Source organism: Carya illinoinensis, chromosome 16, assembly GCF_018687715.1.
Source record: "Carya illinoinensis cultivar Pawnee chromosome 16, C.illinoinensisPawnee_v1, whole genome shotgun sequence".
Taxonomy (NCBI): domain Eukaryota; kingdom Viridiplantae; phylum Streptophyta; class Magnoliopsida; order Fagales; family Juglandaceae; genus Carya; species Carya illinoinensis.
In genome coordinates, this window is record NC_056767.1 from 28146544 (window position 1) to 28290722 (window position 144179).

A 144179-nucleotide genomic window follows, 5' to 3' on the forward strand; every position below is an offset into this window, starting at 1 on the left:
GTAACTTTCTTCATGAATAAAATGAAATCTATTTCCCATGAAAAAAATAACCGAACAAAATTTAAATAAACTTTAATAAAGTAGATAGTATTAATACCATCCGCACACGCCTGCAAGATCTTAATTATAAGAATCCATGAAACACAAGGGCTGAGGCCCTCAGGGACTTTTCTTTTAATTTCAATAATATATATAATAATAATTTATAGTTTTAATAAGTAATTTTGAAATATAGTTTATATATATAATTAATTTATTCATATACATACTATTCTGAAACATTATTGATATCGAAATATTTCATTTCAGTTCTTCGACCAAAACGGTATTCAAAACTTTATTTTTTACACAAAAATCACCTCCATCTCATTCTACTATACTGACATTGTCTTAGAAACGGTATCTATTGATCCCTGACATTAAATAGTCTTTCCAATCGATGATTTTCTACTACATAAAAAAAAATCATGCAGCCAATCATATCATTAGAGTACTCAAGAAGTATATAAAAATAACTGCACATAGAATTTTTTTCTAATTTGATATTATTAAAACAAAGAATATGTTTTAGTTAGTAGGGCAAATTTGTAGTGAAAACGGCACTTAATTAGAACATTGAAAGTACTATCACACATTTAATTATTTATTGTGTGTGTGTGTCAGATTGAGGATGTGGAAGCTGAAGATAGCCGAAGGAGGTCCAGGGTTGTTCACAACAAACAACTTCATTGGGCGGGAGCATTGGGAATTTGACCTTGATGCTGGCACTCTCGAAGAACTTGCTGAAATTGAAAGGGTTCGTGAAGAGTACAAGAAAAATCAGTTTAAGAATAAACAAAATTATGATCTTTTGATGAGGATGCAGGTTTCTCTCTTTTTCTTTTTAAGTTGGGTTTGAGTGTTGAGATATGTTGTAAATAGTAGTGAAAAAATAATAATAAAATATTAAATAGTAATAAAAAAATAATAAATAATAGTAAAAAGTATGTAAAAATTAATAATAAAGTAATAAATAGTAGTTAAAAGTGTTGATAATTCTCACATTGTCTCTACTCTCTAGAATACCGGCCATTATATTGGACATTTCAATATATATATCTATGGATTTACATTGAGTCAACTATTAGATGTTACCTTTAGCCTTCCACACGTACAATATTTATAATATATAATATACAACTCGACTTCATTGTAGCAAAAGCCTGAACTTTCCACCTCTAGTTGCAAACCAGAATTGTCTTGTTAAAAATGGTTTCGTTGAGTTTTCTGGCTGAAAAACCTTGTAGAAACAGGCTTGATTTGATCGAAAGTGGAGAATTTGATATGAGTACACTTTATATTAATATTTATTTGTAAGTCCTACAATATTTATGTTACATTTAAAATGACCAAAATATTAATATGGGCAGCATTAAATACTGTCAGGTAGTACACTTTATGTTTATCTATCACTACTCGGAATCTTCAAATTCATATGATCTAGATTCTAGATCATGTGTCAAACCCAACTGTCATTACTTTTTTTCTTTTTACTTCAAAAAATGCTGGAATCATACGATATTTGTGCGCTAGATCTGGATGGAATTTTGGAAAGTCGACTTAAATATTTTCACATCAACTCACAGCTTAGAAAGGAGAATCGAAGTGGGCCAATTCCACCACCAGTGAAATTGCAAGAAAGTACTGAAGAAATAACAGATGAAACAGTGACATCTTCACTCAGAAGTGCACTAAGCTCCCTTTCATCCCTTCAGGCACATGATGGCCACTGGCCTGCTGAATTCACTGGCCCCTTGTTTTTCCTTCCACCCTTGGTACGTACGTACTTCTCAAACCATTGCATGTTTTAATACAAGGTTGGTTAATTTAATCTTTGTTTTCTTTTTAATTCCATTAATTCTGATCATGACTTTCACTAAGGATAATTAATATATAATTAATTTGCATACTAGTATATACATTTCTTTATTTAATTTGCAGTTATTACCATATGCATGCAGGTAATGGCGTTGTACATTATTGGAGATATCAGTCGTATGTTATCATTAAATCACCAGACCGAAATTATTCGATACTTGTATAATATTCAGGTTTCTGTACAACTAACAACTAGTTTAATTTACTTCTTTAATTTCCGCCAACCAAAAGGGCATAGGAAATTTATTCTTAGAAAGAAAATTAAATATTCATATTTGTTTGTGTGTTTGTTGGACAGAATGAAGATGGAGGATGGGGTTTCCATTTAGCAGGTCACAGCACAATGTTTGGCTCAGGTTTGAACTATATTGCCTTGAGGATACTTGGAGAGGGGCTTGAAGACGGTGAAAATAGGGCCATGGCTAGAGGCCGAAAATGGATACTTGACCATGGTGGTTTAGTGGGGCTGCCATCATGGGGAAACTTTTGGATCTCAGTATGAACATTTGTTTGGTTTCAATCATCTTATTTGGAAAGAACTTATGTATTGGTTTTATCACGTAATTGACAAATTAAATATAAGCTCGGATCTTGTATAATATTTCCAAATTAAAAGTAAGTAAGTATGCCATTTAGTTTCCATTTTATAATATGTCATTTATCTTGTATAACATACGTAAATATATAATATGGTAAGGAAAAAAAATGATTGAACTGAAAAGAAAAACATTAGTGAAAAGAGAACTACTTAATTCTTTAGCCGCAGAAAAATTATATAAAAGTAAACTCACAAAGTGATATGGGTTGAAGTAGTATGTCAGATTGGAAACTTATTCTTATCATAAAGTAGATGATCTAACGGATCACATGAAGCTATATCAATTTGTGAGTTTATTTTTATATAATTCTTTTATATCTATAATACTTCTCGAGTGAAAAATATCTCGGAGTCCAAATCAAAGTATCACAACTAGTTTGGGCTGTGGAAAAAAGTAATATTATTCTAATCCTTTAATTCATCATCCTCTCACCAAAGGTATCACCATCCTATATAAGATTAGACATTTAATGATTGAAAATTATTTTTAATGTTTCACTTATGTACCAATCATTTAATGTCACATCTAAGAATGTTGAGAGGATGCTAGTTAAAAGGATGACGAATAACAATTTGAATGCAATTGAAAAAAAGTAAAATTACATGTTGTACATGTACTCCAAATGATTATGCTAATATTTTAATTTCATTTGTATTTCCAACATTACATTTGTAATTACCACATGTGCATATTTCCACTTTGAATCTACCGGAAGCTAGCTTATTAATTTTATTTTATTTTTATTTTCTGTCAAGTGAAACCTCAAATGCCTCCTCTCATGTCTATATAGGTACTACCTAATTTCATCCCCTTTAGTCCAGGTTAATTTTTGTGACTTGATGTCTCTTTCCTCCTTTTAAAAAACTTGCACTAATTGTATGAAAAATGCAGGCAAAATATAATGTTATGCTATGCTCGCATTGTTTACATGCCCATGTCTTACTTATATGGAAGGAGATTCGTCGGCCCAATCACTGAGTTGGTTTGTTCACTAAGAAAAGAGTTATACAATGAGCCTTACAACTTAACTGGAATAAAGCCAGGAATACATTTGCAAAGGTTAGTATGGAGAATAATCTTCATCTTGTTTCTCTTTCCCTTTCTTTTTGTGTCAAAAGTCTCTGTTTCATTTGTAACAAGGTTAATTTCTTCCTTCATAACTATAAAAACTCATTTAAAGTGATATAGATCATAATATAGGAAGATCTGTACTATCCACATCCTTTGATACAAGATTTGGCCTGGGGTTTTCTTCATCATGTAACCGAACCTCTTTTAAAGCGTTGGCCCTTTTCAATGTTGAGAGAGAAGGCACTAAAGGCTGCCATTGGTCATGTTCGTTACGAGGACGAGGTCAGCAGATATCCATGCATTGGATGCATTGAAAAGGTAAATAATAATCTCATATACTCTTCAATTCAATCAATACGAAAAGACATTTTCTAGACCAAAATATTTGATGCATGTGTTAATATTAGAGAAGTACTACCATATAAGTTTTGTGAAGTTAAATACATTCTTTTGAAAGGTGATGTGTTTGATGGCCCGTTGGGTTGAAGATCCAAATTCGGAGGCATACAAGCTTCATTTAGCCAGACTTCCAGACTACTATTGGGTTGCAGAAGATGGCTTAAAAATTCAGGTTTATGATCACAATATACTTAAAGCATTGCTCAATCCACAAGCCTAAAGAACCCAAACTTTTGATTCATTGAAGATGAGAAATAATATTTGAAGTTCTATTGTGTGCAATGCAAGCCTCACGCACTCTCTTTGAAAAGTTAGTAAATCTGTAACTCACATGAGAAAATGACCACACTTTTTTCAAAGAGAGTATGCAGAATTTTCACACCCTAAAACTGTATTTAGCATTACCTTTTGAAGATTTTATCTTCTACTCGATATGTAAGTAATGATGCTTGATTTGGGTGATGCAGGGTTTGGGCAGTCAGACGTGGGTTGTTGTTTTTGCTGTTCAAGCTATTCTGGCTTGTAATCTAAATGAGGAGTATGGCCAAACTCTGTGTAAAGTGCGTGATTTTATAAAGGCTTCATAGGTCAGAATATTTTTCACAATATACCTTTGCATCCCTAGAATGGTTTTATGGAATATGATCTTTTTAACTTAACCACATTAGCACTATCATTCTCCGTCTTCTTGGAGTTTTTGCAGTTTTTCTTTATGTGGCCAGCTTTGCCACAATTCCAGCAAGTTGCCTGTTGACCAGGCCTCGACTTGCTCTTGCCCCTGTACTTTGATTTTGATCTTCCTCTATTTGAGTTCCTATCATGTGATCTCCCTCGAGAGTCAACATTTAGGGCTGAACTCAAACCCGAGGTCTCGCCTGAATCTTTCCTGCGCACCTCCTCAGCCAAAATCAAATCACGAATATCATCATATTTCAGTTTAGTTTTACCAGCAGAATTACTAACAGCCATTCTCATGGCTTCCCAACTATTTGGCAATGAAGCCAATAGTATCAGTGCACGTATCTCATCATCAAATTCAATTTCAACAGACGACAATTGATTTGTGATAGTATTAAAATCATTCAGATGTTGTGCAACAGACGTACCATCTGCCATTTTCAAATTGAATAACTTTTTCATCAGATGTACCTTGTTATTCGCTGACAGCTTTTCATACATACCTGACAAAGCCGCCATGAGATCCGTCGTCGTCTTCTCCTTGATGACGTTGTGTGCAACGGATCTTGATAGGGTTAATCGAATAACCCCCAGAACCTGTCGCTCCAACAGGTTCCAACTAGCAACATCCATCTTTTCCGGTTGCTGCCCCAATAGTGGAAGATGAAGTTTCTTCCCATAGAGGTAGTCCTCTATCTGCATCCTCCAGTATCCAAAATCCGTGCCATCAAACTTCTCGATCCCCGATACCTTCAATTCATCTCCAGCCATCGTTTCTCCTCAGACCCGAATCTTGGCTCTTGATATCAATTGTTGTGAAAAACGATGACAATGAATTGAGAGATAATAATGAACGAGAAAAACAATCACAAACGACACAAGATGTACGTGGTTCGGCAAATTGCCTACGTCCACTGGAGCTACAGAGGATTTTATTATCAAGGAATATCACACTACAAGATGGATCTCAACACTGTTCATCCACAGTGTTTTCGTGTCTACAGTAACCGGCCATATGAGTTTAAACATCATATATATAGTTCAAACGGCGGAATCCCTAAAATCGCATGTTCGCTCGAGCGGCGTGTCGAGCGCGCGTCGAGCGAACTTCCCTTCCGCGTCCCGCTCGAGCTCACTGTCGAGCTGACGTCGAGCATTCGACTCTGCCTGACTTCGCTCGAGCGGCCAATGCCTCTGCTCGAGCGAACGCCTCCCGCTCGAGCTCACTGTCGAGCTGACGTCAAGCGTTCGACTCTGCCTAACTTCGCTCGAGCGGCCAATGCCTCCGCAGAAGCGGTGTGGACCAGACTCCACAGTACTCAACAACTCTCAATGCCGGACTATGGATGGCAAGTCTTTGATGTCACATCAGAAGGGTTGAAGGTAATGCTTCATTGCTATCGAAATACATTCCTACAAAAATGACACATTCATTCTAATCTACTGCATGCAGGTTTCGCTCTTGTTATCATAAATGTCCACCGACCTTGTTGGGGAAAAAATGGAGAATCAGCAATTTTATGATGCCATGAATATCGTTCTCTCTCTACAAGTAAAAACTCACCTCACGTATTCTGTATTTATTTAACTCATTTTCATGATCTTTAAAAGGTTTCACTTGATGAGTAATCGACTCTCTCTCAATTGCCACTATAGAGTGAAAATGGTGGTTACCCAGCATGGGAGCTTGTGACAGCATCCTCATGGATGCAGGTAAGCCTTTGGATAAAACGTCAGAAGTCATGTGTTCATAAATAAAATAGGATAAGAAATCATTGTGCTAAATCTGTACTCACAAACATAACTTTTGATTATATTTTTCGCAGAAATTCAACCCCACAGAGGTCTTTGAGGATCCCCTCTTTGGGGGAGAGTAAGATGCATGAGATAACTTCATCCAACTGCAATTTCCATAGAATTTGTCATATTTTCTTCCTAGCTAGCTAACAGCAGAATTATTGTCACCTTTTTAGGTATGTAGAGTGTACTTCGTCAGCACTTCAAGCTCTTGCACTCTTTAGGAAACAACATCCCAAGCACCGAAGGACAGAGATAGACAGCAACATTTCCAAGTCGGCTCAATACATTCAAGACGTACAAGAACCTGATGGATCATGGTAATTAAACATACATTTTTTACAAATTATATTTCTCTTTATATATACTAAAAAAACGAACTACTCTATTATATATATATATATATTTATGTATGTCTGAAGTACTGACTCTTTAAGCAAGTAAACAGGTATGGAAATTGGGGGGTTTGCTACAGCTATGGTACATGGTTTGGTGTAGCAGGATTGGTTGCTTGCGGAAGAAACTACAAAAATTGTGCAGCATTACGAAAAGCTTGTGATTTTTTGATATCAAAGCAATTGCCAAATGGTGGATGGGGAGAGAGTTACCTATCATGCAACAACAAGGTACGTGTGTGTATATATATATATATATATATATGAACAACTTGTTTCAAATCAAGAGGATAAGAGTAAAATGAAGTATATTTAATGTGAAACAGGTGTGGACGAGTATAAAAGGCAATCGAGAACATGTTGTCCAAACTGCATGGACTGTGTTAACACTCATTGAAGCAGGACAGGTTATAACTTCTAATTAAGACATCTTCGATGATCAGATTTACGGAAAAAAGTAAAATTCTTTGTTGAAAGATGATCAGGGAACATCACACCATAAAGACATCTTCGAGTATATCAGATTCTCAGCACAAAAAGTTCAGATTTTTTTCTTTCCTTTAAATAAATTAATGTCAGCAGAGTCTGAAGTATAGGATCTATTAAAAACATAATACAAAAACTTAAATCCACCTCTTCTCATCAAGTTAGATAAGTAATGATATTTCACATGATATTGAATCTACCCCTAATTTGTGTAGATTGTGAATATATATTTTTTAATTATTCAAATTCAGGCTGAGATAGATCCAACACTAATTCATCGTGGAGTAAGGGTTTTGATCAATTCGCAAACTGAAAATGGTGATTTCCCTCAACAGGTATTAATAATTATTTCATGTTTAAATATTTAACATTAATTTAGCTTAATTTAATTAACTGTTTTTAACTCTATGTTCCTTTGTTTTTCCTTTTCTTTTATGAAAAAACAGTTTAATTTCCCGTACTATTGTACTTACCAATTAAGTTATGTTTTGTAACGTACGTACCGCGTGCAGGAAATTACAGGGACGTCTTTTAGGTATTGTGGACTACAGTACGCAGCATTTATAGACGTTTTTCCCTTATGGGCTCTTGGGGAATGCCGAAACCGAGTTCTACTACGTAAAGCTTGAAATTAAGTAGGACTACATGTAAAATGTGTGATAATTAATGCAAATTTCTTGTGTGGGCATCCCATGCAGCTTAAAACATGTAAAATTATATTAATAAATATAATGTTAATGTTCCTACATTATTAATTGCATTATTAATATTTGAAATGTGATTTTTTTTTTCTATCGTAAATAGACAAGTTTCGTGCAGACCCTTTGTAAAAGAGTAGATCCTACTAAAACTCCTACATGCAGCTGATAAACTCGCTATCAATGACCCCAAAACATATATATTTGATTAAATGATCATAAAGATGGTGATCTGTGTATATATCTAAATCTCTTAAGTTTGCATAGACGTGCATGGCTGACCTGTCAAATGCCATGTGTCAAACTGTTATTGATGATAATGATGTGGTATTTTAAGGATTTATATCTTTTGTAGAGTATTAATTATAAACTAAATTAATGGAATGCATATTTTTCATATAATTCTCAAAACAAGACTATCAAATAAAACATCATTATAATGAGATATCACTCAAATTAGATTATTAGGACATTAATATATCCCAATAGTTGTTTGATCTTTTTTCTTTTGAAAGGAAGATAAATTTCATTAATAAAACTTAGACCTTACATGAATTGTCTTTCATCTTGTCTGGACCATCTTCTAACCATATATGTTCACAAACTTTCATGATAGCTATCTTAGCTGCTGTGTGATCAGCATTGTTTGCAGACCTTCGAACAAAAGAAAGTCTCCAGGCTGGGTGCTGCTCCATCAAGTGCTGTAAATCCTCTATCTCCTGGCCAAGCCACGAGTTATCATCATTCTTGGAATTGACTGAATCTATTACTACTTTGACATCCCCTTCTAATATGACTTGATTCAGTCCTAACTCAATGTAAAGTTCCATGGCTTTATGTAAAGTAGACACTTTTGCTAGAAAAGCAGAAAGAACATATATCTTAGGAGTTATCAAACTTGCTTGTAAGCCCCCTTCAGAATCCCTCAATATGATCCCCATCCCCACGCTTTCCTTGTCTTTGTCAAATGCTGCATCAAAATTCACTTTGAAAAAAGGCCACTCAAGTGGTTTCCAGAGCTGACTTGGTCTTCTTTCTCGATTCTTTGCTGCACTATTACTGTTGCTTAAGTTGATCTCATTAAGTGTAGATAGGTTTGACTAAGCCATAGCAATAATTGTGGCAGGATTCTTGGGCTGATTTTGAAAATTATAAGTATTCATTCTAACCCAAATGTGGTAGAACAAAACTGCAGCCATCTCAATGTTTTCCTGGGGTAGTTTCCCAGTCATCTCTCCCCATGGCTGTTGAAAATCAGGTTAGAATCTTCTCTCTTTCCTAAACAAGCTTATCTCTCCACCCTAAATGTCTGTTGCTGCAAGACAAACCCATAAGGTTTGCACTATTGTTTCTTCTTCTCTTTCACAAACTGGGCAGAGATTAGTCTCAACAATCTTCTTCTTGAACAACCTGTCTTTTGTAGGAAGAATGTTGTTTAAACACTTCCAAATAAGTTTTTAACCTTGCCTGGAACTTATAATTGCCATAAATCTCTCCACACTGAATTTTTACTCCCACCTGTTGAAGGTTCCCCTAAACTCCTGTTTGATAGTTTGGTTTCTAAAAAATAAGCACTCTTGACTGTGTAGTTTCCTCTTTTTGACCCAACCCAAATCCTCCTGTCACTTGCCCCTCTCCTGCTGATAGGTATGGAACAGATTAGCTTGGCTTCTTCTTCACTGAAGATTGATTCCACTAGGTCTACCTTCCAAGAGCTACTATCTTTATCAATCAAAACATCCACTCCAGTCTCAATGAATATAGTGTTGATAAGAATCTGAACTTGGGAAGTCACAGGCCTTGGAAGCCACTTACCATTTCAGATTCTAATGCCACTTCCATCACCCACCCTCCAAACCAACCCCTCCTTTAGAAGCCCCAAGCTTGACTAGAGGCTCCCCCAAATGAAAAAGGGAGCTCCTTTCATCTTGGCATCCATTACATTACAGCTTGGGAAGTATTTTTGCTTGAAAATTTGAGAGATCGAAGAATGTGGATCTTTTATCATTCTCCATATTTTTTTGGCTAGTAAAGCTCTATTAAAGCAGCAGAAATCCCTTAACCCCAACCCCCATTGATTTTTAACTGAGCCCATGTACTTCCAAGTTTTCTGATGGATCCCTTTGCCATCTCCTTCATGACACCACCAAAACCTGGCCAAGAGCGTTTCAATTTCTTTTAAAAGCAGAACTGGCATCTTGAACACACTCATGGAATAGGCTGGGATTGCCTGTAGCACACTCTTGATTAGCACTTCCTTCCCTGTTGAAGATAGAAATTTGGTTTTCCAATCGTTGATTCTTTTCCAAATCTTCTCATTGAAGCTTCTGAATGTGTCATATTTTGATCTTCCTACCAAAGTAGGGAGGCCAAGGTATTTGTTGTAATTGTTGCACCTGGTTCCAGTCACTTGCTGCAAAATGAAGTCCTTGATCGTCACCTTGGTGTTGGAACTGAAAAAAAAAACTCTAGTTTTCTCTTTATTTAATGTTTGGCCTAATGCTGTCTCATATTGGTACAAGAGTTCATATATCAAGTACCATTCCACCATCCTTACTCTACAAAAAATTACATAGTCATCATCAAGTAGGAGATGGTTGATTCTTAGACCACCTCTAGTCACTGCCACCCCCTTGACATGGCCACTTGATTAAGCCTTGTACAATAGAGAACTAAGACCTTTTGCACAGATAAAAAATAGATAAGGCGACAAAGGGTCACCTTGTCTCAATCCTCTCGAGGGAATTATGGTCTTCCCTGGCTCCCCATTGATGACAGTAGAGTAAGAAATTGACTTAACACATGCCATCATTAGATTAGTCCATTTCAAGCCAAAACCCAACTTAAGCAATAAAGCCTCTAAAAAGTCTCATTCAATCCTATCATATGCCTTAGATATATCTAACTTTATGGCCATCAACCCCTCCCTTCCTTTCTGTTTTGTTTGCATAGTATGTAGTAGCTCATAAGCTACCATTATATTATCAGTTATGAGTCTATTGGGGATGAAAGCACTCTGGTTCCACGATATCACCTTATCCATAACACTTTTCATTCTGTTTGCCAAAGCTTTGGGAATCAACTTGTAGATAACATTACACAATGAGATTGGTCGAAATTCATGTACTAAATTAGGGGAGTTTGCCTTGGGAATTAAGGCAATAAGGGTATGATTTAACTCCTTTGGCATATTCCTTGATTTTAAGAACTCCAATATAGCTTGAGGTACATCTTGGCCCACTATCTTCCAATGTTCTTGGTAAAAACCTGCACTAAAACCATTAGAACCTGAGGACTTGAAATGGGACATTTGCTTAAGAGCCTCATCCACTTCTTTTACTGTAAATTCCTTCTTTAACTTATCTAACATTTCAGTTGTGACCCTCTGATCTACCCCTTGAATACACTGGTTTATATAGGTTGGACTAGGCTGTGTAGACTTGAAGACTGTGACAAAATATCTTTTAAAACCTGAAGCTATGTCTGCCTTCTCCCTCAGTTCTATTGCATCCATGTCTACAATTCTTTTGATGGTATTGTTTTTTCTTCTTTGATTAACATAGGCATATATATACTTTGTGTTTCTGTCTCCCCTAGTCAACCAGTTTCTCTTGGCTCTTTGTCTCCATCTTGTGTCTTCTTGGTTCAACAGGAAATCGAGCTCTTGCTGAACTTGTTTTTGTTCTTGTATGTTAATAGGTCCTTCTCTTCTCTGTAGTATGCTTAGAAGCTGTGTCTTCTCCCTTATAGCTTTGGTTCTCTCCCTTTCTAACTTCTTGCTCAACCTTTTCAATCCCTTCTGTGTTGATTCATGCTTGCTCATCACCCTTTCCAAACCTCTCCCTCTCCCATTGTTGCTTTGCCATGCCTCAAAAACTGCCACATGACTGCAACCCTCCTCCTTATTCCAACTTGTCTCATACTTAAAAGAAGACTTAAAGCTGCGAATTGAGCACCTCTCAATACTACTTTGTAGAAGTATTGGGATGTGATCGGAACATATAGCTGGTAAAGTCTCCACTAAATATTTAGAATACTTTCCTTTCCACCAAGCATTGGCTATAGCTTTGTCGAGTCTCTCCTTTGTGAAAGTCTCATTTTTATGATAGTTACACCAAGTGAATTTATTACCTGTCCATCCCAGATCATACAGGTTCCCCTCCTCCATTATGTGCCTGAACATGCCCATTTGTCTTTCACTTATGGTATTCCCTCCCTCCTTCTCTTCCTTATACAACACCTCATTAAAGTCTCCTATGACTCCCCATCCTCCTTCCATAGGCTTGAAGGATGACAATAGGTCCCATGAATGTTTCCTTAAATTTGTTACTGGCTGCCCATAAAAGCAAGACAATAACCACTTAAAATTGCATTGTTCATCATTCACAATCACGTTAATGTGGTTTTGTGAAGAATTAACTAGCTCATGCTCCTGCTTCCGTAAGAGCATAAGCCCTCCACTCCTTCCTATTGCTTCCACCATAATACAGCCATCGTACTTAAACCTCTTTGCAACCCTTTGAGCTTTTACATAAGACAATTTGGTTTCCATAATAAAAACCAAATCGGGCTTCTTGTCCTTTACCAGCAGGCAAAGGGTTTAAACTGTTGGGGGTTCCCAAGCCCCCAACAATTCTAGCTTAGGATTCTCATTGCACCTGGCGAGGCTGACTCTCAGCTGCCGCCATTTCCATAAGAGTAGCACTGGCATTTTGCTTCTCACCCAAGAGGAATTTTCTGAATTTTTTTCGCAAGAGTAGAGCTACCAAAGCTTACCTCTACAGTCCGTTTATCACCTTGAGATCAGGTTGTAACTGAATAGGAAGATGGAATCGTCAAGGCTCAAGCTTGGCATTTCCATCTGCATCCATCTCCCTGCCTTGGTGGAAAAGGATCTGAGATCAAATTCTTGTTTCCATCAAAGTCAATAGCACTAGTCGTTGGGCCCTAGATGTATTGTACAAAGCTCAGTTGCTACCTTCGGCCCATTCCCATCATTAAGCCCATTAGCCTCATCAAGTTCGAAAGTAAATTCCCGCTTAAAGTCTTCCTGCACATTTTTTGGTATTTCCTTCTTCCCCATGTTAGATAGGTGCATTGTTACAATCACGTCCATCCCTACCTTTGATTCCACTTGACTTTGTACTTTGTCGACTGCACCTGTCCTATCTCCTGTTTTGATGGCCGTTTGGTTCTGTGTGTGGGATACGGAGAGAACCGATTGTCCCCTGCCCAAATTTTTTTCCTACCATCCTTTTTCCACACTGCTTTCGGCCGTTTCCGTGTCCACCTGACCACCACCTTTCTCTGAAAACTTCCCTCCTTCTCCATTCCCATTTCTATGCGAATAGGTTCCTCGCCTGACATTACTTGTAGCCCGAAGCCATGTCCCAAATTGTGCTTCTACAGCTCCCTATTCTTTTTGGTCCCCTCGGAGAGCTAGATAACCCTACTCTCTATGAAGTAACTAGCCACAATGAATGCAGATTTTAGGTAGTTTTTCATACCGAAAAATACATCCAAAGTTTTGACTTCTTGACATAGATGAAGCAGCCCTTGGGAATGGGCTTGTGCAGATCGGTAGCTCCACCTTTACCTATAGACATCTACCCCAACCTATGCCATCGTCTTCTGTATCAACTTTGATGGCACTTCCTACCAAGTTTCCAATCTTGTTACCCCACTCCAAAGACATGCAACCCCATGGCAAATTGTAGATTTGCATCCAGAAAACTTCCCGGTTGAAAACCATTTTCACTAGCCTCATGGCTCCATCTTAAGGCACGATTAGAAATAGAGCATTATCAAAAGTCCAAGGTTTACCTTCAAGGATCTTGTACATATCTGCATGAGTCCTGAACGTAATAAAAAAAGTGTTTTTTCCTACTTCTTGAGAAGTGGCCCTTTTGCTAGTCCTCCAAAATTTTGCCATTGTGTTACTAATTAGTTCCTTGCCCACCACTCGATCAAAGCAGACCTTGCTTATCAGGTTTTTATCTCCCTTACGATTGATTTCCTCATTCCCACTATTTTTGACTCCCAGTACCTCTTCTTCCTCCTCTGTCAACCTGAGATTCCTCCACTGATTCTCTAGACCTTCCGTCATAAATTCCTCTTCATTAAACATTGTGTGATCTAGCAAAACGGAAAAAACAAATCATCCGTAAGAAACTATGAAAAAAGACTATTTCACCACCTCTGGTTTCACCAAACGCTATCAAGAGAGGAGACTCATATATCTCAATAGTTGTTTCTACAAAGCCTTATTTCACATCAACATTAATTTGACTTGCAAGTAAAAGCTCCATGGTACAAAAGGGTTGTAATATGGTTAAACGTACATGCATACATTAATGATCTTCCATATCTATACTTTCAAGTGTAGGAGATTATATTGAAGAAGCAAATCATCAAGGGAAGGCATTTGAGTGGATGAGCCAAGTGCATAAACGCTCCCTATCCAACTTCCATATTTAACTTCACCTCGTTTTCTTCTCCATCAACGTTCCACAATCAAAGCATTGAACCATTGCTGCCACTTGTACTGCAATATGCATCATGATCAACCCCAGCTTTCCACTTGAACAAGCGATCTCCTTTCCCCTCCAAAAGTCAAAAAATTTGAATTTTCTCCAACACTCCCATCTTCATGTTCTTTAGAGGAAACCAAGAACCTTTCTAGCCATATTCTTCTTCTTCTTCTTCTTCTTCTTCTTCTTCTTCTTCTTCTCTCTCTCTCTCTCTCTCTCTCTCTCTCTCTCTCTCTCTCTCTCTCTCTCTCTCTCTCTCTCTCTCTCTCTCTCTCTCTCTCTCTCTCTCTCTCTATATATATATATATATATACACACACACACATATTTATATAATGTTCTTCTATGTCACCATAGCCGGGAGCAATTATCACTACAAAAAAAAAAAAGCAAATTTGGCGGCGTTTACATCTGCGGCATTTGTTTATGCGCCGGTAGTTATATTAATTTGGCGGCGCTTAATGTTTCTGCCGGTAAATTTTTTAGATTCCCGGCGTTTAAATTATTACGCCATTAATAATATTTAGGTTTAGCAGCATTTATAATAACGCCGACAAAATAGCAATTATGCGCCGGGAAATTAGTAGTTTCCCGGCATTTAGATTGTTACGCCGGTAGAAATATATGTTTTTGGTGGCGTTTAAACAAGCGTCAATACATTATTAATTTTACGCCGTTATATTAACCGTGTTTGCTAGCGTTTTTAATCTACCGCCGATAATAATATATAGCATCAGCGGCGTTTCACAAAACGCCGACAATTGATAGAGTTTACGCAGATAAAGTACTGAGTTTTTTGGCGTTTATATCGTTTGAACAAATGCCGGCCATTGATTAACTTTACGCTGGTAAATAAGTAGTTTTCCAGCGTTTATATTGTTACGCAGGTAATACTTATATAGCATTGGCGGCGTTTACCAAATGCTGAAAATTGATCAATGAAACGCCATTAATTGATAAATGGGCCAAAGTATTTATTCTGACGTCGGTAATAATATATAGCGTCAGCGATGAAGGCTATTATAAATTTATTGATAGTAAAATAAATAATAAAAAAAACTTATTTAAATGATACGAAAATACCCACAAAATCTTAGTTGAATTTCTAGGATGCCCTACCTGTAAATGCCATATATTGCATTCCGGTTCTGGAGGGAGGGAGGTTAAATAGAACTAAAGAAGAGAGTTCGCATGTCGAGATCTTAATGTGACGGCGGTTAATTTCTTTCCTTTAATATTTAATAAGTAATGTACAATATAGTAATGTAAGTATTGTGCATTCCTTTTAAAAATTGTGCAAGTGTCGTACAATATTCCTTTTGAAAAAAATAGTCTATTATTAAAAATTTAATCTTTTAATATGGATCTCATATTTATTCTTTTTTTAAAAAGAATGTGGCGTTTGCGAACTTTATGACAAAATATGTTAAACATCATACTAAGATTCACAACTTCCAAAAAGAGTAGTAAAACATATGCATAATCTAGCACTTATCCTTTTATAATCCGTCCTAATTCCAACTTAGCAAAACAGAGCAAACGTCGATATATGACATAACCATAAATTTAGTCTTAATTAAGGAAAGCTGCAAATACCATTAAACATAGCAAACGTCGATATATGACAAATACCATAAATATAGTCTCAATTATAGTCTAACTTGTAATCCTGACCCTCAATCATTGTCCTCATCATTCTCTTCCTCTTCTTCATCTTCCTCTTGATCTTCCTCCTCTTCAGCATTTTCCTCTTCTTCATCTTTCTCTTCCTCTTCATTCTCATTTTGATTTTGTCCTGAATCTTGAATATAAATTCAAATTAGAGTCCAAAAATTCCAAAATAGGGTTGACTGATATCAACTAAACATATGTGGGGTGCTCACCTGTGCATGCACGAATGTGTTTATTAAGTTCTGCAATTCAGTTAATTCGTTCCACATTTTATCAAACTCTTCATTTGATATACCATTTTCTTGGTTTGAAGTTGGTAGTGAATGTTGACAAGTTTGCCTTGTAGGGGTTGGCCCAAACCCCAAACTGCGCACACGTCCGAGCCGTTCTAGGCCCATAACTTTCGAATAAACATCATCTGATTTCCAAGTCATGGTTCCTCCAGACCCCATTTCTATAGGATTTGCGTCTTGTGTTAAAAGTTCCTCCATCTCAACCTGTAATAGACAATAAAAAATATACATTATTCTCCATCTTATAAATCCATTAAAATTAAAAAGTAATAAATTTGAAAATAAACATACCACTTTCTTTCTCGTTTCATCATTGTAGTGTGTGCCATCCTTTTTCTTATGGGTCTTGACAAACAACTGGGCTCGACTTGGCAATGCTCCAGTTGATTTTTTCTGCTTCCAATATTTTAGATTAAACACATATATCGAAAACAAAGAACTAACAAATATTCAACAATAAATAAATATTAATTAAATAAATACCACATCATGGGCATATCTTGCTAAACTTTTCGATCCTCCGCTATGAACAATCACCTGCTTCTTATGACATTCCTTGTTTTTATTACATTTTGACTACAATATCACAAAGATTATGAGAATTATGAAAATAACTAGTTGGTTGACTTTATAAATCTATAACAAAAATGTGCGCAATGTTACCATATATTCTGGATCGAACCAAAGATTGGCCAACTCTGCCAGTTGCTCTAACTCCAACATATCGGGACTTGCCCTTGCCACAACTTGTGCTACAGATGTGTCTTTTTCATTAAGTAACTTTTTCTTCAACTCATGCTTGTAGTCTTTCCATTTCTTCCCCAAGTCCTTTAGTATCCATTTTTTGAATACATCCAATTTGTCATCAGGAACTTTAAACTTGCCTTATAGTCAAAATAAATTTACACAAGTGTGTGAGTAGCTTTCTAAAAAAAAAAACTTCAAAATATACCTATTAATTATTAATAACGTTTTAATATGATTTTATAAAAAATCATACTTTTATAAGACCCCACGCTTCCTCCTTCACGGTATTAGGCACCGACCTCCAATCTTTGTAAATTATTGGAACCAAATTATTACTTCTCGCTATCAGACCACCAAACCTTACCACCTTTGAGTCTTGCTTTTTTATAGGTTGACCAAGAAGATTAAGCTCCATTTCAATGCGCTCCCCTTCTGGAAGATGCCAAATGTCAGGAATCGAGTGCAATTGTCTCTTTACTCGATCGCCATTACTATCTGCAAAAATGGATGTAATTGGATTTAGTTACATTGTTAGTATTTTGTAAATCTTCATTCATAGTTAAGCAAATAATAAGTAAGAAAAACAGAAACATACCTATGATGACGACAAAGCGATCTCCAATGTTGGAACACGAGTCGACATTTTCTGCTTCTGAACTAGGTGCTACTGGTACAGATGTGCATGGCTCGGTCTCTCTTCTCATCTCCGTATGTGTGGATAGTTGTCCTCCCATTTGGCTAGGTGATGACTCCACCATCCTATTAACGGAAAGGGGTGGCCCATCGACAGAGGGTAATGAATGGGCCGCTCTATCAGATTGTGTCTCGCTATGGACAGCTTGTAGTCTTGTAGATTGTCTTCTCAAGTGTGGTATGGTAGTCTTTGCCTTCTTTTTTGGACCCATTGTACCTATAAAAAAAAATGGTTATATGCAAATCAATAGATTTTATAATATTTTGAGCATGATATGAGATAGATTTATGTGATAAGAGATATCATATTTTTTTAAACAAAATTAAAGAGAGGGTAGTCACATGTCCATTTGTGACCCCCGCCCGAAGTTATTAATAAACCCTCACTTGTGGCGGAGGAATACCGTAGTAACAATCAAAGTACCTGGATTTTACAAAAATATATAACAAAATTAAAAAACCCAAGTACCAACAAAACGATATAGCAAAAACAGTACCACTAAACTGGCCTATATAAAAGAAAATTGATGTAAACAAGCCTATAGAAATATAAACGAAACCTCAACACTATTAGCGAGTTTCGATTGTCATTCCATCTATGTCGTTTCGTGTCCACACAACATCGTCAATACCAAGTTCAATAGCTTCATCATTGGAAGTGTTAATACAATATTCATTGACTAAATATTCATCCTCATCATCGTCAGTCACTTCCTCTTCACCAGTGTCATACATGTCTCTTGGTTTTGTCTTAACGACGACAACCCAATTTGGGCATCTTTCATCTATCACATAAAATACTTGAGATACTTGGAAAGATAAAACAAATGGATCATCAGTTATCCGACTACCAGTGTGTACTAGATGAGAAAAATTTACAATAGTAAAGCCAAACTCGTCCTCCTTGAAACCTCTACCCCGAGCAACGTCTGCCCAATCACATTTGAATAACACATATCGGGACCCATCATAATACATAACCTCAATTATGCGTGTTAATTGGCCATACCAAGCAGGGCCATCTTGATCAGTACACACACTAACACCACAATTCTGAGTTTTCTTCCCATTTTCGTGATTCCTAGTGCGATATTTTGTGCCATTGATGATAATTCGTTTAAATTCTTTGGCAACTCGCATGGGTCCTTTAGAATGCATTACGACTTTATGGCCCAATTTGCTTCATCCATTTTCATTACCTGAAAGGTTGGATTATTAGCACTGATTAAAATGACAAAAACTAGCTATAGAGGCATAATAAATTAATATTGTGATACAATATTGAATGGGGTGTAATCCATACATAGTCTTGGAACCAATTACAAAATTGGTTTTCGTGCCTCTTCTGTAGTTCATCATTCGATAAATGATTTCCATCAATTGTATTCCTCATTATTTCCAAGTGCATCCTATTATATGTTCAATAATTGCACAACTTTTTTGGTTATCGATTAGAAGTTTCAGCTATTGATTTATGGTTACTCTCTATTAATTTAGTATAATTTTTTTTGATCTTTTCCAGCCTCAACGATTGCATAACATTTTCCAAAAAATTATTAGATAAATGTGAAGAAGAAGTACCCATGAAAGAAATGGTCTTAAAGCTAATGACAAACACAATGTGAAGACGAAGAATTATTCATGAAGAACTTTTATGTGCTTTGATTTGTAATTTTTTTTTATTATATGAATAATGACCCATTATATCATATTTATTATTAATTGATATATTATATTATTTTATTGTGGGATATCATATTATTGGTGCGTTAGTAAATACCATTAATTAATGCAATGCGCCAGTAATATATTTATTGCGGTGTTTATATTAATGTTGTTAATTAAAAAAAATATGCTAGTAACAAATTAGTAGTAGTGTTTACAATTAGCTGCAATGCAGAAAAAAACAAACTCATGGTGACGTTTAGATAAACGCCATTAATAAATTCAAGATGTTGCTAATGTACTATTAGTGACATTTAAATAAAAGCTGCTAATTTGTATGATGTGCTGGCAACATAATGTGGCGCCGTTTATGTTCAAGCCGCTATTTTAAAAAAAATACCGTCATTTAAATAAACGTCGTTAATAACTTCGCCAAAATACTATTAGTGGCATTTAAATAAATGCTGCCAAATTGTATGATGAGTCGGCATTGTACTAGTGGCGGCGTTTATCTAATCGCCATTAAATTAGGTCATTAACGACATTTAGATAAACGTCATTAAATTATTTAAGGTGCCATCGCCAATGTACTATTAGTGGCATTTAAATAAATGCCACCAATTTATATGATGCGTTGGCAAATTATTAGTAGCGGCATTTATCGTAACGCCGTTATTTTAAAAAGTGGCGACGGTTAGAAAAATGCCGTTAAAAAATTCAATGTGCCGCCACCAATGTACCATTAGTGGCATTTAAATAAATGCCGCCAATTTATATTATGCGTCGGCAATGTAGTAGCAGTGGCGTTTATGGTAACGCCACTATTATATGCAAGGTAATGGCAACGATAAAGTAGTGGTGTTTCGAGAAACGCTGTTAATGTAGATAAGGTGGCGGCGTTTTACAAAATGCCACTAAATTGTATACAAATGCCGCTAATGAGATTTACGAATACCGGCGGTTGCGCAAACACCAGAACATGGGAAATAGCGACCCTCCAGTAACGGCGGACGGTTACGCCGGAACATGGGAAAAACGCCGCAAATTAATTAGCGGCGTTTGTTGGGATAGTTACCAGCGCATATCCAACACCGGCAATTCTGTCTTTTTTTGTAGTGTATTGGAAAGTATGACCCAAATTGGGTGATTTTAATTTTTAAAGGTTAATAATATGTAAGTGTCTAAGTGAAGTAGCATGTACTTAATTAATACGTACTCAAGTCCATGTGATCACATGGCCTTTCGTTGTTGAGGGGAACCTATATCTAGCTTGTTCCAGCTGTTTCTCGTATATACATACGTACATATATATATAATATAAGTTTATTTTTGATTGCTCGTGTATCGCATGCATGTGGGATAAGTTCTCCACTTTCTATGGACTATGAGTTATTCTTTTTCCCCAACCAGTGTGGTTAGAGAGAGAGAGAGAGAGAGAGAGAGAGAGAGAGAGAGAGAGAGAGCCGGCGTGTTGGAGTATTGCATCACATATTGATAATATGGAGTTAAAATCCAAAGTAGAAAAGGCTAAAATAGTCAATACAATATAGTTAGTTAAATCTGTTATTTTGCTATAAATAGAGTACCATAGCAGACTTGTAAAGTACTTCTTTTCATTAATACAATTCATAATTCTCTTCTTTTTCTCTGTTTTTCAAGTTCCTCCCTCACTTGATCGAGTTCTTATCATGGTATCAGATTAGAAATTCCGCACCTTTCTCTTTTGGGATATGATCCATCTTCTTTCTTCTCTGCATTACAGATTTCTCAAGAATTTGTAGTGATCTTTTTGCATTACAGCTTCCTCAAGAATTTGTAGTGATTTTTCTGCATTACAAACTCCAAGATTGTGCTTCTTGATCTTTCTTGAAATGAGTTCTGAAACTTCTGTTGATTCTGTCCCAAACATAAATCCATCAGACCTTTTATCAAGTCCATACTATCTGCATCCTAGTGATAACCCTGGTGCCCTTCTTGTCTCAGAGATCTTTACTGGAGATAACTATGTTGCTTGGAGCAGATCCATTACCATTGCTTTATCTGTCAAGAACAAAGTGGCATTCATCAATGGTTTAATTCGACCTCCACATTTTAATGAATCTGTTCTTCACACAGCTTGGTTAAGGGCAAATAACTTGGTACTTTCTTAGCTTATAAACTCCATTTCCAAAGATATTCGAAATAGTTTGCTATATGTAAATTCATCTCTTGATCTTTGGAATGAATTGAAGACTAGATACTTAAGAAGTGATGGACCAAGGGTTTTTCACCTTGAAAAATCTTTGAGTTGCATCAACCAAGGTTCTTCATCTGTCACTGAGTATTTCAGTGCTTTTAAAACATTATGGGATGAACATGTACTTGTGGAAAAATGTCAAGTTGTACATGTGATCTTTTCTCTTTTTCACTACAAAGGCAACAATCAAACTATGTTCTGAAGTTTCTGGTTGGTTTAAATGATTCTTTTGCATCCATAAGAAGTCAGTTGCTTCTTTCAATACCATTACCACCTATGGCCAAGGTCTTTTGTTTATTACTCCAAGAAGAGAGCCAAAGACAGCTAACCAACTCAGTTTCTACTGAAACTCGTGCATTGATGGTTAAACAGTCGACTTCTGCAGCAAATCAGTACAGATTTTCCAAAGAAAAATCCAAGAAGTCTATTCTTCATTGTACACATTGTGGATACAATGGACACACAGTGGATAAGTGCTTCCAGCTTCATGGATACCTTACTGGGTGGACTGGACCAAAAGGAAAGAGAATTCATTTTGCTGCTCATGCTGCAATTACAACTAATGATGTTTGTAAACAAAACAGTAATGAGTCTCACATGGTTTCTTTGACTTCTGAAGATTTCAATAAGCTGCTAGCTATTGCCAATTCCTCTCAGTCATCTCAAATCCCATCAAACACCCAGAATCTATCATCTTGCAACCTTTTACTTCCTCTCAATTTTCTGGTAATTCTTCTTGCAATTCAGTTTCTACCATTGCAAAATCTAATTGTTCTTGGATATTAGACACTGGTGCAACAGATCACATGATCAGTTCACCCTCATTCTATTGCTTTCCTCCTAAACAAATAAATATATCTGTCAATTTACCCAATGGACAAGTTATACCAGCAACACACATAGGAACAATTTGCATTTCTACCAATCTTTTCTTGCAAAATGTCTTATGTGTACCATCCTTTACCTTTAACCTTTTGTCTATTTCTAAGCTAACCAAAGATTCTAATATTTCTTTGTCTTTCTTTCGTACTCATTGCCTTTTACAGGTCCAACCAATGAAGAAGATGATTGGGATTGCATTTGAGAAACAAGGCTTATATTACTTCAATTCTACCTCTGAAAATTCTAAAGCTAATCCACCTCATTTTTCTGCTACATCTCAAAAATCATTGGACTTATGGCATTACAAATTAGGCCATGTATCTCTTTCTAGACTTTCTTCTCTTAAACATCTTGATTCTTCTATCTCTATGGATTGTCAAAATGTATGTGATATCTGTCCCTTAGCAAAGCAAAGAAAACTATCATTTCCTGTATCACATAGCAAATCTAATAAAATGTTTGATTTGATTCACTGTGACATATGGGGTCCTTTTGGAACCATTTCTTATTTAGGTTATAAATACTTTTTAACAATTGTTGATGATTTTACACGTTGTAATTGGGTTTATATGCTTAAAACAAAATCTAAAGTTCCATTCCTACTTAAAGGTTTCTGCAAAATGATTAAAACACAGTTTGATGTTGCTGTCAAAATAATAAAATCAGACAATGGACCCGAGTTCCTACTAACAAATTTTTATCATGAAAATGGAATTTTACACCAAAGAAGTTGTGTAAAAACCCCACAGCAAAATGGCCTAGTAGAAAGAAAACATCAACACTTGCTTAGTACAGCTAGGGCTTTAATGTTTCAAGCAAATATTCCATTATCCTTTTGGATTGACTGTGTTCTCACAGCAGCTCATATTATTAATAGGATCCCCACTCCTCTTCTCAAAAACAAAACTCCCTATGAAATGCTCTTTAATAAAACACCAAAACTTACTCATCTAAAAATATTTGGTTGTCTTTGCTTTGCTTCAACACTTCAACATCACAGACAAAAATTTGATCCTAGAGCTGTCAAGTGCATATTTCTTGGGTATCCCTCTGATATAAAAGGCTACAAAATAATGGATCTCCATACTAAGAAAGTTTTCATCTCTAGAAATGTTATATTTCATGAAAAAATTCTTCCTTTTACAGCTATACCATCTGATCCTCAAAATCACACATTTCTATTTCCTCCATCAGAAAATTCATACAGTTATGATACTTTCCATAGTAATCCAGTTGCTAATCCACCTGTATTATCTACTTCACAGATAAATCATCCACATATTAATGATGACCATAATGATGATCATCAAAATTCTTCTATACCTCAGAACAATCATATTTCAAACAATCCTCCACAACTCAGAAAATCCACTCGACTTAGGCAAGCACCTCATTTTCTGTAGGATTATTATTGTAGTCAAGTTTCTTCAAATGCAACTCCTTCAATTTCTTCTACTGATGGTTCGAAACAAGGTAATTTCTACTCTATCTCTCCTTTTGTTTCTGCAAATAGACTTTCATCATCTCATAAAGCCTTCCTTGCTTCTATCACAACTTCATTAGAGTCCAAAACATATAAACAGGCTGCTCAATTTCCAGAATGGCAAAAAGCTATGCAAAATGAACTTAATGCTTTAGAATTAAAAAAAAACATGGGAGCTTGTTACTTTACCTAAACATAAACAGACCATTGGTTGTAAATGGATGTTTAGAATCAAATACAAAATTGATGGAACTATAGAGAGACATAAGGCAAGATTAGTGGCAAAAGGTTACACTCAACAAGAAGGTCTAGATTTCTTTGACACTTTCTCACCTGTTGCTAAGATTACTTCTATTAGACTTCTACTTGTTGTTGTTGCAATTAAGAATTGGCATATTCATCAGTTAGATGTGAACAATGCGTTTTTACATGGTGAACTACATGAAGAGGTCTACATGGATTTGCCTCCTGGTCTGCCAAATCAGAACAACAAAGTTTGTAAACTTTTAAAAAGTCTTTATGGTCTTAAACAAGCCTCTAGACAGTGGTTTGAAAAACTGTCTAACTCTCTCATCAGCTATGGCTTCTCTCAAGATAAATCTGATTGTTCATTATTCATCAAAAAGCCAGCAACATCATTTATGGCATTGATAGTGTATGTTGATGATGTATTGTTAGCTAGTGATAGCTTACAAGATATTGAACTATTGAAGAAGTTTCTGGATGAACAGTTTACAATCAAAGACTTGGGGCCATTAAAATATTTTTTTGGACTAGAGGTAGCAAGATCTCACACTGGGATCTCTCTTTGCCAACGAAAATATACACTGGACATTCTACAAGATACTAGCCTCATTGGTTCCAAAACTGCAGCATTTCCTATGGAATCCAATCTCAAACTGGCTATTGATGATTCAGAACCATATGAAGATCCATCATCTTATAGAAAACTGGTTGACAAATTGTTATACTTAATAATTACCAGACCATATATTGCATATTCTATCCAAGTTTTGAGCCAATTTCTAGCTAAACCGACAGTCAATCATCACAAAGCAACAATAAGGGTACTTAGATACTTAAAGGCCACACCTGGATAGGGTTTACTCTTCTCTTCATCTTCAGAACTTCAGTTGAAAGCCTTCTCAGACAGTGACCGGGCAGGCTGCATTGATACTAGGAAAAGCATAACAGGTTTTGCAGTGTTCTTGGGAAACTCTTTGGTCTCATGGAAGTCTAAAAAGCAAGCCACTATTAGTCGATCCTCTGCTGAAGCTGAGTACAGGGCTCTTGCAACTACAACTTGTGAAATATAGTGGTTACTCCATGCACTACAAGACTTACAGATTGACCACTCTCAACCAACCCTCTTATATACAAAAAACAAATCTGCTATGTCCATTGCCACAAACCCAGTACAACATGAAAGAACCAAACACATACAAATTGATTGCCATTTAGTTCGAGAGAAGCTGCAGGAAAGGCTCATCAAGTTGTTCTATATTCCCTCTCGGCTACAATTGGCAGACATTTTCACAAAGCCACTTGGATCATTGCCTTTTCACCATACTCTTCGCAAGATGAACATTATTAACATTCATGTTTATCTTGAGGGGGGGTGTTGGAGTATTGCATCACATATTGATAATATGGAGTTAAAATCCAAGGTAGAAAAGGCTAAAATAGTCAATACAATATAGTTAGTTAAATCTGTTATTTTGCTATAAATAGAGTACCATAGCAGACTTGTAAAATACTTCTTTTCATTAATACAATTCAGAATTCTCTTCTTTTTCTCTATTTTTCAAGTTCCTCCCTCACTTGATCGAGTTCTTATCACGGCGCCCGCAGGGGGGGGGAGTTGCGGGGGTGGAGAATTAGAGAAGAAAAAAGTTTTGCAAATTATTTAGGTCAACTCTCGGATCGATGAAATTAAAATACAAAACCAAAGCATATTAAGATAAATATTGTTTTCATCCTCGTACATATATATCTATATATGCATGGTGGGATCCAAGACCTGTTGTATTGCTTCCCAACAACTACTGTTCTTACTCTACACAATTCAGCCTAGCTCTTGCTACTGATCTCATCGAGGTATGAAACACAATATATTTTCCTCCCTGACTCCCATTACTTGTTCCTAGTCTTTTATTTGCTCCTTGTGATCACTCTCCATTTTTTATGCCAAAATTAAATCACCCTCATTTCATTCTACTGAACCGACATTGTGTTAGAAATGATATTTACTGATCTCTCACATTAAATATCCTTTCCAATCGATGATTAATTGATATCATAAAACAAAGAATATGTTCTAATTAGTAGGGCAAATTTCTAGTGAAAACTGCACTTTTTTTCTTTTTATTTTATTTTATTTTATTATTTTATGAAGAGCCGGTAGCCACCCACATAGCAGCCCCATCCCAAGTTTATTGAAAAAGTCTCACTTGTGGAGGAGGAATACCATAAATAATCTCAAACAAGAACAAAAAATTACTTCTCTCTAAGAAAAGCCATCCCCAACCGATCCATACGGATCAAACCTCTCAATCGTGTGTTCTCAACTCCCCAGCCAAAAAAATCAGAATTTACACCATGTGTTCCTTCCTTTGCCAAAAAATCAGCTACCATATTTGCTTCCCGAAAAATGTGCCTAAACCTTGCATTAATCTCCATAGCAATCTCCTTTATCTCCTCCCAAAAATCTCAAATAAACCAAAGTCGACAAATTCCGGAGGCGAGCCAATTCATAACCACCGAGGAATTTGATTCTACTAGAACATTCTGAAAGCGTAACTATTTACAAAGATGGAGCCCATCTAGTAAAGCACGACATTCGGCAACCGTATTAGTAGCATTCCCGTAACAATGTGCAAACCCAGCAATACATCTCCCATTTGAATCCCGGATCACACCACCACCCCCTGCCTCTCCTGAATTTGTACAAGCACCACCATCAACATTTAATTTTACCATTCCCGCATGTGGCACTTCCCATTTAACATAATTAACTTTTTTCTTATGCGTTGGAAGTATCGGTAAATTCAAGCTTTTCATTACCACGCTGTCTCCCTTTTTTATTTGCTGAAATTTTCACAGAGAACAAGAAGCATCTTTAAGAAGACATTTTACATGTTGAATCATATCTTCTATTTTGAAAATAACTCCTTCCATTCTCGTTGAACATCTAGCCTTCCATAAAGACCAAGAAATCAGAATTGGAAGTGCACCCCATATCCATCTTGCTTGTGTTCTGTTTGTTGCTCTATGCCACCAATATATCATCATTCCCTTCCAATTTCTAATCTATGGTAACTGAATTTGGCAGATATTTGCAAAATACCTCCAAACCATTTGAGCACTCGGCCCCTCACACAATAAGTGTTGCAGTGACTCAACACCCGGCAATACACAGCAATGACATTTAGATGCAAGTGGGATATCCAAACACTGAACGATATCATCTATCGCCACAGCCCCTCTTTTCACTCTCCAGTAGAAAAAAGACATTTTCTTAGGGATATTGGCTTGCCATAACCACTTTTTCTAGTCACAAGATTGTCCCATTTGCCTAGAAATCTCCCAGTCAGATTTTGTTGTGAAATTACCCTCCAACGAATGCTTCCAAATAAACACATCTGGTTTATTAGTCTTTAGCCTCACGCCAGCTTCATTAATCTGCTGCAGCACCTCAGGCGGAACCAAATCACAAATAATCTCATTTTTCAAACCCCTATCATCCATCACTTCAGCAATCGAAAGGCCACTATCACCTATCACTGGGCAAAAATTTTGCAAAGGACGACACCCAACCCAATTACCCATCCAAAAATTTGAATTCCCATTTCCAAACCATCCATTTAGAATTCTGTAGTACTCTCGACATTAACTTAGAAATACCCTTCCAAAACCGTGATCCCTTTTGCAACTGAATTGCCTTGTAAACATGTTCTCGCCCAAGATATTTTTTCTTGAAAAAATCCGCCCAAATAGAACATCCCTTAAGCAACTTCCAAGCAAACTTCATAAAGAGAGAATCCTGCACCTCCATCAAGTCTCAAACACCAAGACCCCCCTCCTCCACAGGCTTACAAATCAAGCTCCAAGAAACCCACTTGTGCTTTCTAGACTCCATCGAGGATCCCCAAAGGAAGTCCGAAAAAATTCTTTTAATCATTACAAACACCGCTTTAGGCATTTTCAACACCGAAAGCATATGAATCGGCATGCTATTCAACACATGTCTTAGAAGAAGGATCTTCCCCCCAAAAGATAATATCTTACTTTTCCACCTCGCCAGTTTTTTCTGTACCCTAGCCAAAAACCCATCAAATCATTTTATTTTTAACCGACCCACATACGAAGGAATTCTTAGGTACCCACACGGCCAAACTCCCTCTTCATACCCAGATATCAATTTGAGATCCCTCTTTCGTTTCACACCAATAGAGGAGGAAAATTAAATAGTAGATTTACTTGGATTGATCAACTGGCCAGACATCTCCTCATAAGGATGCAAAGTTGACATTAGCCTCCTGATAGAACCCTTGTCGCCATTGGCAAAGATCAAAATATCATCCGCATACAACAAATGCGATATGAGAGTACCGCCACTCGGGTGATAGCATTTGATACGACCCAATCTGAATTGTTGGTGCAACACGTGCGAGAGAATTTCCTAAGACAAGATAAATAAATAAGATGATAAATGATCACAATGCCGAATTCCACGCAATTCCTAAAAAAAAACTTTAGAACAACCATTCAACATTACCGAATAAAAAGGGGAAGAGATAGCATTATAAACTAGATTCCTCCAATCCTCGGAAAAACCCAACCAACATAACACTTCCATAAGGAATTTCCAATTCACACCATCGTATGCCTTTGCCATATCAATCTTCAACATCACATTACCACCTCGGACCTTTCAATTTATTCCTTGCACCAACTCCTGAGCCAAAGCCATATTATCAAAGATGCTACGACCTGGAATAAACGCTGCTTGTTCCTTAGAGATAATTCTTTCAAGCACCGGGGCCAATCGACCAACCATAATCTTTGTCATAATTTTATATACCACCGAACAAAGGCTAATTGGCCTAAACTGTCCAAACCCCACAGGTTCTTCCACCTTAGGAATCAAAGCCAAATTTGTCACCTCGAAGAAAGTAGAGAAAGGTTGCCCCGCAAAAAAAATCTTTTGCCATCTCTACAAGATCCTCTTTCACAATATCCCAAGCCAAATAAAAGAAAGAAGCTGAAAAGCCATCCAGGCCAGGATTGCCTACTATAGGAATAGACTGGAGGGCAGCCTGCACTTCTTCAACAGACAACGATCTACATAAATCTGCATTCTCCTTTGTAGTTACGACCAGAAGAAGCAGGTCCATATCTGGAAAATCTGTATATCACCTAGAGCACGTAAATGTCCTCTGAAAAAAAAAATTCACTGCCTCCATATGAATATGCTCAACCGAATCAAGCACTCTACCGTCCTCCAGCACCATTTTCTCTACTTTATTTTTCGAATTCTTCACTCTCAACACAACATGGAAAAAATTCGAATTAGAATCACCTTCCGTTGGCCATTTAATCATTGACTTTTGACAAGCCAAAATTTCCTCCCGATGAATCCACTGCAGGTGTGAATGTTTAACATCAAACAACTCGTTTTCAGCCTAGACAGAATACGTCCTTACCACCTCCTCTTCCAACAAAAGAACACGATCTCCTAGCTTCTGAATTTCCACCTCAACACAGCCAAAAACTTCTTTATTCCATCTCAGCAACTCACCTTTTAGACATTTAAGTTTTTTACTAATCCGCACCATAGCACTTCCCTCCACACTACCCTCCCAACACCTCCTCACCAATGGAAGAAAGCCATCATGAGAACCCCACATTCGAAGGAACCAAAAAGGCTTCGCAATATGCTCTCTTTTACTGCAAAAATGAATCAACATAGACTAGTGATTGGATGAAGTACAAGGAAGATAGCTAGAACTTGCCCCCTCAAATCCATTAAGAAAATGCAAATTCAACCAAATTCACCAAAATTTGATCTAGTCTAGCCCAAATTCGCCTCCCACCAAGAAGTTCGTTACACCACGACAAACGATTCCCGTTGAAAGGGAGATCAAGCAGCGCACAATCATGAATACATTGATTAAAGTCAGCCTTAGCCCAAGGAGCCTGAAACACCCCCTACTTTTTCGCTATCATTACGAATAATATTAAAATCCCCCCCAACCAACCACGGCAACCCCTGAGGATTTTACATCCAGAGATACTCCCATAGTTCAATCCTTTTTTCACAGAAGCAACTGGCATACACAAACGAAGCAAATACACGTCTCGAACCAAAAGAGAACCACCCTAAAATGGCTTGATCAAAAATAGAAGATAGCTCAAACTCCACTTCATCCTCCCAAAACAACCAAATTCCCCCCCCCCCCAAACATCTGAGTTATTAACAAAGGACGGTAACCGCATCCATCTTGCCCACCGGCTACATTTATTAGCAATAAGGAAAGGTTCTAAAATAGCCACCACCAACGGACAGCTTTTATTCAAGATATGCCGAAGCCTAAATTTTGATGAAATAATACCCATAACCATATCAAAATAGACATAAAAATCAAATTAATTTTTTGGAGCGAGTACGACGTTCCAGAACAACTATAGATTTCTCTTTCCTCACCCCCTTCACCTTCTTCAACGAAACATTCATATCTAGGTAAGAATCAAAAATTTTAGCAGCCAACTCATTTAACTCACCTTCTTGTTCCCCATCAGAAACTGCCCGAGAAGGAGCAACCACGTCCCTCATATCAGAATCTACAAAAAATCTTCTCTGGCCAATCCACCAAGCTCAAACTCCAAAGTCTCATCCAACATCCATAGCATACTCCTAGAACCAAAAGCAGCCATACTCTATTCCATTTATGAACTGGACGAATCATCTTCAACCATATCACTCCATTTGCCCGGACTAGTATCATGATTATACACCAGCAAAACAATCTCCAGTAGGCCATCTTGTGCCAAATCTTGTCTACACAGTTCCAACTTATTGTTTGAAGTGCACGGAACATAGGTATTTACCCCTGGAAATTCCTACACTGACCCACCTAGCTCTTTCTCACAAAGTTCATCCTCACAATGATCATGAACCACACCCGATTGTGAAATAAATAAAAGAGACTCAACATCCCCAACTCCCTCTTTTTGTCGTGCATGAATCTTCTCCAAAATCACCGAACGACGAGACCTTGATGCCTCTCCCCTTTTGGTCTGCGCTGTCAACATATCATCCTTCCTCATTGTATTTGTAACCTCCTTCTAGGCCAATTTTCCAGATTTTTTATTTCCCCCACCGGCCAAAACATCTTTTTTCTACTTCAACTCACGGCCACTCTTACACTTAGATTCTTGGTGCCCCTATCTCTGACATGAACCACAATAGCTAGGTACCGCCTCATAATAAACCTCTTGAAAATGACTAGACCTACCATGAGGAGGACCCAACCAGAACGAATGCCTCAAAGGACAAGAAATATCCAGTTCAACACAGATTCGAGCCATCTCAGGCCGTGTGACACAAGCCGTAGCATTGTCCCTCTTCAAGAATTTCCCAAAACCATCTCCAATACTTCGTAAAATCGATTCTTGAAAATAATTTGGAGGAAGGCCAGGCAACGTCATCCACACTGGGACCTGAGGTGAATCCTCCTCTTCAATAAAATCTGGAGTCCAATGAAAAACCCGGAACAACACACCAAGGATTTCAGAGTTCCCTCTCGCCATTATTGAAATAAAATCCTCTTCCTGAACCATCCTCACCAAAATATTACGTGGATTTCGCAATTGACCAATCACCGGTATTGTTTTCAACCCCCAACGACTTTGGATAAATCCCCTAATTTGATCAAGTGAAGGCCTTCTCTGTAGAAATTTTAAAACCACCGAGAACCAAAACGGTTCCGACGACAGTTGCACCTCCACTTTGGAATAAACAAAGAACATCTCACCATCTTAAAACTTCGGATCTCTATGTGGGATTGGAACGTGAGGAAGCATATGAGGGTTTGAACCCACCATTTTCGCAAATCGACGTCCTATATTCTTCATCACAGCCTTCTCATCTGTAGAAGCCAAACGTCCCTATGCCAGATTTGCGTAAATCTCCCATTCCTTCCCACAGCTAGCCGGTGACAACAGAGGGCCTGCGCCCAGCACCATGCATGAGAGCCCTAGATTTCCTCAAAGTTGAGAGAAAAAACCCCAAGCGCCACGTCACTTGCATTCCTAGGACGTCAAAATCTCTAGTGAAAACTGCACTTAGAACATTGAAACTATCACCTATTTAATTATTCTTGCGTGTGTATGTGTGGTTGTGGCAAATTGAGGATGTGGAAGCTGAAGATAGCTGACGAAGGTCCAGGCCGGGCTGGTCACAATAAACAATTTCATTGGGCGGGAACATTGGGAATTTGACCTTGATGTTGGCACTCTCGAAGAACGTGCTGAAATTGAAAGGGTTGGTGAGGAGTACAAGAAAAATCTGTTTAAGAAGAAACAAAGTTATGATCTTTTGATGAGGATGCAGATTTATCTCTCTTTCGTCTTAATCGTTCTCATGTAGTCTCTATATCAATACCATATTGTAGTCTCTGTCACAATATGATCCTATATTAATAAAAAACCCAAATGCATTACTAATTATTTTTTTTACTTCAAAAGAACGTTGGAATCATATGATATTTGTGCACTTTGGATGGAATTTTGAAAAGTTCAATTGCAATAGAGTTAATTTTTACATGAACTCACGTACAGCTTAGAAAGGAGAATCGAAGTGGGCCAATTCCACCACCATTGAAATTGCAAGAAACTGAAGAAATAACAGATGAAACAATGACATCGACACTCATAAGTGCACTAAGTTCCCTTTCGTCCCTTCAGGCACATGATGGCCACTGGCCTGCTAAATTCGCTAGCTCCTTGTTTTACATTCTACCCAACTTGGTACGTTCATTCTCTAACCCTTAATTTTAATACAAGGTTGGTTAATTTAATCTTTGTTTTATTTTTTTCCCTTTTTCCCTAGGTAATTAAATATATAATTTGCATAAACATAATTTCTTAACTAAGACATTTTCTTAATTTAATTTGATATTGTTATTACCACATCTGTGCAGGTAATGGCATTGTATATTATGGGGGATCTAAGTCGTATTTCATCATTAAATCACAGGATATAAATTATTCAATACTTGTGTAATCTTTAGGTTTCTGTTTAACTTTACTTCTATTCTGCCAACAAAAATTTAGCTGGTCATAGCACAATGTTTGGCTCAGGTTTGAACCATGCATATTGCCTAGAGAATACTTGGAGAGGGGCTTGAAGATGGTGAAGATAGGGCCATGGCTAGTGCTCGAAAATGGATCCTTATCAAGGTGGTTTAGTGGCGGAGTTGCCTTCATGGGGAAAGTTTTGGGTCTCGGTATGAACGTAGTTTGTTTGAAGTTGCCAATATATATATAACTCTATTTATTAAATCAGATATGTTAGTAACTAGGAAATCATTATTAGTTTTTCATGAATTATGGTCTTATCTCACGTAGACACATGAAATTAAAGCAATTATGGAAAGGAAAGAAATTATTAGAGTGAAAACAAAAATTAGCCAAAAATATATGGAGTACTCCACATGGAAGGGATAAGATGTTAAATGATTGAAAAACTGTTTTTTAATGTTTCACTTGTCTGCTAATAATTTAATGTTACATCCAAAAAATATTGAGACGATGGTTAAAAGTATAATAAATAGCATGCAATTGAAAAAAGTTAATCTGCATGTTGTTCTTTAATGATTATGCATATCTTAATTTCAGAGTTTGTGACGCCCCTAACTCCCACGTACGGACACGTGAAAATCGAGGTATCGGGATGATGACAACAGGGGTCATGTATCCCATCGCTAAGTGCCAAGTGTGTATACATGCAGCACGTGTACATAAAAATAACGCAGTGGTAATTAATAAAAAGTCTTTCAACAAGCATACTAATAATATTACAAACAACCAGTATTATATTATCAAAACTCCAGCGAAGCCGCCTCCTCGGGCTCAATCTCCTCGTCCTCTGCATCAAAATATATGGTACCAAAGACGGTACCACAGGTAAATAACAAACCAAACAAACCTCAAGATAAAAATATATTAATACAATAATCAAATGCATGAACATGATGCCATATGCATATGTCCTGAAAATCCTCATTTTTCCACGTATTCCAAAATCCCATTTTGTCTCAAAACATTTTCTTTAAAACATTTCCTCGCCATTATCCTAGATAATGGCCCAAAAATCCAATCTCGTTATTTTTTTAGAAAGTTGCCCATTAACCAAACCATCAGAGCACTCTAGGCGGGAATCGCAGGCAGGACTCTACCACCATCCCAACGTTGCGTGCACTGTAGGCTGGAATCGTAGGCGGGACCTACCACCATCACTACACGTACTTCTGACTCAAACTAGTCCATCCAATCGTTCAAATATATCCAAAAATATTTCTCGTTTGAAAACCTAGTTTTCAAGTTCCAACACATGTACATGCATGCAATTATACGAAAACTCAGTTTTCCTTTTCAAACATGAACATGCATGCACTATGCAATGCTTACGACAAGATACTAAAAATAACCAACAACAACAATTTCCAACATTAATTAACATCAAACAAATATAAATACAACTCCGTCCTCAAATCCAACCGACCCCCGACTCTTCGGACTTAGTTCGGCAAAACCAACCAAATCACAAAATATTTGTTAATTATAAAATATATTTAAATCTCAAAAGGTAGTTTGGAAAATACTTATAGTGCTATAAAATATTTTTTGAAGGATCAACAAGCTGCAAAAGGCAAAGGAAAAGCAACATAACAGTGCAAAATACACTGTGACCGTGGGTTGTAAAATATCCACTTTTGAATAGGAACGAACCAAGGCTTGTGATTGATAGGGAATGGTTTAGAGGTGTTTATGAAGCTAGTGGAAGTGAGGGTTGGCCGTAGGTGGCGGCAAAAACGGCAGTGGAAGTGAAAAATGGCCAAAACGGAGTTATGCTCGTGGGGGTTGCTCCGGTGACGGATCGGTGCTGGAAATGGGTGGTTTAGGTAGGCAAGAGGTCGGTGATGAAGTGGTGGATAGAGGTAGAACGACGGAGGTGAATAGCCCAAAAGCCGTGCGGCATGGAGGAGTTCGTGTGGCTTAACGGTCAAGCCGGAGGGGTTGAAATTTGGTGGGGAGGTGCGCTGGCTGGTGGGGAGTCGAATGGGAGGGGTGGTATAAGCCATGGCTGCGAGCGGCGACAGCATGGGTAGGAAGAAAAAAAATGACAGAAGAGGGAGAGAGAGAGAGAGAGAGAGAGAGAGAGAGAGAGAGAGAGAGAGAGAGAGAGAGAGAGAGAGAGAGAGAGTCTCGCACGGGGTTGGGGGGATTCGGGGGAAGAAAGAAGAAGAAAAGAAAAAGAAAGAAGAAAAAGGAGAAAAGGAAAAGAGAAGAAAAAGGAAAAGGGAAAAAGAAAACAGGAAGGAAAAGAAATGAGATCCAATCCTCACATCTTTGGCTAGAAAACTGATCAAACGAAAACAATTTAAAAGCTATAAATTGAATAGAATAATTTAAACACGAAACCTTGCTAAAATATTATAATTAACTAGTAAAAACTAACAACAAAATTTTAAATCCAAAAATAAACTAAATTAAATTAAATAGCAATTTAAACACAAACCAATAATTAATATTAAGAAAGCACCTCAAAAATAATTTCACAACTAAATAAATCCAATTAAAATTCGATAAATTTAAAATAAAAGAATCAATATTTTAATTAATTTAAAAACTCATTTCAATTAAAAAAAAAAGAAAGTAAAAGCAGGGTATCACAGAGTTCTGGCTTCTTCTTGATTTCATCCCCTTAATCCAAGTGAATCTTTGTGACTTAATGTCTCTTTCTTAGTTTTTTTTTTTTTTTTTTTAAATTGCACCTTAATTTTACAAAAAATATAGGCAAAATGTCATGCCACGCTCACTTAGTTTACATGCCAATGTCTTATTCATATGGAAGGAGGGTCGTGGGTCCAATCACTTAGTTGGTTCATTCACTAAGAAAAGAGTTATACAACGAGCCTTACAATCTAGTTAATTGGAATAAAGCCAGGAATACAATTGCAAGTGCTTGTACGACGGACAATAATTTTCATCTTCTTTGTCTTTCCTTTTCTTTTTGAGTCAAATCTGCCTAGCAAGACTATAGACTTTCAAAAGTCTCTGTTTCGTTTGTAATAGGGTAATCCTCTGCCATAATGTACCGAGGTTATCCATCGATAAACTTAAGTATCTTTTAATTCGATGAACAACCATAAAAACTCATTCAAAGTGCTATTGATAATTAATATAGGAGAATTTGTACTATCCACACCTCTGATACAAGATTTGGCATGGGGTTTTCTTCGCCATTTAACCAAACCTCTTTCCAAGCATTCATTACAAGAAATCTAGCCTATTGCAGCGATTTTTATATTGTTGCAAAAAAAATCGCTGCAAAAGATAATATATTGCAGTGATTTTTAAATTGTTGTTAAGTTTTTGCCTAAAAACTCATAATTTACCTTATATTTGTATTTACAGCAAAAAATAGAATTTTTGCAGTGATTTTGACTGCTATATATCTCAAACAATGTTGCAACGCTGAAATAATTGACGAAATTAGCTCTGGGCACCAAATTTCTCATTTTATTTTTCCCCTATTTTCTTTCCTGCTTCTCTAGTTCTCTTTGTTCTCTCTTCTCCCAAATCGCATGATTTCCTCCACCCCATTTTCATAAGACCATTTCCCTTGTAGTGTCTCTACCCCCATGTCATCTCACGTGGGTCTCTTTCCCAATCCCCACGCCGATCTCATTATGGCCTCACCTTTCTCTCTTGGATTTCTCTATATCACTGCTGCTAGGGGCGCCGTTCGCCACCTCCCACACCTTGATGCCGTTGCCAATCCTCCATCGGAGCCCCCTTCTCCTCCTTGCCTAGCCAAGCAGCCCGAGGACCTCTCTCTCTCCCTTGCTCTGTTTGCAAGCCACGACCCTCACACATTGGAAAACTTTGCCACTCCCTTGTGAGTTTCGCTTATTCTTTTCTTCTGTTTTTCTTCATGTTTTGCTAGAATATATACATATATATATATATATATATATTTATATATATCTGATATTTTGCCCCCTTGCTCTCATGATTTCCCATTTGTTACATTTCTGAGGCTCAAATCTATGTTCATTGATTTCGAATTACTATCTTGTTAACCCTAACTTATTAGACAGTACTCGATCTGTTTATGCACCACCATTGGTGTTCCTTGTGTATGAAGATCACTTTTTTAGAAATTTCCTATGTAGTCTATTAATAAGAACACTATAATTTGGATGTGCACTATGCCTTCAAAATCAATTCTCTTCACCAGCACTATACTTGATTTTATAAAATCTCCTTTGTTATTTCTAACTGTAAACATGTGTTTGATATTAGTTGATATTGAGTATATTGGGTAGGTTGTGTAAATGCATTGTGTCCATTATCTGTGTTTACATGATTAAATGCACATTCATTCCTAGATTCTTGTATATATAATGCTATTATTCCATAGCAATATCATTTTTTATGTGTGCTGTACAAATATTTTGTTTCTTGCATAATATCTTAGGTCCTTGAGTAATAACTTGCAGTCATCATACGTGGTTTATGAATCAAGATATGTACTTGTGCATCTCAATTAATTAATGCAGATCTACATATTCTATATGATGTTGCAATTATAATATTTGAATAAGGCCTATGCAGTAAAAGAAAATACAATATTCAATACTCACAATATAGCATAGAATATCTATGGAATATTACTATATTATCATATTGCCGCTTCCATCCCTTTAATTACTTTCTTTTAGCTTTTTGTTGAGGCTTTCATTTCACCATGCACTACTCTTGTAAGGGGGAAAAGTAAAACTTAGTTGGCAAGTATAAGTTAATATTATTAAATTACAGCAAATTCAAAGAGGAGAGATAGATAAAAGTTCAATAAACATGGAAGTGTGTTAAAACTTCACTGTATGAACATTGAAAGCAGCTAATAATTAGGGGCACTGTAGTGTTTAAGGAACATTCATATAATGCATGCATGCATGCAGTTTCATAATTAGGTGTCATATTTTGTTAAAGCTGGAAACATTACTTTTCATTATGTAACTTGTATTAGAAACATGATCTTTCTCCTAGCTAGGCCAGGAATTCTATTTTTTTTTTGGTAACATGCAGAAACCTTGTTAAAATTAACCATGCACATGATGATCTCATGACTTATAAAGTGTTAAACTCACCATCATGTATAGTTTATTTTTTTCTCAAGCATGAGCAAGTGTCATCTCATGACAATTTTTATTCTTATTACAAGATAATTAATAATATCATATTTTATATTCTTTAATTGACTCTACAAAATGAAGTGAATGCACTAGTGGAAGCAGTATTGATCAGGATCATGCATGATCATGATTAATTTTGAATTATGTATTAGTAGTCGTAGATCTGGCCCTCTAAGCAAGAATATTATATAGATAAGTTTATTAAACAAACAAAAAATATATTAGCACACTTAAATATTTCATTAAATTACAATAAATAAAATGTTTTAAAAAGTATTACCAGGAAGCCATCAGATCATTTGTCTGTTGCATCGCATATAACTTGTTATTCATCAATAATGATGAATGCAGTGGTAAATTCGAAGTCCTTCCACATAAGATTTTTATATGAATTAATCGACTTATAAAAAATGTTTTAAATTATTGTAGAGAATAATTATTCAATTAATATTGGTATCTTTTTTTTGTATATTTGAAAGTGAAAATATGTGAGATGTTGGAAAATATAGGAGAATTTCGAAAATAAGCTTAGTGAAGAAATTTCATTCATTCATTATTTCATGGTAATGAAAAATAAGTTTGCATCTACATTAATGAGCTCTTTCCTATAGTTTTATTGATTTCAAGTCTGAACTGTTTGTGATGATATTTACCGCAAGCGTTCATTTTGGTATGTATAAACCCACTATATTTAGTGTTCATATAAACTTAAAGGTACTAATTTTGTTCCATAAAACTTTGTCTACAGGACCTGGAGCACCTCATATTTTCAACTTTGTTTTTCGAACTTGGCTTTACAGTATGAAGTGGTTTGTTAGTGAAGGGAATAAACATATTCAACCCTTGAATTTGGCCTGCCTTATTTTTTTCTGTATTTTCTGTATTGATTGTAGCGCATCCAAAATGCCAACCAAAATCTCCCTCAATTTTTAGAAGGGGGACCTACTAGAAGATATTAACTTTGTTTTTTTATTTTTTGGGTGGTAACATGCTAAAAGAATGTTCAAGTGAGATTTCTAGCATAATGTTAAGATCACCATCTTAGCACTAATTTATGTTTCTTTATGAATCTCTAACTCTTTCCCAGCATGCAAATATCACTTGTCCAATAAAAATTATCAAAGAAATTACACATTCTTTATGGTCATTCCCATGCAACCCAATCCAACAGCGTTCCCTTTTATCCTAGTGGGTAAAACACTAGTGCTGCAGGCTAATGTTTCCAGTACTTTCTCTTATCTAGCAAGAATTTTCAACTTTTAAATGAAACTCGTTTTCTTCAGGCACATTTTCTAATGTATCTCTTTGTTGTATTACTAATTGGAATGATACAGGTTGTTGAGATAAAAAAGGGAAGTAAGGTGAAATTTGAGCTTGACAAGAAGACAAGACTAATTAAGGTATTGACCATTTAGTCCTCTTAAATGGAAGATTTGAGTGCTAGTCTGAAAAGTATATTCTTTCGACTTTGCTTTGAAGCAATACTTAACTAGAAAATTAAAGGTTGGTTCAAAATGACTATACATGCAAATCACACTCAAAATGAATGCACATAAGGAATTAATTAGGAATTTTTCTACCTCCTCTTTCCTTCCCATCTCAGTTTCTTATCTATTGATCCAATTTAATGAAAACTTTCTTCCCACCAGCATCATATACAAGTGGTAAGTGCTTCTTCCAGTTCTTTACTAAAACATGAACTATTAAATGCATGCTTAGTGTCTGATACTGCTATTCCCGTCTGTCATCACTCTTCTTTGATGAATACAATCATTTATACTCTTGTTCCTTTGATGAATTATTTGTTATTGGCTTGGTGTCTTCCATATCATTTTGTACAACTCAGATTGGTAACATGCTTGGTGACACTTGTTATTGGTTTTTAGATCATTTATAAGTTTGGTTTTGTGCTTCCTAATTGTGCAATTGCTTTTTTGACCAAGAACATATAATTTGAATGTGTATTATATTTTTTGTGGATTCTGTTTTTGTGCATTTTTTTTTAATTTTCTGAAAAACCTTTTCCGGCTATTATACATTTTTTTTCTCTATCATTTATTACCAATTCTTTTAATCATTGGCTTTTTTCCTCCTCCGTGTTTATAAATACTTAATCGTGGACTGAGATGATTTTCCCTTTCCCTTTATGGCCATCTTGATGGGTCCTTGAAATTTTTTTTGCTAAATTTTATATTCTATAGGTTGTATTGTGTACATGATAATGTGGGGTCATGTGTTATTTATGCATTAGTTAAGCTACATAATTTCTGGACTTTATGATTTTCCTATGCTTGCACTCATATTACATCTTCCCCTTTAGAACACATCTTCCCTTCATTTCTGAATGCTATTGGATGTGCTTCAAAGGATGTTTTGGTTTCAGCTTCAGTACTCTGTTGTCATGCTTATATTCTAGTTGAGATATCTATTGGTAAAGATTTGTGTTGGTTATTTGCTGCAATCCCATATTAAGTTATTTCAAATTTGCTCCATCTCTTTTGTAACTAATTTTTATGGAAGGAAAAAGTTTCAAGCAATGTGGTAATAAGGTATATAAACAATTTAATTTGGAATTTTTAAATTTACATCATCTCCTTTTTAGGTACTTTATTGCGTTCTCTAGCTTTTTTTTCTACCTAGAGTGAGATGTTGGAGAGTGGAGGTGGATGGTTTAGGTCATACCTGGCACTCATGTCCTACTATTTCCGCTCTGTTTTAGACACTTGGTACTCATGCTAGAGACACCTGCTGCTTCCACCTTGTTTGTGCATAGTTGCTTATATGACTTCTCTGATTGAGAGGGCTAAAAAATGCTTAAACTTTTCAGCCACTGTTTACATCACGCATCTCTTCATATGCATTGCCTATGGAGGTTGGCCTTCCTCAATAACCTGGTGGGTAATCCATTATAGAAGTTTTCTTCTATACATTACTTATCTAGAAAATTCTCATTCTCTAATGCATTTTCTTATTGTTCTGGCACTCAACTTCCTATGTTGGATGTTGTGCTGCTATGCTGTCTTATTTTCCATTACCTATTTAATTGTAACAACATTAATGATCACCATTTGCATTTGCTCTTCAAATGGTTTCTCTTACTATTGGAAAATGATGAAGGTGACTCTATCTTAATTTTTATCACCAAGGCATAATCCAGGCGTGACGTTTGCAAACATGTATGCTTGTTATATTGAATGAAACTTTCAGTTTCTGCCCCCCCTCTCCTCTCTCATGATGACTATCTAATTACTTCATCTTCTTGTCTCTCTTTAATTTTTTGAGTCCTACTGTTCACACTCAATTGTTCCTTCCTCTTTCTCTAGACCACTTATGTTTTTTGTTATTTCTATCACTTGGAATTGAATACAATTCTTAATCGAAATGAAAGAGAATGGTAGTTCATGAAAGGTGGTTTTTCTTATAAGCATGCTTGATGATTTTTAATAAGGTTGAAGATGTAAGATTCCATTTTCTATATACGAGTGTCATTTTGTTTATCTCTCTTCCATATAAAATGCAAGTACGAATTCACACCAAATTTCATACTTTGACATTATGCATGACTGGAAAAATATCTCACAATATATTATTAGCAAACACAAAGGATGTGACACGTGCAGAGGTCATACTTTCAGCTTTAGCTTTAAGGTGCCATGTCTAAGTATGGTTTACTTGGACACTATTACTATCTAGGCATGCATTAGCATCATGCACATACTGTAGATATTAATCTATCAAATAATGGCTAACACCTATTGAAGATAGTCATGACTGGAAAAAGTTTTGTTAACTTGATGGTTTTGTTCTTTTGTATTTGTAAGCAGGAAGTTATAATAAGGGGTTGTTTTTTGAATTTTTTTTGGTTGGTCTTAAAGGATATGCTACTGTATTCAGATTTTCATGTAGAGAGCTCATATTAATGAAAAGGAAAAGTGACATAGACCAGTGTAAAAGGCCAACTTAACTGGCAAAAAGTGATATTACCAGGTTTGAGAGTTGGAACTTTTCCAGGTTGACGCATAGTGATGATGTAGGCACTAATGACATTCAGAATGTGGGGAATCTGGGTGTTGGATTTTGTGGTGTTGGGGAATTTCATGACTTGAACTACTGGTTGTCATGAGTAACCATCACAGTATCTGGATTTTCGAGGGATAATGAGAATCAGAAGAGGTGGTTTCAACTATCTGGATTTTCCTTTATAAATCATCACAGTATCCTTCTTCTATTAGTCACCTGCAGTTTGTACCCATGATAAACAAAGTCTATGTTTAGTGAATCCAATCCTTGATGTTTTATCCAAATAACTTGAGGTTGCAAATTATAGCCTTTGTAGGTAAGAATTTTTATGTCAGTATCTTCTTGGTACACCTGTTCTTCACTGTTGGACTGGAAAGTATACTCCAATATTTGCTTTTCAGTTGCTTCAGTTGGCTTTCTAGAGAATCTTTCTGGTTGTTGTTTCCTAAAGTTTATTGATCTACTTGTGGTGATACACATGTATTATTGAGTGAAGTAGCTGGCCAGGACTGAGTGTCTATTAAAGTCATTTTTATTCTTCATTAGCTCAGTTCTAATACTTTTATATTTGCCTAGATAAATTATGGTACTAAATTATGTTGCTTTTATTTCTTATTTCTTACTTCCTACAATCATTGTTTTATTTTATTTTGTGGTAGCAATATGGTGATATCAGAACTCTGTATACTGCCAAAGAGCTTGAGGTATGTAACTTAATTAAATTTTTTCTGGGAGTAGCATATGCCTGTCATAGAATTTGATTATTGTGTACAGGCCAAATGTATCGTAGTCATGTACAAAAAATTAGAAATTGTTTGGTTGGACAGAAGAAAATTCCAAGTTTTCATCACTAAACCGTAGATGTCAGAGGGTTGGGTGTTCCATTGACTATTTTGTGGTACCAGGTGTTTGCCACAAACTCTTCCTTAAACAATCATAAGTCATTACTATGTGACATTCTAGTCGATTAGAATAATCCAGCTTTTCAATATGGTTTTGCCAACATGTCAACCAAATCTATTGCTCTTTTACATACTTATCTTAAGGAAAGCATGTATCATTTCAATGCCCCATGATTGGGCTTTTTATTAAATAATCTACGTTTGTTTTTTTGCATTAAATGATCAACAATTTTATTCATGTGGTGCATTTTTCTTGGATATCTGAATATCATAATAATATGTGTGCTACTTTAGCAAACAAATTTTTCATATTGAATATTATGTGTGCTAAAGTAAGTACAACAAACATATACATATGAGTGACAATGAGTGACACTGGCTACATACATGGCCCTTTAAGGCTTTGAAGAAAGGTATCATGAACCCAGGTCAATCAAATATATGGCCCTTGAGAGCAGAAAGTGGATAAATTTATCCCTGCTTTCGTCAAGTTGAGTAAGAGAGTAGGATTATTCCACACATCTAAATTATTGTTGTCCCGTCTCAAAAGTTTTTTACATGCTACACCAATTAAAGAAAAAAAAAACTAGTCACAAAAGAAAAGGGTACGTGAAGACAATTAAATATTTGTTCTCAATAAGTACATATTTAATTGATACATAAACTAGAGCCAAACTTCAATGCAATTCACACACATGCCATCACTAACACCCATGAGACACATATGTATTTTGATTTTGTAATATAAATTTAATAAGCCTTCCACTAGCTACATATATATTTAGTCGTTCTTCTCTATGGAATGTTACATGATTCCAAAGTTTTATAGTTTTACTCTCATCTCTTGTTTGTTTTAGTGAGGTATCTCTTGGTTTTTACTAACTCATGCCATATCAATACCTTTCCCATCTTTCTATTTTTTCCTTTACCTCAGATAATGGCCATTATAGCAGATTTTATGCTTGTCTGGCTTCCAGCACCTATTGTTTCTCTTCGGCCACCTCTTGCAATCAGTGCTGGACCTATTGCTAAGTTCTTCTATGGCTGTCCCGATAATAAGTTTCAGGTTATTGTTTGTATCAGTATTTATTTGGTTGTTGGTGTCTAGGTTGTCATTTTCACAAGCAACAGTAGCATCATATGAACCTAATGTTGTCAGTGGCATGCTTTTAAAATCCTGTCTGTAGGTGTCTTTGGCTGAAACATCTTTTTCATTTTTGCAAAGAATAGGTGCAATAACGGTGTGTTGGATGATTAGAGAAATTTTAGCAATACTTTGAAATGTATCAAACTACCTCTCCATCTATATAAATTATAATGTAAATGAATTTATAATTTGACTTGGGTAAGGATCCTTGAGTACTTTGTTGTTATTTTCTATGTACCTTTTGTATTATTAAGTAAAGGGAATTAAATCCTAGCTGATCTACTAACTATGCTTCTAATACAAGTAAAAAATTACTACTGAAACAGTTTCAGTCGTAAGTTTTTTTTTTTTTTTAATTTTGTAATTGAGTATTTCCAGCGACTGAAAATCACTAGAAATAGGTCAAAACTCTTCGCAATTGATCTACTCCCGCGATTTTAATCCTTGAAAAAAATGTTAAATGTAACAAAGAAAGCAAGCATTGTTTCTAATATGGGTTATTTGCAGTGTTTTTTGACTTTTTGCAGAGATTTTAGTCCTTTAAAAAAATATTAAATGCAACAAAGGAAGCAAACGCTAGTTCTAATATGGGGTATTTACAGCGCTTTTTGACGTTTTGCAATGATTTTAGTCCTTAGAAGGAATGTTAAATGCAACGAAGGAAGCAAGTGTTGCTTCTGATATGAGATGCGCTGTTGAGAGCTTTGCAAGGATTAAAATTGCTGGAATTGCTCAAAAGCAGCAATCCTAATGGGAATTTCATAACCCATTCCCAGCGTGCTATTTTATAATTTGCAACAAAAATATATCGCTGCAATTGACTATATTTGTAACATTTTTTTGATATCGTTGCAATTGGTCAGAAGTGAAAGGTTTATATTGTTGAACATGCTTTTGATCAATTGCAGTATTTTTTCATGGTATTTGCAATGATTTTGAGCGCTACAAAATGCCAGATTCCTTATAGTCGTTGGCCTTTTCAATGTTGAGAAAGAAGGCACTAAAAGCTGCCATTGGTCATGTTCATTACGAGAACAAGATGAACAGATATCTATGCATTTGATGCATTGAAAAGGTAAATAATAATTCGTACACGTATTTCAATTCAATCAAAATGAAGCACATTTTCTAGAGCAAAATATTTGTTGCATGTGTTATCAAAGAACAAGATAAATTTTGTAAAGTTAAATGCTTTCTTTTGAAAGGTGTTGTGTATGATGGTCCATTGGGTTGAAGATCCAAATTTGGAGGCATACAAACTTCATTTAGCTAGACTAACGGACTACTATTGGGTTTCAGAAGATGGCAAAGGAATGATGCTTGACTTGGGTGATGCAGAGCTTGGGCTATCAGACGTGGGTTGTTGTTTTTGTTATTCAAACTATTCTGCCTTGTGATCTAAACGAGGAGTACGGGTCACAAATAAAGGCTTCATAGGTCAGAATATTTTTCAAAGTTATCCTTGGTTTTTTTTTTTAAAAGCGAATGGTGCCTCAAAATATTTTGAGATGAGATAAAAAATTGTGAGAGTTTTGTGTATAGTAATTAAATGGCTCGAGTTAAGATGTTTTAATGAGTTTTGAGAAATGAAAGAGAACATTTTGAAGAAAAATATTATAAAGTTAAAAAACAGTTTGGATATAGTTTTTTAATATTATTTTTTGTATTTTATTTTGAAGTTTGGGAAAGTTGTATAGGGTTTTGTGTTTGGAAAATGATTAGGTAATTAATAGATGAAAAAGTTGAAAACTTAAAGATGTAAAATCAGTTTGGTTCCAAATTTTATCCAAAACCGAACCAAACCGAACCAGTTACACACCAACTCTATGTTCCTTTTTTATTTCATTATGTTTTGTAATGGATGTGCAATAAATTACATGGATGTTGTTTAGGTATTTTGGACTAAACTACCGCAGCATTTAGAGACATTTTTCCCTTACGGGCTTTGGGGGAATACCGAAACCGAGTTCTACTACTTGCATAATATGAATCAGGAAAACACTATACACGCAAATGAATCCCACAAAGGGATCAGATCCCACACACTGATGTGGACATGTCTTTTTTTTCTCTGTCTTTTTCTCCATTCTCCCTTCTCCCCAACGTCTCCTCCTTCCTGCTCTTTTTTTTTTTTTTCCCTCCCCTCCCCTGTGTCGCCATTCGTGCCCTCTCTCTATGCCAGCCATGGTGGTGGGAGACCACCTCATGGTGGGCAGACTTGGACCGCCAGCATGGAGCACCGATAAGGAGCGCGGATCCGAGAGTATGCCTAGGTGAGTGAATCGGGTCGGGCCATAGACCCACAGTGCCACTCCATCCAACAAGACTCCACCACACAAAGGAAGTCACTATGATTGGCGTTGTTGTTCGACCACCAAGGGTGGGTGTGGTGGCGTAATGTGGCTGGGAGGAGGAGAGGGGCTCGATTTCAGGAGGAGGAGAGGAAGAGGGGCTGCACTGTGGGAGCGTTGGGTCCGGTCGGAGGTCACTAGTGATGGGGAACGGCCACTGGTGGTGGTCAACTCTGAACTGCGGCGGTGCTACTGTGGCTAGGAGAGAGAGTCAAGTGAGGGGAGGGGGAACACGGCTACGAGGAGCTGAAGGGGGAAAGAGGAGAGAGAGGGAAAGTGGGGAGTGAGGTGCTAGGGAAAATGGACACATGGCACATTGATAGTGTGCTACATTAGTATGTAGAATTCTTTTGTGGGATCTCTTTGTATCTCTAGCCACTCCTTATGAATTAATATACTTGCTTGAAACATGTAGCTTAGTCCCTGAGGTCACGTAGCTTTCGTTGGAATGGTGACTAATCCAAGCTGATTCAAGGTGTGTATATCTAAATTGCTAACTTTCTTTACAGAACTATGGGTGTAATCGTTCTAGTACATGTCAGGGAGGGGGTGTCATGCACCAAAAAATTTGGTCTATCATTTTTGCCGTAACGAACTGATAACTATATGTCTGGTCAATCCGATTCAATCCTTGAATATATTTTTTTTCCTCTTTTTTCTTTTTTAAACAGAAAAAATAATACAAAAAATTAATTAAATTAGTAAAATTCAAATTAAGCGATCTCTTTAAAATTTTATATATGGTTAATGAATATTAAATAATTTCATTGTATATAATATATTAAATATTTAAATATATATACACATTCGGTCGGACTCAATTCAGTCCGGTTTAAAAAAAAATACATCTCTAGACTGACTAATAAGACTATTGGTCCTGTCAAAGTTTTCAATCCGAATCGATATAGTCTTATAGCCCTACATAAAACCAAGATTTATCATATGTTCAACAATCATACTTCTAATACGGAAACAAACATTATTTGTAGCCTCAACCTTATCTTCAAATCAAATATGAATGGGTAATGGTAATAAACTCTCGAGTTTTGTTTGGTACAAGCAAGTTCGTGCACCAATTTGTGCATCGATAATTTTTTATTTAAAAAAATATATAAAAAATTTATTGAGAGAAAAAAAATCTCACATCTCATGAAAATTATTTCAGTCTTAAATTTATATCATTTTATTAAACATATGTCTTACATATCAATATTAATATGCAAATTGATACATAAACTCTACTTACAAAAATATTTTTCCTAAACTCTCAGTCCAACACTTAGGCATTGCCCATATTTCCATACCGGAAGTTTTTTTTTTTTTTTTTATTCTTTATTTATTTTATTTTTAGTGAACGACCTGACCAGCTACGTGGAGATCCAAGCCTACTGCAGAGGCCGAGTAAAACGGGGTTGTACGTGTGCCCTCTTTCCTCCACCTCCAGATCTCTTCGTCTCTCTCTCTGCTCTCATTGGTAAACGCACCTTAATCTTCAACCATGTGATCATTACCTAAAGTATGTATCAAAGCAAAGAAAACAAACTTAGCCCTTGCTTGCAGAAGAAAACCTCATGCGTTCAGCAGCAAAACGTACGACATCAGAATGGTAAACTTTCTAAGTTCTAATATTTTATTTAATTTTAGTGATAAACATAGGAAAATAAAATGAATAAAATTTTAAGTTTCAATATTTTGTTGTGAACTTGATGCAATTGATCTTCTTAGACTGCGTATATTTTTCTTTTGTTTTTTGTACTTTTTAGTTAAAATTATTGTTTCGATCTTTGTACCTGAGTTATATACTATAAGAAAATTACTTATTTATGACTAGTTATTTATTACAAAAATGACTATATACTTCTTATCAAAATAAATTTATTTCATTGCAAGTAATCATTTTTATTGTACATAATCTGTCAGAAATGTTTATTTTTCTTATAATGATATAGAACTTAGATCATTATTCAAAATTGTCCTCGAGGTGAAAAATAAAAAATAAAAAAAATTAAAGTGGTATTTGAGGTAATACTCACGTATTAAATGGTATAACCTCGGTCTACATTTCATTTCTTCATCAGGTTTAATTAATTGTAAAATTAATATATGAATTTTCACATTTTTACTATTTGATACCTAGTTTTCAATTTTCGCAAAACTTATACATAAATTTCAAGAAACTCTCGATTATTGTATCTCTGCCAATTTTTTTTTAAGAAAACTAAAGAGATACATCACCCGTCAGTCTTTGCTTGGCTGATACATGGCATCCATATCCATGCCAGCCAAGCGTAGGCTGACACATGGCATATTGATGTCATGTGGCAATCCTCCTATTAATTTCAAATAGGAAATTGACAATGTACTTAATTGCTATTTTTTTAAAATTTATATATTAATTTTATGGAACCTAAAAAATTAAGACTCGAATTATAATCACGTGAAAATCAATGTACTAATTTTGCAATTGCCCTATTTGTCAATGCAAACCTCTAATGCGATACTCACCTAGGTCATGTTAAGGCCACTGTACATGAGAAGAAAGAAAGGAGTACTTATATTTTTAACAATCTAAAAGGGTAGCCGGGGCGCCACAGGCCTAGGTCAAATTGGATATTGGTTTGGTGGATAATGGGGAGAGCTATTAAGGAAAATAATATTTATAGTCGTAAAGTATATAAATGATATATAAATTTTTTTAAAAAAAATAAATAAATAAGAGATTTACATGAAAATAAAAATTAATTTTTTAATAATAAATTTTACTCGATCTTTTTAAAAAAATTATGCGATACTTACACATTAATTTACAATTATATATAATATTACTCATTAATAAAATTCATAGATATGCGTCGTCCTAACAAATTAGATGTTAGCTAGATTACTGTCGTGCCTACACTACTAGTCTACTTCGATCTAGCATGCTCAGTCAGCTGTTTTCATTTTTTTTTTTTTTTTTATGGAAGTATGCTTCATAGCATTCATTCATAAACGAAGTTACAACTGTGACTTATCAATACAGGAGAACCAGACTATAAGTCAACTAACGCAACTGCTCAGGAGCTTCCCCGCCAACAAATTTCTTTGTGACAGACATTGTCTAAACTTCTACACCTTTTCTCCTGACAACAGTCAAAAGAGAAAGCGCTCTTTCAAAACCAGAGCTGAAACAACCTTCCTTCCGAAGAAGAGAGGTACACACACGCTCCATCCTCCCAAGGAGGAAGAGAATAACCACACTCTCTCCTCCCAAGGAGGAAGAGTACTAACACCTACCTTCCTCCAAAAGAGGAGTAGGACAAACACCCACATTCCTCCAAAAGAGGAGTGGAACAGCAGCCTATTTTTATTATTTATAAAAAAACTAAAACAGATTAACTACAAAAAAATAAAGGGCTGGAAACACAAATTGGCCCAGCCTGAACTAAAGGCCCTGCCCTAGCTAAAGATCCAGCCCGTAGGAACATGGGGCCCAACCCGATTAGGGTTTCATCTCAACACAAAGCCGCCGCCGCCCATCTTCCTCCCTATAAGCCTCTGCATCCTTCCCCCGCCCGACTCCTGCTCAGCCCTTCATCCCTACAAGTTTCAACAGAAAGTTCTTAGGCCGCTTCGTGGAGGATGCGGCGTACTCCCTGCACAAGGATTACATCCCCGTCCCCGTCGCCAGGCCACAACCACCAAAACACTTCGGTTAGACTAAACGGACACAGAGACAAAACCAAAACCAAAACCAAACAGAGACGAAAGCCGAGGCTTATTCCAAACCCCCAATCAAAAAAACCAGATCTAAACAACCAAAACGAAAATTAAAGAAGAACTTAGAAAACCATCTAACACTGCGTCACCCGGTTTCCGCCACCAACCAAAGGAGTAACCACCATAAGAAGCATCCGGACTCCACCCCAACCCCTTTAAAACCTCCATGCAGCTCGGCTTACAACTCGAAAATAACCCTCTGTTTTCCATGGATAAAACAGAGATCCTTAACCCCGCGAGAAGCACCTCAAACCAACATGCAAAAACATCATCTCCAGGAGCAAGTCACTCGAATCAACTCACACCGTAACCCTCTGAGAAACATCCCACAGAAGACTATACAAAACAGTTAGGAATCTCGCCCAAAAATGAAACCGAGAACCTCCACCCCCAAAAAGAAAACCTCTCCGCCCAGCTGGGTGTAAAAAAAGAAGTAAAGGTCTCGGGACACAGCCTCTGGTGGAGGCCTCCGGATATCGATCTTATTTTAAGAAGAAAAGCAATGAAAAACAGAAAAAAGAAAGGGTTGGGGGGAGGGAGGGAGGAGCCGAAGCTCCACCTCCCTCGGATGGTTTCCTACTTTCTTTTACCTAGAGAGAGGATAGAGATTCTTTCACTAGAAATTTTTAGCTGTTTTCATTTAGTTACGAAAACTGAATTGATTGTTTTCGCTATGAACAAAAGAAGACCAAATCCGATACTAAATGTTAGAAAAATCTAATTTAAACAAACCCATTTCATTCATAGTTAGCATGTCCAATTCGTTCCCTACTCCCAAATAGAAGAAATAAGCAAAGCCAAAGTAGCCAATCGATCTTGTCCAATTCGTTCTTTTGCTTAATTCCTTTTTGTTTCTTCCTCTATATATGGTCTCGTTTAGGAGTTTACATGATCCACTACAACAAGTATTGATTTTTTCTGCAAGAAAATTTGGTCAAAATAAGTGGAGAGTGGAGACTATATGATAAAAAATCTTTTTCCACCAATTTTGTTAGTGAGACATTGGTGGCATATAATTCGTGACCAGCCACCAATTGGTTTAAGCCTCCTTTGGATACTGTTATCAATCTATCGATTGTATTTTATCTCATCTCATCTCATTTTTAAATAATATTAAAAAATATAAAAAAATATAATTTAATATTTTAAAATTTTAAAACAAAAATAATATTAAAAAATATAATTTTAATATTATTAAAATAATTTAATTTCAAAATTTAAAAGAAAAATAAGGAAAGAAAAAAACTACGTTCAATTCTTAGTTGGCAATTAATTAATATGATTAAGAAAAATATTATCTATATTTATAATTTTACCAACTATTGAAATGAAGAATAATTTATAACTCAAATTTTGAATTAAAAAAATTGATAAAATAAATGTGTTACTAAAAACTTATAATAATATGTATAAAATTATTCATATTTATAGTACTATTCTGCTATTAATATTTGCAGTCAGAACATGATGTCAAATCAAAAGGATTAAAACGGGTCAAAAGTGATGGCCAATTTTTAAGGGCAAGTAAGATTTGTTAGTACTAATGACTCTAAGAGAAGAACTGTACGTAGAATGTACATTAAAACAGGCAGCATTAACGTAACTAGCATCTACTCAACTGCTGACACGTACATTGACTGTAGCTAACTTGACCAAACGACATTCTAATGAGAGGAAAAAATACTCTGCGTCAACAGTATATCAAACCCATAATTCATAACAGTAAAATCATTAATTATTTCAAAAAATTCAAATGAAAGAAAAAAAAAAGTTAATGAGATAAATTCTACATTAGTTTATCTATTATGTAATGAAAAATTTTATACATCATACTATTATTTTATTTTTATTCTATTATATAATATGTGACATATTTATCATCATTAAATGATCTTTTATTGAATAATTTTTTATTATCTAATAGTGATAAATATGCCATCATATTTTAAAATACTTAGTAGAGAGAGTTTAGAGAGCCTAACCCTTATCTTAATACTTGGGAGCCATTTTTATGCTTAGTTCTTGGAGTCAGATGCTTATGCTCTGTGGTAGGGAAAGGACCCTTAGCCCATTTCGCTATGATCATTTAATGCGGTGTGGCTCTCTGAATTGGTGCATTTAATACAGCATAATCCCCTACTTTCTTTTGCTAGTGGATGCATGTCATCTGGTTCTTCCTTCTCCCGCCAAAAGATTGGGGGTTTCTTATGATTTGCATCCTTTTGTCCTCTCAAGGTTATCTAGGACTCAGTTCATTTAATGTGGTATGCTCTACCATTCTTCGCATCAAGGTGATCTTTTTACGCTTTCGAGGTGGTAACCGTCTTCTGCTAGGAGTTAGGATTCCTTTAATTAGACTGATGAAACGCTCAGTTGGCTTGGGCCTCTCACGATATTGGGCTCTTTGGACCAAGGGGAAAAACCCCTAGCAATTTTAAAACTCAATCTTTTCGTACCTGTTATTTAGTACCATAGTTATATTTGAGAAATTTGTCTGTTCCTAAAAAAAATTAATAAAATCCATTCAAATGGTCATAAAATGTACCAATAATTAAAAAAAAATGGTAAATAAAAATAGAAAAAAAAACTTTAAAATATCTTATAATCAATCATTGATTCATATTACTAAGTACTTGTGGTTTGAATTTGTAGAAGAAAAAACCAAAGATTAAAAGAAGCAAAGAAAAAAAGTAATATGTCATTTTGGTATCATATTTTGAAAAAAAGTTGTTGCCAAACATGTAAGTTTAAGGGTAAGTTTATTTTTCTTTAAGGCATGAAAAGAAGTGAAATTCTTTTTTCTTTAAGGTCATGTTCCCACTTAATTTGGTATCAGATTTGGGAACACCTAAATATCATTTCTCACTTTGTACTTCTTACCCTTATTAAAGCGGGATCGAGATTAACAAAGAGTTAATTTCTTTGCCATATATATTTTGCAATTTTTAATTCAAAATGTCTTATAATTTGAAATTATACTTTCAGAAATTAAATAAATCCTGTTCATGTATTAAATGTTATCTGTACTAAATAAAGTAAACTCAATATTCAGTACATGAGTAATTAAGATTCATACGTGTTTATCACGACAAGCAATTAAGCGCGGTAACAACCGCCCTGCCTACACATTAATTAAAAAGCTTAACAACCCTGCCTACACATTAATTACCTATTAAATACATACAACCCACTATGTAAGAAAAATTATATACATCACACTTTCATTCCATTAAATAAGATGTAACATATTTATTATTATTGATTGATTATATATTGGATACTTTTTTATCATCTAATAGTGATAAATGTAACATATCTAATTTAGTATGATAAAAGTAAAATAAAAATATGGTGTATAACATTAATTTTCATATTATAAATACCACCCCACCCTAACTCATGATACTCATCTGATCGAGGTTTATACGAAGTACACAGTATACTTTCCTCCCTAACTCCCATGCATTTATTTAGCAAAATAATTACCAATTTGATGGGTCTAATTTTATTTTTATTTTTAATTCTTGTGTGTATATGTGTGGCAGATTGAGGATGTGGAAGCTGAAGATAGCCGAAGGAGGTCCAGGGCTGTTCACAACAAACAACTTCATTGGGAGGGAACACTGGGAATTCGATCCTGATGCTGGTACTCTTGAAGAACGTGATGAAATTGAAAGGTTTCGGGAGGAGTATAAGAAAAATCGGTTTAACAAGAAACAAAGTTCTGATCTTTTAATGAGGATGCAGGTCTCTCTCACTTTCCTTTTAAATACAACTGTAAAGTCCAATTTATATGTTTATCTATAATCTACTCGAAATCCTCAAACCCAAATGTCATTACTTACTTTTTTAGTTAAAAAAAAAAAAAAAAAATGTTGGAATCATACAATTGTGCGCTAGCTCTGGATGCGTGGAATTTTGAAAAGTCCAATTGTGATGACATTTTAACATGAACTCACAGCTTAGAAAGGAGAATCGAAGTGGGCGAATTCCACGGCCACCAGTGAAAATGCAAGAAACTGAAGAAATAACAGATGAAACAGTGACAGCTTCACTCAGAAGTGCACTAAGCTCCCTTTCATCCTTCAGGCACATGATGGCCACTGGCCTGCTGAATTCACTGGCCCCTTGTTTTACATTCCACCCTTGGTACGTACGTACTTCTCTAACCATGCATTGTTTTAATACAAAGGTTGGTTAATTTTATCTTTGTTTTCTTTTAATTTTAATTCCATTAATTCTGATCCCTACTTTCACTAAGGATAATTAATATATATATATATATATAATTTGCATACACATATATACATTCCTTAACTATCAGATAATTTCTTAATTTAATTTCAAGTTATTACCATATGCATGCAGGTAATAGCTTTGTACATTACTGGAGATCTCAGTCGTATTTTATCGTTAAATCACCGGACTGAAATTATTCGATACTTGTATAATCTTCAGGTTTTTGTTCAACTTTACGTCTATTCTAGCAACCAAAAGGCATAGGATTTTTATTTTGAGAAAGAAAATATCCATATTTATTTGTATGTTGTTGGACAGAATGAAGATGGAGGATGGGGTTTCCATATGGAGGGTCACAGTACAATGTTTGGCTCAGGTTTAAACTATATTGCCTTGAGGATACTTGGAGAGGGGCCTGAAGATGGTGAAGATAGGGCCATGGCTAGAGGCCGAAAATGGATACTTGACCATGGTGGTTTGGTGGGGCTGCCATCATGGGGAAAGTTTTGGATCTCGGTATGAACATTTGTTTGGAGTCGTTCCTATAACTCTATTTACTAGATTAGATATGTTATATGTAACTAAGAAATCATTATTAGTTTTCGTGAATTTAGGTAACAATAATCAGAATTATATTGATCTATTAAAAAACCATGATGACACATTAAATTTTAAGCTCGGATCTCGTATATTTCAACATTAAAAGTAAGCAAGCATGTCATTTTAGTTGTGGGGATTTCATGATAACATAACACATATGGTAAGGAAAAAAATTATTGAACTGATAAAAAAAAGTATTAATGAAGAAAGAAATACTTTAGCCACAAAGAGATGATACAAAATCAAAACCCACAAGTATGTTATATTATAAATCCAACGGACTGTATGAAACCATGTTAATTTATGTATTTATTTTTGTATAATTCATTTGTATCTATAACACTTCTCAAGTAAAAAATATTTGGAGTCCAAATAGAAGTATCACAGCTAGCTGGGCTATGAAAAAGAGTAATGTTATTCATAATCATTTTATTATCATCCTCTCACTATCCTATAATGAGACATTAAATGATTGAAAATTATTTTTAATGTTTCACCTGTGTACCAATCATTAGGCCCCGTTTGGATAGCCAGTTGATCTCATCTCATCTCAATATCCAAACCCTATTTAAACACAAACATTTTTTAATTTTTCTCTCATACTTTCTTATCCAATTATTACAACTTTCTCAAACTTCTATATAAAATACAAAAAAGAATTCAATTTTTCAAACCCCGAAATAAGAATTATATTAAAAAATTATATTCTAACAATATTTTAACTTTATATTATTTTATTCAAATTTTTCTCTCTCATTTCCCAAAACCCAATAAAAATCTTAAGTCAAGCAATTTCAATACTATTTACAAACCATCTCATTATTATTTATAGATTTTTCATCTCATCTCATCGCATCTGATTATCCAAACGAGGCCTTAATGTCATATTCAAGAATGTTGAGAGTAGGGGTGTAACCGGTTCAGTTACGTCTAATTTTAGATAAATTTTGGAACCAAATCAGTATACACCGGTTTTGAAAATTTAATAACCGAGAATGACTGATTTATCACTGAAACTGAAACTTTTGATTTTTTTTATTTCAGTCCGATCTGATCTAATTTTTCAATTTATTTTTTACATGTGTATAAGTTTAATATTATAATTTTTCAATACTAATCTTAATTGTTTGAATTTACTATTTATTATTAACAATTGCTAATTGATTAATGTTCAATTATACTAGTATAATATAAGTAGATCATTAATGTTCAATTATACTAGTATAATATAAGTAGTGTCTAACTGATTAGTGAGATTAATAAACTTGAATATGTAATAAGATTAAAATAGAATAATTAGTGCCTAATTATACTAGTATAGGTATGTCTAACTTACATCAAATGTTATATGAATTTTATATTATAAGATTAATAGATTTGAATAATAAGATTAGAATTTCAAGTTTTATTAATTAGTAATTTCGTATATAATATATAAAATATAATATAAAAATTTAAATATATTTAGTAGTTCGGATTGATTTAAACTGATTTTCAAAATATAAAAATCGATACCACACTGGTTTAAGACTAGTTTCGATTTTTAAGAACCGAAACTACACCGGACCAGTTAGAAACTGGTTCGGTCTAATGCGATTCAATTCAACACTGGTCTTTTGATTTTTTTATACCCCTAGTTGAGAGGATGCTGGTAAAACGGATGATGAATAACATTTTTCATGCAATTGAAAAAAAGTAAAACTACATGTTGTACTTTTACTGATTATGATAATATCTTAATTTCATTATTTGTATTTCCAACATTACATTTGTAATGACCACATCTGCATATTTCCACTTCGAATCCACCAGATGCTAGCTTATTATTTTTTTTTTCCTGTCAAGTGAAACCTCAAATGCCTCCTCTCATGTATATATAGGTACTAGGAGCATATGAGTGGTCGGGATGTAATCCATTACCTCCAGAGTTCTGGCTTCTTCCTAATTTCATTCCCTTTAATCCAGGTTAATTTTTGTGACTTAATGTCACTTTCATTGTTTTAAAAAAACTTGCACCTTAATTGTATGAAAAATGCAGGCAAAATGTTATGCTATGCTCGCATTGTTTACATGCCCATGTCTTACTTATATGGAAGGAGGTTTGTTGGCCCAATCACCGAGTTAGTTTATTCGCTAAGAAAAGAGTTATACAATGAGCATTACAACCTAGTTAACTGGAATAAAGCCAGAAACACAGTTGCAAAGGTTAGTACGAAGAATAATCTTCATCTTGTTTGTCTTTCCTTTTCTTTTGTGTTAAATTTGCCTATATATAATCAACGACTTTCAAAAGTCTCTGTTTCATTTCAAACAAGCTAAGGTTTTCTTCCACCATAACTGAGGTTATCTATTGATAAAATTATATATCTTTTAATTGTATGAACAACTACAAACACTAATTCAAAGTACAATTGATCATAATATATATAGGAGGATCTGAACTATCCACATCCTCTGATACAAGATCTGCTTTCGGGTTTTCTTCACCATGTTACCGAACCTCTCCTAAGACGTTGGCCCTTTTCAAAGTTGAGAGAGAAGGCACTAAAAGTAGCCATTGGTCATGTTCATTATGAGGACGAGGTCAGTAGATATCTATGCATTGGATGCACTGAAAAGGTAAATAATAATCTCATGTACATTCAAGTCAATCAATATGAAAAGACATTTTCTAGACCAAAATATTTGATGCATGTGTTATCAGAGAACTATATAAACTTTGTGAAGTTAAATACTTTCTTTTGAAAGGTGATGTGCTTGATGGCCCGTTGGGTTGAAGATCCAAATTCAGAGGCATACAAGCTTCATTTAGCTAGACTTCCAGACTACTATTGGGTTGGAGAAGATGGCTTAAAAATTCAGGTAGTATGATCAAAATATACTTAAACCATTACTCAACATTACTCAAGCCTAAAGAACCAAAACTTTTGATTCATTTGAATATGGGAAATGATATTTGTAGTTCTGGTGTGCAAGTCTCACATACTCTCTTTGAAAAAAAGTTAGCTTATTTTCTCACATGTATTACAGATTTATTAACTTTTCAAAGAGATTATGCAAGACTTATATATCCTAAAACTATATTTAGCATTACCATTTGAAGATTTTATCTTCTACTCAAAATGTAAGGAATAATGCCTGACATGGGTGATGCAGGGTTTGGGCTGTCAGACGTGGGTTGCTGTTTTTGCTATTCAAGCTATTTTTGCTTGTAATCTAAATGAGGAGTACGGCCAAACACTACGTAAAGCGCATGATTTTATAAAAGCTTCACAGGTTATAATATTTTTCAAAATGTACATTTTTTCACCTAATTTTATTAATAACACTCTCCTATAGCATATGAATATCATACTATAAAAAATCTTAGGGTCACAAAAAAATTCCAAACCTAAAGCCCATCACTCTATGCAATATAATCAAACTATATGCCTAAATTTTATATTTCCCAAAGAATCCCTAGCATGGTTTTATGGAATATAATATTTTTAACTTGATCATAGTTATTCTTTTTTAGGTCCAGGATGACCCTTCAGGGGACTTCAAAGCTATGCACAGGCACATGTCTAAAGGATCATGGACACTCTCAATGCCAGACTATGGATGGCAAGTCTCTGATGTCACAGCAGAAGCGTTGAAGGTAATGCCTCATTGCTATCAAAATACATTCCTATAAAAATGACACATTCATTCTAATCTACTGCAGGTTTCACTCTTGTTATCACAAATGTCCACCGACCTTGTTGGGGAAAAAATGGAGAATCATCGATTTTATGATGCTGTGGATGTCATTCTTTCTCTACAAGTAAAAACTCAGCTCACGTATTCTATATTTGTTTTACTCACTTTCATCTTTAAAATTAAGGCTTCATCTGATGAGTAATCGAATTTCTTTGAATTGCCATGACAGCGCAAAAATGGTGGTTATTCAGCATGGGAGCCTCAGAGAGTATCCCCATGGATGCACGTAAGTCTTTTGATAAAACGTCATAAGTGTGTTCATAAATAAAATAGGATAAGGAATCATTGTGCTAAATCTGCACTAACAAACATAAATTTTGTATATCTTTTTCTCAGAAATACAACCCCACAGAAGTCTTTGAGGATCCTCTCTTTGAGGGAGAGTAAGATGCATGAGATAACTTCATCCAACGAAAATTTCCACAGAATTTGTCATATTTTCTTCCTAGCTAGCTAACAGCAAAAATATTGTCGCCTTTATAGGTATGTAGAGTGCACTTCGTCAGCACTTCAAGCTCTTGCACTCTTCAGGAAACTCCATCCCAAGCACCGAAGGACAGAGATAGACAATAGTATTTCCAAGTCGGCTCAATACATTCAAGATTTACAAGAACCTGATGGATCATGGTAATTAATCATACATTTTTCACAAATTATATTTCTCTGTACACATACTAAAAAAAAAAAACCCTATTATATATATATATATATATATATGAAGTACTAACTCTTTAATCAAGTAAACAGGTATGGAAATTGGGGGATTTGTTACACCTATGGTACATGGCTTGCTGTAGCAGGATTGGTTGCTTGTGGAAGAAACTACAAAAATTGTGCAGCATTACGAAAAGCTTGTGATTTTTTGATGTCAAAGCAATTACCAAATGGTGGATGGGGAGAGAGTTACCTATCATGCAACAACAAGGTACGTGTGTGTGTTTATATATGTGAAACACTTGTTTCAAATCAAGAGGATAAGAGTAAAATGAAGTATATTTAATGTGAAACAGGTGTGGACGAATATAGAAGGTAATCGAGAACATGTTGTCCAAACTGCATGGGCTGTGTTAACACTCATTGACGCAGGACAGGTTATAACCAAGTCTATAATTTTCTCCTCAATGATTAGTTTTACATAAAAAAGTAAAATTCTTTGTTGAAAGATCAGGGAACAATATCACACCATAATGACCTCTTCAAGTATATCAAATTATCAGCACAAAAAATTCACTTTTTTCTTTCTTTCAAATAAATGTCAGTAGAGTTTGAAGTATTGGATCTGTTAAAAATATAATGCAAATAATTAAATATACTTCTTTCTATTAGTTTAAACTTTTGGAAGAAGTGCTGGTGATTTCATATTATATGAGAGCTATTCGAAAACCAAATATTTACATGACCCTTTTGTGTAGAAAGTGAATATTTTTTAATTATTCAAATTTAGGCTGATATAGATCCAACACCAATTCATCGTGGAGTAAGGGTATTGATCAATTCGCAAACTGAAGATGGGGATTTCCCTCAACAGGTATTAATATTTATTTCATGTTTATATATTTAAAATTAATTCAGCTTACTTTCATTAACTGTTTTTAACTCTGCGTTCCTTTTTTTATTTCATTATATATATATGTTTTGTAATGGCTGTGCAGGAAATTACAGGGATGTCTTTTAAGTATTGTGGACTACACTACGCAGCATTTAGAGACATTTTTCCCCTATGGGCTCTTGGGGAATACCGAAACCGAGTTTTAGTACTACTTGCATAATATGAATTAATATACCTGTCTGAATGATCATAAAGCAAGAAAGGTATAATGTAATATGTATGCTGAGTACTTGCCAAGAAAATATAAACATTCATGATCTATTCTACTACGTTCGCGCGAACATGGAATAAAATATGCGATAATAAATGCAGTTTCTTGTGTGGGCATCCCATGCATGGAGCTTGAAACATGTCAAATTATATTAATTAATATAAGGAAAATGAGAATGCTGCCCCTCATTTTGGCCGATATTGTGTGTGTGTGTGTTTTTTTTTTCTTTTTTCTTTTTTCTTTTTAATTAAGGAATTCTCGATTTGATCTGATCCAATTATAAAACTCTAACAGCAATGATAAACTCTCTAGCAATAATCCAAGAACATATTGATTCAATGATAATTAAGATGGTTATGATATATCTTTGTATATAACTTAATTTTGGTATTTTTAATTTTACAAAAGTTATTGCCTTTTTTAATTAACAAAAAACTTAGTTTATAATTATTAAGTTTTTCCAGTTTACTATTTTTATAATTTTTCTTTTATTGTATAAGTTTTTTAATTTTTAATTCTTCTTTTTAAAATTTTTGCCTTTTATGTGATTTTTATTCCATTTTACATTTCTTTAATGTTTTAAGAAAGGAAAATGTTAGTCTTCCCACTGGGATTTTTTTTTTTTTTTTGGGTTTTTTTTTACATCATGATTAATTAAATATTTTTAATAATATTGTAATATTTTTTTAAATATTTAAAAGTGTTGAAAAAAACTTGTAAAAAAAAACATATAAAATATACTAGTAGGAGCTCCAACGGTGGCTGTAGAGCCCACCTTTTAAGTAATTCGTGGCACAGACATGCATGGCTGACCTGTCGAATGCAATGTGTCAAACTGTTATTGATGCTGATGCGTCGTTTCTAACCATTTCTATCTTCTTTATAATAGAAATTATAAACTAAATTAATGGGAATGCACATTTTTTGTATAATTCTCAAAACAACTCTATCAAATAAAACATCATTATGAGATATATATCACTCAAATTAGATTATTAGGATATTAATAATTTTTTCTTATAAAAATGATAATATCATTAATCAACGGAAAGAGATTACAGACAATTATCAAATCATAAAACTTGAAAAATATAGTCTAGAATACAATCCCACCAAGCATCAATACTTTCAACCTTGAAAGTATTCCTAGCCAAATTATAAGCTACCATATTACCCTCCCTATAAACATGTGAGAACAGACAATGATCAAAACATGTGAGAAGCTTTTTATCTCATGATATAACACCCTAACAAAGAGGTATTCATGCTATCATCATTAAGAGCTTCAATACGCAGCAAACTGTCACTTTCCACAATCAGCTTTGAAACACCCATAGTAGCACATTGTTGCAAATCTCTGAAGATGGCAAGCAGCTCTAAACCTTCCGAATATTCCATTTGAAACTTAGCTTTATCACCGCCATAAGAACCTTACCTGAATCATCCCTCAACACTGCCCCAATACTTGCCTTATACCATTTAGGAAAAATGGCAGCATCAACATTTAGTTTTAGCCAGTCATTTTGAGGAGTTTGCCACTTATAATGTTTCATAAGTTGGACCCTTGTCTTCTGCCTAACTTGGCTATGACTTCTCAACATCACAAAGGCATTCTTAGATACAGCTTTAGGACTAAGTAGCTCTTTATCATACACATATTTGTTTCTTGTAAACCAAAAACTCCAGGCCAAGGTAAAGAAAATAGTCAATCTATCATGCATATTTCTTTTACAGATTTGCAAGGCCATCTCAAACAAAGGCACACTAGGATCAAGCTTAATTCACATAAATAAGATCTCCACATACCTTGAATAGCATTACAATTTACCACGACATGAGTGATATCTTCCTTTGCTACTAAGCAAATTCTATAGGTATCGTCAATCAACACATGTCTCTTCATGAGATTTGCTGCAGTAGGCAAACCATCTTTGCATGCACGCCATGCAAAAAATTTAATCTTGTTTGGCACTTTCATTTTCCACAAAAGCTTGCACAACACTTGTTGGTCCTGCACATTGGATGATTCGGCATACTTATAACCAATCTGATTATAGATAAATCTGTAATAGCTTCTTACACTGAACATTCTATTTCTTTCATAAGCCCACACCCTCCTATCCTTTACATTATCAAAACATAAAGGAATTTTAAGAACATCTGAGACTACATTTGGATTGAAGAGAAATCTTAGCTTATGGATATCCCTTACTTCTTCATTGGAAACAAATAAAGACTCAATACGATCAGATCAAGTGACATCCCTTGCCATCACTCCTTCCGATATATGCCCTGGGATCCACTGGTCCTACCATATATTAGCATATCTCTCTTAACCTATTACCCCATCCAAGTGTAGGATGGACATTTGCCCAACCCTGCTTACATGAAACTGGTTTGAGGAAAATATTTAGCCTTTAGTAACTTATGCAATATAGAGCTGTCATCTTGAAATAATCTCCATCCTTACTTTGTTAATAAAGCAAGATTGAAGCTATCTTTAAAACCAAAACCATCCCTCTATAAGTTTTCTACTAACACATCTTACTCCAACTCCTTTGTAGTTACTATTAGGACATTAATCCTAATAGTAACTACAAATCCATATATCACATGATCAACATTAATTTGGCTTGCAACTAAAAGCTCCATGGTACAAAGGGATTGTAATATGGCCATACATGCATACTTGAATGATCTTCCTTAAAGTGTAGGCTGAGATTATATTGAAGCAAATCACGGGAAGGCATTTGAGTGGATGGGTTAAGTTTATAAAAACTCCCTTTCCAACTTCCATATATACCTTGATCACCTTGTTTTCATCTCCATTAACCTTGCAATCAAAGCATTGAACCATGGCTACCATTGCAGTATGCATCATGATCAACCCCAACTTTCCATCAGGATAAGCTCTCCTTCCCCCTCCAAAAGTAAGAAAATTTGAATTTTCTCCAACACTCCCATCTTGATCATGTTCTTTAGAGGAAACCAAGAACCTTTATGGCCAAAACTCGTTTGAATTGTCCCATAGCTATGGAGCTCTCATTATAGCATACAAATTGATTGACACCATAGTATTCTAAGACACGTCAAAACCTTCTATTACTATTTATTATTTTATCATTACTTTTTACCTACGTTTGACTATTTTGCACTACTACTATTTAATATCTTATCATTAGTTTTTCATTATTATTCATATAATATCTAAAATCACATCACTATTCAAACACAACCTTAGTGTTTCTTCACAACTGCTTGGAAGTAAGGAAGATTTGCCATGTCTGATTCCTGAACTAGTCTAGAACTAGAACTAGTACTACCTATAACCGATTTGATTTCTTCATTGAGCTTGTTGATCATCACTACGTTTGGATGATTGATGAGCTCAGCTAATGTCCATACAATAGCCTCTGTTGAGGCCATATATTCATGTGCTTCGCATGAAAATATCTTGGCAATATATTGGGTGGTATTTAAATTCATCATGAATGTCAACGTTTCATTGCAAATAAAATTTTGAATTGCATGTATGCTAAAATTAGTAGAGAATTATATATACACCCCCACACACACGCATTGCAGTTATTAAATAAATATTGTTTAATGTGGTGCACTTAGAACGAAAGGAATAGTCGTCGTTTTTTTTTTTTTAAGAGAAGGAATGCTCAACGGAAGGGTTTAGGGATTTTGTTTCATCATACTTTACTTCTTTGGGCTTCCTCTATTGTACTTAATGACACTTCTTTCAATTATCTCTAGGCTACTTTTCACAGCTCTTAGCTTGTATCTAGGGGCTTTTGTATATCCCCTGTGGATTTTTACTTAAGAAATGTACGTCTGAACTTATTAATACTCTATATATAAGTGATTTCATCTTTCTTAATCTAGACCTTTTAGAACCCTCATGATGATCAGTCATTCAAGGATACAAATCATGCATGGCAGTGATATTGGTAACCGATCTAATATACAAAAATATCTCTAATTTCTAGTCTGTATACAGTTTAAAGTTAATTTTTCGATTTTTTTTTTTAAAGAAACAACATGTAAAGTACGTGTGATCTCACAATATGGGCAAGTTGTCTTTTATGGTTTTTATTATATTTTTTTTGTGTGTGACGCATGTTTGATCTTCTCTTTATAATTACATACCGTATATAGTTTGCCATCATGTATTATTTTTCAGCTTTCAGAATAGTATATAATTAAGATGTTGAAGAAGTAGTGGTTCTACCCAACAAAACACGTAGAGGGGGGGTGAATAGGTGTATTTCAAAATTTGTAGTTTAATAAAAATAAAGACCTATATAAAAGTCAATCAAGGAAGCATAGCACACAAATAATCAGCACAGTGATTTTGGTTACAAAGTGGAATCTCATTTGAAGAATATCTTCAAAATCTAAAACCACTCTGAGTGTAAGTCACCTCCTAAAATCCACTATAGAACATAAGTTTGTTACAACCAATTTAGAGATACTCACAAAACCTTTGCAATAGCTAAACTTGGCTTGCAACACCCTAAGTGACCTACTCGATCTCTACATACACGTAGTGCTGGAACTCTGACCTTTGTATAGTTTCCTACGAGAAGCTCTCGATCTCTGCATCAACAGCAGCTCTGGAACTCTTCCCGGCCAATGAACACGTCCACTCCTATGGACTCAAATAATGTTTGATCTTGAATGTGGTGTGGTGGAGGTATGTTTTTCCAAAAAAGATTCAACTATGTGGGGGAGATGTTTCTTTCAAAAGCTCTAGGAAGCAACTCAAGTTTTTGCTCTATTTCTCCACTCCAAGAGCATAACAAAAAGTTCATTTTATATGTCCCAAGAAACATGGCTCTAAAACATTAGAAAAAGTAAGTTGTTTGAACATTGGCTCAAGCAAGGTGTCAAGCATGAGTCGAGCGCATGTTGTACTTCATAATCAGCTTGAGTGATACATTGAGCAAGGCTTGAGCAAACTCTCTATCTGGGTTGCCGCTTGAGCGTTATGTCCAGCGCAAGTAGAGCAAACTCTTTGTATGAGTTCTGCTCAAGCGCTATGTCGAGTGCTTGTCGAGTGAACTCTCTATATGAGTTATGCTCGAGCACTGTGTCGAGCACCAGTCGAGTGAACTCTTTAATTGAGTTTAGCTCAAGCACTATGTTGAGCGCAAGTCGAGTGAACTCTATGTATTAGTTCTACTCGAGCCTTGTTGAGCACACTTCAAACATTTCATGTCACCCTGTTTCAACACTTGTCACAACACAATTTTACAAAGGTTTTTACAAGAATATGTCAACCAACTCATTTTTACAGCAATAATCTCCCCCTTTGGCATTTTTATGACAAAGCTTCTAACCTATATATAGGACCTAATCCTGACATGCCACACACAGGATTCCCAGATACAAGTATAGCCTTGAACACATTGGAATATTTCTACAAACACTTAGCAAATAGGTAAACGTACCAAAAAAATATGCCAGAATTATTCACACGTGTAATAATTGTCTGCTAAAGAAATTGGACCCAAGAATAATAAGTGGTTTTTTCATTGGCTATCCAGTAAACTCCAAGGGTATCAAGTTTTATTGTCTTTCACATAGTCCTAGAATTATTGAGAGCAGAAATGCCAAATTTCTTGAGGATGCTGAACCTAGTGAGAGTGCTTATCCTCATAAGTTACAATTTGAGGAAGCATAAGAGCAGACTAAAACTCTCTCATATGAAGGATGTATGGTTATACTAAGAAAAGATCAAGATGATTACTCCGAACAACAATCATTTCAAGAACCTCATGAAGAACAGGCTTAAGCAGTACCTACTCCTAGTTTACAAACTATAGAGGAGGTAGTATTAACGAGATCCTCAAGAGTAAAAAGACCAATAATGTTTAATGACTATATGGTTTACGTTCAATAATCTAACTTTGATGTGGACCTAAGGAAGATCCAAGCTCGTTTTCAGAGGCCATGAGTGGAGATAATTCCATATCTTGGTATGATGCAATGAAAGATGAGATTGAATTGGCTAAAAATCAAGTCTGGGATCTCGTTGACTTACATAATGGAGCAGTAGCCATTGACTACAAATGAGTTTATAAAACTAAAAGGGATGCTTCTTGTATTGTTGGATGACATAAAACCAGACTTGTAGTTAAAGGATTTACTCAAAAGGAAGGCATTGACTACCATGAAACATTTTCTCCAGTTTCTAAGTAGGATTCATTCAGAATAGTCATGGTATTAGTAGCTCATTTTGATCTAGAGTTATATCATATAGATGTGAAAACGACATTTTTAAATGTGGATCTTGAAGAGTATGTATGTATGTAATTACAACCTGAAGGTTTTATAAAAAATAGTCAGAGAGTTTGAAAATTAAAGAAATCGATATATGAACTTAAACATGCCTCCTGTTAGTGGTATATAAAGTTTCACAAGGCTATTAATTCATTTGGATTTATTGAGAACTTTGTTGATCAATGCATATACCTTAACATCAGTGGAACTAATTCATTTTCTTAGTCCTATATGTAGATGATATTTTGCTTGTAAGCAATGATTTAGACTTGCTTTACAACACCAAGCAATTTCTTTCTCAAAACCTTTAAATGAAGGATTTAGGTGAAACCTCTTATGTCATTGGCATAGAGATTCACAGAGATGGAACAAAGAATTTTAGGACTGTCTCAAAGGGCTTACATTGAAAGGGTTTTGGAAGGATTCAACATGAAGAGTTGTAAGGCTTCGGTGGCACCTATTGTCAAAGGGGATGCATTTAGTGAAATCCAATGCCCTCAAAATGCATTGGAGAAGGAGCAGATAAAAGGGATACCATATACATCTGCAGTAAAATCCAACACCCCTAAAATGCATTGAAGCCTAATGTATGCACAAGTCTGCACTAGACCTAACATTGGCTTCACAAAGGGATTTTTGGGTTAATATCAAAATAACCCAGGATTGGGTCATTGGAAAGCTACAAAGAAAGTTCTACAGTATTTACAAGGAACCAGATTGACCTACAGACACACCGATCGATTAGAGATGGTTGGTTATTTAGACTCGAATTTTGTTAAATGTGTAGACACTAGAAAATCTACTTCAAGATATATTTTTCTACTTGTTGGGAGTGCTATATCCTAGAGGAATTATAAGCAAACTATTGTTGCTACGTCTGCTATAGAGGCATAGTTCGTAACATGCTATGAAGCTACTACATAGGCATTATGGTTGAGGAATTTCCTCATTGATCTTAAGAATGTTGATTTAGTAGAGAGGCCACTAAAGATCTTCTGTAATAGTATTGCTGTAGTTTTCTTCTTCAAGAAGAATAAAAGCAGTAGCAGAAGTAAGCATATCGACATCAAGTACCGTAGTGTTAGAGAGAGAGCATTAAGAGGAATGAGATGTTTATTGAGCACATAAGTACAGAGTTGATAATTGCAGATCCCATGAGTACCAAAGGCTTACCGGTACTGCAATTCAAAGGTCATGTTGATAATATGGGACTTGTCAACTTATGTTATGTTTAGTTTCTCTTTATTTGGTCTATGAACATGCAATATTTATTTTGGAGAATAAAGTTGTTTTGTGCATATTATTTTAATCCATGGGGATAATGTAAATTAGGTCCCAAATGACTTATTGGAAGTTCATTCATAAAGTTATTTGCTTATAAGGTACTTATTTAAGGGGTATTGTACATGTGATACATGGAATGGATGGCTTGATTTTATAAAGGCTTTACCGCCATGATTCATGTATGATATTCTTTATCTGAGTGTGAGTGTTTTATATATAACTAGTTGAAATAAACAATGTTTGGCCATATTTATTGAAGAGATATCGTACACTAGGTAAAATTGAAGAGATAAAAATGTGGAATTAGCTCGATGCACTTGTGTTTAGAGACTCACATGGACTACACGAATTCCACTATATTAAAACCATATCCTTCTATGTGTATAAATAAATATATATATATATATATAGGTGAAGTATGTTAACGCGCACTCATGTACGTGTCACGTTAACGCGTACTCTTTTCAATTTTATTTTTGATTGCTCGTGTATAGCTTGTTTCTTTTTTTTATAGTTATGAAAAATTCTATTTGAAAGCATTTTTTACACCATATCATTCATGTGACATAATTTAATTTAAAATTTAACTTTTAAAATTTAAATTTTAAAATTAGATTTTGTCATATAAATCAAATTTCCCAATGTGGTTAGAGAGAGTGAGGAAATTAGAAAAAAAAAATTGCCAATTAAAATATAAAACCAAAAGCTAACAAAGATAATCGTTGTCAACTTGTGACATCTTCATGTCCTGATGCTTATCTGTCTAGCTCACAGGTACACATATATATATGTAGGGCCCAAAGTATATTGGAAATTATCTCATTATTTTATTGGCTATATTGGAAAGTATGACCCAAAGTATGTGCTTAATTAATGCGTACTCAAGTCCATGTTACATAGCCTTTCGTTGTTGAGGGGCACCTATATCTAGCTTGTTCCAGCTGTTTCTCGTGTATACATACATACATACATACATATATATATATATATATATATATTTATAATATAAGTATATTTTTGATTGCTCGTGTATCGCATGTTTAGGACTTACATATAATAACCCATGTGGGATAATCTCTCCACTTTCTATGGACTATGAGTGAATTATTCGGGTCAACTCTCGGATGATATTAAAATACAAAACCAAAAGCAAATTAAGACAATAGTTTTCATTTCGTACATATATATATATATATATATATATGCATGGGGATCCAAGACCTCTTATAGAGGTAAAAATTGATTAGGATTAGATGACTATATGATAAGACTTATCTTATCATTATATTTGAAATTGTTGGATGAATGTAAAATAATTATTAATTTATCTCTAAATAATGTTGAGTCTATCTAGAAGTCTTAGGTATTGTTTAGATAAGTCATTGAGGTTAAAATCGAGTCTTGATAGATTTGTATATATCTAGAAGAAAGCTGATAGAGATTAGTTAATAAAGAAGAATGTTATCGTGAAATGTTAGCAATCCATCAGAACACGTCTTCGCGACTGTTGCTAACCATCAGTAGAGTCCTAGTGTGAGTGGAAATCTTTCAAGACTTTCTATTTAAAGGGATTCGATTTTGTATCTCAGGAAGGAGTTTGAGCCACGAATTCTAGAGAGTATATTCTGAGCATTTATGAGAGAAATTCACTTGAGAATTTTTATTGAGTTTTTCATCTCTTCTTGAGTATGATCGTACTTTGAGTGTAAAGTAACATTGATTAGATTTTAGCCTTTGGAGTTCCAGAAGGAAAGTCAACATTTGAAAATCGCCAGAGGTTCTGACTGTTATTGAGGTAAAAGACAAACGGGTCGTTTGTCTAGACAAGTAAGAGAGTCGAATTGCAAAGGTTTTGTAATTGATGATTGTTTATAATTATTCTTCAAATAATAAGATTGATTTTTCTAGATTTGGCTGCCCCATAGGGTTTTACCTTTAAAGAATTCTTTAAAGGGTTTCCCTTCGTAACCAATCATTGTGTCTTACAAAGTTGATTATTTATTTTAAAGTATTTGATTTGTTTTATAATCTTGATAATTGAGATCTAACCAATTTGTTCAAGGAAATTGGTAGACAATTTCGTGGTTTACATGGGTACTTGGAGAATTGCAATTGGCATCAAAGCGTGATTCACTCATTTGAGTGTGATCCGTGTCCTTATAGATCATGTCGACGTCATTATACATTCCACCATACTTCGATGGGGAAAACTATGCTTATTAACCATAAATTGCTAAACCCAGGCGTACATTGCAAGGTTATTCGACAAACCATGGATACTAGTCATCAAATTTCTTTCATTGTAAGGAATCTACCGGATGTGAGAGGAATTGATCATTTTGAACCATTTCTGTGTGATGCCAAGTCATATCTTTTGCAGGCATCTGGGAAGTAAATAATCTTTGAAGTCGAGGAATCAATAGAAAATGTCTTAAGACTTTATGGGATACATTATGCTTATCTAATGTCCATTTTGACTCATGACACATTGGACATGAATCAAATTTTGCATATTGCTTCTAGAAGAGAACACAATCATTCTTACATATGTGGATGAGATTATAATCAAATTCTAGTCATCGCTTCAATTTCTTCGCTTCATAAAAATTATGAGATACTATGTTATCATCTGGGAGAGCCTTTTTAAATAATTCTAGCAGCATGTCGATGCCCTTTGCAGAAATATAACAAATAGGAATTAATATGGAGTAGCCTCACCATGAATGATAACTTGCTATGACGGGTGCGCCCCGCGTATAGTTCTTGTTGTGCATCCTCCCATAGTCTTCCAAAGTTTTCATTTCCCTCAGATGATTATGTAGATGTTCATTCTCTATCCCTCGTCCCAGATATTGACATAATGTACTTATATATATTATAATGTACTTATATACTTTACAATATTTCATGTATTTACCCTGTTTGAATAGGGTATAAATAGTTCGATCAAATAAATCATACGTTTAAACGTAATAAAGTCTATTCAAACAAATAATTTAATGCAAAAGGTGTTTGAACAGACAAACTATATGTTTAAACGAAATTTTTCAATACAAACATACCCAGTTCTAATGTCAAACAACACTTGCACAAAAACATCTCCAGTCCAAAGCCCATCTCCGTCGCTATTGCTTCCAATGTCGTCGTAGAACAACCAATCGACACTGTCTAAGAGGTATGCCCCTTCCATGCATCATACAGTTGATTTATATAGATGAAAACGTTGGTTGAAGAGGGAAAAGGGGGTTAAATCCAATCCGACATCTTTTTGGTGTTTTCTAGCCGCCACACATGGATTTTGGCCGTATAAATGATGGAGTGAAGCCTAACTTGTTAATTTGGACCGAGTAAAACTAAGGATTACTACTGAATCCTTGGTTTAGTTGTTTGGTACCGAGTCAACTCAACCATGGATTTCATGGTTGTTAGCATTCAAATAGATTCATACCCATTCAAATGCTAATTAGCCAATCAGATATTTAAGCATTCGAACAATAACTTACATGTTCGAATGCTAAAAGTTAAACAATTTAGTTCGAATAGGCATAAATTTCCATTCAAATGAAACTACTTATTCAAACTACATATTGTACCATTCGAATAAGTATTGATTGTTTGAATAGGTAATAATTTTGTTCAAATGCTTATATATTATTCGAACGTATATGTTTCTATTCAAACAAGGTACATTACCGTCCGAACTAAAATATTATATGTTCGAACATCACAGTAATATGATTATATATATTTGAATTTGTTGAGGGAAAAATGAGTTGATTGGCATAATCTTGTGAAAACCTGTAAAAAATAGTGTTGTAACAAGTGTTGAAGTGGTGTACTATGAAAAGGATTGAAGTGTGCTCATCATGGGTCAAGCAGAGCTCAAAATAGAGAGTTTGCTATACTAGTGCTCGAGCGAGACCCATACAGATAGGGTCGCTCGATTGGCGCTTGACGTGGGGCTCAAGCGAGCCCATCCAGAATGGGTCACTAGATCTACGCTCGACATGGTGCTCAAGCGAGTCCCATCCAGAGTAGGTCGCTCGATGTGCGCTCGACATGGAGCTCGAGCGACTTCTAAAAGATAGCGTGCGCTCGACTCTCACTTGACACTTCGCTTGAGCTAATGTTCCAGATCACTTAAGATTTAGGGTTTTGAGTGCCTCTCTCACTTGGGATTATAAATAGAACATATCACTTATGTTCTTTGGTGTGGAGAATTAGAGTAAAAACCCTAAGAGCTTCTAAGAACTTTTTAGAGCAACCTCTCCTCCACTTGGTTGATTCTCTCCACCACACTACACTCAAAATCAACCTTTACATGAGTCCATTGAAGTGGACATATTCATTGGCCGAAAGAGTCTGGAGCTGCTGTTGATGCAGAGATCGAGAGGTTCTTGTGGAAAGCTATAAAAAGGTCGGAGTTCTGATACTACATGTGTGTAGAGATCGAGTGGGTCACTTGTGGTGTTGCAAGCCAAGTTTAGCTACTACAAAGGTTTTGTGAGTGTCTCTAAATTGGTTGTAATAAACTTATTTTCTATAGTGGATTTGAGTTGGTGTCTTATACCTGGAGTGATTTTAGATTTTGAAGATGTTCTTCAAATGAGTTTCCACTCTATAATGAAAATCAATGTGTTGATTATTTGTGTTATTTGATTCCTTTATTAACTGTTTGTTTGACTAGTTTTGAAAATACCATAAAATTGGATTACACCTATTCTCCCCCCTCTAGGTGTAGTGATTGGTAGAACCACTACTTTTTCAGAATTTTTTTTTATTTATGTTTGTTATGTATTTGTTTTATGAATAGTAAACTAATGGCATCCAGTGGATCAGAAAACGTGGGAGAGCAGGCCAAATTAGCAGTGAAGCTAGTGAGGTGAGGAGGTCGATATTGGTCGAGCGGAAGATCAGAATAGAAGACTTCTGCGATTTTATGTGGAATGTTTGGAGCCGATTTTCCATTATCAACGATAGAAGATGGGGCCCGAATTGTCAATAGAGGGGTGTGACGACCCGCTTTTGAGTGTATTTTCGCTGAAATGGTTGTTTTTATTTTAATTAATATATTAGTTTATTATTTTAATTTACATGCGTTTTAAAATTGGTTTTTAATTTACTTGATGTTGTGTTTTATTTCTTTTAGTTGTTTTGTGGTTTTTAATCTCTTTTCGGCGGTTTGTTTTGTTTTCCCGGAGTGAGGATTGGACCTCATTTCTTTTCACATCTTTTTCCTTTTTCCTTTTTCTCTTTCCTTTTTCTTCTTCTTTCTTTTTTTTCTTTTTTCTTTTTCTTCTCTTGCTTTTCTTCCCGTGCGTCGACCCCTCCCCCCCCGTGCGTTTTTCTCTCATTTATCCATCCCGTCGCTGCCCCTTTGACCGGCCGGTTCTCCGCCGTCTGGCCACCGTTTGATGCACCGTCACCACCATTCTCTTCCCCTTCCACCATAGATCATCCTCACCAATTTTCAGAGCCATTGGACCAGCCGTTAGCTTTCGAGAGCCGCCGGAAGTTGCTGCACCTGCTCTGTTTTTGCCCCTGTCGCCGGAATCTTCTTCAGCCCAGACCGCCCCCGTCCGGCCACCGTTTGGCTCGCCGCAGGTCTCGTTCGAACCCCCTCTCTCCGGCGCACCTTCCCACCAAATATCTCCCCCATCCGGCCGACCGTTTGGCCGGAAAAGCCCTTTGAAGCCACACGGTTTTTCACCGATTCCGGCGCCGTCGCACCACCTCCGGCCACCATCTCTTCACAGCTTCTTCCCCTACCTCTTGCCGACCTAACCCACCTAATTTCGGCCCCGATCCGTTGCCGGAGTAGCTCCCACGAGCTCATCTCCGTTCAGCCCCTTTTTGGCCTTCGACCGCCGTTTCCACCACCACCCACGACCAAAACTCGTTTCCTTTAGCTTCATAAATATCTCAAGACCCTTCCCTATCAATCCCGAGCTTTGGTTTGTCCTCGTTCGAAAGTGGGTAATTTATTACCCACGGCAACAGTGTAAATTACACTGTTACGTTGCTTTTCCTCCGCCGTTTGCAACGCCGCTTATTTTCTAAAATTTCCTTATAGCGCTGTAAGTATTTTCCAAACCCTATTTTTAGATTTTAATATATATTGCTCATTCAATTATTTACTGTTGTTGGTTGTTGATTCCGGACTGAGTCCGAGGAGTTTCGGGGGTCGGATGGATGGAGGACGGAGTTGCCTGTTTATTTGATTTATGATTGTTGGATTATTTTATTATGCATTGTTATGGCATTACATGGTGCATGCACGTGTGTTTGTGGATTTATGTGAAAAGCCTGTGTATTGGCGTAAGTGTATTGCGGGTGCGTGTGTATCACGAGCCCAAGCCGGGATGGGTTATTATCTCGGTGGAGCTCCTCTGGTCACTCGGGAGCGGAATAAACTGAGTGATGTCCCCTGAGTTGTCGAGAGCGATGACAGGAGCGGGGCTAGGGGATGCTTGGCTACGAACGCGCCGGGCGCGGAACCGGGTATCGCCCTACTCACCGACTCCGTGGCCCTTCGCTGGCGAGGGCTAGAGGATGCTTGGCTACGAACGCACGGGGCGCAGAACTGGGCATCGCTCGTTAGGTGTCACATGCGTGGTGGTACTCTACGGTGTGACACTGGAGCCAGGGCATGCGGATGACTCCTAGGGGAGGTCATGGTGTATACGGTTAAAATTGGATAATGGTTTGTGAGGCCAAATGGGACTTTTGGCGTGGGCCAGATGGACTTCTGGCGAGATATTGGGCCGGATGGACTTCTGGCGAGATATTGGGCCAAATGGACTTTTGGCGGCCAAATGTGACTTTTGGCGTGTTTTTCGGAAAGGATATGTTTTTGGGCCAAATGGGATTTTTGGCGTGTGTGGAAAAAAATTATGTTTTATGGGCTTTGTGCATTGGGCATGTTTCATGCATATTGTTTGAATCCTATGTGTTTTTATCTGGTAGCGTTTGGGTTTACTTACCTGCGGAACCATTTGTGGTTCCGTAGCTTTGGTGCAGGTGATGAGGATGAGGAGGAGGAGGCTGAGCCAGAGGATGCGGCTCCGCCGGGTTGCTGATGATATGTTTTATATTTGTTTAAAACTGTATTTGGGTTTTTGTAATATTTTATTTACGTATGTTTTAAACAGCTTGTATTACATTAAGAAAAAAATTCTAGTACTTAGTTATATGACTTTCGTTATCCGCTGCGTTTCCTTTTGCACATTTGTTGCCTTTGCACACACTTGGCACCCGTCGATGGGATGGTGACCCGGGTTGTCACCATCCGGATGTCTCGATTTCCCCGTGTTCGGGCGTGGGGATTTGGGGGCGTCACAAGGGGTGTGGCCTATCCAAACATGGTCACTAAGCTTTACAAGGCAATGGGTCAGATGGAGGCGAACACAGAGTCCTTCTCGTTCACTATTCGAGGAGTGACCGTTACTTTCATAAGCAAACATAATTGCTAGTTTTCTTGGGATCCCACAGGATAATGGTGCATACCTTGCACAACAACCGGCAGCAAGGACATATGGTGATGATGTCATGGAGGATGAGGCACCAACAGACGAGGGTGCCACAAACGACGTGATTCGTCTGTTGATGCATGATGGGTCGGCTCCTCCATATGATGGCATCAAAGTAATCAAATAGGTTGATTGTATTGCATTTTTTTCACATGTTGAATTTGATTGTGTTGCATAATATTGATCCGAGGAAACATAAAACTGATTTCGGCATCGAATTGGCTTGATTTATGTTACGAATAGTACAAGGCGATTTGGTTTATCTGCCTTTGTACTTCCTACTCCACATCCGATCTAAGTCACGGTATCTGAGTGGAGATAGTCTACCGTATACTCGATAATCTCTAACCTCCTAGTCCAATTGGGGGTTTATGTGCTGATGACAGAGCGAAGGCAACCACAAATCAGACTCCTCAACAATATCACTTCAGCAAGAGCGAAGACCACTTGCGGAGAGCATGCATTAATGTTCCAGTGGCACAGGATCTTGGCACGGAGCGTGATCCAACTTCTGCTGATGTCGCTGGTGATAGACAGGCTGCATGAGCTATTATCATAGAGATTCAATCCCTCCTTGATGAGCATCACGCACTTTTGATCCAGGAGATGGAGAGGATCACTGTGTCTATCATGATTCGATTGCAAAAACTTGAGGGACGCCTTCTGTCATCCAGGAGGACTTGGATAATATGACATAGTAGTTTTATTTTTTATTTGACTTTTTATTTTGTAATTAACATGTCGTAGATTTAATTAATATTTTTTTTTTATTTGTTAATATTTCTTTTCTTCTTTTTTATATTTTACCAGTTTATGATAATATAAAAAATGACACTCCGTAGAAGGTAATGTTTTTTAAATTGCAAGCTTTTATTTAGCATAGAAAAGTTATTAATTAAGTTTTAAATCAATTATATAAAATTCCTAGAAATACAATATATTTTTATTTAACATATATAATAATAAAGCCGTATAGGTAGATATTTTATCCTTTGAAAATGATAATTAATAAATAAATTCAAATAATATTTATTTTTAAAATGTTTCAGTGCATCGTTCGAACATTCATTATAATTGTTCGAACGGTTTATAAATACGTTCGAACATAAACAGACCATTTGAACTATCTAGTAACAATCCCCGCAAGATTTATTTTTAACTTCCTACCCAAAAAATGCGTTCAAACGGTTATGTTATCATTCGAACGGGAGTCTGAGTACCGTTCGAACTTGTATGTGTTAGTTCGAACGTTATAGCAATTTTTCCATGAGATTTATTAATACATTCCCTCCAAAACTGTAGTTTGAATGTTTAAATTTCTCGTTCGTATGCTTTTTTACATTTCACGGCACAATTGTACATACTTTGCTACCACGATTATTATTCAAACAGTGAAGTACCTATTTGAACGGCCAGTAAAATACTGTTCTAACGTATTTTAAACTGTTCGAACGGTTTTTCTTTTTAAAGATAAAAATTTAGTTCGAACAAATATTTCTCTATATAAAAAAAGTTTCCATGTTTTGAGATGAAATTTAATTTTCATCTAAAAAAAGTATTTTTAGGATGAAATTTATTTCATCCCTAACAAATTTTATCTATAAAAATTAATTTTCTTGTAGTGCCTGATTCCCTTGTTCTCTCTTTTCTTTATATATGAAAGGTGAATCAATCTATATATAGGTTATGAAAATTAATTCAATGACAGATCGAATATAACAAAACATTAATTATGTGCAATTTGAAATTAAAAAGCTAGTAAATATTATTTATTATCTAGCTAGCCGAATATATTTAAAAACAAAAAACAAAAAAACCCCACAAGATCGCTAGATCTTTTGGCGTATGAAACATCATTATTAGATATGATCACTCAAATCAGATCACTAGGACATTAATCCCAATATGGTAACTGCAAGCCTTATTTCACTTCAACATTGTTAATTTGGCCTGCTGATGCTCAGTAGTGTAGAATGGTGAGAGAGCATACATGCATGATCTTCCAGATCTATATATTGATCGAAGAAGCAAATGGGTTGAAGCAAATCACGGGAAGACATTTGAGTGGATGAGCCAAGTGCATAAAAACTCCCTTTCCAACTTCCATATTTACCTTCACCTTGTTTTCATGATCTCCTTCAACCTTCCAATCGCATTGAACCATGGCTGCCACTGCAGTATGCATCATGATCAACCCTATCTTTGCACCAGGACAAGCTCTCCTTCCCCCTCCAAAAGTAAGAAATTTTGAATTTTCTCCAACACTCCCATCTTGATCATGTTCTTTAGAGAAAGCCAATAACCTTTCTGGCCAGAACTCGTTTGGATTGTCCCATAACTCTGGATCTCTCATTATAGCATACAGATTGATTGCCACCATAGTATTCTGGGGCACGTCAAAGCCTTCTATTTTACAAGCTTGGCGGCATTCTCTTGTTGTCACAGGTAATGGTGGATATAGTCTTAGTGTTTCTTTCACAACTGCTTGTAAGTAAGGAAGATTTACCACGTCTGATTCCTGAACTAATCTAGAACCGCCCACAACCGATTTGATTTCTTCTCTGAGCTTTCTGAATATGTTTGGATGATTGATGAGCTCAGCTAATGTCCGTACAATGGCCTCCGATGAGGTTCCTGTGCTTCCCACGAAAATATCCTGTCAATAGGGTGGAATTTGAATTCATCGTGAATTTCATTGCAGTTATTAAATCAATACTGTATAATTGAGATTTACTTTTCTTTTCTTTTTTTTCTAATAATAATTGAGATTTACTTAATTGAATTTTCACTTGAAAAATGTCTGAACTTATTAGTACTTTATATGTGATTTCACTTTCTTAATTTATCCATTATGCAAGAGGAAATGGGAGGATTAGTGAATGGAAAATGTCATATACATATATATATACTTGCATAATGCTGATGTGTCAACTACTGGAAAGTGACTAAAAAAAATTTTAAAATTTGAAATTCAACTTTAAATTTAAAAAATGCTAATAAAATGAGGCTACTACACAATACGCTTAATATTATATGTAAAATTATACTACGTGCCTTTAGTGAATTAAGTACAATGCAAGAACTTACAACTATCATCACTGTACACCTTTATACTACGCTTAATAAAGCCTTGAGATGAGTTCGGGTCATCTTGAACTCAGCCCTATCATCACTGTACACCTTCAACAACACATCCATCAAATCCTCATTCTCTCCCTTCCGAATTTGATCTTCATGCTTCTTTAATATCTTTTCCAAAAGCTCATCAAACCTCAGAGTCACATCTAGGACCTGACTTCCGTAAAGCCAGAAAGCCAATCGTTTTAGGGGCCCTAGCACATCCCCAATAAAAAGCTTTGACCCAACCTCAAAGGTCTCTTTCACCAACTCCCTAATCCTCTCAGCGTCATCATTTTTCTCTGAACACCTTGTACTCATTGCCATCCTGCATACAATGTTATTTGTAAGCTTCATAAGCTCAACACCCACATCAACACATCTTTCTTCTTAGCACTCTCAAACACTTTATGCAAAAACCAGTCAAGTTCTTGCTCCCTGAGCGCCCGTGATCGTTCAAGTTGTCGGGTTGAGAACAGTTCATTCACGTATACTTTCTTGACGAACTTCCAATAATCACCATACGGAGCACTGAAAAATCCTGATTCTCCGTAAGGGGTTTCATCGGCGAAAGCTAAGTTTGGGTGTTGCGCAAAAGAGAGATCATGGGTTTTGAATATCTCTTTTGCCGCAGAGGCTGATTGGACAACCATGCACCATCGAGAAATACCAAGGCGGAGATTGAAAATAGGGCCATATTTGGCGGAGAGGTTTTGCAATGATTCATGAAAGAATGGCCCAAGGAGGTAGAGGTGACCTATGAAGGGTATCATCGGGGGGCTCGGAGGGAGCTTGAGATTGGATGCTTTTGGCTTGGTTAACTTGTTGAAAATGAATTTGAACAAGAATATGGCGGAGAGAAACAAGAGAAGAAAGTCGAGGAAGTAGTGCTGCTGGATGTCATTCATGATCATGGTCATCCAGGCTAATTGCATGTACTGTAAATTAGCAATGGATACGGCAGCTACGTACGCGTTCGAAACAAATTTATAGAAACGCACCAACTAAGCACATGAACTTTGCACTCAACCTCATTTATTTTAATTAATAATAAAGAAATAGAAAAAGGAAAGCAATAATCTAAATAGATCAAAAAAAGATGGACTATAGTTTGAGTTACCTTGAGAGGATACTGTTAACAAGCTGGTATTGCTTCATATGTCCCTATCTAGCTACCATCTACAATATAAAATTCTTCTGACAAATAGGAGAATATTGGGTTGTAATTCGTACCTATCAGGCTATCTATTTTATATTATATTTGTCAAAAGAACTTTATATTGTAGATAGTAGCTAGCTAGGGAGATACAAAACAATATCAAGCAAGCTGGCTCACATGGGGTTAAGTGTTGTATAATAAGTTCTTATACTTTGAATGCATGCCCAAAAACCCCGAAAAAAATACATACGTTTGGTCAACGATGGATATGAAGAAAAGAATCATGTGATACGCCCTAAAATAAAATCAAGGAAAACATCTTCTGAGGCGGGGAACTGCTAACCTTGACCAATGATAAAAAAGAACTTGGATGTCCACGTCTTAGCGTTGGAATAGAGTCTCAAACCGGGCTAGCGTCTGCCCATTATCCTTATTGCAGAAGCTAACCACATTACCCTCGACAGCCTCCTTCACGTTATAAAACGCCCAAAAATTCCCTACCAGTCAGGTCAGGGTAAGGGTGGCCAAGAGATTCCAGAACCATGCGGAAGACAATACAAGCGTAGAGATATACCCTCAACGCAAAAGGGGGTAGTTGAGAAGGAGTTATGCTAAGGAGATCCAGAATGTCACGAAGAGGGCGGTAGAAGGGGAGCCTCAACCCATGTTGCAGGAGGGGGACGGTGATAGCCACTTTACCAGCAAAACCCTCGTCGTCGCAGCATCCAGACTCAGGAGCCACCAAGATAACGGTTTTAGGAATACGAAATTCTTCCCGAATCTTGGCAAAATGCTTTTCTCGGATACCCGAACGCCATCAGTACCCAGCAAAAGTGGTCCCCTCAAGGACTTCGAAGTGATTCTCAGAAACCTCACCTTCACGAGAATGGGCCATTGAAATTGATAGAAGTAAAACAGTACAAAAGATCAAAACAAACAAAGAACGAAGGCCAAAAAGAGATTTGGAAAGCTGAAAAAGCAACAAAAGAATGAGGGAGGATAGAAGAGAAGGTATTTGAAGAAAGACATATTGCAGAATGCCAGCAGAAAAAGAAAGTGTACTTCAGCACTGGAAAGGAAGTATAACCGTCGCAAGAAAACCCTATACTTTTTTTGCCAATAGCAGCTGGAAATGATGGGCAATCCTCGGTATTTTAAAAAAAATGGTACAAAACGGAGAAGAAAAAGGGGTACAGTGCGCTAGCGAGCACCTAAGGGCCGTGGATAGTATGGGCCTATGTCCATAGCCATTCGCCCTCCACATACCAAGGCCCATACACAAAGAGGAAACAAGAAGTGACACATGTGCATGAGGATTAAAGGCAAAAGGAAGGCCCGTGTGGTGACACCCAGCACTCCTACGGCAGCAAAGCTGATCAATATAAATTCTCTCTGCCAAAAGGCGAAGGGAATTGGCGGGTAGCTGGAGGGACTATTCGGACCAAAAGGCCCGAGACACCGAAAGAGGCCCATTATATTACAAAAGCCCAGAGGGCAAATCCAGGGGCTGCAATGGGATAAGGAAGAAAAGTCTAAGAGAAGATGTGTCTCTCGCCATCTTTTACGGAAGGATAACGACATCAGGAAGTAACATGATTATTCAAAATATCAAGTAATGATCTGCATCGATAAATCCTAGATAAGATAGGTATCGCAAGTAGGTCTATATATACCAGGTAATCTTTAATAATTAGGAGAATAATTGACTACTGTTTCCTTTCACTGACTTAAACATGTGAGTATTTTCAGGTGAAGCCCCACCAGCCTCCTTGACGATTTTTGGTGAACGATTGCATATTGGCCTGTGAGACACGTCCTTAACATGGATATTCCAATTTCTTCCATGTACGTACATGATTCAAGTCACAAACTGAAACGTATCAAGATTGATCTTAAACTACACAAACGTTCAAGAACGTATAAAACATTTAAAACAACATGAACAATAATTACAACATGGAGTACCAAGTAAACCTCGGTCAATCATATATTAATTAGACAATATTGATTTAATAACTATGCAATATATATATACATGGTCCAAGAGGAGTGATTCGGAATGTACATGGTGATCTTAATACTACTTTTGCGGTTGATCTGGGGTAGGGTTGTACACCAAACTGAAAAACCGGCCTACACTGACGGAAATTGACCACCGGAATCTGGAACCTGCCGAAACTGGCGAAGAACCGGTCAGCGGTCGAGTTAAATATATAGGAATCGACGTCGGCCCGTTCGGTTCGAGGTTCGACCCTAGGAAAAACCGTTGAACCGGCTGACGTCAGTTATAAACTTTTTTTTTTCTACCTATATGAGTGAAACAGGGTCATTTAAGACCATAAACTGAGAAAAAAAAATTTAACGGAACAACGCCGTTTGGCTTAAGCCAAACGCGCGATGTCGTTCCAAAATGGCATTAAACCAAGTTATGAACTCCCCCCCTTCCTTCTCCTCCATCTTTTTCTTCCAGCCAGGGTTTCTTCTCTACTTCTCTCTACCAGAGCTTCTTCGCACACCCATGGCAGAGTCGTAGACGATGCTCCTCCATCACAGTTGACGCCGATGGCATACCGAATGCCACGCCGACACAAGTTGAGATCGATGGAATCAGTTTTCTCTCTCCCAGTCAATTGATTTCGACCAGTTGTAAGCATCATTCTCCTACGTCGGTGGAGTTTCGGTTTGGCACCGAAACCAACGCGGATGCATCAGTTTCAGCCCTAATCTGGGGCATGGTACTCTTCTACACGGCTTTCGCATTATTGCAAACTTGGGACTTGTGCATGTTGACTTGGAGCTGGCCCCTATGATTGCGGTTAAATGGATTAAGGAGCTGGACTTTATATTGTAGATAGTAGCTAGCTAGGGAGATACAAAACAATATCAAGCAAGCTGGCTCACATGGGGTTAAGTGTAGTATAATAAGTACTTATACTTTGAATGCATGCACAAAAACCCAAAAAAAATACATACGTTTGGTCAACGATGGCTATGAAGAAAAAGAATCATGTGATATGCCCTAAAATAAATATCAAACTGCGTTTGGATGATAATTTCAAATGATTTAAGTTGATATGAGAATATAGTATTTTGTAGATATTTGTTTGGATAAAAATAAATTAAAATATGTGTATAAATATATGAAATAAATTAAAATAAATTTAACTTTTTATAAAAAAAATTTAAAAAAAATCTCATTAAACTTTTATTTGAAATGGATTGAGATCAAGCTTTTGAATTTCGTTTCATAACGGACAGTAAGGCCGAAATATACCGTACTGACTGGGTAGCTGGTATAGAGAAGAATATTGTTTGATCATATCGGTAAGAATCTCGGCTGGTATGAGCCAATATATAGATTTTGGCCTGTTATTGATTTATTTTTTTTCATTTCTTCAAACTGCAATCTTATTTTTGGATCCTCAATTCAGACCATAATTTTTATATATTTATATATAATTTATTCATATATAGACTATTATTTTAAAATATAATTTTATTTATTTATATATATAATTTATTTATATAAACTATTCCGAAATAACATCCAAAACTATACTAATATTAAAATATTTCAAAACTATACTAATATTAAAATATTTCATTTCAATGTATCCACCGAAACGTATTCATGATAACATGGATTGAGTTGGGTTATGTGCCTCGTTTATTGCATGCTTAACCTACTGACATTGACACTAAAATGAAGAAAACTATCTTCCTTGAAATTAAATAGCAAAAGGCCACACAATAAAATAACTACAATATTACAAATTCTATGACGGGTTATAACAATTATTATGATCAGATATGTGGAAAGAATCGTGAATATATAATAGATCCATCATTGTTTTGAATTTCCTTCCAATTTCATGGAAGTGATAGAAATTTTTATACCGGCTTGGTAATCTGTGTCGACCCATATATATAAGCTGGCTGGTAGTCTTTTTTCTCTTTGAAAGATTGTGTGCATACAATCTTTGTATAGTCTTTTATATCTTTGAAATATTGGCATAATATGACTCAGGTTCTTGTAGCTTATTTAATAAAGAAAGCAAGAAAATAAGTCTTGCTCAGCATCTCTAGTTTGATGGACACACTGGTTAATAATATCGAGCAATACAAAAATTTACTCATTGTCCGAGATCATTGAATAAGATAAGTTCGACTGATATATTGTTTGTAGATTTCGAGCATCGCAAGAAAATAATCATGATTACTCAAAATCATCAAACTAATTCCGTTCGACTGACATATTGCTCGAAAATTCCATACATCACAAAAAAATAACTTTTGTTCAGGATCACCAAACAAGCTAGACCAATCTGATCGACAAACTGCTGGATTACGCCATCATCAACGGGGCATATGTACCTTACACGTCTAGGATAGAAGGTAAGGAATATTGTATTTTTGAATAAGTTTGCAGTTATGGTTAAAGAATATTATAAAATTTTCTTATTTGGAATGGGCCTTCTGTAGGGGCCGACAGCGGCGGACCTACGTTCACATAAGAGAAGCCGCGCAAAATTTTTAAAAAACTTTAAATATACTTTAATTTTTAATCATAATTTTATCAATACACAAAATGGCCTCCCAAAAAATTTATAATTCCTATATACTCTACAAAATTTTATAAAATTTAAATATTCTTAAAATCGTCTCTTCAATTTTTTTTCTTGTAATCCTAGAATATTTTATAAATTATATATATCTATAGTGATAATATAAGCGGCAATCCGCTTGCTACAGTGTTAAGAACAGTAAAAAAAAATTTCCCATTTTATCCTTTACTTTATTTGGAAATTACAGCAGTTTACATTTTATTTTTATTCCACCAACAGTTATTTTTGTCTTTCTGCCTCCCACCGACAGATTAGTTTGCTTTATTGTCTTTCCGATTTTGCCCTTATTTTTGTTGTTCAATTCATTGTCTTCAGTATCGTTTTACTTTGCCCACTTTATGTTATTGTCTTTTTACCATTAATACTTATCTCTTAATCTGACAATTTGAATCCAACTGTAGTTTAAATATAAGAATTTTTTTCATTTCCGTCTTGTGGCTCTCTACTACGTTCTGCTCTCTCACTCAGCATTGTAGGTACGTTTTATTTGTTTTCCTCAGTATTGTAAAAATTAACTGTATTGTATGAATCTATTTCTTACATTATGTAATTACATGATATGCATGTGTATTACAGCCAAAAAAAATGGAAAGATAAAACTATATTTGCATATTTACATCTTTATTTACACAGAGTAAACCCAACAAAAAAATTAAATCCCTTATACAAATTGGATCTTCTGAAATTTAATCTTCAAATTTGTTCGTACGTCCTAAGAACACAAAAAAAAAAACCAGCAGTTAAGAGTGAAAACACAAAACCGAGTTCCAAAATTTTTGAAAAAAAAAACTATCCAGTTTAAAAATTTCGTCTAGATGTGAAAAATATCTATCACCTTCCGGCATGGTCGTGGGCTGCCGACTGGCCATTATCAGCCGATGTGAACTGCGATGTTAGGAAGACCCAACAAACAACAGATTCAACGGAAAAACCCAGAAATATCCATCAGGAAAAACAAAAACTTCCTTCAACCAAAAACAACAGATCCAACCAACAAACCGAAAATATCGATCAGATAAAAAAAATTAAAACCCAAACAGAGTACGTTAATACACAATGGTGAAATAATACACAAACGAAAAATATTTCACCTTCCGCCGTGGTAGTCGGCTGCTACGCGCGGCCATAGGCAGCGGATCTGAGCCACCACGCGAGGAAGAACTAACAAATAACAAATCCAACAAAAAAATTCAAAAATATGCATAAAAAAATAACAATAAGTTGTTATTGTGCATGGAGGATCCGCACATTACATACATCATTTGCAAAACAATAAGTTGTTGTACAGATCTGAAAATTCCAAACATCAAACAACAAAATAAGAGAACAGAAGAACAAAATAAGGCAAGAGACAAAAACAAGAACAAAAAAACGAGAAGGAAACTCAAACCAAAAAAAAATTGTTCAGATCTTAAAGTAAAAACAAAACAAAATTTGAAAAATTGTCAAAAACATTGAAACGTATAAAAAATCAATAACAAATAAATGAAATAAACGGTTCAGATCTGAAAGTTTAGAAAAAAAAAATTCCCATAAAGAACATTCTAGATCTAAATGCACAAAAGATGAACAAAAAAAAATATAATAAACGCAAGAGATGAGTAGTGCAGACGAAACTGCAGGAGATTAAAAGAAAAAGAACGTAGAAACAAAGATCAAACAAGAAGATAAAAACTGAGAGAAAAAAAATTCCCGTAAAGAACATTCTAGATCTAAATGCACAAAAAAAAAATCAAATAAATGCAAGAGATCAAAAGAAAAATAAAATAAAAATAAAGATCAAACAAGAAGATGAAAACAGAGAGAGAGAGAGAGAGAGAGAGAGAGAGAGAGAGAGAGAGAGAGAGAGAGGATGGAAGCTCAAATGGGTAGGGGCCGAAATGAGAGAGAGAGGGGATGGCAGCTGAAAGTTGTAGGGGTGAAATGAAAAGGGTTAGAGTTAGAGATGGTTATATATGGGTGTCTAGGGTTAGGATCAAATTTACTTTTCTGCCCCTCTTATCATTTGTTTACTACCGGTTTATGGGTTACATTTATTTACTTATATCTATTTATATCTATATTTGTATATTTGTATCTATATCTATATACGGACGAATATATCAATATATATATATAAATATTTATATATTTATATATTTATAGTTATATTATATAAATACTAGTGGAGGCCAAACGTGCTCTGCACGTTTGCTTAGTTGTGTTTTTTAATTGTCTTATAAAAAAATTTGTTCAGAGTAAATTTGAACAACAAAATATGTGACGCCCCCAAAATCCCCACGCCCGAACACGGGGAAATTGAGACGTCCGGATGGTGACACCCCGGGTCACCATCCCATCGAAGGGTGCCGAGTGTGTGCAAGGCAGCAATTGTGTACAGAGAGACACGCAGCGGATAAGAAAGTCATAACTAAGTACCAGAATTTTTCTTAACGTAATACAAGCTGTTTAAAACATACATAGATAAAATATTACAAAACACAAATGCAGTTTTAAACAAATAAAAAGATAACATCAGCGACCCGGCGGAGCCGCATCCTCGGGCTCAGCCTCTTCCTCCTCCTCCTCAACTCCTGCACCAAAAGCTACGGAACCACAAATGGTTCCGCAGGTAAGTAAAACCCCAAACACTACCAGATAAAAACACATATAACTCAAACAAGATGCATGAAACATGCCCAATGCACAAAGCCCAAAATCACCAGTTTTCCACACACGCCAAAAACCCATATGACCCAAAAACATATCCTTTCCGAAAAACATGCCAAAAGTCACATTTGGCCCAATATCTCGCCGTAAGTCCATCCGGCCCAATATCTCACCAGAAGTCCATCTGGCCCACGCCAAAAGTCACATTTGGCCTCATAAACCATTATCCAATTTTTAACCGTATGCACCATGACCTCCCCTAGGAGTCATCCGCACACCCTGGCTCCAGTGTCACACCGCAGAGTACCACCACGCATGTGACACCTAACAAGCGATGCCCAGTTCCGCGCCCCGCGCGTGCGTAGCCAAGCATCCTCTAGCCCTCGCCAGCGAAGGGCCACGGAGTCGGTGAGTAGGGCGATGCCCGGTTCCATGCCCGGCACGTTCGTAGCCAAGCATCCCCTAGTCCCGCTCCCGTCATCTCTCTCGATAACTCAGGGGACATCACTCAGTTTATTCCGCTCCCGAGTGACCAGAGGAGCTCCACCGAGATAATAACCCATCCCGGCTTGGGCTCGTGATACACACGCACCCGTAAAACCAGCCACGCCAATACACAGGCTTTTCACACAAACCCACAAACACACGTGCATGCACCATGAAATTCCAAATCAATGCATATTAAAATAATCCAACAATATAAATCAATAAAACAAGTAACTCCGTCCTCCATCCATCCGACCCCCGAAACTCCTCGGACTCAGTCCGGAATCAACAACCAACAACAGATATTTATGGAATGAGCAATATATATTAAAATCTGAAAATAGGGTTTGGAAAATACTTACAGCGCTATACGGCAATTTTAGAAAACAAGCGGCGTTGCAAGCGGCGGAAAAACAGCAACGTCACAGTGAAAATTCACTGTGGCCGTGGGTCCGAAAAACCCACTTTTGAACGGGGACAAACTAGGACACGGGATTGATAGGGAATGGTCTAGAGGTGGTTGTGAAGCTATAGGAAGTGACGGACGGCCGTGGGTGGCGGCGGAATGGCCGGAAATGGCCGAAAATGGCAAATCGGAAAACAAGCTCGTGGGAGCTGCTCCGGTGGTCGATGGAGGCCGGAAATGGGTGGGTTAGGACGGCAAGGGACCGGTGATGAAGTGGTGAAGAAATGGTGGCCGGAGGTGGAGCGACGGCGGCGGATCGGAGTGAAAACCGTGGGTGCTTGTTGGGCTTTTTCCGGCCAAATGGCCGGCCGGTTGGGGGTGGGTTTTGGAGGGAAGGTAGACCGGAAGGAGAGGAAGAGAATGGGACCGGTGGGAGGCCGAACGGTGGCCGGACGGCGGCGGTAGGGGCTGGGGAAGGCTGACGCCGGCGTGAGGGAGAGAGAGAGAAGAGAGAGAGTGCACGGGGGGGGGTCCGAGTCGGGGGAGAGAGGAGAGAGAAAAGAAAGAGAAAAAAAGAAAAAGAAGAAAAAAGAAAAGAAGGGAAAAAGAAAAAGGAAAAAGAGAAAAAGAAAAAAAGATGTGAAAAGAAATGAGGTCCAGTCCTCATTCCGGGAAAAGAAACAAACCGCCAAAAACATTAAAACCACAAAAACAACTAAAAGAAATAAAACACAACCTCAAATAAATTAAAATAAATTAAAAACCGACTTTAAAACCGCAGTTAAAATAAAATAAAATATCTGATATATTAATTAAAATAAAAACAATTATTTCAGCGAAAATACACTTAAAAGCGGGTCATCACATCCTCCCCTCCTTAAAAACAATTTCGTCCTCGAAATTGCAAATCAACTACCAACTTAAAGCAAGCCACATAAACGCTCACAAACTAACAGAGATCAAGATTAAAATGCATACCTTCATCATTCGAACAGATACGGGTACTGCTCCCTCATGTCCGCTGCTCGCTCCCAAGAGAAGTCTTGAGCTAACGGATCTCCCCAAGCCACTTTAACCAACGGTATCGTTTTGGACCTCAATTGTTGCTCCTTCCAATCCAAAATCTGCGACGGAACAACCTCGTAAGTGAGATCCGGTTGCAACTGAATACTCGTTGGGTCGACGAAGCGTGGCTCTTGCTGTCCAAAGCTCTTCTTCAGGGATGATACGTGGAAGACATCATGAACATCCCCAAAATAATCCGGCAAAGCAACTCTATAGGCAACGGACCCTACTCTCTCCAGAATCTGAAAAGGGTCGACGTACCTCGGATCTAGTTTCCTTTTCTTACCAAAACGCTTAACACCTCTCATGGGAGAGACTTTAAGATAAACCCAATCACCAACTTCAAATGACAATTCTCTCCTCCTGGTATCAGCGTAGCTTTTCTGGCGACTCTGAGCTGCCGCCATTATATCTCTAATGATCCGGACTTGGCTTTGCATTTCTTGAATTATTTCGGGTCCAATAATTCTACTCTCCCCAACTTCATCCCAACACAAGGGCGACCTACACTTTCTTCCATAAAGAGCTTCATAGGGAGCCATCTGAATAGTCGCATGGTAGCTGTTATTGTAGGCAAACTCAATGAGCGGCAAATGATTTTCCCAACTCCCTTGGAATTCCAGGGCACATGCTCGCAACATGTCTTCCAGGGTCTGTATGGTGCGCTCTGACTGGCCGTCTGTCTGCGGGTGATAAGCAGTGCTGAACTTCAACTTAGTACCCAAAGCTGCCTGCAGACTCTTCCAGAACTGCGATGTGAACCTCGGGTCCCGATCCGACACTATACTCTTTGGTATGCCGTGTAGCCTCACTATCTCCTTAACATACAAACGGGTCAACTTACCCAAAGAGTCGGTGTTGTTAACAGGCAGAAAATGAGCACTCTTCGTTAACCGGTCCACGATCACCCAAACAGAGTTCTTCCCACTAGGTGTTCTCGGCAAACCCACTACGAAATCCATCGTGATGTCATCCCACTTCCACTCAGGAATAGGGAGGGGTTGGAGCATACCTGCAGGTCTCTGATGCTCGGCCTTTACCTGACGACACGTGTGGCATTTCTCCACATATAAGGCAACGTCCTTCTTCATTCCATCCCACCAGTAAATTTTCTTCAAGTCTCGATACATCTTTGTACTGCCGGGATGAACTGAATACGGGGCCGCATGAGCTTCCGCCATGATCCGTTCCTTGAAATCTGAGTCCTTTGGGATCACTCTGCGATCTCGGAACCGAAGTATTCCATCACTATCCATGCTATAGTGCAACGGCCCTCGAGATTTTCGGACTCTTTTCCTGATGTTCAGCAGCTTCTGATCCTTTCTTTGGAGAGCTTTCAATTCTTCAAAATCTATTACCCGAATGTCCAGAACCGAAGACAAAATCTCTACTTGCTGCGAACTCTCTATAAGGAGCCTTCTCATCCCATAAAGTAACGAATCCATTTCTGACGGTTCGGCTTCATCCTCCAAATGAGACTTCCGGCTCAAAGCATCAGCAACTATGTTAGCCTTCCCCGGGTGGTACTTGATCTCACACTGATAGTCACTGATTAGCTCTAGCCAACGCCTCTGCCTCATATTCAAATTTTTCTGGGAAAACAAATGCTTCAAGCTCTTATGATCAGTAAATACCTCACAAGCTTCCCCATACAAGAAATGCCGCCAGATCTTGAGTGCAAAAACAATCGCAGCCAACTCTAGATCATGCGTCGGATAATTCTTCTCATGGTCCTTAAGCTGACGAGATGCATAGGCTACAACCCGTCCTTCCTGCATAAGGACACAACCCAAACCGAACTTAGACGCATCACTGAAGACTACAAACGGCTTATGCGGTTCTGGGAGTGCTAACACTGGTGCCGTCGTCAACCTGTTCTTCAATTCCTGAAAGCTTCTCTCACATTTCTCTGACCAAACAAATTCTGTATTCTTCCGAGTCAAAGCTGTGAGAGGTCCGGATAAGCGAGCAAAACCCTCTACAAACCTTCGGTAGTAACCGGCGAGCCCCAAGAAACTCCTGATCTCGCGTACTGTAGTTGGGCGTGGCCATGACAAAATGGCTTCTACCTTACTGGGATCAACTGCCACCCCACCCTGGGAAATTACATGCCCAAGAAATTTAACTTCTTCCAACCAGAACTCACACTTGCTGAGCTTGGCGTACAACTGGTGCTCTCTCAATTTCTCAAGTACCAGACTAAGATGATACACATGCTCTTCAATATCTCGGGAATAAATCAGTATATCATCAATAAATACTACCACGAAGGAATCCAGATAAGGTTGGAACACCCGATTCATCAAATCCATGAAAGCAGCAGGAGCATTAGCTAGCCCAAACGGCATCACCTTAAATTCATAGTGTCCATACCTCGACCTGAAGGCAGTTTTCGGCACATCCTGCTCTCTGATTCTCAGCTGGTAGTATCCCGACCTCAGATCAATTTTAGAGAACACCGCTGCCCCCTGAAGTTGGTCAAATAAATCATCTATCCGCGGGAGAGGATATTTATTTTTGATGGTCACCTTGTTCAACTCCCTATAGTCAATGCACATACGAAGGGTTCCATCTTTCTTTTTAACAAATAAAACTGGAGCACCCCACGGCGACGTACTAGGCTGAATAAACCCCTTCTCTACTAATTCTTGCAACTGAGTCTTCAACTCTTTCAATTCAGCCGGTGCCATGCGGTAAGGAGCCTTATGCACAGGAGCCGCTCCAGGTTCCAAGTCTATAACAAACTCCATCTCTCACTAGGGGGGTAGTCCGGGCAAGTCATCCACAAACACATCGGGGAACTCCTCCACAACTGGAATGTCTGCCAAGGACTTCTTCTCAGACGGCGTGGACACCATCTGGACCAAGAATGCATCCGCTCCCCATGCAATCTCTCTTCTTGCCTGTATCGCCGATATAATCATCGGCTTTTCTTTTAATCTACTCCCCGCAAATTCCAGACAATCACCATCCGGAAGCTGAAAGCTAATTGTCCGACTTCTGCAATTAATAGTCGCAGAATATCGGTATAGCCAATCCATCCCGAGGATGATATCGAAACCCAACAGCTTGAATACCACCAGATCAGCGTCCAAAAACCTTCCCTCAAAATTTAACGGGCATCCCAAAGCAACCTTGGAACACCACACCATCTCGCCGTCGGGTAGCGCCACTACCATAGCCTTCGGCAACGGTTCCGTGACCAAGTTACACACCCGAGCAAAAGTGGAAGACACAAACGATCGTGAAGCACCAGAATCAAACAAAGTACAAGCATAAAACTCATACAACCGGACTCTTCCTGAACCAAACACACAACCCATGAAATCCAAAAAAAACAACGAAGAAACCAAATACACCAAAAATAAATCCAACTTAAAAGATTAAATTAATCCATACCTGTGATTACTCCAGCATCATGGGTCGCTGGTGCCTCATCGTCCACCTCTCCGGGCGTGACAGCATAAACCCGGGCTTGCACTGCTTGTCTCGGGTTGGTTCTTCCACCGTGTCTACCTCCACGGCTTCCTTGAGCTCTAACGGGACAATCCCGAGCAATATGCCCCACTTGGCCGCACCGATAACACTGGGGTCCGCTACTCGTCCGACACTCGCCCTCATGAGCTCTATTACAAACTCCACAAACAGGCATACGTCCTCCCATGCGAACACTGGAGGATGCTTGAGATCGGGTTCCAGTTCGCTGAACAAACTTCTGAGGCGAACCCGAGCTGCTTCCTTCACCAGAAAAACTTCGCCTCTTTTGCCCTGAAGGGGAGCCCAAACTCAGATTATTTTCCCTCTCTATAAGGGTGGCCACATCCACTAACTCCTGAAAAGTGGATATCCGATGGCTGACCACCAAACGGCGTATATCAGGACGTAGTCCCTCCTGAAAACGCTCAGCTCGCAGCTCCTCTGTGGCAACAAGATGAGGAGCAAACCGCTCAAGTTCTATGAACCTCCGGGCGTATTGTTCCACTGTTGCGCCCCCTTGGACCAGATTAGAGAATTCTCTTGCCTTTTGCTTCCTTACCGATGCGGGAAAGAAGCGGTCATTGAATTCTTTCTTGAAACGCTGCCAGGTCACCGCAGCGAAAGATCCCAATTCAGATTCCAGCATCACCCTCCTGGTATCCCACCAATCAGAAGCGATACCCTGCAAAAGATAGCTGGCGTAGAGTACTTGCTGAGCTTCAGTGCATCCACACACCTCAAAGGTTTTCTCCAGATCCTTGATCCATTTTCCAGCCTGAAGAGGATCCTCATTTCCAGTAAAGTGTGGGGTCCGATGCGCTAGGAAGCGCTCATAGGTGCATCCGGCTTGCACCATGCTACTGGACCCTCCTGGATACATCCAAGGTCCTCCCTGATATGGCCAGGGACCTCCTGGTTGTGGCCAATACACTCCCTGTGGCGGACAAGGCTCTCCTGACGGTGGATAGGGCCCTCCTGATGGTGGCCAAGGACCCCCTTGTGGTGGCCAAGGTCCTTGTGGTGGCCAAGGCCCTGCCTGTTGTGGCCTAATATTCTGTTGCATGAACTCCGTCATCTGCCGAATTGCTTCGGCTATGGAGTCCTCCCTGGATGTATTGTCTTGCGGTTCCTGAGTATTTTTCCTTGGTCTACCTGGTCTCCCCATATTCCTGTCCCAATACCACTCTTGACCCTCCTTTAAGAAAACAAATAAAACCATCATAAAACCAACAAAACAAAACAGCACCACGCAACAAGAAACAAAAGAAACCCGCATGCCAAAACATAACTAAATAAAACAAGCAAACAAACATAAACAAATAAAACAAATAAAACAACTATACTTAACATAATTTTAAAACACAACTTTAAAAACATTCTGGTACTACCTACGGGACTTGTGGTTTTACCCAGAGCCAAACCGCTCTGATACCACCTGTGACGCCCCCAAAATCCCCACGCCCGAACACGGGGAAATTGAGACGTCCGGATGGTGACACCCCGGGTCACCATCCCATCGAAGGGTGCCGAGTGTGTGCAAGGCAGCAATTGTGTACAGAGAGACACGCAGCGGATAAGAAAGTCATAACTAAGTACCAGAATTTTTCTTAACGTAATACAAGCTGTTTAAAACATACATAGATAAAATATTACAAAACACAAATTCAGTTTTAAACAAATAAAAAGATAACATCAGCAACCCGGCGGAGCCGCATCCTCGGGCTCAGCCTCTTCCTCCTCCTCCTCAACTCCTGCACCAAAAGCTACGGAACCACAAATGGTTCCGCAGGTAAGTAAAACCCCAAACACTACCAGATAAAAACACATATAACTCAAACAAGATGCATGAAACATGCCCAATGCACAAAGCCCAAAATCACCAGTTTTCCACACACGCCAAAAACCCATATGACCCAAAAACATATCCTTTCCGAAAAACATGCCAAAAGTCACATTTGGCCCAATATCTCACAGTAAGTCCATCCGGCCCAATATCTCACCAGAAGTCCATCTGGCCCACGCCAAAAGTCACATTTGGCCTCATAAACCATTATCCAATTTTTAACCGTATGCACCATGACCTCCCCTAGGAGTCATCCGCACACCCTGGCTCCAGTGTCACACCGCAGAGTACCACCACGCATGTGACACCTAACAAGCGATGCCCAGTTCCGCGCCCCGCGCGTGCGTAGCCAAGCATCCTCTAGCCCTCGCCAGCGAAGGGCCACGGAGTCGGTGTGTAGGGCGATGCCCGGTTCCATGCCCGGCACGTTCGTAGCCAAGCATCCCCTAGTCCCGCTCCCGTCATCTCTCTCGATAACTCAGGGGACATCACTCAGTTTATTCCGCTCCCGAGTGACCAGAGGAGCTCCACCGAGATAATAACCCATCCCGGCTTGGGCTCGTGATACACACGCACCCGTAAAACCAGCCACGCCAATACACAGGCTTTTCACACAAACCCACAAACACACGTGCATGCACCATGAAATGCCAAATCAATGCATATTAAAATAATCCAACAATATAAATCAATAAAACAAGTAACTCCGTCCTCCATCCATCCGACCCCCGAAACTCCTCGGACTCAGTCCGGAATCAACAACCAACAACAGATATTTATGGAATGAGCAATATATATTAAAATCTGAAAATAGGGTTTGGAAAATACTTACAGCGCTATACGGCAATTTTAGAAAACAAGCGGCGTTGCAAGCGGCGGAAAAACAGCAACGTCACAGTGAAAATTCACTGTGGCCGTGGGTCCGAAAAACCCACTTTTGAACGGGGACAAACTAGGACACGGGATTGATAGGGAATGATCTAGAGGTGGTTGTGAAGCTATAGGAAGTGACGGACGGCCGTGGGTGGCGGCGGAATGGCCGGAAATGGCCGAAAATGGCAAATCGGAAAACAAGCTCGTGGGAGCTGCTCCGGTGGTCGATGGAGGCCGGAAATGGGTGGGTTAGGACGGCAAGGGACCGGTGATGAAGTGGTGAAGAAATGGTGGCCGGAGGTGGAGCGACGGCAGCGGATCGGAGTGAAAACCGTGGGTGCTTGTTGGGCTTTTTCCGGCCAAATGGCCGGCCGGTTGGGGGTGGGTTTTGGAGGGAAGGTAGACCGGAAGGAGAGGAAGAGAATGGGACCGGTGGGAGGCCGAACGGTGGCCGGACGGCGGCGGTAGGGGCTGGGGAAGGCTGACGCCGGCGTGAGGGAGAGAGAGAGAAGAGAGAGAGTGCACGGGGGGGGGTCCGAGTCAGGGGAGAGAGGAGAGAGAAAAGAAAGAGAAAAAAAGAAAAAGAAGAAAAAAGAAAAGAAGGGAAAAAGAAAAAGGAAAAAGAGAAAAAGAAAAAAAGATGTGAAAAGAAATGAGGTCCAGTCCTCATTCCGGGAAAAGAAACAAACCGCCAAAAAGATTAAAACCACAAAAAAAACTAAAAGAAATAAAACACAACCTCAAATAAATTAAAATAAATTAAAAACCGACTTTAAAACCGCAGTTAAAATAAAATAAAATATCTGATATATTAATTAAAATAAAAACAATTATTTCAGCGAAAATACACTTAAAAGCGGGTCATCACAAAATAGAAATACAAACAGAATTTTTTATTTTTTTTTTGTTCATGATCATTGTAATTCTCAGCTATATTGCACAGGGCCAATAGAGAAAACATTGAAATTTTTGTGTTGTTGCTAATTGAATATTTCTGGATCTGCAGCAAGTTGAATCATCCACTATTTTTCTGAAACTTGTACTGCAATAGTCTCTATAAACTTGCTCCTATATGTTAAATATTTAATGGAATTAGAGAATGAATAAATTTGTAAATAATTAATTTACAAAAAAAGCAAAATAAAAAAATAATTAGTATGCTCCTATATGATATATATTTAATGAGATTAGAGAATGAATAAATGTGTAAATAATTAATTTACAAAAAAAGTAATATTGAGTTTAAATTTTTTTTTTGTATTTAAATTACAAAAAAAAAGTTATATTTTGTATTTAAATTACTCTTTACTTTAATTTATTTTATTATTGGGTTTAATTATTTTATTTTATTAATATTGAGCTTTAGTGTTTTTATTTAATTTTTATTTATTATTTTGTATTTAAATTACTCTTTACTTTAAATTATTTTATTATTGGGTTTAATTATTTTATTTTATTAATATTGAGCTGTAGTGTTTTTATTTAATTTTTATTGTACTTTTTTATCTTATTAGACTTATATTTTCGGATGGGCTCTGCTTTAATAGATTTTTCCTTTATTTTTGGGTCAAGCTCTTTCAGTTTTCGGGCCCAACCCGTGTACCTTAAGTCCAGGCCCCTTATTCCCTTAAACGGCGCCGCTTTGGTCCATGCCCCTTAGGGTTTCATTCTTTCTTCTTCCTCCTGCTGGCGCCGACCGCTTCTCCTCCATTATTATTTTTTCTTCCTCTGTTTTCTGTGTGTTGCTGCTGCTGCTTCTCTCCGGTTCTTCTTCCTCTCATTTTCGAGCAATCAGCCGTGCGCGCCCAACTACCCAACCTCCACCGAAAGCCACAGCAGCCCAGCAACGCCGCACAGCTCTCCACACGGCAACAAACATGCTTGTTGCAAGTTGCTCCATTCTTCTTCTTCGTCTGGTATGGTTTTTTTTCTCTCTCTGTCTTTGATTTTCTTCTTCTTCTAATACGAAACCTTGCCTTCTCTTCTTATCTATTGTTTTATTTTTCATTTCTTTTTTCTCCATTTGCAGGTCTGATGTGAGCCTCCATGCCTGCCTCGTTTTGTCTTCGTCGTTCCCTTATCATTTCCGAATGCAAGCTTGTGAAACTCCCTTTGTATTTCCACTTTTTCTTCCCCAAATTCGGCTGCCTTGAGTTCAGTTTTGCTCTATTTTTCAGCCCCTAAACCGTGAGCTTCATTTGATTTGCTTGGTTCTGGGCTGTGATTTTGAGCAACGTTTGCTCTGATTTTGAGCAACCAAACAGAGGCTTTGAGGAGGTGAGGCTGCGACGGTGAAAATGGGTCTGGGTGGAGGTGAAGCTTGGCTTCGGTCTAGGTTGAGCTTGGTGGCAGCAACTTTCGGTTTGCCTTTTGGTTTGAGTAGGCCACATGCCGCCACAAGCGTGAAGCTCTACAACGGAGCAACTACCAAGCGTATGATCTTGAACGGACAGCTTTGCACAAAAAAAAAATTAACACGGAAACGGAATTAGAAAGTACTGTTCATTACTGTAGCTATGTTATAGCCACTTATTATTATAGATAGATTTATACATTTATAATCATTTAAACTTTCTATTATATTCATTTACTTTCAACTATCTACACTTTTAATCATAGTCATATTTAATATAATTTTAAATAATAATTTAAATAGTTATGGAAATAAAAAAATTATTTATAAAAATATTATCATACCCACAAAACAATTATTTAAATTTTTGTTTAAAATAATCATTAGAGTAATAATTAAAAAAAATCAAAAAAAAATATTGAATGGTTAAATTTGTAAATATAAGAAAAAAATAATTAATAAAAAATAATACAGAAATATTATTTTAATATAATAGAGAAATAATAGAGAATGAGATATTAGAGGTTTTTGAAAAATGAGAAAAATTTGGATAATAATTTTCTAAAATATCATTTTTAGCTAAATTATACATAATTTTATGGAAAAATTAATATGAATGCCTTTATAAGATTACTTTTTTGTCATTTTTTCAAACTTGTCTGTTTTGCTTTTTGTTAGATTTTCATTTTTTTTTTCCCATCATTTACACCACTTATATGTTGCTATAAAATTAATTTTAAATATTATTTTTATAAATATTTTCTTCTAATCATTTAAACTTTGTATTATATTTATTTACTTCCAATTATCTACACTTTTTATCATAGTCATATTTATGATTGTTTTAAACAATAATTTTAAAAATAAATTAAATAATTATGGAAATATAAAGAATATAATTATAAAAATATTATCATACCCACAAAAATTTACTAAAATATTCACTAAAATAACAATTCAAAAAATAAGAAAAAATATTGAGTTGTTAAATTTGTACATATAAGTTAAAAATAATAAATAAAAAAATTAGAGAAATATTATTTTAATAGAATAGATAAAGAATACAGAATAAAATGTTACAGTTTTTTAAAAAATAAGTAAAATTTGGTAAAACTTACAAAACTTTTACGAAATCTCGTTTCTAGGTAAATTATAAATAAATTTATGGGAAACTTAATGTAAATGTTCTTATAAAATTACTTTTTTGTTATTCTGTCAAAATTTTTTTTTTTTTTTTTTGCCTTTTTTTTTTTTTTGCCTTTTTATTAGATAACTTAACTAATTTTTTTGCCTTTTTTTTCCCATAAACGTAATGTAAATGTTCTTATAATCATTTAAACTTTTTATTATATTTATTTACTTCTAATTATCTACAGTTTTTATTATACACATATTTATTATAATTTTAAAAATATTTTAAATATTTATGGAAATATAAAAAATTTATCATATCTAATTTTTTTTTAAATATTCAGTAAAGTAACATTTTAAAAAATAAGAAAAAATATTGAGTTCTTAAATTTATAAATAGAGGTAAAAAATTAATAATAAAACAATAATAGAGTAAAATAGATAAAGAATAATGAATGAAATGTTAGAGGTTTTAAAAAACTAAGTAAAATTTTCCAAAAAAAAATTTGGATAATTTCTTCTTTTGGTAAATTAAAGATAATTTTATGGGAAATCTAATTTTAATACTTTTATAATATTACTTTTCTGTTATTCTCTCAAATTTGTCTATTTTTTTTTTATCAGATTCTAGTTTTTTTCTTCATCATTTTGACCACCTATATATTAATATAAGATTGATTTCATATTTATTTTCTTCATTTTGTACATTTTGCTATTAAGTAAAATTGTTTTCCCTTATTCTTTTGACTTTTTAAAAGAATAGTTATAAAACTAAATATGAACTAAATTTATAAAACTAAATTTACTTGTAAAATGGGTGACTAAATTTATTCATGCTTTCCTTTTCCAATTGTAGTGCTATTTTTTTCTTTTTTCTTTTTTCTTTTTTACTTTTTATTTGTTTTAACACAGATGTAGTCAATTATTAGAGTAATCATTTATATTAATATTCAAAAAATCTTTGAAACATGAATAAACCTAATCTAAAACTCTTACACATAATAAAACAATGATATTGAGTAATATAAAGAAAAAAAAAATTGTAGATGTAGCTAAAAATACAAATATAATTTAATATACATATAAAATTGAATAATAAATATGAACATGACATTTCATTTATATATATGTCAATAATCCATAAAAATAGTCAATATGGTCAATTTATATAAAATAGAGTTTTAATATTGGTTCTTTTGGATTAATTTTCAACTTTACGATTGATGTACAAATAAACTCAAAATGAAAGAACAAGAATAGAAAACTACAAGGATGTTTAAATTTATAAAACTAAATTTACTTGCAGAATGGGTAACTAAATCTTTTCATGCTTTTCATTTCCAATTGTAGTGCTATTTTTGTCTTCTTTATGTTTTACTTTTTATTTGTTTCAACACAAATGTAATCAATTATTAGAGTAGTCATTTATTTCAATATTTAAAAAATCTTTGAAACATGAATAAACCCAATCTAAAACTCTTACATATAATAAAACAATGATATTAAGTAATATAAAGAAAAAAAAATTGTAGATGTAGCTAAAAATACAAATATAATTTAATATACATATAAAATTGAATAATAAATAAGAACATAACATTTCATTTTTATATATGCCAATAATCAATAAAAATAGTCAATATGGTCAATTTATATAAATATTAACATTGATTAGTTTAAATATGGTCAATTGTATTGAGTAATATAAAATAGAGTAAAAAATTTACATGTAACTTAAGAAAAATAGATTTTAAAATATATAAAAAATTCATACCAGCAAATGACAAGTTATCATTTTATTTGTGTACACAAAAAAATAAAAAAATAAGAACAAAACAAATTAAAATATACATATTTATTAAAAATACACATCAACAACCAACAAACTTATTTAGGAAAAAAAAATAAATTGCTGTAAAAAAATAAAATAAAACAAAATTGATTCAAGTTAGGAATAAATTGTTCAAATTTTTAAAGATATGTTATATTTTGTAAAAAAAAAAAAAAATCAAAGAAAGAAAAAATATATAAAAACATAACAATAAAAATAATGACTAAATTTGTTTATATTATTTAAAAATATAATAATAGAAAAAATTATATGCTTTAATTTTTTAAAAATTAATATTCTTCTTTCAACTAATAACGTCTTCTTCTTTTTTTAGTTTTAATTTCTTGTATTTTTTTTTTGTTAAAAATAGTGGCTATTTTGTCATAAAAAGGATTAAAATTCATCTAATAATATATTATATCGGCAACAAATATAATATTGGAATTCTCATTTTAAATAATATATATAATGTAATATACAAATATATAATATATAAATCTTATCTATATCTATATCTATAGTGATAATATAAGCGCGAATCCGCGATGTACAATGTTAGGAACAGTAGCTCTTTTTTTCACCTTTTTTTTTTTGTTTTTTCCGTCCAATATTTTTTTCCCATTTTACCCTTCACTTTATTTGGCAATTACGGCAGTTTACGTTTTAGTTTTACTTTGATGTATCTAAAGTTATTAAATTACTTTGTTTTGGTGATTTCATTTGTATAAATGAATTTTACATTATTTTACATCTTTAAACAAATATATTCTGATTAAAAAAATTCTAATATATTATTTGTTGTCAAAAATAGGAGCTATCTTGTCAACAAGACGATCAAAATTCAGATCACATTATAATCCTTTGGTAAGAAATTTGTAAGTGTTCATTTGTTTTATGAATATTAAATATTTATTTTTTGTTCAATTACATATTTAATCGTACATATTTCTTCAAAATAAAAAATAAAAAAATCTAATGTACTATTTGTTGTCAAAAATAAGGGCTTTCTTGTCAATAAAAAAAATCAAAATTCAAATCACATTACTCTTAAATATTTTTTATTTTACCTTTTGCTAAAATATTGCAAAAATCTATTTATCATATTTTGACTTTTATTTTTTAATAAACAAATGCTATGAAATTTTTAAAAATATAACAAATTTATTACATATTGGTATATCTTTCTTTTATGTAAAATCATTGTATATACAAAAATTAAATATGTATATACCATATTTAGACATTAAAAATTCTATAGTGATTTTAAAAATAATACCATATTTAGACATTGATTTCTATATAAATTTGAATTTATCAAGCTATAAAATTTATAGCTATAAATTCAAAAAAAAAATTTACGATCAATTCTTTAACTGTAAATATTTGTAAAATAAAACATTATAATTTTATATTATTTCTGATTTAAACTGTTTAGATTTTATTTTTATTAAATTTAACTATTTAAAATAAATGTATGAATTAAAAAAATTAAATTAAATACAAACTTAATATATAATATAAATTTTTATCACTTCTTTTATATAATTCATTAATTAAAAATTTCAAAAGAAATTCTTAAAAAAACATTTGAATGTTATCAGTTGTATCCCTCATCAAAATTAATTGCAACAAATTAAAACTTTTTCATCTCTTTAAAAATTTTAAATAAAAATATTTGTTTTTGAAAATAGATATTACATTTTCAAGTAAAAAATCTGAAGTTAACAAATATCGTGCTAGCTAAAGAAATTGTAAGTATTTTTTTCCTTATATACTACAAATTCTTTACTTTATTCAATTCATGCTTAAAACTATATCTTTACAAAAACATAAAAAATTTATTTACAAAAATTTATTATTTTGATTGTAACAATAAAACGTTAATTTTTTTGCTTAAAAAGTTTGATTAAATTTCAAATAAAATTTATCAGATTTATTTTAGTGGTTTCATTTCTATAAATGAAATTTACATTACTTTAGATTTTTAAAAAAATATATTCTTATTAAATAAATTCTAATGTATTATTTATGTTATTTCTGATTTAAACTGTTTAGATTTTATTTTAAATAATTTAACCATTTAAAATAAATGTATGAATTAAAAAAATTAAAATAAATACAAACTTAATATATAATATAAATTTTTATCACTTCTTTTATATAATTCATTAATTAAAAATTCCAAAAGAAATTCTTAAAAAAAATTTGAATGTCATTAACATTTTAAATTTGATATTATAATAACAAATGAGTATTCTTACTATTGCATATCAACTAAACATCAAGTTCTTACAATTTCGTTTATCAATTGTATTATTTTTGTGTTTACAAATAATTATTATGATATCTCTCATCAAAATTAATTGCAACAAATTAAAACATTTTCATCTCTTTAAAAATTTTAAAAAATATATTTATTCTTAAAAATAACATACATTTTTCTTTTTTAAAAATAGGGATTACATTTTCAAGTAAAAGATCTGAAGTCAACAAATATCCTGCTAGCTAAAGAAATTGTAAGTATTTTTTTCCCTTATATATTACAAATTATTTCATTTGTTCAATCCATGCTTAAAACTATATCTTTATTTAGCAAGTAATGTTTTATTCAATAAAGTATATAATATAAATAAATATATTTATTATACTTTCTTTTCTGTTCCAATTAATAAACTTTTTGAGAAAGTTAAATTGCATCATTATTTAAATATTTTACATTAGATTGTAATTATTGCTTGATGTACTTTTTATTTTATGTCAATTTAAAATTTTGAACTTATAATTTACTTTATTAACATATTGAATGATAAAATTTTATTATTTAATTTCAAAATCTTTACTTCAGGAAATAATTAAATAAAATTCGGCTTCAAAAACAATTAATAAAAAAAATGTCATCTAAAGATCTTCTACAAAACAAAAAAGATCAATTGCAACAAAGAACAACAAAAAGACATGCTCAGAAACAAGTTTCAAAAAGAAGTATGATTGATTTTCAAGATTCAATGCCATCTGATATTGATCAAATGATTACATCAATCGATGATACATCAGATGATCATCTCCAACCTAATAGCAATATTGAAAACTCTAATATTCAGCAATGTCATGGAAAGAGGTCCAGAATTTCTCGCCGTAATTTTAATATTCTTGGAATGACCTCCTCAGAAGAGCGTAGCATATGTCCAGATGTTCATATCCTTGGTAAAAATTCAGAAGAATCTACACAATTAAATATTTCATACAGTTCTTCTACTGGCTCAAGTTCTTCTGTAAATTTGTCGAGAGGAAAATCAACAAATACACCAACAGAGACAAGTCAACTTTCTGAACAACTTATGGTCCATCAGGTTTAGTAACTTTTATTTTTTCCCATAATATATTTTATTTATTTACTCTCTTTCAATAATTATTTTTTGTCTAAAATAGGCTCTTCCTGTTGATCAATCACAATCAAGTCCTCAAAAAAATCTGCGAACACATACTTTGGGTAAGAACTAAAAATAAAATCAATTATTTAATAACATTATATTTTATTCTTATTTATATTTAAAATATTGATTCAAAAAAAAATTATTTAATTATTTCTAATGAAATTTCTTATATTTGTTTTTCCTTTACCCCAACTCAATAGGCACATTACGTCGTCATAATGTTGTACATAGACAAATATTATAAAATGTTCCAATTGAAGCAAATTATTTACCAAATGTGCCACATTGTAAGCATTGCAAAGCGAAAAGATTCTTTCATGAAACAAACAGTTTCTGCTGTGCTGACGGATCAATCTCTTTGGTTACAAATGATGTTCCAGATCAACTCTATAATTTGTTTGTTTCAAATGCTGCTGAATCTACACAATTTCGAACATATGTTTGAACGTACAACAACAAATTTGCTTTCACATCTTTTGAAGTTAAATTTGACAGAAATTTATGTCGAAAAAACAGAGGAATATATACATTTCGAGCTCAAGGTCAAATTTATCACTATCTCCCTGATTTGATTCCTTCAGATGGTCAACCTTCTAATTTGCAGCTATATTCCTATGACATTGAACATGAATTTGAGAATCGCATTGTTGACTCAATCAGAATAGATCCTTCTATTATTGCCCAACTTATGGATCTCTTTCGTGTAAATCCATATTCAACATTTTTTTGATCTATTGGTGATTTACCAAATTTGGAATATCAAAAAATCTGTATAAAATCAGATCCTGGTTTAGATCAACGGGTGTTTAATGCCCCAACATCATCAGAAGTTGCAGCTATTTGGGTTGAAAATGATGATTCAGAACATTTAACACCTCGTGATATTTTCGTATTTAACCATATTGGCGGGAGTCATTTAGTTCAATATTATTTTGGATGTTATGATCCGCTTCAATATCCTTTACTGTTTCCTCTCGAAGATATTGGATGGCACCAAGGCATACAAAGAATTAACAAAAGAACTGCATCTATATCTACCAATAATTGCACAACTCAATTAATTGATCCTCATCAATCAACATCAGCAGAAGAATTACTCAGAAGAGAACAACAAGGTTAAATTTTCTATGCTATCTTTTTTATACAACTTATTATTAATATATTTGGTATGTATTTTTCTAAATAATTTTTTATTACTTTTGTAGTTTTAAAGAAAAAGAGAAAAGATCCCATTGTTTCTTGCCGTGAATATTACTGTTACAAGTTACAAATCAGAGAAAATATGAAATCTATTCTTCTAATCTCTGGCCGACTTCTTCAACAATTTGTTGTTGACATGTATGTCAAGATAGAGACTTCAAGGTTAGATTATTTTCGTTACAATCAACAACATATTCGATCTGAATTATATCAAGGCATTGTTGATAGCATTAATCTTGGAGAAACAAGCGCTTCAAGAATTGGCAAACGTATAATTTTGCCTTCATCTTTTATTGGAGGCCCAAGAGATATGCAAAAAAGATATTTAGAAGCAATGACTTTAGTTCAACGATATGGCAAACCAGATATTTTTTTGACAATGACATGCAATCTAAACTGGAAAGAGATCTCAACTCAATTGTTACCACATGAGGAAACCCAAAATCGACCTGACTTAATTGCTCAAATCTTTAGAGCAAAATTAGAAGATCTGAAGTATCAACTATTCAAACGAGAAATATTTGGAAAAATCTCAGCATATGTTTATGTTATTGAGCACCAAAAAAGAGGACTTCCACATGCCCATTTCCTAATTATATTGCGTCAAGATTGGAAATTATATGCACCAGAATCTTTTGATGAGATCCTATCTGCTGAATTACCTGACAAAGACAACAACTTACATCTCTATACAGCTGTTGTTAAGCATATGATGCATGGCCTGTGTGGAGTTCTAAATCCAACAAATGTATGCATGAAAAAAAATAGTTGTTGCAAAAATAATTACCCAAAACAGTTTGTCTCAAACACTGTTGTTGGAAATGATTGCTTCCCAATATATAAACGCTGCAACAATGGAAGAACAGCCAAAATCAGAGGACATGATTTAGATAATCGTTGGGTTGTTCCATATAACCCTTATTTACTTACAATGTTTGACTGTCATATTAATGTTGAGATATGTTCTACAATAAAAGCTGTCAAGTATCTCTACAAATACATTTATAAAGGCTATAATCGTGTTGCCTTTAATCTGGTTTCTGAACAAAGCACTCAACAGATTGATGAAATTGAGCGATTTCAATCAGCTCGATGGATTGCTCCACCAAAGGCTATGTGGAGAATATTTGGGTTTATTATCAATGAGGTTCATCCAGCAGTCTATAGCTTACATTTACATCTTAAAAATCAACACTAGGTTACTTTCCGTGCACATGAAAACTTAACTAATGTGATGAACTCTGACTTTTCAGCAAAATCAATGCTAACTGAATTTTTCGCAACAAATCAAGTTGATCAGAATGCCAGAAAATTGTTGTATAAAGAATTTCCTGAATTTTATGTTTGGAGCTAACAATACAAAATGTGGACTATTCGGAAAAAACAAGTTGTGATAGGTCGAATTGTTACAGCAAATCTTTTTGAAGGAGAAAGGTATTATCTGCGAATGTTATTAAATCATATAAGAGGTCCTTTATCATTTGATCATCTCAAAACTGTAAATGGTATCTTGGCCCCCACATTTCGTGAAGCTGCAACTATGTATGGTTTATTACAGAGAGATGACAGTTTAGAAGAATGCTTATATGAAACATCTCTTTACCAAATGCCTTTCAGTTTAAGAAGACTATTTGCAACAATTTTGGTTTACTGTAATCCTACAAATCCAAGAGATCTTTGGGAGCGCTTTGAACAAGATATGTCTGCTGATTTTCAATTAGTTGAAAGTTCTTCATCAACTGTTAGAACTGAAACTTTACGCTCCATCTCCACAATATTTGAATCAATGGGTAGAAACATCAATTCGTTCCATCTCATCGACCAAAACATTGATTTTGATCAAGATGAGTTTTTGTTTAGAGAAATTGATGATGAATTAGTTATTCCAATTCCAGAAGAAGATCTTCATGCATCAACACTGCTTAATTGCGAACAACAAAATGCTTATAATTCTATCTTACAAAAAGTTTTGTCAAATGAAGCTGCCATATTCTTTATTGATGGTCCTGGTGGAACAGGAAAAACATTTTTATACAAAGCACTCCTTGCTACAATAAGAACAAAGCAATTAATTGCTCTTGCAACTGCTTCATCTGGTGTAGCTGCATCAATCTTACCTGGAGGTCGAACTGCACATTCACGATTCAAAATTCCACTAGATACCAACAAAAATCTCATATGTAGTGTCAGCAAACAAAGTGGACTTGCAAGACTACTACAAAAAGTAAAGTTGATCATATGGGATGAAGCTCCTATGTCAAGAAAAGAATCTATAGAAGCATTGGATAAAATGTTAAAGGACATTAATGATTCAGAATTATCTTTTGGTGGAAAAGTTATTGTATTTGCTGGAGATTTTCGTTAGATTCTACCTGTGGTCCCAAAAGGAACAAGACAACAACAGATTGATGCCAGCTTAGTTTCTTCCTACCTATGGCCAAAATTGACAAAAATTCGTTTGACTGAAAATATGCGTGCAAGATTAGATCCAGAGTTTTCAAAATACATATTGGATTTAGGGAATGGGTTACCACCAATCACAATTAATGAACACGTCAGAATTCCTGCAGTCATGTTAATTCCATATGAAAATGATGCTGCTTCTTTGGATCATTTGGTGGATACTGTTTTTCAAAATATTTCTGATTATTCAGCAAATATTTCAAGAATCGAGCTATATTGACACCAAAAAATAGTTATGTTGATGAAATAAACACTTTGTTGATTCAGAGATTTCTTGGAGAAAACAATATTACAGTTTTGATGAAACAATCGACGCATCTGAACAAGCAGTCATGGAAGATTTCTTACACACTTTAACACCGAATGGACTTCCTCCACATGAATTATTGTTGAAACAAAACTGTCCAATCATGTTATTGAGAAACATCAATCCTTCAGAAGGACTATGCAATGGAACACGACTAATCTGTCGCAATTTTGATCGTAACGTTATTCATGCAGAAATTGCAGTTGGTCATCACAGTGGCAAAAAGGTTTTTATTCCAAGAATTCCATTTTTACCAAATCCTGATGAAAACAGTGGTTTCCCATTCAAACGAACTCAATTCCCTGTTAAACTAAGCTTTGCAATGAGTATAAACAAGTCACAAGGACAGACATTAGATTTTGTTGGGATATACTTACCACATCCAGTTTTCTCACATGGACAATTATATGTAGCTTTATCAAGAACTAAGACTATTTCTGCAATCAAGATTTTGATACGACCAATCTCAACTAATGAGCCAGAAAAAAACTGCACAAAAAATATTGTCTACACAGACTTATTAACATTGGCCTCCTCTGATTGATGTTACATAGGTAACAAATTTTATTTTTTTATATTTAATTTTAACTGCTATAAATAAATTAGAAATTTCCTACAAATTTTTTTTTTATATATTTCCAATATTCTATTAATTTATTCTTGTTAACTAATTAATACATATAAGTTTTATATTAGTTTTTATTTTACAATTTAATTAATTCCATTTCTTTCCTTATATATATATTGACTTCATTTCTTTTTGTCTTATCAGTTTTCAAAATGTGGATCGCTTATACATCAATTAAAGATATTACTCCAAAGACAAGGGACTGGAAAATCAAAATGCTCGTGGTTGAAAAATCCCCCAAACGAATTGGGCAACACTCATCAGTAAAATACCAAAATCTAATGTTGGTAGATGAACAGGTACAATATTTTTTTCTTTACTTACAATTTATTCTACAAATATACCTATATATATATATATATACTTTATATAACATATCTTACACATTCTATGTAATTACATTTACTTGTAAAATTTTTTTACTTTTTTTTTAAAAACAAATTCCTTACTGATTATAAAAACTAACAACCTATACTTTCTTATATAATATAGGGAAATCGTCTGCAAGCAACAATATTTGGAAATGATATTTATTCAAGAGAAGACTCTCTACAGATGTTTCGATCCTATTATATTATAAACGCATATGTCAAGCTACTGGATCCTAAATATCAAACTGAGTCGCATCAATACCAATGGATTATAAATGCAAAAACAATCATCGAAGAGATACCAGAAAATGAACAACAAGTAGAAATACCAAAGTACAAACTCATTCCCATTAACGAGTTGGATGCTTATAAGGATTCAATTGCAGAAATAGGTAAATTATTATCATTTTTTTAATTCTTTTTTTTCCTAAACAACTAATAATTTCAATATTTTTAATCAGATCTCTTAGCAGTTGCTCTTCACATCAAACCTCCAAAAGAAATAACATTAACAAATGGACCAGTTACTCTTCAAGAGATCTATGTTATAGATCAAAGGTAAATTTTTCCCCCTTTTTAATTTTTTAAAATTATTTTATAAATTCTTTTTAATTTTCTCCTTTCATATCACGTAGCTTCAATCCTATCTCGTTGACTATGTGGGGTCGTTTTGTTCAAGATGAATGCAAAAAAATTTCTGAAATAATCGAAACAAAACCAATTCTACTTGCAACAAAGTTCAAAGTTCGTTCTTACAATGGTAATTCTAATCATTCAAGTTCTTAATTCTTATTTTAAATCTTATATTTTTTAATTAACAATTATTTATATTAATGAAACAGGACTATCTCTTTCACTCGACCAGCAAGTGCATTTACAATCAATCCTCTTATCCCCGAAGCAAAATCACTGCAAAGATGGTAATTCATATTAATTACACTATTTTTTATTAACACATCTATTAAAAATGTTCCAATTATAATTTATTTTTTTCTTTTTTTAAGGATTGCAATCAATGATTCAAGACTTGAAGTCATAATTGCAAAATCGTTAAAATACTCATATACATCTTTATCGTCAGTTGGTATTCGACAAATAACAAAAAATTGTGATGTTGCTGCATTACTAAAAAGTTTGCAACCAATGGAGGTAAATTATTTTTCTTAACATCATATTTATATTTATATTCCTTCTCATTAAATAAAATATTTTTCTTAATATAATATAGAAAGCAAAATTCTTAATCAAGGCAAAGATAAATATCATAAATTTGCGCCAAATCTTCTTCTATATGTCATGCATCAATTGTAACAAAGGAACTGGGCATGACCATAATGAAAGTTTTCTCTGTTATCACTGCAAACATCAAAGTGTTGCTGAACCACGGTACACATTTTTTTAACTTCAATAGTTAACAAATCATTTCAAAATTATTCACCTATTAATTTTACCAATACTAACAAAAAATAATACTTTTATTATTTACAGTTGTCGAGCATATGTTGAAGTTGACGACGGGACAGGAAAATTAGCAGCTGTTATGTTTGGTGAACTTGCAGAAAAAGCATTAGGTCATTCAGCTATTGATTTCATGAATCATACTGGAGAGGTAACTTTATTCTTTTTAACAAAATTTTCAAATAAAATTATATATAAATTATTTTTACATTTATTAATTATCTAATCTCACTAAATATTTACTACACAGGAACATTTACCATTTATACAAAAAATGGCATCAGAAGCTTCAGAAAATCAGTGGATGATTCAACTTGCTGTAGACCCAAAAATATTCAACCAACAGAGACACAAAAACTTAAATGTTATCTCCATCGATCCTGTCCAATATGGACCTGAGCTTGAATGACAACTAGACAAAAAAACAAATCCATAACTCATTTTGTTGTTTATATCTGTATGCTGTAATATTTTTGCTGACAAATTTTTGTAACTTAACTAAACAGGTTAACAATACAACGAAGCAAACGTGCATCGCACGTTAGTCCTCAACTAGTATATATATATATTATTCATTTTCAAGAGTGTGGTCTCACTAAAATTAAATCAAAACTACATTTTGGAAAAATAATAAACTTATTAATATGGATCTCAAAGTTTTTTGTTATACAATATATATTAGGTTTTTTAATTAATATGGAATTCAAAATGAAAATACAAGAAAAATCAATTAAGGTTGGTATCTATATGGAAAATAATTGAGAGGTTTTATCCTCTAAACTTTATTGAGGAAAAAAAAAACTTATTTAAGATCTCAATTATAGTATTATATGATTAATGTGACACGAAAATATCTAAAATATAATGTATTTTATATTATATATGATATCTTTTATATATAATATATATAATTATGTATGAAATAATATATTATATTTTATAGCATAACATTTTAATCTTAAGCATGAATATTTATTTGATCATATGTTTTAAATATAAAATATATATTAAATACATTTTATTATCTAATAAATTCTCAATATATTTCTTTTGATAAATATATTAATAATACTAATATACTTAATATATTAAAATTGAAAAAAACCAGACCGAAACCGGTAAAACCGGATGTACTAGTTTAGCGGGGTAATCGGTGCTTAATCGATTTTTGAAAATGTAAAACTGGTACATACCAATTCGGTCCTAAATTTTATGTAAAACCGGACCGAGCCGGAACGGTTACACCCTTAATTAATAGTTATGGTTTTATAATTTTTGAATCTCAATATGTCACACATTAAAATTAAAATTTTGCCCCCTTAGAAAAATTGTTGGTTCTTCCATTAGGGTCGTCGATCAGCTTTGTATGTTCAAAATTGAGAAGAAAACTGCAACCCATTTTCAGTACTTGGTAAGTAACATGTTTAATATTTGACTTCAAAACTCAAGATCAAGAATAAAAACAATCAAAGTCATGGCCATTTTTTTCAGTAATGTTTCGTCGAACCCACCACTAACATTCCTCAAAGTTGACAGCTTGTTTGATCTCCATGTCCGGATATCTCATCCCCCTCGCCAGCCACCCTCAGTACTAGTCACTGCTCTCCTTAAATTTCTTTTTATTTATATTGCTCTTTTCTTTCATGAACATGTACGTAGTTATGTTTTTATAAGTTTATGCAGTTAATTGGACAATGAGTTGAGATAAGTTGAATTGAAATGAAATTTAAAAGTTAAATAGAATATTGTTAAAATGTTATTTTTTAATATTATTATTATTTTAGGATTTGAAAAAATTGAATTATTTATTATATTTTGTGTAGAAATATAAGATAATTGTAATGATAAAATGAAATACTTTCACTATACAAATGGAGGTTTTCCTTTCCAAAATAGTTTTTAATTAGTTCTATTACTTATCTCAACCCATTTCAAAACAATCATTAATAATGAAATATTACTTTTTCAACTTTCCAAGTAAAAGAATATTGGATTGTACGTAATAGTTTTGCTACGCACAAGTAAAGTTACGTATTAGTCTGCGTATTAATACTGATTTATTCATATTCAAAATTTAAATTGACACTATTTTTAATCAAATCTACTCTTTAATCAATCACATTAAATTAGTATACATATTAGTGCGTAGTTATACTTGTAACTAAATTTTTCCTATACATAATTCATACTTATCACGCTATCTATCTTATATTATATTATGGTCAAAGACTCGAATAAATCATTTTTCCTTCTTTGCTTTGTGTATATTGTACGATGCAACAAGTCAAACTAATAGATATGGCTATTGCGATGTACGTGTTGTTAGCTGTTTAATTAGGTACTTTTGAATCTTAATTATTTTAATTGTAATGTCACTCAAATGCGTCGTAACAAATTAGATGATAATCAACAAAGAAGATTATACAATGCAATGGGTTAATTGTCGATGTACTAATTTTGAAATAGCCGGCCTATTTGTCAATGCTAACTTTTAATGCGATACTCATCATGATCTCGATCGGTGTCAAGGCAACTGTACACTGTAATGTCACTCAAATGCGTCGTCGTAACAAATTAGATGCTATATTGTACGTAGATATGTTAGCAGCTATATCGATCATAGTACTGTTGTACGTTTCAAAGCAAAACTATTACAACCTTCCACACCCATGTGTATATGTGGCTAGCTTTTTTTATAACATTCCCAATAAATGATGTAAAATACAGTTATCTGTAAAATATGATAAAAACAGCTTGTTTAAAAATGAGCTACAATGAATCGATATTGTATTTCATCTTTATTTTCCATTTTATTATAATAATCCCGCTACATCTAAAAGATACCATTTAAACATGCAAAATATTTTTAATTCGTTTCTGAAAATGCCTATTTCCCTCTCTAGTCTTGCGGCCCAGAAAGAAGATTATACAATGCAATGGGTTAATTGTCGAGGTACTAATTTTTCAATTGCCGGCCTATTTGTCAATGCAAACTTTTAATGCGATACCGATCATCATCATGACCCAGGTGTTAAGGCAACTGTACATGAGAAGAAAGAAAGAAGTATTTATTTTTTTAACAGCCTTGAAGAGCGCGTAGGCGGTGCCACAGGCCTAGGTCCCCACTCCCAGCAGGGAAATTGGATATTGGTTTGAAGGATACCGGATAGATCAACCTACTAAAAATTCACGTTCCACAAAAGCCAGTAACTTAGAAGAGGCTTGGATTGGAGGAACTATTCGGATCAAAAGGTCTGAGATATCGAAAGAGACCTATTATATTACAAAAGTCTAGAGGGCAGATCCAAGGGCTGCAATGGGATAAGGAAGAAGAGTCTAAGAGAAGATGTGCCTCTCGCCATCTTTCACATTCCCACTGTAACTCGCTCAATAGCAAGCCCAGGGATGGATGCATTGCAGTCGTCAATGGAAGCACGACAAGCAGAAGCAGAGGAAAGATTAAGAAAGGCCCTATAAGCTATGGAAGTCTTGCGAAAAGAGAACGACGACTTGAGACAGAAAAATGCCAACTCTAATAATATCGATACGCCCGCTCACAGTGAGCAAGATAAGGGAGAGGCACATTGCAATACCAAAGCGGATACAGGGCTGGCAGAAAAAGAAAGAATGCATGACAAGTTGAAGGAACTAGCTGGAAAATATGAGGAGATGGCAAAAAAGATGGGGGGCTATTCCTTAGTAGACAGCCTGCTGCATCAGACAGATCTACCATACAACACACGGATTATGGCCATGCCGCTCCTGCCAAAATTTAAGGTTCCTCAAGTAGATATGTATGATAGGTCCAAAGACCCAGTAGATCATCTGGAGAACTTTAAAACTCATATCACGCTCCACAGTTTCCCTAAATAGATTGCGTGCCGAGCTTTCCCTTTGACTTTAAAAGGGACAGCTAGGGGATGGTATAGGACCCTCAAACCAAAATCAATAGACAGCTTCGAAGAGTTGGCAAAATAGTTCCTGACCCAGGTCATGCCTAGCAGGAGGTGTCGGCACCCAGCCGCCTACCTACTGACTTTCAAAAAAAAGGAGGATGAGAATTTGAAGGCCAACCTGGCTCGTTTCAACAAGGAACGCTTGACAACAGATGACCAAGATGAAAATATCACTCTGGCCATCCTTTTGGGAGGAGTATGGCCACGCAGTCCTTTTATAGTAGAGTTGGCCCGAAGGACTCCTTCCACCCTCAGAGAATTCATGGACATGGCCGATGACTTTGTTAACGCGGAAGACATCCTGCAAGCATTAGTGGATCCTGGTAAGGAAGATAGGGGCACCGAGCGAAGAAATGGGCAGGTTGAAAAAAAATCTAAGGCAAGTAGGAGAGAAAGAGTGCGGGAGAGGGGGTCAGATCACAGTCCTAGGCTGATACACAATAATCTACGCATATGAGAGGAAGGGAAGGAAAAAGGAGACCGTCACCCTACCGGGACGGGAAGTCGATACTGCAAATATCACCAAACAAGCTCACACTGGACTGAAGACTGCACGACCATGAAGAAAAGAGTAGCGGAATTAGCAAAGACCGGTGAGTTTGAAAGGATGGTCGCAGAATGGGACACAGGTCCCACCGGCGGATAGGGAAGCCCCAAAACAGCTGCTGATAGAGCACCGGGATATCTTCGCATAGAGCCACAAAGAGATTCCTGGCATAGATAATGATGTCACTGAACACTGCTTAGGCCTAGACCCAACACACAAAGCAGTATGACAGAAAAGGAGATCATTCAGTATAGAAAAGTATGCCGCTATTAACGAAGAGGTGGAAAGATTTCTCGCAGCTGGTTTCATCAGGAAGCCAATTATCCTGAGTGGTTATCCAACGTAGTTATGGTAAAAAATGCGAATAGGAAATGGAGGATGTGCGTAGATTTTACAGATCTAAACAAAGCTTGTCCCAAGGATAGCTTCCCATTACCACGCATCGACGTCATTGTAGACACAACAGCGGGGTGTCATATGTTGAGCTTCATGGACGCATACTTAGGTTACAATCAAATACAGATGAACGCAACGGACAAGGAGAAAACATCATTCATCACAGACCGAGGGTTGTATTGCTACCAAGTTATGCCTTTCGGTTTGAAGAATGCAAGGGTGACCTACCAAAGGTTAGTAAATTGAATGTTTAAGGAACAGATTGGGAGATCTATGGAGGTATCTGTGGATGACTTGTTGATAAAAATTAAGGAACCTGCCGAACACCTTACGGATTTGCAAATGGCATTTGAGATCTTTCGCCACTATAAAATGAGGTTGAAAACAGCAAAGTGTGTTTTCGGTGTCCAGTTGGGAAAGTTCCTGGGCTTCATTGTATCCGAGAAAGGAATCGAGGCTTCTCCAGATAAGATAAAAGTCATACTCAACATGAAGCCGCCAAAGAACCTGAACGAGACCCAACGGTTGGCGGGTAGAGTGGCCGTCTTGGGAAGATTCATAGCCAGATCAACAGATAAGTGCCACCCTTTTTTCCAAGTACTGCAGAAGGTACATCCTTGGAATGAACAATGTGACGAAGCGTTCAAAAAATTAAAGGTAAATCTGGCCAGTTAGCTCCTATTGAAACAACCAGAGCAGGGTGACGTACGTTATGCATATTTAGCAGTTTCCCCGCATGCTGTATCCGTCGTCCTAGTAAAAGAGGAGGAGGCCACCCAACATCCGGTATATTACCTAAGTCGAGCACTCAGAGGGACTGAAGCAAGGTACCCTTGAATTGAACTGTTGGCTTTCGCTCTAATAATGGCAGCCAGAAAGCTCTGACCTTACTTCCAAGCCCACACAGTAAGAGTACTCACGTAGACCCCTTAGCAATAGTCCTGAAAAAACCAGACAGCACAGGCCGATTGATAGGTTGGTCGATTGAGTTGAGTGAGTTCAATTTGGAGTACGAACCAAGGAAGGTTGTCAAAGGCCAAATGCTGGCAGATTTTGTGGCAAAATTCTTGGAATTTCCCCAAGAAGAAATGATAGAACCATCGGAAAAGTCATGGGTACTATTCATAGACAGCTCATCTTGCCGAGAAGGCAGAGGCCTAGGAGTGCATTTATTGAGTCCTAACGAACAAGGACGGCACTACATGGTGAAGCTGGCATTCAAAGTAACAAACAACGAAGTAGAGTACGAAGCACTAACAGTAGGATTGTCTATGGCTGCACGAATGGGGGTGATCAAGATAGAAGCCAGGTCAGACTCGCAAGTAGTTGTAAATCAAGTGTTGGGCCTATATGCTACGAAAGGCAAAAAATTAAAAAAAAAATATCTAGCAAAAGTCTGGGAAATCCACGACCTCTTCTCGTATTTCACCATAACTCAGATATCGAGGGTGGACAATGAGGTTGCAGACAAGTTGGCATGGGCGGTATCCAGGATAGAAGAGGTACATCTACCGTAGCAAGTAGAAAGGAGGGTTGTCAAAGTCCTAGCCGTTGGCATCAAAGTAGGCGTCTTAGGATCTAACACTCCAGAATGGGAGAGCAAAATTGTGGAATACTTAGAAGAAGGAAAATTGCCAGAAACAAAAGATGACGCAAGGAGGGTGAAGAAAAAGGTGACTAGATTCCAACTCATCGAGGGAGTTCTTTACAAAGGGGATTCTCAACCCCTTTACTACGGTGCATCTCCACACATGAAGCACAGTACGTCCTAGCAGAGATACACGAGGGGATATGTGGGAATAATTCCGAGGAAGAACTTTAGCCAGAAAAGTGGTCTGAGCGTGGTACTTTTGGCCCAATGCTTTAAGGGATGCACGAGAGTTCAGCAAGAAGTGTGTTAAGTGCCAAACGTATGCACCAATACCACACACCCCCCCTAAGGGGTTAACATCAGTAACAGTGCCATGGCCCTTCTCCCAATGGGGTATAGATTTGGTGGGACCCTTTCCACCAGGAAAAGGGGGAGTTAAATTTATGATAGTCGTAGTGGATTATTTCACAAAGTGGGCGGAAGCGGAACCACTGGCAACCATCATAAGCAAGAACATGACAAAGTTCTTATGGAAAAATATTGTTTGCAGGTTCGGAATCCCCCAAAGTATTATAACGGATAATGGGCTCCAGTTCGACTCAGACCACTACAAGGAGTGGTGCACGGAGTTGAAAATCAAGGCAAAGTACTCCTTCCCAGGCCATCCCCAAGCAAATGGTCAAGGTAAAGCAACAAACAAGGCGTTACTCTTAATCTTTAAGAAAAAAGTCGCGAAGAAAAAAGGGGACTGGGCAGACTAGTTGCCAGGTGTACTTTGGGCGTACGGATGTGAGGCAGTTGCCCCAATGGAAATAGGGTTACCAACCTACAGAACGAGCCATTTTTCAAGCACCCAACATGATAAAAAAAATAAAGGAATACCTCAACTTACTAGAGGAAGAAAGGGAGATGGCAGAAGCCCGGATGCTGCAACAAAAGACAAGAGCCGAGCAATATTTCAATAAAAGCGTAAGGCCTAGAACCTTTAAAGTGGGCGACCTGGTCCTAAAGAAGAACAGGGTGACTAACCAAGGCAAAGGGAAAATGGGACCACGATAGGAAAGTCCTCACCTAGTAGTGGCCAACAACAGACCTGGATCGTATCGGTTAAAAGACAGCCAAGGCAAAGAATTGCCACACCTATGAAACGCAGAGCACTTGAAAAATTTTTACCAGTAACTTTTGTAGTGTTCCCCTTTTTTTCTTTAAATTTTTTCAAAACTTACATTATCACTATTTATGAGCATAGTGTGCTTTATTATTATTTCTCTACAATGACAAGAGTTCCCATGGAAAAATATCGATCCAATGCAGGTCATGAAAAAAGGGCGCATAGGTCCTTAGACCACACCGACCCTAAACACCAAAGGCAAGTCTTAATAGCTTGCAGTGCCATGAAAAAAAGACGCGTAAGTCCTCAAACCACGCTAACCCTAAACACCAAAAGCAAGCCTTAGCAGATTGCGGTGCCATGAAAAGAAAGCGCGTAGGTCCTCAGACCAAGCCGACCCTAAACACCAGAAGCAAGCCTTAGCAGCTTGCGGTGCCATGAAAAAAGGGCGTGTAGGTCCTCAGACCAAGTCGACCCTAAACACTAGAGGCAAGCCATAGTAGCTTGCGGTGCCTTGAAAAATGGGCGCGTAGGTCCTTAGACCACGCCGACCCTAAACACCAAAGGCAAGCCTTAGCAGCTTGTGGTGCCATGAAAAAATGGCGCGTAGGTCTGCAGACCATGCCGACTCTAAACACCAAAGACAAGCCTTAGCAGCTTGCGGTTCTATGAAAAAAGGGCACGCAGGTCCTCAGACCACGCAGACTCTAAACACCGAAAGCAACTAGCTTACGGTGCCATGAAGGGTGGCGCACGGGTCCTCAAGACCCACTACCCTTGAACAACCTAACAAACCAAGGGCAACAACGGTAAACCTGCCCAACCACAAATAAAAGACCAAGAACAAAAGCGTGCAACAACAACATCAAAGCATGCAACGACAAAATTAACTGTCGTTCATCAAAACAAAAGAAAATCCATTATCACGAATGTGCAAAGTATAGAGATACAAAAAGAAGAAGACACAAGTTAAGGGGCATCATCAGGCGAAAACGCCCAGCGCACATTTATAAAAGCTTCAGGTATCTCCTTTCGCCCAAACTCTTCAACCTCACGGCGGGCGCTTTCCTCAAGATGGAAAAAATCCCGCTCAAGAAGCCTAAGATTGGTGGCTGGCACAGCCAGGAGATGGTTCCTCAATTTCAGAATACCACGACCATGCCCATAAGTAAAGGCCCGATCCCTTGTTGCAAGGACACGAGCCAACTGGGCACGAAGTCGTGCAATTTCCTCTTGAGCAGAAGTTAGCTCACCCGTCTTCTCAGCAAGCCTCTGTTGACTAACTCGAAGAGCTGAGTGTGCCTCATTTAGACCCTCTTAAGAACAGGCCAGGTCTCCCTAAAGAGAAGTCAACATCCCTTTGAAAGTTACAGCTTGGCTAAATCCCTATTAGATTGAATTAGGGTCATGGAAAATTCATCCTTAGGCTTGACCTTGTTTGCTAGGCAGATAGCGTCGCGTAGCTCCAGAAGTTCAGCCTCATGTATCTCAAGATCACCCTACAAAGAGTGAGAGTAACCTTCAGCCTTCTCTAGCAGGATTTCCAGCACATGCTTCTCCTCAGCTAAAACTGCTTGTTTAGCGCTATCAACCCGCCACTTCTCAGAGGCACGCCTAGCTATATAGCCTAGCTTGCGCCGCTCCTTGACCTCCTCCTCAAGTCAGGCACGATCGGCCACTATTCATGCAACCAGGTCATTGATGCCCTGCAAGAAGAAAAACAAATAACCAATTTGAGAAGAGGCTAAAAAATGAAAGGAGTATATAAAAAATGGGATGGATTGCGTAGTACCTCAGAGAGCCAGCCTCTCAAACGAGTGGCCATCTAGGCAACAGACTCAGCTTGGGAGCTAATAGCCGTTGAGGAACCACCACCACTAGCGACCTCCCCAACAATCTCACCGGAGCTTAAAGGTGAGGCTTCAACAGGCCTTGCAGACGAAGTCACTATCCTCCCAGATGAATCCCCCAAGCGCACAGGGGGCAGAGGGAGTGGCAGGAAAGCCAGATAGAGCTCACGAAGGCGAGAATCTTCCCTCAGAAAATTCTTCCACTCCTCCTCAATGAGGGAGTCAATGTCACTCCCAAAAGAAGAGGCATGAAGGGAAGGAAGAGAGAGTCCTGCCCCGCTGCCAACCGGTGAGGGGGTTCTTCCCCCAGAGATGGTAGCTGGTAGACTATTTAGGGTGATTTGCTGTGAACCAACCTCACCGCCTGAAGCATCCCTTGTTGTGTTAATCTGCTAAGCCTCCTGGGGTGGAGAGGCCCCTTCCGCCCCACTTGTGGGCAAGACGTCCGATGCCTCCTCTTGGCTACCTATTGGCAAAATGTGGCCGCATCTTCGTAGACACCACTAGAAGGAGGTATCGAACAAGCCCTCACCCCGGTAATGGAATCAAGGTTTAGGGCGGCCATAACTACGGCATCCACCTTGACCTGCCTCACTCATCCTTCCAGGATAGGAAACTAAAATGCAAGAATGGAGGTCGCGGAATGCTCCTGATAACTAAACCCAACTTGGAGGGAGGCGGCTAGGTCAAAAAGGGCCAAGTCGGCTGAACCCTCCACGTCTCTAAGGCCACTAGGACACGGTGGCGACGAGGACACCCGTGGAGAGGGAAGAACAGTGGTAGTTGGAGGGGTAGAAATATGGCCGAGCTCGCCCCCCGAGAATAAGACGATATCCTGTAGCCGAGGCAAATGAGGGCTCAGGGCTGGCTAGCTGAATGGGCATTTGAGATTGTACAACCTCCTGAGGCGTCTGGTCCTGGACACCCTCAGATGGCGCCAGGGTTTTCTATTGAGGAGGAGGAAGGGGATAAGAGTCTCTAGAAAGGATCCTTTTTCGTTGGCCGCCATCGTCGTTCTTTTTCTTGCTCCTTTTCTCTCTTTTCTCGGCGGCTTCATCTTTCTCTAGTGGTGATTTCTTTTCCCCCCTCTTTTTTGAATGAGATTTCTTTTCTTTAGAGTGATCATGCTTCGAAGTTTTCTCAAAGGGCTTCGGCATGGGAGGAGGAATGGTGGCCGAGATCATAAAGTCACGCCCTTGAAAATAAGATCGGTTGGGAGACATCAAGAACCAATCAATGTGGACGGATGTCAACAAGAGATTAGTGTGAAGCTCTTCAGAATTAGCCTCAGCCCAAGAACGGACAGTCTCAATTCGAGCCAGTTCGTGGCGTGACAAAGGTTGCATTCTGAGCCACAATTTCTTTTCGTCAGGAATGGGGCACCAGATTGATGCAATTGGAAAGTCCTGGAAGACATCTCTTGAGGTGGGGAACTACCAACCTTGACCAATGATAAAAAAGAACTTGGATGTCCATGCCTTAGCGTTCGAATAGCGAGTCTCAAACCGGGCCAGCGTCTGCCCATTATCCTTCTTGCGAAAGTTAACCACATTATCCTTGGCAGCCTCCCTCACATTATAAAACGCCAAAAGACATACTTTTTTTTGCCGTCTCCCGTATTTAGTGTCAAAAGGTTAGTTTTATTTGCACTATATGAAGCCGTGGCAAAAAGCAGTTTTATCCACAATTTTGAAACCGTGGGATATGAAGTCGTGGCAAAAGGACATATTTTTTCCACGAATACAATTTGTAACAAGAAGTTAGTATTCTCTATGAGCATATATCATGGGAAAAGAACTAGTGGGAAAAGGCCAATATATATATAATCATATATATATATATATATATATATTAATTAGACAATATTGATTTAATAACTGCAATATACATGGTGTAGGAGGAGTGATTCGGAATGTACATAGTGATCTTATTACTGCTTTCGTAGTTGATATGGGGTATGGTACTCCTCTATGATTGCGATTCAATGGATTAAGGACTTATGTTGTGGTCTTTGGTATACTTTGAAGATTTTTGGGAGGAAATTCTTTCTATTTTGGCAAGTTTGGATTTTACAATTTCACATGTTTATAGGCAAGGTAATGCTCCGGCAGACTTTTTGGCATGCATATTGGGTGCTAATGGTTGTAGCTACATTTGGAATAACTTTTTAGATCTTCCTTTTCTTCTAAAAGGCTTACTTAAAATGGGTTAGTCCGTTAGGTATTCCTTATTTGAGATTTTGATTTTGAAGTGTTTGTTGTTTTTATTTGTAGTGGTCATGTTATTTTATTTTAGTGCCCTTCTATCTACGGTTTTCCTCTCTCAAAAGTGAGGGAATCGTATATATATATATATATATGATATAGTTGTCTTCGATCTAGTTTTAGCGTACAATTGATCACAGATCACTTTAGCATACAATATACAATCCTAATTAATTTCTCACTTTTGGAGCGGGGAGGAAAGCTTGCCCTGTGGAAAGTTGGGGTTGGCCATGATGCACACTTCAGCGGTAGCCATGCATGGTTCAATGCTTTGATTGGAAAGTTGGAGGAGGTGGAAACGAGGTGGCCAAGGTAAAGATGGAAGTTCAGAAAGGCATTTTTATTCACTTGGCTCATCCATGCACTCATGGTATGTATTGTGAAATAAGCTAGGGTTAATTTGTTAAAGATATAAATTAATTAAATAATAAAAACTAAATCAACTCATGAATTTAATTTAGTTTTTGAAATAAGTGATGATCATTTCACAAGGTATCGAAGTGATGAAGGTCTTAAATTCAAACCCTAAGTACTTTATGCTTCACTCTATTTAATTAAATATTTCATATGAGAAAGTATAGTACGATATATATTAAAAAATATAATTATCTATTCTCATCTGCTTAAACTGTTAGAATAATTAATTAGTATTGGTGTTACTAGCTAAGTGTACCACATCAGTTAGTACATGTTATGTTAACTAATCCATGCAGCTTTAATTGACTAATCCATGCATGTGGTAATTAAACACAAGTACGTAGCCTTGTGGACGTGTTAGTGCTACGAGTACTATTTAATCTTCAAACTTTAATTTTTTGTGCCTTCCCTAACCAAAAATGTACATACTATACACAACACACGATTAATGTAGCAGTGCTGGCCAGGTTTATATAGTAGTACCGTGAAATAAGGGTAATTAGTTTTCTAAGATATAAATTACATAATAAAATTTAACTCTTTGATTAAATTTTTTGAATAAGTGGTGATTTCACATGCTATCAGAACAGAGGTCTTGAGTTCCAATGATCGTCATTTCTACCTTAGAAATTACTTCTTTAATATATTTCCAAACAAATGTAATATATTTGAAACTGCTTTAAGCATATGGTTACCTAATAATAAATAACTTTTTAATAGTATAACTTATTACTTAATATATAAATTATAAGCCCTAAAATTATAAGTTATATTTCCCACCACAATCCCAAATATGCACTAAGAAGTTAGACACTAGTTATTCTATATTAGTATAATTAAACACTAATGAATTAGTGATTATTAATAATAAATACTAAATTCTAACAATTAAATTTAGTGTTGAAAAAATTCTAATACTAAATTTATATAGTGGCACATGTGTAAACGGTAAACTAGACCGGACCAAAATCGGAAAAATTGAAAGTTCTAGTTTCGATGATGAATAGGCCCAAATCGGTTCTTAAATTTGTAAAGCGTATACCGGTTTAGTTCTAAATTCAAAACAAGACCAAACCGGACCACTTACGCCCCTAATGATTAGTTTTAATTGAATGCATTTTAAAGATTATATGTTTCCCATATAAAAAACACAACAACACTTTCACTTAGACATATGTGCCTTGCCCAATTTGACCAACACATTAATGTGCAATATCACAAAAACTGCATGAAAGGGAGTCCATTAAGGAAGGATCGAAGGCAACAGCTTTCGCACCAGACAAACATGCAGCTTGCATGAGATGGAGTCCAATTGAGAAAGGATCAAGGCCTCTGCTATTGTACAAGACAAACATGCAACCTGCAACAGAGAAATATGGAAATTAAGTGGAATGGGCACATGACAATACTCTGCTATGCTTTCTGTCCTTTAGTAGAATGGTGTAGGAAATGCACCCCTGAATGTAAATAAAGTTTCACGTCCCTTTTGTATAGATGTGGCAATTTTGTTTTATTCTTCGTTTTGTCTGCTTTCCCTCTGTATAAAAGCTTAGGAAATATGTAATGAACATAAGGTGAATAGAATTTTTCTTCTCAGAACTTCATCACTAAGTTCTTCATGTCATTGCTTTCTTCCTTCATTTTATCACTACTGTTTTATTTATTTTTCTAACATGGTATCAGAGACAGGTCCTGTGATCTGTGGTCTCTTTTCCAGCTGTCAATCATACCTTTTCTTTCAAAAAAAAACTTCAAAGTCTTCCTTCAATATCATTTAGAATAAACCATCAATGTCTGAGTCCAATGCCTCTTCTGCTCCTCAAAATCCCTCTTATTCTGAGGATCCCAATAGCCCATTTTATCTACACCACAGTGACAATGCCAACATTGTGGTGGTCACACCACATCTAACAGGTTCTAATTAACTCTCTTGGCATCAATCCTTTACTCTAGCTATCTCAATCAAAAACAAATTTGGATTCCTTGATGGAACCATTGAGACACTTGACTTTACTAGCCCTCTTTATGTTCCCTGGCTGCGATGCAACAATTTGATCCTCTCTTGGCTCCTCAACTCTATATCAAAGGAAATACATCCAATGTCTTGTATATCAATTCAGCCAAAATAGTATGGGAAAAACTTAAGACACATTTCTCATAGCCTGATAATGTTCACATCTATTAACTCCAACAACAACTTGGATCAATAGTGCAGGGAACTCAGTTTGTAAGTGATTATTTTACCCAACTTAATGCTATTTTGGAAGAGCTTCACAACTACAGGCCTCTTCCTCATTGCTCTTGTGGACTTTGCACCTGCAAAACCTTAAAAACCCTTGGTCAAATTCAGGAGACCAGCTTAAGACACACTCCACCATGCCAACCAATGCTGCAGCTAGCACCTCTCATTCGCCAAACATGGTAGGTAAAAGATTTTGTCTATCAACTGCCTCTAACACACCAGTTAGCTCCATTTTTTCTATTGATCATGATCAACACTTCCTTTCCCTAATGCATCACAAACCTGATGAACCACAACTCACACCTTGGATTCTTAACATTAGGGCTACAGACCACATTGTATGCTCAGTTTCCCTTCTCACCACCATCACTTGTGAAACTCAAGCTTATGTTCATTTGCCTAATGAAACTTGAGTTAGAGTTAGTCACATTGACACCATAAGAATTTCAAATTCCCTCATCCTCACCAATGTTCTTTGTGTGCCTACTTTCACCTTCAACCTTATTTCTGTTAGTAAACTCACTCACAACTATTCTCTATCTTGTTTTCTTGGAAAAATTATGTTTCATACAAGACCTGTCCTCATGGATGACGATTAGTCTTGCTAAGATTTACAATGGTGTTTATTTTCTCAATCAGCAATCAGTTTCCTTAAATGCTATCAAAAGTTTTCCCTCCTCCAGCCATACTGCCACCAGTCAAGCCCTCAATGCAAATAAAATGCAGAGTTTTGATCTTTAGCATTTTAGATTAGGACATGTATCTCATCAAATAATGGATGTAATCCAATCCCATGTTCCCAATATAAAGTGTAACAAAGATATGCAATCCACCATATGTCATTTGGCTAAACAAAAAAGAAAACCATTTCATCTGAGTGCATCTTCCACTTGTTCATCTTTTGAATTAATGCATTGTGATATTTGGGGCCCTTACTCTAATCCATCCATTCAAGGTCACCATTATTTCTTAACTATTGTGGATGATCATACTCGAGTCACTTGGGTATACTTAATGAAACTCAAATATGAAGTTAGAACACTTTTGTAAGGTTTCATCCAAATGATAAAGACTCAATTCAATGCAAAAGTCGAGCAAATACAATCTGAAAATGGATTGAAATTTCATATGCATGATTTTTACACTTGTCATGAAATTTTACATCAAAAATCATGTGTCTATACCCCACAACAGAATGGGGTAGTGGAAAGGAAGCACCAACATCTTCTTTCAGTTGCTCGAGATCTTCTTTACCAAGCCTCATTTCACTCAAATTTTGGGGAGATGCAGTTGTAACTGCAACTCACCTCATCAATAGAGTTCCAACCCAAGTTTTGAACAACAAGTCCCTTTATGAGGTCCTTTTCTCTTCCACTCCTTCCTATGCACATCTAAGAGTTTTTTTTTATGTTTGTGCTTTGCCTCCACTCTCAAACACACTAGAACTAAATTGAGTCCTCGAGCAAGGAAGTGTATTTTTATAGGCTATCCAACTGGTGTTAAAGGTTATAAAACTCTATGATCTAGAAGATCATTCTTATTTCATTTTAAGAGATGTTGCATTCTATGAATATGTTTTCGCATTCCATAGCTCAAGTCCAAACATCACTCATCCTGAACATGCCAATGACCTAGTTCTTCCTCCCATTCTACAAGATTCATCATGATCCCCTTCTTATTATCCCTCTCATGTCATGCCTCCACTTCCCAACACACCTCCTGTGTCATCCCCGATTGAACAACACACCTCACAAGATCAAATTCACGACCCTCTAACCAATTTTCCTCTTCCCCATGAAAATTCTGCTCCATCTTCACCAACTCCATCTCAACCAATTCATGAGAATCTCATTCCCTCTCCTACTAATATCACACCTCCCATCAACCTTCGAAGATCACTTAGAGCTCACCAACCACCTACATTCTTACATGATTACCATTGCCAAGCCATTCATGCCACTGCCAATCCTTGTGCCCTCTCCACTTCTACTGCACATCCTCTACACCAATACTTTTCATATGATCACCTATCTCCTCATCATAAATCCTATACCCTTTCTCTCTCCCTGCTTCATGAACCCAAAACCTACCAAGAAGCCATGAATTCCAAATATTGGCAAGATGCAATGAGTTCTGAGTTAGAAGCCTTAGAGGCAAATGGGACATGGTCATTTACCACCTTATCTCCAGGAAAAACAGCTATTGGTTGCAAGTATGTGTATAAAGTCAAGTTAAACTCTAATAGGACAGTAGAGAGATTCAAAGCAAGGTTAGTGGCAAAAGGCTACACTCAAAGGGAAAGATTTGATTATCAAGAAACCTTTAGTCTCGTGGCAAAGCTCACTATTGTCAGGGTGTTTCTTGCATTGGCAACCATCCATGACTAGGGGTGTAAAAAAAACCGATAAACCAGTAAACTGGACCAAACCGGTGGCATTGGTTCGGTCCCGAGGTTGGTTCGGTCCGGTACCGGTTTTATTTTTCTTAAACCGGTCAAAATCGGTCCAGTTTCAATTTTTCTTTTTCTAAAACCGGACCGGACCTGACCGAACCGATATATATTTTAATTTTTTATATTGTATATAATATTTATATATAATATATAACTATATATAAAATAGTTTTGTATTATATGATAAATTATTAATTAATATAATATTAACTTTTAAAATCTTATATCATTTTGCTTATTGTATTAATAGTTATAATAATATTATATAGTGCATATTAATAGTTATACTAATACTATATAACTATATATTATAATATACTATAATATATCATTATATTATATATTATAATATATCATTATAGTTTATAATATAATTATAATATATATTATAATATACTACAATATATTATCACTATAGTATTATATACTATAATATATAATATATAATATAGTACATTAAAATCGGTAAAATTGGACCGGAAACCGGGATACCGGTTTAGGATGATAACTGGTGCGTAATCAGTTTTGAAAAATATAAAATCGGTACATACCGGTTTGGTCGTAAATTTTGTCCAAAACCGAACCGGACCGGACCGGTTACACCCCTATCCATGACTGGCACCTTTATCAATTGGATGTAAACAATGATTTCCTTCATGGTGATTTGGATGAGGAAATTTACATGGACTTGCCTCCTGGTTTTCATGGTAAGGCGGAGTCATCTTGTGCAAATAAGAAACTGGTTTGTAGACTCCATAAGTCTCTTTATGGCCTTAAACAAGCCTCTAGGCAATGGCACTCCAAATTTTCTGCTTCTCTTACTCATATTGGCTTTCAACAATCTAAATCTGACTACTCTTTGTTTACAAGAAATGATGAGAATGGATTTGTAGCCCTGTTGGTTTATGTTGATGACATAGTCATAGGGAGTTCCAACCTTGAAGCTGTTAACAACTTGAAAGCTTACTTACACTCTCACTTTAAGATCAAGGATTTGGGCATTCAAACGTATTTCTTGGGTTTGGAAATTGCTAGATCATTTGGTGACATCCACTTATGTCAAAGAAAGTAGCCTAGAGATCCTTGAAGATGCAGGGCTTCTTGGATGTAAATCAGTTACCACTCTAATCGAAGTTAACCACAAACTCACCCACTCTTCCTTAGGTTTATTGGCTGATTCCACAAGTTATAGAAGACTGATTGGGAGATTGATTTATCTTGCAATAACCAGACCTAACATCACAGTAAGTATCCTCAGCCAATTCATAGACAAACCAACAGAAACACATATTTGTGCTGCTCATTGAGTACTAAAGTATTTGAAAGGTTCTATACGGTAGGGCATATTCCTCTCATCTCGGTCTCAACCACACATCAATGCCTTCAGTGATTTTGATTGGGTTGCACACCCAGAAACAAGAAGATCAATCACTGATTTTTGCACGTGTATTAGTGATTCTCTAGTTAACTGGAAATCCAAAAAGCAAGCCATTGTTTCATGCTCATCTGTAGAGGCAGAATATAGAGCCTTAGCTCACACTAGCTATGAAATTGTATGGCTTATTTCCTTGATGAAAGACCTCAATACTGAACATACTAAGCCTGCAGTTCTATACTATGACAACCAAGCAGCTTTGCACCTCACAAAAAATCTAGTATTTCATGAAAGGACCAAGCACATTAAATTGGACTGTCATTTTGTTAGAGAGAATGTATTAGCCAAGGTCCTCATACCAATACATATATCTTCAAGGTTCCAACTTGCAGATATTTTTACTAAGGCATTGCCAACTTCCACCTTTCATTTCTTATTGTCCAAGATGTGCACTTTGAATATCTATGCCCATTTTGAAGGGGAGTCACAAAAACTGCATGAAAATGAGTCCATTGAGGAAGGATCAAAGGCAGCAACTATTGCATCAGACAAACATGCAGCCTACATAAGATAGAGTCCAATTGAGCAAGTATCAAGGCGTCTACTGTTGTACCAGACAAACATACAGCCTGCAACAGAGAAAGATGGAAATTGAGTGGAATGGGCACATGATAGTACTCTGCTGTGCTTTCTGTCCTTTAGCATAATAGTGTAGGAAATGCACCTCTGAATGTAAATAAAGTTTCACGTCCCTTTTGTACAGATGTGCCAATTTTGTTTTATTCTTTGTTTTGTTTGCTTTCCCTCTATATAAAGCTTAGGAAATATGTAATGAACATAAGGTGAATAGAATTTTTCTTCTCAGAACTTCATCATTGAGTTCTTCATATCATTGCTTTCTTCCTTCATTTTATCACTATTGTTTTATTTATTTTTGTAGCAGTTTAGCCATTGCTCGGGATCACCAAGTAAGAACAATCCAACAGACACATTGCTCGAAAATTCCAAGCTTTGAAAGAAAATAAACCTTGCTCGAGATCATCCAGTAAGTTCAATCTGATGAACACGTTGCTCAGTAATTCCGAGCATCACTACCTGACTTGCTATAGATCGATCACTAAGTAAATGCAGTTCTACGAACACACTAGTCAGTAATACCAAGTAGTCCAAGAATATATACCCTTGCTCAAGATTACCAAGCAAGACTAATCCAATTGACGCATTACTCAAAAATTACAAGCATTGCAAGAAAATAATCATTGCTCAAAATAATCTAGCCCATGTAATGTTTGGGCTTACCCACTACTCGAAATAGAAAGATAAAAGCATCGCAAACGAAGGACTCAAGATTAAGTAATCCAACATTGTTAATAAATGACAGGATTTAAAAAAAAAAAAAAAATTATTAAAGGCACGGTAATTAATCGTTTTAGCAAAATGTAACCGCCAAAGTTATAGAAGGGTGTGTAAGTGACTAGGAAAAAAAGACATATTATATATTCTTGGTTAATAATATTTGACGTAAATGGAAAATTGTTGTTTTTTGAAGAGATTAATGTACTTTATCCAACAAATCTATAACAGTCGCGCTTCAGGCTGAATGGGTTTGAAACTCATTTTCACACCGACCATTAATAAAACAATGACACGTAGGAATTCTATAGAAATTCTCATTACATCCGCATACACCCCAAAACGTCTCCCCCCTCCTTACTCCCCTCTCCCTCCCCCATCTGCAAGAGCCGAAGCTCCCTCTCCCTCCCCCAACTGAGAAATCAACAGGGAATTTCATTTACAAAATGGAGTAATATTTTGATAGGTTCCTTAGGGAGAGTCACTCTCAAGAGGTCCATCTCCATCCCCGCACCCCAGTTGGATTAATTTCCTATTTTCTCCTGCATTTCAGAATCTACCGAGATGCTGCATCTGATTTTGGGTTGCATAACCAAACTGCAGCACACGGGTGCTCAAGTTTCATCACTATAAGTGTAACGCATGAGTATGTATGAAATTGAAAGAAACATATATAAATTTTATTGTGTAAATTTTTGAAAAATATCATGACAATCTCTATAAAATGGACTTCAGTATCAAGATATTAGAAAACATGTCAAAATGGGTAAATGGGTTAGCTGGGAATGAGGGAAAAGCAGCACATGTACATGGGTAGCATTCATTTCAATGAGGCAGCCAAGTAATTACTGCGCAAGACACATGGAACCATGTGGGTGATTTAAACCCTGCAATATTTAAAGTTTTCCAAGAGCATCAGTGACTGTAGTGAGATCCGATCCAGCACTGTTAGAAGAATTACTATTCAGAACTTGTTTTCTTTTCTTTTCTAGGGCAGGGGAGACCATTCGCATTCTCTTGGTGTAACGAGTGGTGGGATTATTTTCTTCGATAAGGTTGAGGTATTCGTGGGAGAGGGAGCTTCAGCGTGAGGCTAGGGAGCTTCAAACAGAAGACAGTTTTCCCGGGGGGGGGTTTAGGGCTTCGTGCGTCTTGCAGATGGGGGAGGGAAGGGGAGAAAAAGGAGGAAGAGATGTTTATTGTTTTGGGATGTATGCGGCTGTAATGAAAATTTATATAGAATGCCTACATGTCATTATTTTATTGATTGGTGTGAAAATGAGTTTCAAACCCATCTGGCCTTAAGTTTTTTCCTTAGGTTAAAATCATGATCAATGGTTATCTTTAAGTTGCTAATAAGAACAAGCTCATATAAATCTCATATAATAACTATAGAACAAAGCCAAGTGATAAAGAAGACTTCTAGATCTTCTAACAAATAGTTAATTAACATTTATCTTAAGAGTTATAAATAAGAGTAATATTAGGTACAAGTTCTAAATGTACAAACTTTGTACAATCCTTTTATAAAAATGTGGACATACTAAAACAAAATGAGACTTATACATTTAGAGCTTGTATATATTATTTATCTATAAATAAAACATGCATGCACTATGTTTTGTACAACATTACTTTCATTCTAACATTAGAAGTTTATATGGTATCAAGAGCATGTTAGACTAATGTCACTATAACCATAGCTGATACTCCCTCCTCCACCTCTGATATGTCCCCACCCTCTCGTCTCTGTACTCCTATTTTATCCCCACCCACGCCAACCCTTGTCACTCCACTTCACAACCTCGTCACTATCGTGTTGGGAATTTCACTATAAGAGAAGCGGGCTTTTGTGATCAAAATTTAATGACCAAAATGACTATTTCCCACGATTTTCGTAAGAAATAGTCATTTTGGTCATTAAAGTTTGGTCACAAAAGCCCACTTCTCTTGTAGTGTTTGGACCTCCCAAATTTACCCTCCTAGGATCTACCATTTGCAGGAATAACAAGAAAAATAGAGAAATAATAACAATACAAAAAATTTACATGGAAACTCCAAAACAGAAGAAAAATCACCAGACCCAGAGAAGAAAATTCACTATGTGAAAAATTGTTACAATCACACAATTGTTCTTCTCGCCCTCAAACACACCCACAAAGCTTCCCTACTAGAAAAACTTTAACTTTACACATCTTCCCCTTTTACAAAAAAAGCCAACAGAGGAATTTAACTAAAGTCAAAAGTTACTAAATAAGCTTTCAACTGGTACACTTAAACTAAGAGGCTAAGCCCCTTATTTATAACTCAAGACTTGTGCCCTTTACTTTAATTCCCATCGGTGTGGGACTAAAAAGTAGCAATAAATCAACATGTCAAACTCACAAAAGACAGTTGTTTCCTCTAGAATGCTCAAATAGTTTCGTATATGAAAGGCCAATTCCTCTACAACTTCGTTGATGGCAGTTTCTGTTGTCCATCAACTCTCTAGCAAATCAACCGGTCACCCAATTCGGCTTTGATCACGTCATGGATACTTAATTCAGAATCAACACATCCGAAATGCGTTGAATTCCTCTGGAGGAATTCAATTATATGGTATCATGTTGTCAAATGCATTACTTCATGTGCGGTGTGGCTCACCTTGGAAAGCATGTTTACTGCTTCTCAGGTCTACTCCATGAACCTCCACTACCAACTTGAAACCTTAATGAAATGCATCTCCACCATTGCTAATTACTATCACAAGTTAACCAATCTTGCTAACAGTACCCTAGCTACTGCAGATAATCCTCTCAATGACCTCAAAATTATTTCCTTTCTTTTGGCAGGTTTTGGCATGGAGTATGATCCGTCCATCACCTCTGTGACCACTCGTGTCGAGCAACATCAACCCATTGTGAATATAGTGACGACCAACACCAATATTTCCAACAAGTCTACCTCTTCTCGCTCTAGACGCAATGGGGGCTCACAATCCTCTTTTGGAAGTTGTGGCTAGCTCTTACAACTCAAACAACTCTAAGGGCTCTTGAGGCAAGGGGCATGGCCAATCTTTGCCCCCAAACCAGTTTGCAAAGTATGCAACAAGGATGCCTACACCATTCTTTAGTGCTTTCATAAGCTTGATGATAGCTATCAAAGTCAAGTCTTCAACCATGCAAGTTGCTTATACGGCATCTCCATCTCAAGGCTCAGATTTTGCTTGGTATTCAGAAATTGGCACCACCCATCATATCAATTCCGATATAGCAAACCTTAATGTCAAAGCTAAGGAATATACTGGTTCAAATCACATACAAATGGGTACTTGTGAGTTATATATAGTTGATCATTTTCCACGCATGCCCTTGAGGAAAAAAGAATTAAGTACTTTTAAAGTGGCAATTGAAATAATATTCATGTATTAATGAGTAATCCTAGATACATATATGGGTTGTGCAAGTGCGTTGCATTCTTTTCTGAAAAGAATGGGATCCACTATTTAAAAATTAATTATTTTCAAATATATCAATCTTTATTTAATATTTTTAAAAGAAGATTGGGTGTGACGTTTGTTCACTTTACAACTATTAATATCATTCCTCTTTTACTATTTGAGGCTTGATAATTTTTAAGTTTCACCAAACTTATATCAAAACTTAAAGAAACTCTTAATTAGGTACACTTGTGAATCTTCTGTTAGAAAACTAACGAGATGTCACGTACATTAATATTATATGGAAGAAGCAAATCGGTTGAAGTAAATCACTGCAAATTGAAGTTTTACTCTTTTCGATTGATCAAAATCAAACTCCACTATATAGAAGTAGGCAATAATATAAAGACATTCACAAAAGACAATAGTATCACCAATTGCAACGATGACGCAATGCATGAGATTCTCTGGAAAAAACACATGCTTTGCCGACATAATTAATTTGATTAACGGGATTGGATCCAGCCCATGTAATGCTTGGGCTTACCCACTACTCGAAATGGAAAGATAAAAGCATTGCAGACAGAGACTCAAGTGGCCTCTTTTGTTTTTATAAATAAATTAAAATTAAAATTAAAAGTTAAATAAAATATTATTACTATATTTTTTAATATTATTTCTATTTTAAAATTTAAAAAAATTGAATTATTTATTTTAATTTTGTTTAGGGATTTGAAAAAGTTAAATTGTTTATTTTATTTTGTACAAAAATTTGAAAAAATTGTAATAATGAGATGGGTTGAGTTGAGATGATTTATGAAAACAAATCAACATTGTTAATGAATGATAGGATATAACCAAGGGTGACCAAAACAGGATCCATTAGAAACAATTACAAAGAATTCAATCATCGAAAATTAAGCAGCCGAGACAAAATACAGACTAAAGTGACATGTAGAATTAAGACAACATGAAAATTTGCAGTATCAAACATATATGTTAGCAACTGCATTCGAATACACTTAATGCTTTGGTAAAACAAGTGCAGAGTTCATAACCTAGGTGCTACAGTATCACCAATTATATTTTTTCCATATATAGGTAAGCCCCACTACATATAAATGGACCAACATATATAGGTTACTCGGATGCACCCAGAAGTGTGTATAGATGTACCAACATATTCAAATTACTCGAATGAAAAACAGCACATATAGACGCTTAATTGCATTGCCCATTGAGATAAGTTATAACCAAAGGATAATTAATATCACATTACATGGAAGGGAAAGTTATCACATTCAAATGTTTTTTAGGCATGTACCTCTTTATGAACCGACAATAGCAAACTAGTGATAATATTATCTATTTGCCTTAATATAAAAATAAGAGATGTTCTATAGAAAATTAATTACAAAGTTTTTTCCAAATAGTTTGTGTCCTATTCTTTTGGAATTTCACGAATGGGTGAACATTGAATGCATAAAGAAGTCATTCTAGTAAACACAATAAAGGCAAAAAGCAACGAAAATTGGTGATTTGAAAGGAAAATGGTTGTTTTCTGAGTAGAAATGTGGATCACTAAGTGTAACGTGGTGACCAAGACGTGCACCAAAAAAAACAGCTTTAGCAATTGGGACCTTGTACGCAATTCTGATATCCATAATCAAAGTTATGGAAAAAATATTGACGTGTGGACAATATTATCTCATTCTAAGGAATCTTCACTATTTCTTGCCATATTTATGATGGCTTACCTTCTCGAGATAGTTCAATAGTATCAACATAGGATCTAACATTTTTGCGTCGTTAAAGTACTCCGATCCCCCTACATCAAAATAAAATGAAGTTGAAGTTTGCCCTTGCTTGCCAAAGAAAAACTCCATAGGTTCAAGTTATTCTTTTGTCTAGCTTGGGGGTTCTGGTACAAGAGAAATAAATAGGAGTTTGAGCATATTAGATTAAGTCCTAGGCATGTGATTTATCATCCTATAGGTCTTATGCACAATTATAAAGCAGTGAAAGTAAGGAATCAGGTGTAGCTTCGAGTTCATTTTGGTTATAAACCACCCTCAAAGGCAAGTCTGAAGCTTAATACTGATGGGGCAGTGTTAATGGATTTTCATAAAGCTGGAATTGGAGTTATTTTGAGAGATAAATCTGGAGAGGTATTAATGGCAGATAGTAAAGTTGAATCTAATCAAGTTGAACATCCAAAAGTGATAGTGCTCCTGGCATTATTTCGGGGCCTTCAACTGTGTTCAATGAGTATATCTAGTATTATTGTTGAAAGTGATTGTTTGCTATTAATACAATCTCTTCAACAAATAAAGATATGGTAGACTCTATTTTAGGTGCTCTGTACACTGAAGCTTATAAGGTTAAAAGTTGTTTTAACTATTGTAATTTTAATCATGTGTATAGGGAGGGGATATGGCAGCTAATCAGCTTGCCCGTTTTACTTGGAGTGTTGAGAGTATTCAAATGATATGGGATTGTATTCTAGACTTCCTTTCTCAAGTCCTTTGACTTTATAAATGTCTGTAATTGTTATTTCTAATGAAATAGATTGATTTCTTATATTTAAAAAGAAAAAAAAAAAGAAAAAAACAGCATCAGCATGGTAAAATTTCTAGCTTCAAGGCTCGTGATGATGCAGTATATATAGTTCTCATTCCTTATCCATTCATGCAATGAATTCATTTTTGCCGCATCGAGGACAGTAAGTACGTACGACGTTAGATCGGCATGTGCAGTAGTACGTACTGTGCTGATCTAGTTGTGGAAAAAATGGAATTGCATGCATGGAGAGCAGATCAGAGGCTACGTACGTACGTACCGGATCAGCAAGACTGTACAGAAGAAATTAAGATGGGCGTTTTGGTCAAGAACAACCACAACGCATGAGATAGGGAAAGACATACACATGATTGCATGCATTAGGATGCAGCTTGTATATATTAACTATTCGTGTAGATTTTTCGATCAGTACTAAAGCTGAAAGACATGTATTCCAATCGTCCAACTAATAGCGCAAAAGCATATAAGCTACATTAATGAGGGTACAAAATTAAATAGTTTGTTGCAGCGACTTTATTCGGCTGTAAAAAGACAATTTAACTCGTTACAATAACTAGTTTTCTACTAAAGATTCACATGTTGCCCATATTTATTATCCAGAAAATAAGTTGGTCACAAAAACTATAGATGTGGTAGGAAAAAATTTTTTACCATTAAATATTATCAATCACGATAATCTCATGGAAAAATGTCTCTGTTTATTCTCTCCAATAATTTTGATGATAAAATGCCACTTTTTTCCACTATAGCATGCCACGGAAAAAACACTCATGGCAAAAGCCACTATATGTTATAGTGATCTCTCGTATATACCTTTTGTCATGAAATTGGGATAAAAACTTTAAATAATTTTTTATTATTAATACCTTAAATTATTGACACCTGCTAGATTAGAATCTTAATAGAGAAGGGAAAAAGAAACAATAGCTTGAAAATCTCTGCAAACAAACAAAGCATTTCATGTAACGATCAACACACAAAATTGACCCATTAATTTTCATAACAAAATTTCTAGTTAATCGGGCTTCCCCTTAATAATTACTTGGTTTTTAGTTTTAATATATATATAACTCTCTCAGTCCTGAGATTAGTCAGCACATTGTTTCTAGACACCCGGTACCAATAAAAATATTATATATATATAACTCTCTCCCTTTTCTTTTTTGGTGACTTGGGATGTATATTTTGGTTCTCATCAATATATTAATCTATATAGAGTCAACACCTTTTAAAATTTTCGATATAAAATTAGGACTCATGATCAGTATTCTTGAATCTTAGATCCATTAATGTTTCAACACAATTTACAAGTGCATGATTTTTTTTTTCCTTTTTGTTTACAAGTGCATGCATGGATTATATAAACAAGCTAAAACATATAATTGAGGTGATCAATGAAGAGAATTACACTAATTATAGGGCTGAATGAAATAGATTAATACACGAAATATAAATGAAAGATTCTTATTTGGATTATTGGACCCTATTTACAGCAAGCTAGAGCAATAATTAGTAATCAACCTATTAACTTTTCTATAAATACTTAGGGTATTTTTGGATAATGAGATGAGATGAGAATTCTATGAATAATAGTGAAATGGTTTGACTTAAAATGTTTAGAAAATATTCTAACTACAAAAAGATTATACAAAAGTAAACTTACAAACTAACGTTTCTTGATGTAATATGTTAGATTGCAAGAAACGTTAGTTTGTAAAGCTACTTTTATTATAAATTAGATCTAATGTCTGACCACATAAACGTACCCATGTGAGTTTATGGATTTACCTTTATATAATCTCTTTCTATCAGTAGCAAGTCTCAAAATATTTTATTGGGTTTTAAGAAATGAGAGAGAAAATGTTGAATAATAATATTATAAATTTAAAACATTGCATGTTTAAATATAATTTTTATTTAGAAATTTGAAAAAATTGGGTTATTTTTGTGTTTTATCTAAAAGTTTGAAAATTTTGTAATAATTGGATGAAAAAGTTAAAAATTTAAAATTGAAAAGTGTTTTGTATTTAAATGATATTTCATAAAGAAACTATGTCAACTTTTAGTCACCTCATCTAAGTTCCCAAACAACCCCTTAGTTAATTGCATTTTTATTTTTTTATAATATATATAGAATTTTTATTCTTTTTTTTTTTTAAATCGGATTATGGACTTTGCTTGAACATAACTTTATGGGGAAGGCTGCTAAAGAAATTCTGCCAACAATGGATAACTTGAAGAAGAAACCATAGTTCATGTTCTTTGGAAGTGCCCTGCTGCAACAGATGTATGGATTGAGGCTGCTAAGTCTATACAGAAAGCTTGTCAACAATTGGTATAGGTTTTATGAATTTGTGACAAAAGATCATTGAAAAACTGAAACTGGATGATAAAAGATCTTTGATTTTATAAGACAGTTTTGAGAATCCAAGGTAATTGTACAATTCTACAAAACAAGGACTATTGGAGTACCAATCAGCTCAAGACAAGTTGCAAGTTGATTTATAGCAGAAGATTTTAGTAAGACAAAAAACCAGATGGAAGAAACCAATGGGCAGGAATGTGAATGCCAATTGGGATGCTGTCGTGAATTCAAAGGAAAAAAAGATAAGTATTGGTGTGACCATAAGAAATGCAGAAAGTGAAGTATTAGCTTCACTATGTGACACTGTCAATGATTGTTAAAAACCAACAATTGCAAAAGCTGTAGCACTAAAGAGAGCCATGACATTTTGTATTGAGCTGGTATTCCCAAGGTTTCAAGTTTCGTGTAATTATATATCTACACATAGATTTTGATGATAACAAATGAATTCAAAGAATAAAGGAGTCTCAATCTCAAGTTGTCTACACAATGGAATCAAGCACATCAAGGAACCAAACATAAGCAAGAAGGGAACAAGTTCACATTAAAGTCATAGAGTAATGTTGTAAATCTCCTAAAAATTCAAAATTAAGATTAAAACTCAAAATTAATATTTTATCATAAAGCATTAAAATAGATTTTCTACATGTGCATGAATATTTTGAAAATTAAATTTAAAAATTTTGAAAGATGATTGATTGTCATCTTTTACATATATAAGACATGATTAAAGGTTTGAATTTTGAAAATATTAAAGATGATTAATTGTCATCTTTTACATGTGCATGCTTTATTTGAATATTTTTAAAAGTGATTAATGCTCTTTTTGACTTATGTAAAACGTAAATGATTTTATTTGAAAATTTTAAAAATATTAAAGATGATTGATTGTCATCTTTCACATGTGCATGATTTATTTGAATATTTTCAAAAGTGATTGATGCACTTTTTGACTTATGCAAAAGGTAGATGATTTTGTTTGAAAATTTTGAAAAGTAAAGTTTCTTTTGTCATATGCGAAAAGTAAAAACATTAGGTTTGAAATTTTTGAAAAGTGAATGATGTTGTCTTTGACATGTGAATCTTTTAAATTTAAATATGAAATCTTATATGCCTATAAACAGATCATTTGATAGTTTCACATTTACAACACCAAGAGCATATAACATTCATTCAAACTTTTCATTCTCTCTTCTCTAAGCATTGATCCTTAATCCTTGTTCATTTTGAGAGAAATATAGTTTTACGATGTATTGTTCTTATTTCACTCATTGAGGAGTGTTCTCTGATAACCTACCCACTATCAGATCTTGTATCAGTAAAAGGGTGTGTATAACCCTTGTGTGTGTAGAAAGTGTTTTACACAGGGAATAGTTAAATTACCACCTGTAAGGTGATTGCAAGTATAGAGGGTGTTCTACATAAATCCTTTGTAGCGATGTTGTTCAAATGTGCAATAGGTTTCTATCTCCACTTGAATGAGGTTAAATAGTGAATTTGGAGATCCTCAATGGGTAGCTTGAGGCAAGGACGTAGGCAGTGGGGCCCGTTAACATACTGAGTTTGCTTCTCTCTTACCCTTACTCTTTATATTTATTACTGTTTCGTATTTTATTTATATTTTATATTGTGTATTTAATTTATAATTTTTAATTTTTTAAAAATAACCCAATTCACCTCCCTCTTGTGTTAGTCATCTGGGCAACAGTTGGAAATGACAAAAGTATGTTTAGAAGGAGATGCTCAGGTTATTGTCAAAACAATTACAAGTAAGGAAGAAATATGTACTAAATATGGTGTTTTGATCGAAGATGCTAGGAGAATGCTGCTTGAAAGGAAACGATGTATAAAGGAAACTTCCTCAAATCAAGAATATCCCTCAAATCAAGGAACAAGAGTGACTGCAGATTCTTAGCTTCAATTCAGGGATACAACAGCTATTGTTTTCTATGTTTATACTCTGTAATTGATTGCCTTAATTCTAGGAGACTTACTTAGAATAGCTCTTGTAAACGTATATTTATTTTCCATACAAACTTTTGTAATGAGTGTGTAATAATTTTTTCAAAACAGAGCAGTAATACAGAAGAATTATATTCTTCAATTCTCATCATGGTATCAGGAGAGCCTCCCTCGCACGAGAACTCGATCCCCTCCTCTGATAACACCCACCACCCGATTTCCACTCCACCATCCCCAACCGATACCCCCCTTATTGCACTCAACATCTCTGCTCAAATAAATGAAAAACTCACACCATCAACCTTTCCTCAATGGCGTGCTCAGTTTGAAGCCCTCCTAATTGGATACAATCTAATTGATTATGTCACAGGTGACCATCCTCCTCCCTCTCCGAGTAATTCCTCCACCACCAATCCACAGAAAACCCATTGGATAAAACATGATAAACTAATCCTTAATGCCATTTTGGCATCCACTACCCCCACCATCACCCCCCTCATTTCCGCTGCAAAAACTTCTCAACAAGCATGGCACAATTGCATACCATGTATGCAAGTAAATCTCGCACTCGGGCCATGCAATTGAAGGAGGAGCTCACAATGATTAAGAAAGGGAATGAGACGGTACAAGAATACATGCACACTGTCAAAGCTCTTGCCGATGAAATCTCCCTCATCGATCATCCCATCGCAGATGATGATCTAACCTTATACATTCTCAACAGACTAGGAAGTGATTTTCGCAAAATCGCGGCACCTATTCCCGCAAGGGAAAGGTCACTCACGTTCGAGGAACTACATAACCTCCTAGTTGGGCATGATGCTTATCTGTGCCGTCTTGAAGCTTCCACCCAACAATTGGTTGTGTCGGCGACCTACTTCCTCGTCAAGTGGGCAGAACCCTAAAGGCAACTTTCACCATGGGTCTAGCCGAAATGGTGGATCTTCACTCCCAACTTCTAACTCGGGCTCCTATCGGTCCTCTGGAGGCCCAACTAAAAAGTCAAATGGACATCGCAAATATAACCCGAAGTGCCAAATCTATGATGAACTGGGCCACATTGCGAAACACTGTCCACATCTACGTCTTGCTGAGCCCACTGCCAATTATGTCACAACTTCCCCTGCACCGAACACTAAATGGCTTACTGATTCCGGAGCTTCACAAGACATAATTGCTGATTTTGCCAATTTATCCATTCACTCCAAGTATGATGGCACTGATGAAGTTGTCATAGGTACAGTTCAGGTTTGCATGTCTCACATGTTAGTTCATTAGTTCTAAAATCACCCACTCGAACTTTTCAATTAAATGACACTCTTTGTATTCCTAATATCCGCAAAAATCTCATTTCCATCCATCATTTTACCTCACAAAACAATGTTTTGGTTGAATTTCATCCATTGTTTTTCCTTGTTAAGGACAAGATCACGGGGGCGGTTCTACTCAAAGATGCGTGTGAAAATGGTGTTCACACTCTCCCAGCATCACTAGTGAAAGCTTCTCCAACAATGGTTGCAAATGTGCATGAACAGACCTCAATAAATGGGTGGCACAAACGTCTTGGACATCCATCTCAAAAAATCATTCATCATCTTGTTAAAAAATTTTCTCTTCTAATAAACCAAGAAGAACATAGTTCACATCTGTGTACCTCTTGTTCAATCAATAAAGCGCACAAACAACCTTTTCGGGTCAACAGCTTTCAAAGCTATGCTCCACTTGATTTAATTTATACTGATATTTGGGGTCCCTCCAATACAATTGGTGTTGATGGCTCAAGGTATTATTTGATTTTTGTTGATCATTTTACAAAATATATTTGGTTTTATCCAATGGAAACGAAATCCGGTGTAAACATGATATTTCCTCAATTTAAACATCTGTTGAAAATCATTTTCAATCAAAAATCAAAAGTATCTACTGGGATAATGGTGGTGAATTTGTTGCCTTAAAAAAATATTTTTCCATACACAGTATAAGTCATTACACCACTGCTCCTCACACACCACAACAAAATGGTGTATCCGAGTGCCGTCATCGTCATTTGGTCGAAATGGGCCTTACCCTTTTACATGATGCTTCTTTATCCCTCTCATACTGGCCTCATGCTTTTTCAACGGCAGCTTATCTCATAAATAGCCAGCCAACACCCCTACTAAATAACAAATCCCCTTTTGAAGCATTATTTCACCAGACTCCAAACTACCTTAAGCTCAAAAAATTTGGATGCTTATGTTTTCCTCTCACCAAGCCCTACAACACCAATAAGTTGCAGCCCAAGTCAATTCCATGCTTGTTTGTGGGCTATTCAACAACTCAAAATGCCTATAAATGTTTTGACCTGAAAGCCGAAAAGATTTATTTATCTCAGCATGTTCTATTTGATGAAAGTCAAACTCATCCTCTTCTCCATTCGGACGCAGCAAAGGATCCAAGGTTGTCCATCTCATCTACGCCAGCCGTGCCATTGATCTCCATGCAATCCTTGCCGCAACCACCACCAGTGCCAACGAGAGGTAACGCCATTTTCACCTCATCTCTAGGTAACTGCTCCAGTTCCTCTTCTTCTTCTTCTTTTCAAGATATGCAATCCCTAAAGTCATGCCCTAATTTCTCTCAATCACACGAGCACTTGTCCTCTCACTCAAATTCACATACCACTCAAGTCTCAGAAAACACGGTCGTCCATGATAGCCATCATAGTGACTCTCCATTGCCTGCACCTCACTAAACACACACCATGACCACTCGGTCAATGAATAACATTCATAAACCGAAACAATTCAACTATGTTACCAAACACCCACTCCCACCACCTCTTGAACCAACTTGTGTGAGTCAAGCATTCTATGAACCTCACTGGAGACATGCTATGTCAGATGAACTTTAAGCCCTTATGCGTCATGGCACTTGGGATCTTGTTTCCCCACCAAAAAATTGTAGTCCTATTGGGTGCAAGTGGGTATTTTTTGTAAAACGAAAACCAGATGGTTTAGTTGATAGGTTTAAAGC

At 35.8% G+C, this 144179-nt stretch overlaps 2 protein-coding genes, 1 long non-coding RNA gene and 3 pseudogenes across 3 annotated transcripts; 4 read left to right on the forward strand and 2 right to left on the reverse strand.

Annotated features, from left to right (window-relative positions):
* The first annotated feature begins 670 nt into the window (after window positions 1-670).
* LOC122298995 lies at window positions 671-7971 on the forward strand (annotated as a pseudogene).
* Window positions 7972-32655: 24684 nt separating this feature from the next.
* Window positions 32656-46192, forward strand: LOC122298996 (annotated as a pseudogene).
* An 8032-nt stretch (window positions 46193-54224) lies between these two features.
* Window positions 54225-61503, forward strand: LOC122298620 (annotated as a pseudogene).
* Window positions 61504-78390: 16887 nt separating this feature from the next.
* On the reverse strand, window positions 78391-80451 carry LOC122298436 (cytochrome P450 705A12-like). The gene is given in 3 exon segments (XM_043108167.1): window positions 78391-79065; window positions 79527-79918; window positions 79921-80451. Coding segments are annotated over 3 exon segments (1566 nt in total). The 5' UTR covers window positions 80447-80451; the 3' UTR covers window positions 78391-78417.
* A 5361-nt stretch (window positions 80452-85812) lies between these two features.
* LOC122299720 lies at window positions 85813-86721 on the reverse strand. Its single transcript, XR_006239740.1, has 2 exons — window positions 86146-86721; window positions 85813-86022 (listed from the first exon to the last, which is right to left on the reverse strand). It is a non-coding gene; the product is annotated as an uncharacterized LOC122299720 (long non-coding RNA).
* A 19419-nt stretch (window positions 86722-106140) lies between these two features.
* LOC122298997 lies at window positions 106141-107256 on the forward strand. Its single transcript, XM_043108837.1, has one exon. It carries the CDS (start codon window positions 106141-106143, stop codon window positions 107254-107256), a length of 1116 nt encoding a protein of 371 aa, XP_042964771.1.
* Window positions 107257-144179: the final 36923 nt, after the last annotated feature.

What these genes read in the sequence shown, in the direction of transcription:
- LOC122298997 (XM_043108837.1), top strand. Translation starts at nt 106,141, where the DNA reads ATGAAATCTATTCTTCTAATCTCTGGCCGACTTCTTCAACAATTTGTT.